The sequence below is a fragment of the Schistocerca piceifrons genome, chromosome 6 (assembly GCF_021461385.2).
Source record: "Schistocerca piceifrons isolate TAMUIC-IGC-003096 chromosome 6, iqSchPice1.1, whole genome shotgun sequence".
Classification (NCBI taxonomy): Eukaryota; Metazoa; Arthropoda; class Insecta; order Orthoptera; family Acrididae; genus Schistocerca; species Schistocerca piceifrons.
In genome coordinates this window covers 334,113,857-334,235,530 of record NC_060143.1, presented here as the reverse complement: position 1 = coordinate 334,235,530, position 121,674 = coordinate 334,113,857, and the positions used below count along the sequence as shown (strand labels likewise).

Genomic DNA, 121,674 nt, shown 5'->3' with positions numbered 1-121,674 from the left:
CTAAATTACCACGATCATTAAGAGTGTCACTTCTAACGGGTCAGCAAAAAGAAGATATTTCAGCGTTCAGAGATCTGTTACAGCTCTTGGAAGTACAACAATCTGATTATTCCTTCGTAAACAAAAACTTTTCATATAATAACCTAGGTCAACAAACATACAGCAATTATGATCAGGCACGTAATTTCAATAAGAAAGGTAACAGACACTTTAGGAATGACTACCAACAGAACTTTAATAGCAGACAAAATTTTGATTATCAGTATCGACAAAATTATCAGCATGAAGAACCATATTTTAGTAACAATAGAGGTTTTTCACAACAACAGAAACAAAACCAGCCGGTTAGCATACCTAACCAACAATGTAATCCACAAGGTCAACCTAACTTTAATGTTTCGCCGCGTGCACGTATAGTCCCAGGTACAACAAATAGTAACGTACGGCAGCAAAGGAACAACTACGTACAGAAAGCACAGTATTTCAATTCCTATCGCAATGCACCGTATGGGAATGACTATTACGACAGACATAATAATAATGAGGACAATTTTCAGCGTACGTTTAATAACAGTCGGTCTTACCAGCAACAAAATGATCAGCAACAACATATTCTCGTGAATGAACCCGACAGTAGGTATCATCCAGAGCGTAATACGTCTGGAAGAAATAATAGAACAGTTCAAATAGCCGAAATGCCACTGAATCGTCCTGACCATAATGACACGTAACGTAAGCAATAATTTTAACACGCAGAATCTTGTTCATGAAAATGTTATTAATTTTAACGCCATCCGACACACGTTTGCATGAAAGACATTATCACAACGTACGTAGACGACTTTCTTATTGCAGAAGCTAACTGGTCTGAACACAATGTGATTTTAGAACGACTGTTGCAAACTTTTCATGCACAAGGACTCACAGTTAATCTTAGTAAATCGCACTTTGGTAAAACTTCCATAAAATTTCTTGGACATGTAATTTCAGCAGAAGGCATTGCGCCTGATCTGGAAAAACTTCAAGCTCTACGTGACATTACTGTTCCTACAACGAAAAAACAACTACGCAGTTTTCTGGGATTAATTAACTTTTTACGTAAATTTATTCATCACTCTGCTTTAGACACACCTAGATTATGCCAATTGACAGGTAAAAACACTATTTGGTCCTGGGATAAGCCAGCACATTCTGAATTTATGAACCTGAAACATGCTTTGTTGAATGCACCACTTTTATCGCACCCAGATCTTACCAGAAAATTTTTCCATTGCCACCGATAGTTCTAACACCGCTTTAGGCGTACATATTTTTCAGGAAATTAAAGAAGATGGCTCAACAGTAATTAAAAACATCGCATCTGCAAGTCGCATTCTGTCACCTGCTGAACGAAATTATTCTGTTACAGAACTGGAAACATTATGTGTTGTTTGGGCTTTTACGAGATTTAGGCACTTTCTTTATGGAAGACATACCACCGTTTACACAGATCACAGAGCGATACAATTTTTACTTTCAGCTAAATTCACACACGACAGACTAAGTAGATGGAAACTTTATTTACAGGAATTTAATTTCACAATAGTTCACATTCCCGGCACACAAAATATTGTAGCAGACGCACTATCTCGTTCTCTCAGCAACAATCAGCAAGACATCGCAACCAACTTCTGCAAAGCAAATTTTAGCGTTATGTACATTCAACAAGTTGCATTTGAAAATTTTATTTCGTCGTCATTACAGGACATAGCACAAGAGCAGAATAAAGACAACGTGTGGAAAGAAATTAAACACCTATGGCAAGATAAGAATAATGTTACGATTAGAAACAAGTACACTGTACGCAATGACATTCTGTTTCGCCGCTCTCATCCTGACAGCAACAATTGGTTATTATGCATTCCTCACGAACTGGTTAACAAATTAATCTGGTATACTCATTTAAGTTACGCACATTACGGAGCCAGAAAATGTTTTCTCGTGCTGAGACAGAACTGTTCTTTTACCAACATGGAAAAACGTATACGACGAGTTTTAGCGTCATGTAAAATTTGCCAGAAAGCTAAGTCAGACACGATTTCACGTATTCCTCCATTATATCCCATTGTACCTGTTAAATTGAGACATATGGCCGCTGTAGACATTTTTGGTCCAATTCCGAGAACTAATAGAGGTTCTTGCTACATCTTTGTCGCTGTTGAGCTCACTTCAAAATTTTTTTACTTTCACTCCATTACGCAAAGCTACTGCTAAAACTGTTTCGAAAGCATTTGTAAACCACTTTCTATTTCATGTAGGGCATGTGTTGAAAGTAATTTCTGACAATGGATCACAATTTCGTTCTGCTATATGGACACGTATGTTACGAACTAGAAACATTTCTCCGATCTATATATCCAAGTACCATGCTTCTTCGAACCCTTGTGAACGATTAATGAAAGAAATTGGTAAACTGTGTAGAATATAATGCCACAAAAGACATATTGATTGGGACACACACATATTCTCATTCCAAGATGTAATTAATTCCATACCAAATGAATCTACTATGCTATCTCCGTCTGTTATACTGAAGAATGTTGAACCACCTAACAAAATTACAGAATTAGTAAACTTTCCTACATCTCGACTACGACACCATGAAATAATTAACATTGCGCTGAACAACATCAAACGTGCCGCAGAGCGCCGGAGAAGACAGCAAAAACAAGTTTGTATACGCCGTGACTTTCACATTGGACAGGAGATATTAGTACGTACACACTATTTATCCAGCAGAACAAAAGGTAAGTGCAGTAAATTTGAACTTCTATACGCAGGTCCATATCGGATTCGCAGCATTCCTCACCCCAATGTTGTACACGTCGAAACTTTGAGAACCAGAAAAAGTAAAGGCAACCACCATGTCTCCAATATTAAACCCTTTATTGAATGAAGACTCTTTATGATTTAACATACTATGATGCCATTTACTAATTTTTATGATCACTTATGCAATTATATTCACATGACTAATTATTGATGATTATCGTATTTTTTCTTGGCAAGTGCCCGGCAAGGTAAGGTTAGCAGGTCGCTCTTCTTGTCGTTACATATCAGACTGTGCACATTTTTTCCAGAGAAACTTAAGTATCTTATGAAAAATTATGCAATTTTATCTAGTGACATATTAATTTTATTAAATTCTCTCTCCATTAAAGTCTTTAATTCTCGCCTCTACTAACTACACAACATACAAGGTGAACTCAAAGAAGGTCACATTTCTTGTCATCATTTTTTTTATGTATGTACAATTGTTTTCATAATTTGTTTATATGCACTGTGAAATAATTAAGATATAACACACACCAGATGACTTTGACATTTGCCCTATGATACCTCAACATCGTGACTGTTTTACATTTTTTGCTGCTGCATTGTGATATTCTGTGTACATTTTTGCATTTGAACACTGTCTATTTTCTTTTCACATTACGTTTTCTGTCATGGTTTGCTGTATGCTTAATTATGTTATCATAAACCAGTCATTACTTAGTGAGTATATGATGTAAATGCAAGACATTAATCTTTGTTCATCCATTTCAGAAAGAAATGATGCATAAAAGAAATAAATTAAACAGAAATGGGAATTTCACCTTCGGAATAACCGAAAGAAGATGCAAACCTCGTGATGAAGAGTAAATGGATCAGGATTAACAAGCATTAACAAGAATATACTATACACATCGTAGAATAGCAGTCTTAACTAAATTTTTTCTTTCAGAATACAAGGCGATTGATGCAGGCTGTCAGACAGAACTACACATCTTAGTTTTAGTGATGGAATATGATAGAGATATGGAATAGTTATGTAATGAGTAATGAAATGATTTTTTTTTGCAGATGATAATGAATGCTGATGAATAATGATGAAGAATATGCTACTATGGATAATGAAGTTTTTCTTTACAGGTGATGATAATAATGGAGTTATGATAATGAAGTGATGGATAATGAAGTTTTTTCTTTACAGATGAGGGTATTGTTGAAGTTATGTATTTATGCTATGTAGTTATTTAAGTATTTGTTGCAGTTTGCTTTGACAGCAGGTGTTATATTGCATAGTATAATGACGGAAGGTTTTGGAAAGGACAGCTATGGAACACATTTTATACACTTTTCACTACCTGTTAATTCGAAGTTCACTACTTTTCAGCATAAAATGCATTTCTTCTTTCAGCTTAATAATCCATTTTTTGTATATTTTTGCAGGAGAAATTATTTATGAAATTAATGTGCTATAAGCAGTTGTTCATTAAATCTATGTCATTTATGAATGTGATTACATATACTCGACTTGTTTCATAATCTTGCAACAGTGGACTCATGACGAATGACGTTACACATTTTCATTTACAGCAACAACCCAGAAGCAAATTTTTTTTTCTTGCTTTCCCCTATAATTACCCTAAGCAATGCATTGCTAACAAAAAAATGTATTACCAGTCCCAAATAATGATACCAGTTTAAGAGAGTTTTGAGTAATGCTGATCAGCTATGAATAATATGTAATTTGAATAATGAATGCTACTGATTACGGTATTGAAATGACCAATGATAATAATGCTTTGTAACTAGGAAATGAATGCTACTAATTATGATTTGTAACAAGGAAATGAATGCTACTGATTATGCTTTGTAACTGGGAAATGAATGCTACTGATTACGGTATTGAAATGGCCAATGATTAATAATGCTTTGTAACTAGGAAATGAATGCTACTAATTATGCTTTGTAACAAGGAAATGAATGCTACTAATTATGCTTTGTAACTAGGAAATGAATGCTACTGATAATGCCTTGTAACTAGGAAATGAATGCTACTAATTATGCTTTGTAATTGGGAAATGAATGCTACTGATTACTGTATTGGGTTGACCAATGATTAATTTTCAACATTATTCTGTAATATTGACTACCTCCTATTTTGAGTAATGACTTCTGATGATTTGTAAGGAGTGCCAAAGTTGTCTGTAAAACAATTAATGAACATTTTTCTGTAATACTACATATATGGTACAGAAATGTTCAATAACTGGGCTATGAATGCCGCAAACTACTAATGTAATTTCCAATGAAGACTAGTATGTGACTTAATGTCCTTCACCTTCTGACCTAACTACCCTGAATTACTGCAATATCCATTTGTCCTGTATATCCTCTTGATCATGGAGCACTATATTTGGTTTTTGCACTAATTCTACGTTGGTGTGCCTTGTAAGAGCGTGGTGTTGACACAACATGCTGTCCACCACCGTGAGCGATGGAGATGTTGCTATGGTCCCACTGTTTGGTGTACCTGATGTACTGCCAAAATGATAACATGGAATATTACTACGACATTTCAGTGTCTTGGGTACGCTGATTAATACTCTTGGGAAAAGAACTTCAGATTGTCTCACTTGGTGTTGTACTTCTGTGGAAAGATATGGACTTTCAGTGCAGCTGTGTGCAACCTAAAGTGTTACAACCATGATGCAATCCTTCCCTTTCCTAATTCTTGTAACATAATGAAAATCATTTTTTCCTAACATCATTTGTATTCATGGCCTATACATTTTTTTCGACATATTGTGAATTTCAGTGCGTGTGCATTTTTGTCATTTTCTAACATGATTACTACTCATTGTATGTACATTTTGATTTACTGATATGTTCTGAACTACAGTGCATGTTCACTTATGTCACTTGTCAACATGATTTTTTTGCCATTATGTTTATTTGTTGTGAAAATGCTAAAGAGTTTTTCAGCGCGTGTGCACTTATGTCAATTGTTTTGTACTCATTGTATATATATTTTGTACTTGGAGCATGTGCACTACATTTACTTCATGTTCTACACCTATACTTATACACTCCTGGAAATGGAAAAAAGAACACATTGACACCGGTGTGTCAGACCCACCACACTTGCTCCGGATACTGCGAGAGGGCTGTACAAGCAATGATCACACGCACGGCACAGCGGACACACCAGGAACCGCGGTGTTGGCCGTCGAATGGCGCTAGCTGCGCAGCATTTGTGCACCGCCGCCGTCTGTGTCAGCCAGTTTGCCGTGGCATACGGAGCTCCATCGCAGTCTTTAACACTGGTAGCATGCCGCGACAGCGTGGACGTGAACCGTATGTGCAGTTGACGGACTTTGAGCGAGGGCGTATAGTGGGCATGCGGGAGGCCGGGTGGACGTACCGCCGAATTGCTCAACACGTGGGGCGTGAGGTCTCCACAGTACATCGATGTTGTAGCCAGTGGTGGGCGGAAGGTGCACGTGCCCGTCGACCTGGGACCGGACCGCAGCGACGCACGGATGCACGCCAAGACCGTAGGACCTACGCAGTGCCGTAGGGGACCGCACCGCCACTTCCCAGCAAATTAGGGACACTGTTGCTCCTGGGGTATCGGCGAGGACCATTCGCAACCGTCTCCATGAAGCTGGGCTACGGTCCCGCACACCGTTAGGCCGTCTTCCGCTCACGCCACAACATCGTGCAGCCCGCCTCCAGTGGTGTCACGACAGGCGTGAATGGAGGGACGAATGGAGACGTGTCGTCTTCAGCGATGAGAGTCGCTTCTACCTTGGTGCCAATGATGATCGTATGCGTGTTTGGCGCCGTGCAGGTGAGCGCCACAATCAGGACTGCATACGACCGAGGCACACAGGGCCAACACCCGGCATCATGGTGTGGGGAGCGATCTCCTACACTGGCCGTACACCACTGGTGATCGTCGAGGGGACACTGAATAGTGCACGGTACGTCCAAACCGTCATCGAACCCATCGTTCTACCATTCCTAGACCGGCAAGGGAATTTGGTGTTCCAACAGGACAATGCACGTCCGCATGTATCCCGTGCCACCCAACGTGCTCTAGAAGGTGTAAGTCAACTACCCTGGCCAGCAAGATCTCCGGAGCTGTCCCCCATTGAGCATGTTTGGGACTGGATGAAGCGTCGTCTCACGCGGTCTGCACGTCCAGTACGAACGCTGGTCCAACTGAGGCGCCAGGTGGAAATGGCATGGCAAGCCGTTCCACAGGACTACATCCAGCATCTCTACGATCGTCTCCATGGGAGAATAGCAGCCTGCATTGCTGCGAAAGGTGGATATACACTGTACTAGTGCCGACATTGTGCATGCTCTGTTGCCTGTGTCTATGTGCCTGTGGTTCTGTCAGTGTGATCATGTGATGTATCTGACCCCAGGAATGTGTCAATAAAGTTTCCCCTTCCTGGGACAATGAATTCACGGTGTTCTTATTTCAATTTCCAGGAGTGTATTTTGTGCTTGTAAAGTTAATTAGTTAAGAAAAAATTTGTTGCTCATGGCAAGTCCAAATGACTCACCATCGCTGCCAAATTTTTGCCCCCCCCCCCCCCCCCCCCCCAGTGGAGGGTTATGAAACAGTACCAGCGATGGCGAGGCATGACAGAATCTCTGACCAGAGAGTTATTTATCGTTGCTAGTCTGCGGTTGACTGCGCGAGTGTTCAGTTGCGAGTTGTACTCAGTCGGAGTTGTGTGTCAGGAGTCGGCGGGGGTCGACATGGGTCTCTGGTCAAGGTTCGGGACGAGGTATATTGTTAAATAAGGTAATGAAGCAGCATTGCACTCAGCCAATAACATCTGTTAATTATAATTAATTTGTCCAAGAAATGCCCGAATAATAATTTTGTTTTCAAAGCAATCGTTTTAAGAAAATAATCATTCCAATTGAAACAATATTTCCTATGCTTTTCCTCCCTGAATCAATTTATCAGATTAATTATTGCACAGGGCCTAAGGTCAGCACAGCTGCCCTTATAAAATTTATCAGGTTCACCTTAACGTTAATTTTGTGGGGACTTAACATTTTTGCACGTTTTTATTATCATTGAGTTTTATTACTGCGGGAAGCTAACATTTGGCAGTATTTGCAATTCTATTCAATTCTTTTCATTTTCATATTTTTGTGGGGAGGTTACAATACACATATACGCTGATGACCTCGAGTTGTATCTAAGTACAAAACCGGTATAGCTGAAGACAGCTATTGAGAATCTCAATATATAAGTTGTTGTTGTGGTCTTCAGTCCAGGGACTGGTTTCATGCAGCTCTCCATGCTACTCTATCTCTTAGTACCTACTGAAACCTACATCCTTCTGAATTTATTTTGTGTATTCATCTCTTGGTCTCCCTCTACGATTTTTACCCTCCACACTGCCCTCCAATGCTAAACTTGTGATCCCTTGATGCCTCAGAACATGCCCTACCAACCGATCCCTTCTTCTAGTCAAGTTGTGCCACAAATCTCTCCTCTCCCCAATTCTATTCAATACCTCCTCGTTAGCTGTGTGATCTACCCATCTAATCTTCAGCATTCTTTTGTAGCACCACATTTCGAAAGCTTCTATTCTCTTCTTGTCCAAACTATTTATCGTCCATGTTTCATCTCCATACATGGCTACATTCCATACAAATACTTTCAGAAACGACTTCCTGACACCTAACTCTATACTCGATGTTAACAAATTTCTCTTCTTCAGAAACGCTTTCCTTGCCATTGCCAGTATACATTTTATATCCTCTCTACTTCGACCATCATCAGTTATTTTGCTCCCCAAATAGCAAAACTCATTTACTACTTTAAGCATCTCATTTCCTAATCTAATTCCCGCAGCATCATCCGATTTAATTCGACTACATTCCATTATATACGGTATATGGTTAAATTCAACCTCTCCACGTTGCTCATTCTAGGCTTACTGCTCGAATATCAAGAATACCTACGATATTTAACCCTAAATGAGACAAACATCAACTTTGCTCCCTCAGTAAAGGGCCTATGCCTAATAACAGATGACAATCTAAAGTCGACTGAGCACGTAACTGTGATGTGCGAGAAGGTATCAGCATTTCACCATGCCCTACGAAAATGTAGATCTCTCTTCTCTGTTGACCTGAAAAAGAAACTTGTACAAACACTTACACTTCCAATTATTGATTACCGCTATGTTATTCTGCGAGGTCTTTCTCAGGAAAGCTCATGGCAACTGGAACTGATTTTTATTGTCTGTCATGTTCGACTATTTGATCATATTCCACTGTCATATGCACAGCTATCCTGGCTGCATACACACAAGTGCAGAGATTTCCATACTCATTGTCTCCTCTAGTGTCCATATCAACATACACTGTGCCTCACACCTCTTCTCGACCTTAAGGCCCGTTTCACACTGGGACACTGGTGTCAGTCACCAGTAATTGTGGTGAACACTCCTGGATTACCAGTGTCTGGCACTGCAGGTGTTGAAAACTGATTAGTTAGTAAAATGGACTCGAGAGAGGAGGAACTTTTGTTAGTATTTCTAAGCAGGAGGAAGAGGAGGAGGAGGAGAATAAAGACAAAACGTTCATTACACGTACATCCACTGCTACCTGATTGACTGGAGAAAGGATTGTTTCCACTCTTTATGTCGATCTGAGATAAGATGAGAAGAAATTTTTTCACTATTTTCTAATGTCGAAAACTTCATTTGATGAACTGCTAAGAGAAATGAAAGAAGAAATCACAGGAATGGTCTCACATTAGGGTAGGTACTGTAATATTAAGTTACATATTTCACAGATTACAGCTGGTATTAGTACACATAACAAATTATTGTAAATTTTCATGGATAGTCTACTTTCATTGTTGCTCTGGCTGTGCTGCTGAAAAGTATGCTAAGGATTCGTCACTGTACTCAGAGGCCGTTGGCGAACACACAGATGGTAACTGATCAGACAACCTGAACTGTCTTCCAGTGTAACCACGAACTGTTCCACGACATGCACGGTTGTCCTGTTCGCGACGAAGCGGAAGCAACGTAATATTGTTGGGCATTAATAATGACATTCAGCGAATCAGGTTTCACTTTCAGTCTTGCATGACTGGGAATTTTTTTTAAATACAGGCACTAAAGACTCCACGAACAAGCTATCTTCATCTGCTTGTTGTGTTGAACTGTCTTTTGCAGCGTACTTTTCCTTCAAAATGTTGTATAGCATATCATCTTCTTCTTCAAGACTCTTCTTTTCATGTGGCCTTTTTTGCGGTTGTACAGCAGTTTTTTCACATGCCTCTTGGTCTAAATGTTCTCCTCCACCAAATTCGTATCTGTCACGATCATCATCATTCTCAATACTAGAGGTAGTGCTCTTACAGTCAGTTGTTAAGAATCGCAGCTGATCGAAGTAGATGTCCTTCTTCCTACCAGTTGCTGCAGAACCACTCTTTTCGGTCTTTTGCCTTAATAACTCTCAGGTATAACTGGCCCTTAAGCTCTTCCATTTCCTTTGAAGGATTGTCCCTGAAACAATAAAAACCACCATAATATTGTAATATTATCCTTAGTGTGTACATGTGAATGCATGTCTGTAAACCGTATACTTTTGTAGTTTTACTTCATACGCTTCAATTTTTTGTTACAGATACTTGGGGGCCGGATCATCTATGATAAACTTACAGTTTCAGTACAGAATTGGTGTATTAACTATCTCGTATATTATATGAGACGTTTGCTCTGCCGTATGGTGTAAAAAGAAGTCAAAGACCCGTTTCACACTGGAACACTGGTGACGGTCACCAGTGACGGCCACCGGTAATTGTGATGAACACTCCTGGATCACCGGTGTCCGACACCACAGGTATTACCAACTGATTAGTTAGTGAAATGGACTCGAATTAGGAGGAACTTTTGTTAGTACTTCTAAACAAGAGGAGGAGGAGGAGAATGGAGACAAAACGTTCACTACACTTACAACCACTGCTGCCAGGTCGGCTGGAGAAAATATTGTTTTATACTCTTTATGCCGATCTGAGACAAGATGAGAAGAATGCATGGTTTCGTGGCGATATGAATTAATAAAATTTTCTCGTTCTTCCAGCCGCCGTCAGGTGGTTAAAATCCCATGAGCTTTCGACCGAACTCTCCTCAGTCGTTGTCAAGTGGTAAGTATGACTGCTGTGTCGCCGTGCCCGCGCCGTTATATAACCGCACTGCTGGATCTGACGTCACTAGTGCTCTTTTCCTCGCCATATATGGTTTTCATCCCGCGTCCGTCGCGACCGTTTTAACCTCGCGATGGCCGGGCCCCTGGCTGTGCTGAGCTGCAAACCACTGTCCTTGTTGATGGTGTTTTCAGAGGTTTTCATTTCAACAGCTTCTTTTATGACGCTATCCCAAAATCCCTTCATCCTCATAACGACATATGTTTCGTCGAATAGAATTCGGTGTCCATTTTCTAAGGCGTGTTCTGCCACGGCTGATTTTTCTGGAAAGCGTAGGTGTAAGCACCTCTCGTGTTTCGTCCAGCGTTGCTCCACAGTGCGTACTGTTTGGCCATTGTAGTAACAGCCACACTGACATGCTATCTTGTACACTCCAGGCGTTCTAAGCCTTAGATCGTCCTCCACAGGCCTCATGAGCTGGGGGCCTGAACACCGATGAAATCTTCAGGAGCTGGATAATCTTTCCCGACACTGTACCACAGAAAGGCAAAACCACAAGTTTCTTGCCATCTTCTTCGGTGGTGTTCTCTCCTCTGTTGGTGTGTTTCTTGGGTGTCACACCATATACAGCCTGTAACACCTGTCTGTGGCTGTACCCGTTTTCCTGGAAGACTTTTCGGAGGTGGCTCAGTTCTAGAGGCAGACTTTCAGCGTCTGAGACGAGTTTAGCACGATGGACGAGGGTATTCAGAACGCCACGATTTTATGGCGGATGGTGGTGGCTGAGAGCGTGCAGATACCCATCTGTGTGTGTCGGTTTCCTGTAGACACTGTGGATGAGGTGCCCATTGGTTTTCTGTCGAACGAGGACGTCAAGGAAGAGCAATGCACCATCTGTCTCGACATCCATCATAAACTTGATGTGGCCATGAATGCTGTTCGGGTGTGGGAACACTCTAATTCAAAGTAATGCATGTCTGGCGGTGACTGCTGTGAAAAAAGTCACCTTGCCCATCACACGTGGCGAGGGTGAGTCACTACTGCGTCACAGTGGCCCAGTGAGGCAGTGTAAGGTCCCTGTGTGAATCCCCCAGTTCAAATGAATGTATCTCTGTCGGTGACCATCACTGGTGAGCATCACCTGTGTCCTAGTGTGAAACGAGCCTAATGCTCTCAAGGGGCTCCGGAAAGGCTCAAAATCATGAAAAGTTCAATTTTTACTTTTTTGCGTTTTCTGAATCTGCAGACTATTACCTTTTAATAGATATATAATTTATTCAGTTCCGAAGACTACAACTATTCTTAAATTTTTTTTGAAATGTGTTCTACATGGGCGTCACCCACTGTAGCGCAGTTAAACTGCTGTCAAATGGTGTTATTATTAACGTCCGTGTTCATCAGGTACATTTTAGTGATGTGAGATAAAGTATGTGTTGTGGCTAACCTGTGATGGTTCAATATATATCGCTGGTGTGATTGTCGATTGTTTCATGTTTATTTACTCTGTCGTTATCTCGAAAATATTCGTAATTAATTCTGTTTCTTGAGTCTCTGTTTTGTTGAAGTATAATAATGAGTAAAAGTAAAGTTATTAGAAATCCTCTGAAGGCTTTTAAGAAAAGGAGAAATGTTGGAAAGCCAAAGGTATGTGTTATTACTGTAAACAATAAAGACGATAACCAAGTGAGTGAACCTAACCTCTCAAGTACACCTGCCCATAGCAGTCAAAGTGGGAAAGAAAATACTTCACAGAAGAAGCTTGGTTCAATGAGTGAAAACTATGAATGTTTTATGGGCGAATCGGATGTGAATGAAATATTTGATATGTCGGTTCTCAAAGGAATTTTTTCAAACTGTGTAAGATGTATTCATTGTAGTGAAGTTGGTCTGGAACTCTCCATAATAAAGCACGTAGGACTTGCTAGTGAAATACAACTGAAATGTGGTAAGTGTTCATACATGACCACCCTTTGGAACAGTGTTGCAGTAACTGCAACTGAAGAAAATGGTAGCAAAATCTACGAACACAACATTAGATTTGTTTATTCCTTGCATTCAGTTGGTAAGGGTGCTACTGCAGGTGCAATTTTCTGTGGCATCATGAATCTTCCAAATCCCCCAACCAAGTTTACGACCTATAATAAATTAATAGGGTCTAAAGTAGAAGATGTCTGTATAGAATCTATGAAGAACGCTGTGGAAGAGGCAGTAATGGAAAATAATGGTAACAGAGATTTGACTGCAGCGTTCGATGGTTGTTGTTGTTGTGGTCTTCAGTCCCGAGACTGGTTTGATGCAGCTCTCCATGCTACTCTATCCTGTGCAAGCTTCTTCATCTCCCTGTACCTACTGCAACCTACATCCTTCTGAATCTGCTTAGTGTATTCATCTCTTGGTCTCCCCCTACGATTTTTACCCTCCACGCTGCCCTCCAATACTAAATTGGTGATCCCTTGATGTCTCAGAACATGTCCTACCAACCGATCCCTTCTTCTGGTCAAGTTGTGCCACAAACTTCTCTTCTCACCAATCCTATTCAATACTTCCTCATTAGTTATGTGATCTACCCATCTAATCTTCAGCATTCTTCTGTAGCACCACATTTCGAAAGCTTCTATTCTCTTCTTGTCCAAACTATTTATCGTCCCTGCTTCACTTCCATACATGGCTACACTCCATACAAATACTTTCAGAAATGACTTCCTGACACTTAAATCTATACTCGATATTAACAAATTTCTCTTCTTCAGAAACGCTTTCCTTGCCATTGCCAGTCTACATTTGATATCCTCTCTACTTCGACCATCATCAGTTATTTTGCTCCCCAAATAGCAAAACTCCTTTACTACTTTAAGTGTCTCATTTCCTAATCTAATACCCTCAACATCACCCGACTTAATTCGACTATATTCCATTATCCTCGTTTTGCTTTTGTTGATGTTCATCTTATATCCTCCTTTCAAGACACCATCCATTCCGTTCAACTGCACTTCCAAGTCCTTTGCTGTCTCTGACAGAATTACAATGTCATCGGCGAACCTCAACACTTTTATTTGTTCTCCATGGATTTTAATACCTACTCCGAACTTTTTTCTTGTTTCCTTTACTGCTTGCTCAATATACAGATTGAATAACATCGGGGTAGGCTACAACCCTGTCTCACTCCCTTCCCAACCACTGCTTCCCTATGATGTCCCTCGACTCGTATGACTGCCATCTGCTTTCTGTACTAATTGTAAATGGCCTTTCACTCCCTGTATTTTACCCCTGCCACCTTCAGAATTTGAAAGAGAGTATTCCAGTCAACATTGTCAAAAACTTTCTCTAAGTCTACAAATGCTAGAAACGTAGGTTTGCCTTTCCTTAATCTTTCTTCTAAGATAAGTCGTAAGGTCAATATTGCCTCACGTGTTCCTGTATTTACACGGAATCCAAACTGATCTTTCCCCAAGGTCGGCTTCTACTAGTTTTTCCATTCGTCTGTAAAGAATTCGAGTTAGTATTGTGCAGCTGTAACTTATTAAACTGATAGTTCGGTAATTTTCACATCTGTCAACACCTGCTTTCTTTGGGATTGGAATTATTATATTCTTCTTGAAGTCTGAAGGTATTTCGCCTGTTTCATACATCTTGCTCACCAGATGGTAGAGTTTTGTCAGGACTGGCTCTCCCAAGGCCGTCAGTAGTTCCAATGGAATGTTGTCTACTCCGGGGGCCTTGTTTCGACTCAGGTCTTTCAGTGCTCTGTCAAACTCTTTACGCAGTATTGTATCTCCCATTTCATCTTCATCTACATCCTCTTCCATTTCCATAATATTGTCCTCAAGTGCATCGCCCTTGTATAGACCCTCTATTTACTCCTTCCACCTTTCTGCTTTCCCTTCTTTGCTTAGAACTGGGTTTCCATCTGAGCTCTTGATGTTCATACAAGTGTTTCTCTTATCTCCAAAGGTCTTTTTAATTTTCCTGTAAGCAGTATCTATCTTACCCCTAGTGAGATAAGCCTCTACATCCTTACATTTGTCCGCTGCTTAGCCATTTTGCACTTCCTGTCGATCTCATTTTTGAGACGTTTGTACTCCTTTTTGCCTGCTTCATTTACTGCATTTTTATATTTTCTCCTTTCATCAATTAAATTCAATATTTCTTCTGTTACCCAAGGATTTCTACTAGCCCTCGTCTTTTTACCTACTTGATCCTCTGCTGCCTTCACTACTTCATCCATCAAAGCTACCCATTCTTCTTCTACTGTATTTCTTTCCCCCATTCCTGTCAATTGTTCCCTTCGTTCGATGGTTCGATGGTACCTGGCATAAACGGGGACACACATCTCTTCATGGTGTAGTATCTGCCACCAGTATGTATACAGGGAAAGTTTTAGATGTAGCAGTAATATCAAAGTATTGTAGATGTCCACAAAAATATAAAGGTACACATGAAAATAATTGCAAAGCTAACTATAGTGGTAGTAGTGGAGGACTGGAAGTGGCTGGTGTTGCTAGTATATTCCAGCTTTGTGAGGCGTGTGATAAAGTGCGATATGTTAATTACCTTGGTGACGGTGATTCTAAAAGTTTCAAACATGTTCAAGGACTGAAGCCCTATGGTGATGATGTTGTAGTGCAGAAATTTGAGTGTATTGGACACGTACAGAAGCGAATGGGAACAACAAGACTTCGGCGACTGAAAGCTTTGTACAAAAAACAAAAACTCAGTGATGGTAAAGGGTTGGATGGGAAGGGAAGGTTAACTGACAGTGTAATTGACAAAATACAGAACAATTATGGAATGGCTATTAGGTAAAATACACAAAGTGTCGACGAAATGAAGAAGGCTGTTTGGGCTCTTTTTTTTCATACTTCTTCAACCGATGAAAATCCCCAACATAGCTTGTGTCCCAAAGAAGAAGACAGTTGGTGTAAATATAACAAAGAATTGCTAACTGGTGAAGTGTACACTCATAAGCATAGTCTGCCTCATGCAATAATGGAGGTGATAAAACCTATTTTCAGAGACTTAGCAGCACCTGAACTGTTGAAAAAGTGTATTCACGGAAAAACTCAAAACCACAATGAAAGTTTAAATAGTGTTATATGGTCGAGAATCCCCAAGACTGTATTTGTTGGAATAGAAACACTTCACTTTGGTGTGTATGATGCTGTTGCGACTTTCAATGATGGCAACATTGTAAGTTGCAAGGTATTTAGAAATATGGGAATGAAGATAGGTTCTAACATGGTACGAGCGATGCTTGCTTTAGACAAGGAACGCCTTCGGGCTGCAGACAGGGCTGTAAAGAGTCTAGAAATACAAGCAAGAGTAAACAGGAGGAGGAACAAGAGGAAGCTGGAGGAGGAGTTTGCAGAGGATGAAGGTAATCCATCCTATGGACTTGGAACGCACTAAAATGTTAATTCGATCTTTGTCGCTCGATTCCCAAAACTTTTATTTTCTCATACTAATTACATGTTTTCTAAGGATCTTCCAAACATATTTGTTTCAAACTTTCAGTAAATGTTACACAGTACCTTCTGCATAATTTGACACAGCCTTTTTCCAAAAAACTGTATATTTTTGAATATATAAATAAAAAATTGCAAAAAAATGTTGTGAATTTTCACTACAATTGAAAAAAAATCATCTTTAATAACTGAACTAAAATTTTGTAAAATCCCTGTGTTAAGTTGTAGCCCATATTCCAATAAATAATCTGTAAAAAGTTCAACTTCCTACCTCAAATACTTTGTGAGGAAAGATGTAATTTATAAGCATTATTTTAACATTGCAAGTATAGGGCGTTCCGGAGCCCCTTAACTGAACAAGAATATAGCAACATCTATTCCCATCAGAGCGAAATCCTTTCTGTCGCACTCCATCGTTCAGCCACTTTCTTGAAGTCCTTCTCTTTTTTTTTTTTTTTTTGGTCATCAGTCTACTGACTGGTTTGATGCGGCCCGCCACGAATTCCTTTCCTGTGCTAACCTCTTCATCTCAGAGTAGCACTTGCAACCTACGTCCTCAATTATTTGCTTGACGTATTCCAATCTCTGTCTTCTTCTACAGTTTTTGCCCTCTACAGCTCCCTCTAGTACCATGGAAGTCATTCCCTCATGTCTTAGCAGATGTCCTATCATCCTGTCCCTTCTCCTTATCAGTGTTTTCCACATATTCCTTTCCTCTCCGATTCTGCGTAGAACCTCCTCATTCCTTACCTTATCAGTCCACCTAATTTTCAACATTCGTCTATAGCACCACATCTCAAATGCTTCGATTCTCTTCCGTTCCGGTTTTCCCACAGTCCATGTTTCACTACCATACAATGCTGTACTCCAGACGTACATCCTCAGAAATTTCTTCCTCAAATTAAGGCCGGTATTTGATATTAGTAGACTTCTCTTGGCCAGAAATGCCTTTTTTGCCATAGAGAGTCTGCTTTTGGTGTCCTCCTTGCTCCGTCCGTCATTGACTATTTTACTGCCTAGGTAGCAGAATTCCTTAACTTCATTGACTTCGTGACCATCAATCCTGATGTTAAGTTTCTCGCTGTTCTCATTTCTACTACTTCTCATTACCTTCGTCTTTCTCCGATTTACTCTCAAACCATACTGTGTACTCATTAGACTGTTCATTCCGTTCAGCAGATCATTGATATCCTTTCACCTTGTATTTTAATTCCACTCCTGAATCTTTGTTTTATTTCCATCATTGCTTCCTCGATGTACAGATTGAAGAGTAGGGGCGAGAGGCTACAGCCTTGTCTTACACCCTTCTTAATACGAGCACTTCATTCTTGATCGTCCACTCTTATTATTCCCTCTTGGTTGTTGTACATATTGTATATGACCCGTCTCTCCCTATAGCTTACCTCTACTTTTTTCAGAATTTCGAACAGTTTGCACCATTTTATATTGTCGAACGCTTTTTCCAGGTCGACAAGTCCTATGAAAGTGTCTTGATTTTTCTTTAGTTATTGCTGAGTCAGATTACTGTTACTGAGAAGGACTTGATTGGCTAAAGAAAAATTAAGTCCTTCTCAGTAACAGTAATCTGACTCAGCAATAACATACCACATTGTATAGCAGAATTGTATAACATCTCCATCTTCAAACGGCAGATAATGACATTTCTATTAAAGCAACAATAATGATAACCATTGTCTCTGTATGTAGTCATCGCCTCTGCACATCCTTCTGCTCAGCCAGCTCTTCCTCATTTCCCAGTATTCTTAATGGTCCAGTCTCCTTAAATTTCCTTTCTCCAGAACTCAATAATCAGACAAGATCTATTTTGTACATCTATAAATTCTTTTTACATCTGCCACTATCATTATTATCATTATTATTGCTATCATTATTATTATTATTAGTAGTAGTAGTAGTAGTAGTATTACTATTATCATTATAAGTGGCAATGGCAGCAGCTGTAGTAGAAGTTCGGCCAGTAATAGCGTTATTAGTTCAGTATTATTTACTCACGGCGAACATCTCTGTCAGGAGGTTCAATATGGAGCTTTTATCACTGGATCAGCTGCTTTGGGCAGCTACTTTGTCAGGCATTGTTTTGGTTTCTGTTGATGCTATTGGTGGATGGTACTTCACAAGGAATGGCCTGCATCTCAATAGAAAAGGGAAGGTAAATTGGCTAGGATGATAGCAAAATCTTTAATGGGAGGGGGGGGGGGGGCACTGGAACTCATGGGAGTACCTCATTTTTACGCTTAGATCAGAGTTAAATGATTCAACATTAAACAAAGTGAAGCTTAATGAGAAGCTCAGACAGACAGGTACTAGAGATTTTAAGATATCATAAGATTCTTATATAAGTACAATGAAAACTAATGTTAATGTGTCACAAGAGTCTCATAAAAACACAGTGAAAAATAATGTTAGTATATTGCATCAGAATATCAGGGGATTAAAAAACAAAGTATTTGAGCCACTTGTTTGTACAGAAGATTTACAAAATGAGGGCAGAGTAGATCCACTATGCCTGTCTGAACATCATATAGTCACAGATATGGAAAATCTAAATGCAGGTGGATATAAGCTATAGCACATTTAATTAGAGACACTATGGAGAGAGGAGGAATTGCCATGTATGTTAAAATTTATCACAGTTGAAAAACTTAGAAACTAAAAATTTTTCTGTAGAGCAACATACAGAAGAATGTATGTGTGAGATTAAACTAAACAATGGTACTTCTATAATTGTAGCTGTGTATAGAGCCCCACTGGGAAATTTTCAGCTGTTTTAGAAAAACTTGGATTCTTTGTTCTGCTGTTTGTCAGACAGAGGGAAGCAAATTATTGCTCATGGGGATTTCAATGTAGATTTTCTAAAAGAGTCCAAAAGAAAGCTGACCTCCAAGTATGCAATTTGACATAAGTTATTGATTTTCCTATTCGGATGCTACAGAAGAGCAGCACATTGATAGATAATATTTTCATAGACCAAGATAAATTTAATCAAATAATAATTTTTCCCATTAAGAATGGTCTGTCTGATCATGATGCACAGCTAGTTACAGTATATGACATAGCTCCATACAGTAATGCAAAACAGTCCCACAAAATAGTATGTTCAGTTAACGATTTAACAATTGCAAGTTTTAGGGAAACAGAAACAGTCAAATGTTATAAACACTACTCCACTGTACTGAGAAAAGTTACTAATATGTCCAGAAATATATGAATTATGTGTGAGATTAGCACCTCTGATAATAAAATTAAAACAATTTGGAATATTGTTAAAAGGGAAATAGGGGAACCAAGAGTACTTCAAGGGTGTATTTCTATCAAACTCAATGAAAAGTTAGGTTACAAAAAGTCAGAAATAGAAAATATTTTTAATAAACATTTTTAAGTGTTGTAGAGAAAATAGGATCCCACTATTCACTCACTGCTTTATATGGAAGAGGCAGTACCTATGCAATTAGATAACATTGAAATTCAACCCACCTCTCTTACTGAAATTCGGAAATAATAAATTCACAAAAGAGTAAAAGATTTGCATGGAATTGATGGAATTTCCAAAAAGAGTATTAAGAGCTTGTTTCCAACAGATAAGTAGGATTCTCAGCCACATATGTAGCAGCTCATTGAAACAGGGCATTTTTCCCAATAGACTGAAATATGCTATTGTTAAACCACTGCATAAAAAAGGGGATAGGTCATGTTGCTACTAACTACTACCCAATCTCACTTCTGATAGCTTTACCCAAAATTCTAAAAAAGTAATATATTCAAGAGTAGCTTCACATAATTGTAAAAATGAAGTATTAACAAAATGTCAGTTTGGTTTTCAGAAACGCTTTCCAACAGAAAATACTACATATGATTTCACTGATCAAATTTTAAATGCTCAAATAACCTAACATCACCCATTGGGACATTTTGTGATCTCTTAAAGGCTTTTGACTGTGCGAATCATGTAATTCTTCTAGATAAACTTAAGTATTGTGGTATGAGTGGGACAGTGCACAAATGGTTTAATTCGTATTTAACTGGAAGAACATAGAAAGTTGAGATTAACAGTACAGATAGTTTGGAAAAATCATCAGAGTCCTCTAGCTAGGGAGGTATCAAGAATGGTGTCCCATGGGATTAAGTCTTGGGTCCTTTATTGTCCTTAATATACGTTAATGACTTGCCACTCTATATTCATGAAGATGCAAATCTAGTTCTTTTTGCTGATAGTACATGTATAGTAATCATGCCCAACAAACAAGAATTATCTGAGGAAACTGAAAATAATGTGATTCATTTTAAGTGGTTCTCAGCAAGTGGACTCTTACTCAATTTTGAGAAAAAACAGTATATACAATTCTGTACAGTAAGGGGCATAACACCATTGATAAACACAGGCTTTGAACGGAAGTCTCTTGTTAAAGCAGAACGTTCGGAATATCTGGATGTGTGCACTGATGAGAAATTGAAGTGGAAGAAACACATTGATGATCTGCTGAAATGACTGGGTTCAGCTACTTATGTTATTAGGGTTATTGCAAATTTTTATGATAAACATATCAGTAAATTAGTGTACTATGTCTACTTTCATTCAATGCCTTCACATGACATCATATTTTGGGGTAATACATAATTAAGAGAACAAGCATTAATTGCACAGAAGCTTGTAATCAGAATAATAGTCCACCCAATATCACCTTGTAGACATTTATTTAAGGAATTCGGGATACCTTCGCAATACATATATTCACTTATGGAATTTGTTATTAATAACACATCCCAATTCAAAAATAATAGCGAAGTGCATAGCTACATCACTAGAAACAAAGACTGATCTTCCCTATTGTGGGTTAAATCTCACTTAGGCACAGAGAGGGGGAGTTATACTGCCACAAAAATATTTGGTCATTTGCCAAAGAGCATTAAAAGTCTAACAGATAGCCAACCAACATTTACAAACAAATTAAAAGAATTTCTGAATGACGACTCGCACTCAGTAGATGACTTTTTAGATATGAAGAAATAACTGTAAAAAACAAAAAAATATGTAATGAAAACTTACATTAAATTGACATGTTCCACATCATTACAAAATCTCATATTCATGGTCTATGGAAGAAATATTAATGTAATGTAACATTGTCACAACAGACACTCAAATTATTTAATGCTATTTGTCCTATAACGATTGTTATTACTATGATTACTATGATGTAAGAAAAGATAAATGTGTGAAACTCTGATTTAAGAGAGGGCCTGATGACCCTAATCAGAACAGGTTAAATGAATAAGTAAGTAAATTAAATAAAAAATGTAAATGTTGCATACTTGCTGCATATAATATGCTTTATGTAAGAAGGTGGCCAATTTTTAGCTGTTCCTCACATCCCCATCCATTAATTGCTAGCAGCCAACAAGATTCATTCTCTCTCCAAGGGGCTAGACATAAGTTACAATTAGACTGCGAGAATCTCTCTCCTGCAAACTATGCTGTTGCCTTACTTCACAATAATGCAGTTTAATTCACAGAGCGACTGAATTCTTCATTCAGATGTCGATGTTAATTTCTTCTAGCAGTATAGCTGTGAATGTGTATGTGTAAATGTGATAGTGCGATTTCCAAATAAATATACCATGTGACAGCAATAAATGTGAAGTGCTTCACAAGCAGGGGAGGATGTTTATTTGCGACATTTACAACTTTTTCAAACATGAATCTAAAAGTGGAACTTCTATTTTTGACTTTCTGACACAAGAACACACTGCAGAAGCGTGTGTCGACAAGAGAAGTGTACAAGGATTGTCAGCACTGTAGAAACTGAAGTAAAATTTGGTTTCATGTTGCCTGGGAAACATCGAAATCGCAAGAAGCTGGTAACACAACTGGATCATTTTGACAACTATATTTTACAGAGTTCCATGTTTAAAAAGATGTTGGCTTGAAATATGTTGACAATAGAGTTTTTAATTGAAAGAAGTGACATTGTTGCAGCGCGAGTCACATCCCTTATAAAGGTGCACAATACAAAAGAAGGAGGTGGTTCAAAATTGCATTACCTTGTTGAAACATGGGTGAATCATGATCATTCCATGAGTAACTGCACGAAAATGAGTGATGGTACTGACAGTTTTAAAGTTCCCATAGCAATAGGTTCTCAGATAATTATTCTGCATGCTGACTTCTTCTGGTTTTGTTTCTGAGGCTAAACTTGGATTTAGGTATAAGATAAACAACTGTGACTACCATTCGGAAATAAACGCTGTCACTTTCCAGAAGTAATTCACTGAACAGTTCTTATCGTGCCTTGCTTCAAAGTGGGTCACTACAATTACCTTGCCAGTTATCATTCATCTAATACAGAGAAAACAACAAGTACAAACATGAGGAAAGTGGATATTTTGTCTGGCTTAAAAATAAAAATATTCCACACAGAATAATCCAGACTCATGCCGAACTTCTGCAGTTGGTTAATATATACAAGAACGTACAGAATATACAGAATGTACAAATTTGACTTTCGTGCACATGAATGTGGTCACCGAATTTTGCGCCTGTACTCATAACATTGTCAGTACGATCCGATAGAATTAATTTGAGCACAAGTTAAAAGATATAGGGGACGAAAACAAAACATTCAGGATCACAGACACTGGACCACTTGTACATGAAGCAACAAACAACATCCCCCCTTCAACGCTGAAAAACTTTAGAAAGCAGCCTTTGATAGAGAGAGGAAAAGGAGAAAAACCTTGAATTTATCATCCTAAATATACGATCAGATAGTTCAGACGTGCACTCAGGTAGCTCTGACGATGGAATTACGATGTAGACTTTGGAACAAAGTAAAGTTATAATAGTTCTTGGTTTTGAAGACTCATGGCTTACAAAATCTTTTTCTCGACGTATCAGTTGCATACACAGTATATGAGAACTTCCTAGCCTTTATTAATTAGGAATTTGTATCATATGAAGTATGCAGGCTGTAACATTCAACATATTGCCCAAGGAGAAGTTAAGCTTTCCCAGCATTATTTTGCCCTAATTACTCGCGAGAATGAGAAGACATAAATTTGCCAAAAACTTCGTTTTTTCAACACGTAAACACCTGCAATTTTCGAGGCACAAATTGGAAAATGCCTTAAAATGACAGGAAGGGTTTCCTGTTGTTATATCCGACGTTTTCGACGTTATCGGTCAGCATTTCCTTGAGTTATTCACAGAAGACAGTTAATTGTTTGATTGTTCTATGTATCATAACTGCAGTGTTTCATTTTAATGTCAAACAAGTTAGTTTACACTCAGAATGTCCACTGACAGAAAAAAATTTGATAACATACAAATTTTTACGATCGTCTTTTGCACTAGCACTTCCTACAAGTAGTTCTTTCTTACACAGTGATTTACACTTAACTAAAGGCAAGCACATCCATATACAAACATTATACACATTTTAAAAAATTATATGGAGTACAGGTTGTAGTCAACCAACTACAATGTGTTCGGTCTGAGATTCAAATTATGACATTTATTACAACAAGTTTCGATTATCTCTTCGTTAGCCATTCGTCATTCTGAGAAAAATCGTGCTTGACTTCTTCACAAAGCTGCGTCAGCTGCTCTCTACTTTACTTTACTCTACTTTACTATATCTTCATCATTTACCAGCCATGGCTGGACAGACTGCGTCACAAATACGATGATTATCAACTAACATTTATACAACACCATATACAAAATTTATATTACAAATAAAAGAAAATATTTATGCAGTGCACAAAAACACATAGAATATAACGGGAATGAAATATAACTAAACAGGAAAGTAAAACTTCATAGCAGCAAATGAAAATACCATAAAGCAAAATGTCACACACACAAAGTTTCATTTTTGCAAAATATGTACTTTAAGTAAAACACAAAATTAAATGTGTAGTTAACATAAGAAGAAGATTAAATTTAGGCAAAATTTTATATAAAACCACAATATTTATTATTTTCTCCATTCAGTAGAACCGCTGTTGAAAAACTCTTCCAATGAATATAGTGGATGTTGTTTCAAGTCCTGAGCAATTTTTTTCCGAAATAATTATGGTGGCAGGGATTTCACTTCTGGAGGCAGTTGATTGTACATTTTTAGGGCGACTGTTGGAAAGCTGTCTTGTGTACTTGATAGGCGACACCTTGGCACTTCAATGTTCCTCTTACAGCGAGTGTCATGATTATGTATTTCTTGTCTTATGCTAAAATTCCCTTGATTTTCTTTTATATACATGAGGCAGAAATACACATACTGGCTAAAGACAGTCATTATGCCCAGCCTGGTGAAAATAGGCTTACAGTGGTCCAGTCTTTTACTAGAGGATATGATCCTGATGGCTTTTTTTTGTAATAGCAACACATCTTTGCTGCCTGAGGAGTGTCCCCACAACAACAGTCCATAGCTAATGTGGCTGTGGAAGAGTGAATGGTAGACTATTGTGAGAAACTGGTCAGTTATTACCCTCTTCAGCTTCCTCAGGAGGTATATCACACGAGAAAGTTTGGTGCATACATATGCAGTGTGATCATTCATGGAGAGATTGCTGTCAATCTTGAAGCCCAGTAGTCTGACAGTCTCCATGTTTTCTTGGTCTTCAATGTTGGTTAGACTACATATCAAATGTTGGGTTTTTTCTTCATTGATCTTCATTTTGTTTATTACGAACCATTCTTTTATTTCTTCAAACATCAAATTTGATGCACCAAGAGCTTCTGCGGCTGTATGTCCTTTGTCAATAAGGGTAGTGTCATCTGCAAACTGCAACATTTGACTATTACAGCTCATATCATTGACATATATGAGGAATAGGAGAGGTCCTAATACTGATCCTTGGGGCACTCCATGTTCCAGTTTTTGTTCAAGAGAAGTTGCTCCATGCACTGATACTACCTGCTTTCGGTTTTCCAAATAAGATTGGAGTGTTGATAGAACAACACCTCCTACACCATAGCATCTTAACTTGGTTGTTAGTGCTGTGCGTGAGATGCAGTCAAAGGCTTTGCTGAGGTCACAGAGTGTCAGTGCCACACTCTCTCTCTCTTCAAAACTCTGTCGAATTGTTTTTAATAAGTCCAGTGTGGCTGTCACTGTTGATCTCCCTTTGCGGAATCCGAGCTGTGTGTTTTGGAATAAGTTGTTTTCCCCAAAGTAATTCAGTACCTGGCGGTGCATCACAGACTCAGTAACTTTGGCTAGTACTGGTACCACTGAGATTGGTCTGAAGCTGGACACCTCACAAGGATCCCCCTTCTTATATATTGGTACTGTGCGCTCCAGTTTAAGGAAGTCTGGGAAGACACCAGAAGATAGACATTTGTTTATTGCTATGGCCAGTGGCTGAGCTAATTCTGCAATAATTTTCTTTAGCAGTGTGCAGGACACGCCATAGATGTCTACACTTTCTGAGTGTTTGTAGGAGTTCACAATTTTTATCATGTCTTCAGGGTGTACTTCCTTCCAGTTTTGAATACTGCAACTGTCTGCATTTCTTATGTTTGCAGTTGGATCTAGGTCAGAGTGTGGAATTTCACTCACTGTCTTTTCCACTATTCTGACAAAATATTAATTGAAGTCATCAGGGCTACACGAATTTAAGCAGGAGGTAGTCTTCTTTCTGTTCTCATTTACAAGATTCCAGGCAGCTTTACAAGGATTTTGGGCCTCTTTAATGTATGTATCATTATATTTCTGTTTTGCTTCCTCTACTGCCTTCCTATAAGCTTTTTTGGCTTTTAGGTAGTTGCGGTGATGTAATTCTTTAGCTGGATTGTCTAAAGCTGATTTCATTCGGTCCTTGCACATTGTTACAATACACTTCAATTTATTGAGCTCGGCGGTGTACCATTATTTCACATTGATAACTTTCTGCCTGCCTTGTGATTTGTCCAGAGGATTCTTCACAGGTCTTACCAGAAACATGTCATCAAATATTGCTTTTAAGGTTTGGAACAGACATAAGAAAGAATCACTGCCTACTAACTCTGCAATTTTCTGCTGCCAGTTTACACAAGATAGAGCTGCTTTGAGATCATTTAGTCTCTCTTCTTTAACAAATCTTCTTTTGAATGTGTAATTTGAATGCCATGTGCTTATCTGCGGTTTGCTCCTCATACTGGTTTCCATTACTAGTGCACAGTGATCTGCTATCCTAGGTTCAACTACACTGAGTTTATAATCCCAGATGTTGAGGTTGGTGATTATGGTGTCCAGGCGTGCACCACCCCTTCTTGGGAGCTTATTTGCAATAAACAACCCAAAACTGGTAATTAATCTCATAAAGACCCTCTCTCTGGCATCTCCATCACCTATGTGTACGTTAAAATCTCCACACAGTGCGATTTTTGACTTTAGGCGTGTTAGGTAACACAAACAGTTCTCCATATGTCCAATAAAATTCTCAAAGTCACCATCTGGTGAATGGTACACAGAAACAACAACTAAATCAATATTTGTTAATAACAGTGCAGCTAATTCAAGATCAAAATCCACACAAAAACTGCTTAAATCAATTTCCTTGATGCTATGATCTCTGTTGGCATACACAGAGACCCCACCGTGGGTTGCAGTTCTTCGAAACCAAGCACTGGCCATGTCTAAGTATTCAACAGATTTATAGAAGTCACCTTCTGCTTCAGCTAGCCAGTGTTCACAAATACATAAAACATCTGGTTTAATTTCTTCTATAAAAAATGATAGGAGATCCATTTTGGTTCTTATTCACTGCGCATTCACACTCGCAATGATTATAGGCATATTTTTTCAGTACTAGAAACATTCTTGTGCAGTGATCCTTGATTTTAACTTCATAATCTATTTTATTGGCGTAACAGATGGTCTCTGGAACAAAAAACGCTTAATTGCAACATTTTTGGGCCATACAGCAGTGTCCATTAGCTTGTCTTTTAGATGAAAGTCTGCACCAATCTTAAAACTACTATTTACACCCTTAGATTCCAATTTTTCTACGTGAAAGTTGCTATGACCTGGTAGGATTTTCTTCAAAAAGTTAATTACGTTTTCTGCTGTCGTTCCACCCTTCATCTTTCCTAAATGAAACCATGCTCTCTTTTTCCCATACAGCATTCCTTGGTCATCACCAGTGCCTATTATTTTATTTTTCCTGTCACTAACACTTGAATTTCCAACTACTGAGATGGCATTGGTTGGAGAAGTTGATCTGATAGTCACTGTCTGTGGCAGTTTGCATGGTATATCTGTATTTAGCGCTGTATTATTTGTTTCTTGTTCTGCAGAAGTTGTTGGGGTTTTCTTGTCCCTATGGCGAAAACTTCTTTTCCTAGAACTTACTACACACCACTCTGTATTGGGTGAGAGTTTATTTTCTGAGGAATCTGCAGAGTTGTAGGACTATTTTCGTCTTTATTAACGCCAGATCCTGTTTTATTGACCGATACATTGTTTACATCAAAACTCTCATTTGATTCCATGATATCAGTTTGATTACAATTTACGGTTGGGGATTTTTCGTCTGGAATGATCTGTTTTCCTTGTTGTAGAAAGGGATTTGAACAGTTTCTGTCACTACTTACATTATTACAGCATTCATCAGCGCCGTTTTCTCGATCACCAACAGTTGTTTTGGATATGTGAGTCGGGTTGCACAGCACATTAACCACAATATGGTGTTTATGTTTATCTGCCGCCAAATCCGTTTGTTTACCATTTGCAGTACCAATGTTTTCCTGGACAAATTCACTTACTTTGCTATAACCACTTTCCAAGGAGTCAGCACCGTTTACAAGTGGTTTTTCACATATGTTTACGTTATATTTTGGAGACTGCAATTCTTCAATCTTAGAATCAGCACTGATAATTGTATCCAGCTTTTTATTCATTGATAGGTTATCTTCCAATATTTTATTTGTTAACTTGAGTATATTTTGCAAGTATTCTAATAATTTTACGTCACCGTTCACTTCAATATCACCTTTGTGTTTCTGCACTTCAGGTTCATGTAAATTTTCGCTACTTAACCTCTTTTCACAGGACACACAGTGAAACTGAATTCGATCTTTAGAACATGCTACTGTACGAGCTTCACTGTTACTAACGCCTACACACTCGTTGTGAAAGGATTTATTACACCATAATCCACAAAGTAGCACTATATCTGTCGTTTTAATAAATTTTTTGCATGCTTCACATGATCGAACATCACTTGCCGCCATCTTGCATACTACATTTCCTTCCGACGTCAGAAGGACTGTAGCTGTGGAGCAGGGGACACAATGTCAAGAGCTGAAATGAGATTTCTCTCATTTAGACGCCTAATCGAATTCAGAATATTAAAATGAATTATATCCCTGATAGATATCAACGTACAATACGATGTACCATAGGCAACACAGTTCAGTAATGCGGGCTTTGTTTTCCTGCTCTCTGCCATCACGCATGTGCAGACCTCGTCCCCTCACGCTTCCCTACCGCTCCGCCTCTATGCTTTGAAGCGCCTTCCTACATGACATGGGCTATAGGACAGTAGCACTGATAAAACAACATATCCACATAGCATACAACATTTATTACGTAAGACCAAGGAATAACTAACTACTATAGGTCCAAAGAGTATGTAAGTATCACTAGACTCCTCTTTGAGCATAAATACTTCAAATTCTATGCACTGCAGCCATCACTGCAACACCTGATCACTACATCACTCCCCCACTAATATCAACGATATCTGGTACAGAATCTACTGTGACATCTTGTTCATGTGATCACTTGCTCTGTGAAGCCTGGTGTTGTATTTTGTGAACTGCCATTTATGACACAGTGTGATTGAGTCACATCTGCTGTAATATCCGTGAGTTTGTCATTCACTGATTGTCGTTCCTGGCTCATTGCCAGTAGCTGAGGGTCCAGTATTTCAAGTAGGTGTAGGATCTGCACTGCCTGTGCCAATGGGTGAACTGCAAAATGCAGGCTTCAGGCGATCCACAAAGACTGTAATGGGAGTAACCATAATGTCGACCTTGAACATCTTTTCACCTATGTCAAGGACTGTGTAGAGTCTGTTGTACAGGGGTCTGCGTAGTTTGCGTACCACGTTGTGCCGAATAAAGACTTGATCACATGTTGTTACATCCTTGAAAACGAAAGGAAGACTGAGTTGGCCCTGCAGTTCAATAGCGCGGACTTGCTTGATTTGTACCTTTAGCGTGGAGACAAAGTCTGATGCATCAGTATAGTCATTTCGTGTATTCTTGAGGAATTCGAACAATAGCCATATTACTTGGCCATATACGAGATCAGCTGCTGTAGCCTTGAGGTCTTCTTTAATGGTTGCATGGAGGCTGGGACGCAAAATGAGTAATGCTTCGGTCCAACGACTGGACTCGTGACAATGTTGTCCTCAATTGCTGGTGCACTCATGCGACAAGTCCGTTAGATGCCGATTGGTAAGCTGTAGTGGAGATATGCTTCATGCCTAACAGATTAGAGAGTGCTTTAAAAATACTACTCAAATTCGTGGCCTTGATCTGTGGCTACATGAAGAGGCACACCGAAATTGGCACTCAATCCCCGAGAGAACGTGGTTGACACTGTTGCAGCGGTTATATTATTCATAGGAAAGGCTTCTGACCAGCTCAAAAAGCGGTCGATGGTCGTGAGGCAGTAAGTGGAATCTTCAGATGGTGGTGACTATTAGATTATGTCTAAACGGAAGTGCTCGAATCTTTGATTAGCTGGGATGTTGTTGCTGTGGTCTTCAGTCCAGAGACTGGTCTGATGCAGCTCTCCATGCTACTCTATCCTGTGCAATCTTCTTCACCTCCCAGTACCTACTGCAGCCTATATCCTTCTGAAACTACTTAGTATACTCATCTCTGGTCTCCCTCTACGATTTTTATCCTCCACGCTGCCATCCAGTACTAAATTGGTGATCCCTTGATGCCTCAGAATATGTCCTACCAACCGATCCTTTCTTCTAGTCAAGGTGTGCCACAAATTTCTCTTCTCCCTAATTCTGTTCAATACCTCCTAATTAGCTATATGGTCTACCCATCCAATCTTCTGCATTCTTCTGTACTGCCACATTTCGAAATCTTTTATTCTCTTTTTGTCCAAACTATTTATCGGCCACATTTCACTTCCATATATGGCCACACTCCATACAAATACTTTCAGAAACGTCTTCCTGACACCTAAATTTATACTCGATGTTAATAAATTTCTCTTCTTCAGAAACGCTTTCCTTGCCATTGCCAGTCTACACTGTATATCCTCTGTACTTTGACCATCATCAGTTATTTTGCTCCCCAAATAGCAAAAGTCATCTACTACTTTAAATGTCTAATTTCCTAAACTAATTCCATCAGCATCACCTGCCTTCATTCAACCACATTCCATCACCCTCAGTTAGCTTTTGATGATGCTCATCTTGTATCCTCCTTTCAAGACATTGTCCATTCCGTTCAACTGCTCTTTCATATCCTTTGCTGTCTCTAACAGAAATACAATGTCATCGGCGAACCTCAAAGTTATTATTTCTTCTCCATGGATTTTAATTCCTACTCCGAATTTTTGTTTTGTTTCCTTTATTGCTTGCTCAATGCACAGATTGAATAACATCAGGGATAGGGTATAACACTGTCTCACTCCCTTCACAGCCACTGAATCCCTTTCTTGTCCCTCGACTCTTATAATTGCCATCTGGTTTCTGTACAAATTATAAAAAGCCTTTCGCTCCCTGTATTTTACCCCTGCCACCTTCAGAATCTCAAAGAGAGTATTCCAGTCAACATTGTCAAAAGCTTTCTCTAAGTCTACAAATGCTAGAAACGTAGGTTTGCCTTTCCTTAATCTACCTTGTAACATATATTGTAGGGTTAGTATTGCCTCACGTGTTCCAACATTCCTATGGAATCCAAACTGATCTTCCCTGAGCTCAGCTTCTACTAGTTTTTCCATTTGTCTGTAAAGAATTCGCGTTAGTATTTTGCAGCTGTGACTTATTAAACTGATAGTTCGGTAATTTTCACATCTGTCAAGACCTGCTTTCTTTGAGATTGGAATTATTATATTCCTCTGGAAGTTTGAGGGTATTTCGCCTGTCTCATAGACCTTGCTCACCAGAGCAGGTAGAGATTTGTCAGGGCTGGCTCTCCCAAGGCTGTCAGTAGTTCTAGTGGAATGTTGTCTAATCCTGGGGCCCTGTTTCGACATAGGTCTTTCAGTGCTCTGTCAAACTCTTCATGTGATATCATATCTCCCATTCCATCTTCACCTACATCCACTTCCATTTCCATACTACTGTGCTCAAGTACATCGCCCTTGTAGACACACTCTATATTCTCCTTCCACCTTTCTGCTTTGCCTTCTTTCCTTAGAACTGAGTTTCATCTGAGCTCTTGACATTCGTACAAGTGGATCTCTTTTCTCCAAAGGTCTCTTTAACTTTCCTGTAAGAAGTATCTATCTTACCCCTAGTGAGATAAGCCTCTACATCCTTGCATTTGTCCCCTAGCCATCCCTGCTTAGCCATTTTGCACTTCCTGTCGATCTCATTTTTTAGGTTTTTGTATTCCTTTTTGCCTGCTTCTTTACTGCTACTTTATATTTTCTCCTTTCATCAATTAAATTCAATATCTCTTTTGGTTCTACTAGCCCTCATCTTTTTACCTACTTGATCCTCTGCTGCCTTTACTATTTCATCCCTCAAAGCTACCCACTCTTCTTCTACTACACTTCTTTCCCACATTCCTGTCAATCGTTCTCTAATGCTCTCCCTGAAATTCTCTACATCCTCTGGTTCTTTAAGCTGATCCAGATCCCATCTCCTTAAATTCCCTCGTTTTTGCCGTTTCTTCAGTTTTAATCTTCAGTTCATAACCAATAGGTTGTGGTCAGAGTCCACATCTGCTCCTGGAAATGTCTTACAATTTAAAACCGGGTTCCTAAATCTCTGTCTTACCATTATATAATCTATCTGATACCTTCTAGTATCTCCAGGTCTCTTCCGTGTATACAATCTACTTTCCTGGTTCTTGAACCAAGTGTTAGCCATGATTACGTTATACTCTGTGCAAAATTCTACCAGGTGGCTTCTTCTTTCATTTCTTATCCCCATTCCATATCCACCTACTACGTTTCCTTCTCTTCCTTTTCCTACTATCGAATTCCAGTCCTCCATCACTATCAAATTTTCGTCTCCTTTCACTATCTGATTAATTTCTTTTATGTCATCATACATTTCATCAATCTCTTCGTCATCTGCGAAGCTAGTTCGCACATAAACTTGAACTACTGTGGTAGGCGTGGGCTTCGTGTCTATCTTGGCCACAGTAATGTGTTCACTATCCTGTTTGCAGTAGCTTACGTGCGCACCTATTTTTCTATTCATTATTAAACCTACTCCTGCATTACCCCTATTTTATTTTGTATTTATAACCCTGTATTCACCTGACCAGAAGTCTTGTTCCTCATGCCAATGAACTTCGCAAATTCCCACTATATCTTACTTTAACCTATCCATTTCCCTCTTCAAATTTTCTAACCTACCTGCCCGATTAAGGGATCTGACATTCCACGCTCCAATCCATATAACGCCAGTTTTCTTTCTCCTGATAAAGACGTCCTCCTGAGTAGTTCCCACCCGGAGATCCGAATGGGGGACTATTTTACCTCCAGAATATTTTACCCAAGAGGACGCCATCATCATTTAACCATACAGTAAGGCTGCATGCCGTCCAGAAAAATTACGACTCTAGTTCCCCCTTGTTTTCAGCCGTTTGCAGTACCAGCACAGCAAGGCTGTTTTGGTTACTGTTATAAGGCCAGATCATTCAATCATCCAGACTGTTGCAACTGCATCTACTGAAAACCTGGGATAAATGTGCGAATTGCTGCCTTGGCATGTCTAGTGATTTTATTTCTGTGGCAAGCAAGGCAGTGTCTCGCATACAGGGGCTGCAATCCTTGTTCTTACTCAGCTACACAAATGCGCTCTTCAAAAGATTCACCATGCCGCTGACCCCCAGATGTGCTAAGTTATGCAATGACGCCATGGCTTGCTGTCGAAATTGCAGGTGAACAAACATTCCCGCCATCGTAACATCACAGTACTTCTGCATCTGATGTTACTAGGGTGTGTTGTGGGCACAGGCCAGCTGATTTCTGCAGTAGTGCACAGCTCTGGATCAATATGTTATGACCAGCCATGTGGTTTGTAGTCGTTTGTGGTTGTTAGAGAAAGTGTCCACTGGAATATTCAACTCACCCTGAACATGGATCGGCTGATATAATCTAAGATTGGCTGATATAATCTAAGCAGCATAGCTGTTGCAGTGATGCCTGTTCTGGCTTCTGACAAAAAGCAAATGGCAGTGATTCGTGGTTGGTACTCAGAGAGAAATGCTGTCCTTTGATCACAATGAGAAGCGTTTTTATGGCAGCACACGCCATGTAAAGCTTACGATCATATGGTAATCAGCCTTGTTGTACTTATGAAAACTTTTCACAGAAAACCCAGAAGGTTGCCAATACCGCTACATTTGTTGCTATAGTATGGCGCTTATCACTGTTGCTAATGCATCTACCATCTAAGCAAGTGGACCTGGACTATCGGATGCACTAACATTGTAACATCTGGATTCCATAGAAATGTTGGAACACGCGAGGCAATACTGACCCTATAACTTATCTTAGAAAATAGAGTAAGAAAAGGCAAACCTGCGTTTCTAGCATTTGTAGACTTAGAGAAAGCTTTTGACAATGTTGACTGGAATAATCTCTTTCAAATTCTGAAGGTGACATGGGTAAAATACAGGGAGCGAAAGGCTATTTACAATTTGTACAGAAACTAGATGGCAATTATAAGAGTCGAGGGGCATGAAAGGGGAGCAGTGGTTGGGAGGGGAGTGGACAGGGTTGCAGCCTATCCCAAATGTTATTCAATCTGTATATTGAGCAAGCAGTATAGGAAACAAAAGAAAAATTCGGATAGGAATTAAAATCCATGGAGAAGAAATAAAAACTTTGAGGTTCACCAATGACATTGTAATTCTGTCAGAGACAACAAAGGACCTGGAAGAGCAGCTGAACGGAATGTACAGTGTCTTGAAAGGAGAATATAAGGTGAACATCAACAGTAGCAAAACGAGGATAATGGAATGTAGTCGAATTAAATTGGGTGATGCCGAGGGTATTATATTACAAAATGAGATGCTGAAAGTAGTAAATGAGTTTTGCTATTTGGGGAGCAAAATAACTGATGATGGTCGAAGTACAAAGGATATAAAATGTCGACTGGCAATGGCAAGGAAAAACGTTTCTGAAGTAGAAAAATTTATTAACATCGAGTATAGATTTAAGTATCAGCAAGTCGTTTCTGAAAGTATTTGTATGGAACGTGACCATGGAAGTTAAATGTGGACAATATATAGTTTGGACAAGAAGAGAATAAAGGCTTTAGAAATGTGGTGCTACAGAAGAATTCTGAAGATTAGATGGGTAGACCACATAACTGATGAGGAGGTATTGAATTGAATTAGGGAGAAATTTGTGACACACCTTGACTAGAGGAAGGGATCGGTTGGTAGGACATGTTCTGAGGCATTAAGGGATCACCAATTTAGAACTGGATGGCAGCGTGGAGGGTAAAAATCGTAGAGGGAGACCAAGAGATGAATACACTAAGAAGTTTCAGAAGGATGTAGGTTGCAGTAGGTACTGGGAGGTGAAAAGCTTGCACAGGATAGAGTAGCACGGAGAGTTCCATGAAACCAGTCTCTGGACTGAAGACCACAACAACAACATCAATGTAACTTCAGTGATCGTGGTTCTCGCTTTTGCGAAAGCTACTTCAGACTCAGTGGTCAACAAGATTCCATCCTTCAGTTTCGGAGCACCTCTCAACAAGTCGTTTAATGGGGCTGTCAACTGTGCATTATTATGTACGATGGTGGAAATTTATAACGCCAATAAATCGTCACAATTCCGAGACAGTGACCGCCAAGAGTATACGAGTAGGGATTCCACTTTCTCTTGCGGCTGCCAGATTGCTAGGGCATGAATGGTGTATCTTAAGAAAATTCACTTACGTTGCACCGAATACACATTGCAAAGGGTTAATAATCAGTCCGTGTGAACGAAGGCAGTTGAAGATTTGGCGCAAGTGTTCCACATGCTCTGATTGTAGAACAGGCAGCGCCAAAATATCATCAATATATATGTAACAGAAATCAAGGTAAAGCATTAATTCGTCCATCAAACGACTTGTGCACCACTGAATAGTTCAAATGGCTTTCTCATGAACTTGAAGAGGCTGAACAGAGTACTAATGGCAGTCTTGTCTATGTCTTTAGAAGCAACAGGTATCTGATGATATACATGCACTAAAGCAATGGTAGATATGATGCATCTGCCATGTATGCTGCATACATAGTCCTCAATGCGTGGAACTGGATATCTGTCTGGGATTATCCTCACACAGAGATGACAGTATTCACCACATGATGCCGACCATTCTTCCTTTTTGGCACAACATGTAATAGCACAGCCTAGCTACTGTTTGAGGGTCGACAAATTCCTTGTGCCAACATGCACGAAAGCTCTTGCTTCACTACCCCTATCGTCTCAAGTGTTAATACACTACTGGCCATTAAAATTGCTACACCATGAAGATGACGTACTACAGACGCGAAATTTAACCGACAGGAAGAAGATGCTGTGATATGTAAATGAAGAGCTTTACAGAGCTTCCACACAACGTTGGCGCCGGTGGCGACACCTACAACGTGCTGACGTGAGGAAAGTTTCCAACCGATTTCTCATACACAAACAGCAGTTGACGGGCGTTGCCTGGTGAAACGTTGTTGTGATGCCTCGTGTAAGGAGGAGAAATGCGTACCAATACGTTTCCGACTTCGATAAAGGTCGGATTGTAGCCTATCGCGATTTCGGTTTATCGTATCGCGACACTGCTGCTCGCGTTGGTCGAGATCCAATGACTGTCAGCAGGATATGGAATCGGTGGGTTCAGGAGGGTAATACGGAACGCCGTGCTGGATCCCAACGGCCTCGTATTACTAGCAGTCGAGATGACAGGCGTCTTATCCACATGGCTGTAACGGATCGTGCAGCCACGTCTCGATCCCTGAGTCAACAGATGGGGACGTTTGCAAGACAACAACTATCTGCACGAACAGTTCGACGACGTTTGCAGCAGCATGGACTATCAGCTCGGAGACCATGGCTGCGGTTACCCTTAATGCTGCATCACAGACAGGAGCACCTGCGATGGTGTATTGAACGACGAACCTGGGTGTACGAATGGCAAAACGTCATTTTTTCGGATGAATCCAGGTTCTGTTTACAGCATCATGATTGTCGCATCCGTGTTTGGCGACATCGCGGTGAATGCACATGGGAAGCGTGTATTCGTCATCGCCATACTGGCGTATCACCTGGCGTAATGGTATGGTGTGCCATTGGTTACACGTCTCGGTCACCTCTTGTTCGCATTGACGGCACTTTGAACAGTGGACGTTACATTTCAGATATGTTACGACCTGTGGCTCTACCCTTTATTCGATCCCTGTGAAACCCTACATTTCAGCAGGATAATTCTCGACCGCATGTTGCAGTTCCTGTACGGGCCTTTCTGGATACATACAATGTTCGACTGCTGCCCTGGCCAGCACATTCTCCAGATCTCTCACCAATTGAAAACATCTGGTCAATGGTGGCCGAGCAACTGGCTCGTCACAATACGCCAGTCACTACTCTTGATGAACTGTGGTATTGTGTTGAAGCTGCATGGGCAGATGTACCTGTACACGCCATCCAAGTTCTGTTTGACTCAATGGCCTGGCATATCACGACCGTTATTATGGCCAGAGGTGGTTGTTGTACTGATTTCTCAGGATCTATGCACCCAAATTGCGTGAAAATGTAATCACATGTCAGTTCTAGTATAATATATTTGTCCAATGAATACCAATTTATCATCTGCATTTGTTCTAGGTGTAGCAATTTTAATGGCCAGTAGTGTAAACTGGGCTACACATGGATTGGGGGTCCTGTGGCAGTGAGTATATAGTGGCAGTGAGTATATAGGTGTTAGTATGGCCACTCATCAGGTAAGTTCTGATAACTGCTTGAGAAGCTATACATATAGCAATTCATGCATGGCAGTATGTATAGTAGTACCAGTGACACAGCATAACCTTCAATGGCTTGTTAAACTGGCAGTAGTGTCAAGGAGATGGTGATGCCGCAGATCTAATAAAAGTGTATAAAACGACAAGAAATTGGTCCCGAGAATGAGGTGTCCCACGTCTGCCACTATGAACTGCAACTCTAACTTTCACCATGGAAGTGGAGTGAGAAACATTGTTACCAAACCGTACGTTTGAATCGAAGATCCGTTGGCGGCGAAAATGTGGCGGTGTAGAAAACAAGTAGCTGGATACACTGACAACTCTGCTCCTGTTTCTACAAAAACTGTTGGTTCGTGTATCGCTCTATGACAAATACGCGACGGCTGCCGCCCTCTCACTGACTCTCCACCAACGTTTCCCATCTGACACAGTGGGGTTGTACTTCCGCGCTTGTACTATCAACAGATTTTTGTTACTGATGGTGATCGACTGCATCTGCTCGCCGAGAGTGTGTGTCGACAACGACGTGACATTTGCATAGCCGCTATTTGTGCCATAAGCACGGCGATTTACGCTTGTATAGATGTGAGAGCCACTGTAGGGGTGTTGTCCACATGTGGGTCAGCAACTGCAACTCTTGCGGTAGGATACATCCTGAAATGTGGTCCACAGTCTTAGATGAATGCGTCTAAATCAACAGCGCACTTTGTTAATATTTTTTGCATATCAGGTGGTAGGAGTGACATCCAGATGTTCTGTAGTATATCATCGTTGGTGGCATTGCTTGCAAGGATCCACAGGAGATCAAGAAACTGCGAGGGCGTGCGGTATCCGAACTTCTCTGCATGCAACAATTTATGAAGCCTTTTCGTCTCGAATTACGACAGGGGCACGGTTACAGCATTCTTGATTGTCGAATACTGATCAGCGCACAGCGACGCAGCCAAAAGTCTTGTATGCCCATAGCCATGTCCTCGCTCAGTACTGTAATGACATAGCTACACTTAGTCTCATCCATTGTCGCCTGTGTGAACACAAACTGACTTTCTAACTACAATAACTATAAAACTGGGCTTTGCTGCCAGAAAAGTGGAGGTTTAATCGAGGCTCTATTGATTATTGCACGTATAGGAGGCTCGATTGTAAGTGATGTGTCGATTGTAGGAATATGACAAAAGGATCTGTGAGAAATGTGCAACGTGGCGAGGCTGGCATGCTTGTTTCACATACATCTGCCGTTCAAAATGATATGGAGTGGCTCCTTCCAATCACGTTATATATTCCAGTCATGTCAGTGTCACCAATAATGTTGCGTATTTGCACTATACTAGGACATTAATACCGGTAAAGCAGTGTATCCACATAGTGTACAGCATTTATTATTTAAGACCAAAGAATAACTAACTAGTACAAACCCCCAAGAGGAATCATACTCTCACGAGCCTAAACATTATGCCAACTACCCACCGCGAAATTGGATGCCACCTTGAGGATTTGCGTCACGTGATGCAGTAACAAAAGTACGCAAGCGCAGCAGACGTGGATGGTGGATCACTATCAATGATATGGGCTGCAAAAGGGAAAATCCATTGCGATAAGCGACTATGACAAAGGGAATATTATTATTACGCAGAGCCTGTCAACGAGTATCTCAAAAACGGCGAAGTTGGTCGAATGTTCACGTGCTACTATCGTGAACATCTAAGGAAAGAAATAGAAGGGCAGTGAAACTACACTAGGCCCTAAATGGTTAGGCGCCCACGACTCTTCACAGAACGTGGGATTTGGATGCTTTCCGGTCTGTAAAGTAGGATAGATGGTGATCTGTGGCATTTCTGCCGAAAGAGCACAATGCTGGAGTATTCACAGGTGTTTTGAAGCACACTGTTAATCTTATATTGTTGAACATGAAGCTCTGATGTAGACCACCACTACGTGTTCAGATGTTGACCCATGACATGTCATTTATGATTGTAGTGGGCACGGGAACGTCGGCATTGAAGTATTGATCAATGTAAACTTGTCGGATCTTTGGGTGAATCAAATATTTGCTACAGTAAGTCGATGGTTGTCTCCACAAACGCCATCATCGGAGTGAACAGCCGCTCGAAACGCGCAGAACACCATGGATCACGCTGCTGGGAGCAGTATTATGCTATGGGAGACATTCTCCTGCACTTGCACGGGACCTGTGGTAGAAATCGAAGACACGCTGACAGCTATGAACCACCTGCGCCCCTTCATGCTTGCTGCCTTACCCGACGGCAGTGTCATCTTTCAGCAGTATAATTTTCTGTGTTTCAGAGCCAGAACCGTGCTACAGTGGTTTGAGGAGGATTATAGTGAACTCATGTTGATGTCTCGGAAGCCAAATTCGCCTGATATAAATTCTGTGGAACCCATCTTGGTCGTCGCTATCGGACGCCTTCACAGCGCACCCGTTATTTAAGTTAATTATGTGACCTTGGGATAGTCATATAATGCCACATGCCTCTACAAACTTATCAAACAAAGGTCGCATCCCTGATACGCAGAATCAGTGATGTATTTCGTTCCAAAGACGAACAAACAAGCTATTAAGTAGGTGCTTATAACATTTAGGCTCATCAGTGTATGTCACTGTAGGTATGTTGTTGTTGTTGTGGTCTTCAGTCCTGAGACTGGTTTGATGCAGCTCTCCATGCTACTCTATCCTGTGCAAGCTTCTTCATCTCCCAGTACCTACCGCATGCTACAACCTTCTGAATCTGCTTAGTGTATTAATCTCTTGGTCTCCCTCTACGATTTTTACCCTCCACGCTGCCCTCCAATACTAAATTGGTGATCCCTTGATGTCTCAGAACATGTCCTACCAACCGATCCCTTCTTCTGGTCAAGTTGTGCCAAAAGCTCCACTTCTTCCCAATTCCATTCAATACCTCCTCATTAGTTAGGTGATCCACCCATCCAATCTTCAGCATTCTTCTGTAGCACCACATTTCGAAAGCTTCTATTCTCTTCTTGTCTAAACTATTTATCGTCCACGTTTCACTTCCATACATGGCTACACTCCATACAAATACTTTCAGAAACGACTTCCTGACATTGAAATCTATACTCAATGTTAACAAATCTTTCTTCTTCAGAAACGCTTTCCTTGCCATTGCCAGTCGACATTTCATATCCTCTCTACTTCGACCATCATCAGTTATTTTGCTCCCCAAATAGCAAAACTCCTTTACTACTTTAAGTGTCTCATTTCCTAATCTAATTCCCTCAACATCACCCGACTTAATTCGATTACATTCCATTAATCTCGTTTTGCTTTTGTTGATGTTCATCTTATACCCTCCTTTCAAGACCCTGTCCATTCCGTTCAACTGCTCTTCCAAGTCCTTTGCTGTCTCTGACAAAATGACAATGTCATCGGCGAACCTCAAAGTTTTTATTTCTTCTCCATGGATTTTAATACCTACTCCGAACTTTTTTCTTGTTTCCTTTACTGCTTGCTCAATATACAGATTGAATAACATCGGGGTAGGCTACAACCCTGTCTCACTCCCTTCCCAACCACTGCTTCCCTATGATGTCCCTCGACTCGTATGACTGCCATCTGCTTTCTGTACTAATTGTAAATGGCCTTTCACTCCCTGTATTTTACCCCTGCCACCTTCAGAATTTGAAAGAGAGTATTCCAGTCAACATTGTCAAAAGCTTTCTCTAAGTCTATAAATGCTAGAAACGTAGGTTTGCCTTTCCTTAATGTTTCTTCTAAGATAAGTTGTAGGGTCGGTATTGCCTCATTTCTATGGAATCCAAACTGATCTTCCCTGAGGTTGGCTTCTACCAGTTTTTCCATTTGTCTGTAGGTATAACTGAACACAAATACTCTGAACACCGTGTGCTGTCAGTACAACCATCACTGCAATACACAATGACTACCTGTTCGTATACTTCCCTAAGCCATGTGACGGAACATCTGTACAGAACCAGGCCACATATGCCCTTTGCAGTTTGGCTGACTATGCCACTCGAAACCAGTTCCCTTTTCAGTATTTCGTTTGGTTGTGTTAATGTGAAACCCTAATTCCCACTTTAATATACCCTATGATTTCAGCATTACTCAAGACAGAAATTCTAGCACCTATGTTTATTTTAAGTGCACAGATTTAAATATTTCAATCCCCAGTCATCTACTTAACAATTTTCATAAGTAACCAGTTCTTCTTACTATGCATAAATTTCCTATTTCCTTTGAAAATAGTATAACCGACCATTGGTACAGTTAATTGCCATGTAAAACCGTTTGTGATACATGTTGACAACAGTTCTCTGCTACCCAAGTGTAAGATGTGCACCCTACAAATTATATGTGTCCTTATAATAACACCAATGTTGACATGAATTACTTGAAACAAACTTCTGTAGTGTGTGTGTGAGAGAGAGGGAAGTGATTTTTGGTAGCTAACTCGACCACTTTACAGCTTGACATTATTGATAAGCTTAATCCTAAGTGAAAAACATAAATTACATTATTAAGTTTAAACAATACGTACATGACATTCACTGGTAATAGGCTCCAACTCTATCAGCTTTTGATTTGGCAGAAAACATTTTTTTGTTGAAGTCCTCAAAATTATACAGTCTCTTAATCTAACAGAGTAATATGTCTTCTGAAATAAAATCCTTGGAATGAAGTATCATGTTTAAATCATGGCTCACCAAATTGAGACAAAGAATATTTGACTTAATGTCCTCCTTCATTATCTTTCCATTATGTTTCTCCATCCTCTTGAATCAATAATTAAAACAAGTAAACATGTCTTATTAATGAAACAGGCTATCTTACTTTTAATCTAAAAATTTTTTAAAAAACTAAAAGTATTCTGATCTAAAATTACAAACTTTGTGATAAAAACGTTTGTCTAACGTTAAGAAATTTTTCCTTACAGTTGTAGGCACATAAAAGTCTATTATTTGAGAAAAATCAGTATTTCATTCTCACCTATTTTTTATTTATCACATTCTAAAAGCACTGAACAATGGATGGGTAGAACTGTAAGGTGTAAATGGTTTATTCTTATTATTTTATATCTTGGAAAAATAAGATTCATCTTTTGGAAAAAACATAGGTGTAGCTAGACACTTCAGTTTCATTCTGTATATGTGACAGTAGGGCCATATCTTTTATTTATGTTTCAGTAATAAGAGCTCTGATTAAGTCCTGTACACCAGATGGTTACGACATTTGTATTTTAAAATAGATTTTTGCCAACATTAACTCTGTTGTAAGCTCAGTATAAATGTCGCCATGAAATGTCAGCGTAAACTTGATTGCTTCATTTTGAAGGTCTTTGTCACAGGAGATCAGGTATGTATTAATATTACACCGCTGTTTAAGCTTCCTTCACTTCTTGAAATTGTATATTTAGTTTGGAACAAATTGTGCCAATCCCTACCTAAAAAATTGTCGCACTACATCTAATTACTGAATAGCTCAACCTTGCAAAGCTCATTAAAGTTCCTTGTTATTTATTACCCATGGAATTTATATTCGATACCCATCTGTATTGGTACCCATGGTTTAGGGGTAGCGTCTTTGATTCATAATCAGAACGTCTTCGGTCCCGGGTTCGATCCCTGCCACTGCCTAAATGTTGATAAATAATCAGCAAGACTTCCGGCATAAGGAGTCAGCCTCATTCTGCCTCGTCAAAGAGGACGGAGGAGGGCACTCTCTTGTTCTACGGATGGGAAATTGCCCCTAAAGGCGGAAGACTCAGCAATGATCAACGACATGAGGATGCAGAAGGCAATGGAAACCACTGCATTAAAGACACGTAACGTGTATCCACAGGACATGTGGCCTGTAATTGAAAAAGTGTCATGATGATCTCTCCACTGGCAAAAGATTCCGGAATAGTCCCCCATTCGGATCTCCGGGAGGGGACTGCCAAGGGGGAGGTTACCATGAGAAAAAGATTGAATAATCAACGAAAGGATAACGTTCTACGAGTCGGGGCGTGGAATGTCAGAAGCTTGAACGTGGTACGGAAACTATAAAATCTGAAAAGGGAAATGCAAAGGCTCAATCTAGATATAGTAGGGGTCAGTGAAGTGAAGTGGAAGGAAGACAAGGATTTCTGGTCAGATGAGTATCAAGTAATATAAACAGCAGCCAAAAGTGGTATAACAGGCGTAGGATTCGTCATGAATAGGAAGGTAGGGCAGAGGGTGTGTTACTGTGAACAGTTCAATCACCGGGTTGTTCTAATCAGAATCGACAGCAGACCAACACCGACAACGATAGTTCAGGTACACATGCCGACGTCGCAAGCTGAGATGAACAGATAGAGAAAGTTTATGAGGATATTGAAAGGATAATACAGTATGTAAAGGGGGACGAAAATCTAATAGTCATGGGCGACTGGAACGCAGTTGTAGGGGAAGGAGTAGAAGAAAAGGTAACAGGAGAATATGGGCTTGGGACAAGGAATGAAAGAGGAGAAAGACTAATTGAGTTCTGTAACAAGTTTCAGCTAGTAATAGCGAATACCCTGTTCAGGAATCAGAAGAGGAGGAGGTATACTTGGAAAAGGCCGGGAGATACGGGAAGATTTCAATAAGATTACATCATGGTCAGACAGAGATTCCGAAATCAGATACTGGATTGTAAGGCATACCCAGGAGCAGATATAGACTCAGATCACAATATAGTAGTGATGAAGAGTAGGCTAAAGTTCAAGACATTAGTCAGGAAGAATCAATACGCAAAGAAGTGGGATACAGATGTACTAAGGAATGACGAGATACGTTTGAAGTTCTCTAACGCTATAGATACAGCAATAAGGAATAGCGCAGTAGGCAGTACAGTTGAAGAGGAATGGACATCTCTAAAAAGGGCCATCACAGAAGTTGGGAAGGAAAACATAGGTACAAAGAAGGTAGCTGCGAAGAAACCATGGGTAACAGAAGAAATACTTCAGTTGATTGATGACAGGAGGAAGTACAAACATGTTGCGGGAAAATCAGGAATACAGAAATACAAGTCGCTAAGGAATTAAATAAATAGGAAGTGCAGGCAAGCTATGACGAAATGGCTGCAGGAAAAATGTGAAGACATTGAAAAAGATATGATTGTCGGAAGGACAGACTCAGCATACAGGAAAGTCAAAACAACCTTTGGTGACATTAAAAGCAACGGTGGTAACATTAAGAGTGCAACGGGAATTCCACTGTTAAATGCAGAGGAGAGAGCAGATAGGTGGAAAGAATACATTGAAAGCCTCTATGAGGGTGAAGATTTGTCTGATGTGATAGATGAAGAAACAGGAGTCGATTTAGAAAAGATAGGGGATCCAGTATTAGAATCGGAATTTAAAAGAGCTTTGGAGGACTTACGGTCAAATAAGGCAGAAGGGATAGATAACATTCCATCAGAATTTCTAAAATCATTGGGGGAAGTGGCAACAAAACGACTATTCACGTTGGTGTGTAGAATATATGAGTCTGGCGATATACCATCTGACTTTCGGAAAAGCATCATCCACACAATTCCGAAGACGGCAAGAGCTGACAAGTGCGAGAATTATCGCATAATCAGCTTAACAGCTCATGCATCGAAGCTGCTTACAAGAATAATATACAGAAGAATGGAAAAGAGAATGCGATAAGTGACGATCAGTTTGGCTTTAGGAAAAGTAAAGGGACAGGAGAGGCAATTCTGACGTTACGGCTAATAATGGAAGCAAGGCTAAAGAAAAATCAAGATGCTTTCATAGGATTTGTTGACCTGGAAAAAGCGTTCGACAATATAAAAGGGTGTAAGACAAGGCTGTAGCCTTTCGCCCCTACTCTTCAATCTGTACATCGAGGAAGCAATGATGGAAATAAAAGAAAAGTTCAGGAGTGGAATAAAAATACAAGGTGAAAGGATATCAATGATACGATTTGCTGATGACATTGCTATCCTGAGTGAAAGTGAAGAAGAATTAAATGATCTGCTGAACGTAATGAACAGTCTAATGAGTACACAGTATGGTTTGAGAGTAAATCGGAGAAAGACGAAGGTAATGAGAAGTAGTAGAAATGAGAACAGCGAGAAACTTAACATCAGGATTGATGGTCACGAAGTCAATGAAGTTAAGGAATTCTGCTACCTAGGCAGTAAAATAACCAATGATGGACGGAGCAAGGAGGACATCAAAAGCAGACTTGCTATGGCAAAAAAGGCATTTCTGGCCAAGAGAAGTCTACTAATATCAAATACTAGCCTTAATTTGAGGAAGAAATTTCTGAGGATGTACGTCTGGAGTACAGCATTGTATGGTAGTGAAACATGGACTGTGGGAAAACCGGAACAGAAGAGAATCGAAGCATTTGAGATGTGGTGCTATAGACGAATGTTGAAAATTAGGTGGACTGATAAGGTAAGGAATGAGGAGGTTCTACGCAGAATCGGAGAGGAAAGGAATATGTGGAAAACACTGATAAGGAGAAGGGACAGGATGACAGGACATCTGCTAAGACATGAGGGAATGACTTCCATGGTACTAGAGGGAGCTGTAGAGGGCAAAAACTGTAGAGGAAGACAGAGATTGGAATACGTTAAGCAAATAATTGAGGACGTAGGTTGCAAGTGCTACTTTGATATGAAGAGGTTAGCACAGGAAAGGAATTCGTGGTGGGCCGCATCAAATCAGTCAGTAGACAGATGACCAAAAAAAAAAAAAAAGACTATCTGTACAAAGAGAAAGTATATGAGGATATTGAAAGGATAATACACTATGTAAAGAGAGATGTAAATCTAATAGTCATGGGGGACTGGAATGCAATTGTAAAGAAAAGAGTAGAAAAAAGGTTACAGGAGAATATGGGTTTGGGACAAGGAATGAGAGAGGGGAAAGACTAATTGAGTTCTGTAATAAATTTCAGCTAGTAATAGCAAATACTCTTTTCAGGAATCACAATTGCAAGAGGTATATTTCGAAAAGGCCGAATGATACAGCAAGATTTCAGTCAGATTACATCATGGGGAGACAGAGATTCCGAAATCAGGTACTGGATTGTAAGGTGTCCCCAGGAGCAGATATAGATTCAGATCACAATGTAGTAGTGATGAAGAGTAGGCTGAAGTTTAACAGATTAGTCAGGAAGAGTCAATGCACAAAGAAGTGGACATACTAAGGAATATGCTTGAAGCTCTCTAAGGCTATAGATACAGCAATAACGAACAGCTCAATAGACAGTACAGTTGAACGAGAATGGACATATCTAAAAAGGGCAATCACGGAAGTTGGAAACAAAAACATAGGTACAAAGAAAATAACTGCAATGAGACCATGAGTAATAAGAGAAATAAGTCAGTTGATCAGCGAAAGAAGAAAGTACAAAAATGTTCAGGGAAATTCAGAAATACAGAAATACAAGTCGCTGAGGAACGAATTAAATAGGAAGTGTGGGGAAGCTAAGAAGAAATAGCTGTATGAAAAATGTGAAGAAATCTAAAAAGAAATTATTTTTGGAAGGACTGAGTCAGTGTATAGGAAAGTTGGAACAACCTTCAGTGACATTAAAAGCAAAGGTGGTAATATTAAGAGTGCAAAGGGAATTCCACTGTTAAATGCTAAGGAGAGAGCGGATAGGTGGAAAGAGTACATTGAAGGCCTCTATGAGGGGGAAGACCTGTTTGATGCAATAGAAGAAGAAACAGGAGTCGATATACGAGGGATAGGGGATCCTGTATTAGGATCAGAATTTAAGAAAGCTTTGGGGGACTTAGGATGAAATAAGACAGAAGGGATAGATAAAATTTCATCAGAATTTCTAAAATAATTGTGGGGAAGTGGCAACAAAACGATTATTCACGTTTGTGTAGAATATACAGGTCTGGCGACATGCCATCTGACTTTCAGAAAAATGTCATCCACATAATTTCAAGGACTGCAAGAGCCGACAAGTGCGCGAATTATCGCACAGTCAACTTAACAGCTCATGCGTCCAAGTTGCTTACAAGAATAATATATAGAACAATGGAAAAGAAAGTTGAGGATGTATTGGATGACGATCAGTTTGCCTTTAGAGAACGTGAATGCACCATATAGGCAATTCCGACGCTGCAGTTGATAATGGAAGAAAGATTAAAGAAAAATCAAGACACGTTCATAGGATTTGTCAACCTGGAAAAAACGTTCGACAATGTAAAACGGCGCAAGATGTTCGAAATTCTGAGAAAGATACGGGTAAGCTATAGGGAGAGACAGGTAATGTACAATATCTACAAGAGCTAAGATGGAATAATAAGACTGGATGAACAAGAACGTAGTGCTTGGTTTAAAAAGGGTTAAGACAGAGATGTAGTCTTTCGCCCTTACTGTTCAATATGTACAGCGAAGAAGCAATGATGGAAATAAAAGAAAGGTTCAGGAGTGGAATTAAAATCCAAGGTGAAAGAATATCAGTGATATGATTTGGTGAAGACATTGCTATCCTAAATGAAAGTGAAGAAGAATTACATGATCTGCTGAATGGAATGAACAGTCTAATGAGTACAGAATATGGATTGAGAGTAAATCGAAGGAAGACGAAAGTAATGAGGAGTAGAAGAAATGAGAACAGCGAGAAACTTAACATCAGGAATGGTTGTCGTGAAGTAAATGAGGTTAACAAATTCTGCTACTTAGGAAGCAAAATAAGTAGTGAAGGATGCAGCAAAGAGGACATCAAAAGCAGACTAGCACTGACAAAAAGGGAATCCTTGCCCAAGAGAAGTCTACTAGTATCAAATATAGGCCCTAATTTGAGGAATAAATTTGTGAGAAAGTGTATTAGGAACACAGCATTGTATGGCAGTGAAAGATGGACTGTGGGAAAACTGGAACAGAAGAGAATCGAAGTAGTTGATGTATGGTGCAACAGACGAATGTTGAAAATTAGGTGCACTGATAAGATGAGGAATGAGGAGGTTTTGTGCAGAATCAAAGAGGAAAGGAATATGTGGAAAACACCGACGAGGAGAAGGGACAGGACGATAGAACATCTGTTAAGACATCAGGGAATGACCTCCATGGTACTAGAGGGAGCTGTAGAACGCTAAAACTGTAGAGGAAGACAGAGATTGGAATACATTCAGCAAATAATTGAGGATGCAGGATGCAAGTGCTACTCTGAGACAAAGAGGGTGGCGCAGGAGAGGAACTCGTGGTGGGCCGCATCAAACCAGCCAGAAAACTGATGACTCAAAAAAATAGAAAAGCTCCATCTGTCACAGATGTTGAAAATTTTGTTAAGCAGTAAGTTGAATAGTTCTTTGATGTTAGCAGGTTCTGACAACAATGTTCCTAAGAGTTCATATGCAGCTACAATAAATGTACTCACAGACTGCAAGGCAGTGGAGCTATAATGATTGTTTTATTACTTTACATTGAATTACTATCTGGGTAACAAAGCTTTAGGGCAGCATTTTCTATGGTCTATCCTGACAGACCGTTTGTTAAATTTCTTACTTATAAGAGTTATGTTCGTCAGAGTGTTTAGATCATCAACAAATCTTCCCTTGCCTCTCAGCCCATCTCATTTGGTTAGTGGAGTTACCTAGGAAGTACTAACAGAAAAAGTCCTCTGTAACATATTGGGCCAAAATACACTCCTGGAAATTGAAATAAGAACACCGTGAATTCATTGCCCCAGGAAGCGGAAACTTTATTGACACATTCCTGGGGTCAGATACATCACATGATCACACTGACAGAACCACAGGCACATAGACACAGGCAACAGAGCATGCACAATGTCGGCACTAGTACAGTGTATATCCACCTTTCGCAGCAATGCAGACTGCTATTCTCCCATGGAGACGATCGTAGAGATGCTGGATGTAGTCCTGTGGAACGGCTTGCCATGCCATTTCCACCTGGCGCCTCAGTTGGACCAGCGTTCGTGCTGGACGTGCAGACCGCGTGAGACGACGCTTCCTCCAGTCAAAAAACATGCTCAATGGGGGACAGATCCGGAGATCTTGCTGGCCAGGGTAGTTGACTTACACCTTCTAGAGCACGTTGGGTGGCACGGGATACATGCGGACGTGCATTGTCCTGTTGGAACAGCAAGTTCCCTTGCCGGTCTAGGAATGGTAGAACGATGGGTTCGATGATGGTTTGGATGTACCGTGCACTATTCAGTGTCCCCTCGACGATCACCAGTGGTGTACGGCCAGTATAGGAGATCGCTCCCAACACCGTGATGCCGGGTGTTGGCCCTGTGTACCTCGGTCGTATGCAGTCCTGATTGTGGCGCTCACCTGCACGGCGCCAAACACGCATACGACCATCATTGGCACCAAGGCAGAAGCGACTCTCATCGCTGAAGACGACACGTCCCCATTCGTCCCTCCATTCACGCCTGTCGCGACACCACTGGAGGCGGGCTGCACGATGTTGAGGCGTGAGCGGAAGACGGCCTAACGGTGTGCGGGACCGTAGCCCAGCTTCATGGAGACGGTTGCGAATGGTCCTCGACGATACCCCAGGAGCAACAGTGTCCCTAATTTGCCGGGAAGTGGGGGTGCGGTCCCGTACGGCACTGCGTAGGATCCTACGGTCTTGGCGTGCATCCGCGCGTAGCTGCGGTCCGGTCCCAGGTCGACGGGCACGTGCACCTTCCGCCGACCACTGGCGACAACATCGATGTACTGTGGAGACCTCATGGCTCACGTGTTAAGCAATTCGGCGGTACGTCCACCCGGCCTCCCGCATGCCCACTATACACCCTCGCTCAAAGTCCGTCAACTGCACATACGGTTCACGTCCACGCTGTCGCGGCATGCTACCAGTGTTAAAGACATCGATGGAGCTCCGTATGCCACGGCAAACTGGCTGACACTGACGGCGGCGGTGCACAAATGCTGCGCAGCTAGCGCCATTCGACGGCCAACACCGCGGTTCCTGGTGTGTCCGCTGTGCCGTGCGTGTGATCATTGCTTGTACAGCCCTCTCGCAGTGTCCGGAGCAAGTATGGTGGGTCTGACACACCGGTGTCAATGTGTTCTTTTTTCCATTTCCAGGAGTGTATTTGTAAGTATTCTCGATTATTTCGATATACAGGGTGCTTCTTGACCAGCCTCTACAGGATCTTTAAGACTAAATTTAAATTGTGACAGCACAAGGGACAAGATAGGATTTAGATACTAATTTCTTGATTCATATTCTTTCATCATTGTGTAATCCAGTCACAGGCCTTCTACAGTTCCCACTGTATACAGAAATTTTCTGCAATAGTGAGTTTTGAATAGGTTGTGGTAAGCTATAAGTACTGTTCCAGTCTTTGACTATAATATTTGGGTTATGGCATGTGGTAATTACATGCTCAGGATATACAGAAAAAAGCTCAACTCATCGATTAACTATGCAGTATTAAGTTTGGAATAAAATAATAAGGGTCTTGTAATACATTACGCAACAGATCACCTCTTTGCTACTAAATGTTCTGTTTTCAGATCCCTGTTCCACGTAAGGTGAACTTAAAGTTATGACCACTGCCTCCTGATGATGTTGCACGCATGTGACACGGTAAAGAAAGAACGTAACCGGAAGAGAGAAGACTGGGGATTCATTATAGAGAAGATATGAGCTGCAAGTGCGAAAAGGTTGTGCTATAAGCGGTTTTGACAAAGGACGAAATGTTGTGGTGCTGCGACTGGAAAGGAGAATCTCTTTAACAGCGAAGCAGGTCGCCTGTTGGCGTACTACTGTCGTGATCACCTATGGAAAGTAGCTGAAGGATGGTGAAATAAAGAGTAGGAAGACCACATCTCATCAGAAAACGTAGAGGACGATCCCCCATTGTGTAATCCAGGACATGCAGCTATCTGTGGTAAATCTTACAACAGAGAACATTGCTGGCGCAGGCACAAGTGCTTCAGAGCATACCGTTCAAAGGAAATTGTTGAACATGGAGCTCCAAATCACACGACCCTATGTGTTCAGCATAACTGAGTTTTCACTGTCGATCATTAGAAAAGTGTCATCTGTCGAATGACTCTCATTTCTTGTTACATCACGTCGATTGTTGTGTCTATGCAGGCAGAAATATGCTACTGGTTACACTGAGTTGGGTTTACATGGGATTTGTGGTGGTAATCGAAGGCATCATGACAGCAGTGAGCTATGTGAACATTATTGCGGACCACCTGCATTGCTTCATGCTTGAAGTCTCCCCTATGGCAATGACATCTTGCAAGAGGATAACTGAATATCTGGTAATATCAGAATCGTACTACAATGTTTGAAGGGTTTTATAGTGAATTCACATTGATGTCTTGGCTAGCAAATATGCCTGATCTGTACCCACTGGAACAGACACCAGACACCAGCTGTGTGCTGACAAACCACCATCCTGTAATTTGCGGGAATTGCTTAACCTGTGCATAGACATTTCGTGCCACATATTTCTGAATCCCATCAAGAACTTGTAGAATCCATGACAAGCAGAATATCTGTTGTACTGTTCTTGTAAAGTGGAACAACACGTTATTAAACAGGTGGAGATAATATTTTGGCTCATCAATGTATCCATGTGTCACGAAAAGTTAACAACAGTTAGGTATACATTTCGTTGACTAACTAATTAGAATACCACATTACATAGCTTTATGCAATTAAAAATAAAGATAGTAAAACTGTTCTAGGAAAAATTGTAAGGATCTGGAATTCGGAGCTAAAAAATCACAAAATTGAACCAGTAACTCTGGAAAGGAAAACAGATGGAATAAGGTAAACTGCTTGGGTTTTGCGGATGATTTCGCAATACTTTCAGAAAACCTGACAGAAGCAGTTACTTAGATTAATTTTCTGGAAAAATTAGCAGACAGAACTGGTCTCAAAATTTCAACTGAAAAAACCAAATTCATGACAAATATAAAAAAAGCGCCAAAATACATAGAAACACAAATAGGTAATGTAGAGCAAATAAATAAATTAATTTAAATATCTTGGAGAAACTACACAACAGAATGGACTAGAAAAATGTGCAATAGATGTAAGAATTAACAAAATGGAAAGAGCATGTGGTTTGACCAAAAATATTTACAACAAGAAATGTATATCTAGAAAAACAAAACTAAAACACTACACCACAGTGGCACGACCAGAATGTTTATATGGATCTGAATGTTTAACAATGAACTATAAGATGGACAAACTAGAGGTACTGGAAAGAAGGATTATTAGAAAAATAATGGGTGCAATGAAAAGTGCAGATGGTTGGAAAATAAGAAGTAATGAGATCTACAAAAATATATATCTGAAGTAATGGCCAAATGAAGATTAACCTTTTTTGGACATCTCTACCGAATGGATGGAAATGGAGTAACAAAACAAATACTCCTATATTTCTGGAAGAAGAAATTGACAATAGCATGGATTGCAGAAGTAAGAAAAGATCTTGAAAGAAACAACATCAAAGAATCAGAAATAGCAGAAAGAAACCGTTTTAAAAACAAAATACTAAATTTGGAAGGCTTTGAAAGCAGAAGAAATAAAAAATCGGGAGCAACATGGACAGAAGAAAGGAAGAGACTTCATGGGGAGAAAATGAGGGAATACTGGAACAATAGGAAACAACAACAAAGGAAGAAGAGGAACTGAAGTTGTTAACATGATCCTAGTTGGTCAACACGATTGTAAAAAATAAAATAAAAAAAATTAAGTGTATTTATTCATTTTGTTATAGGAAATACAATAGTTTTACGCTTTTACTTCTTATGCTTATACTGGACTGCATTCACATTTTATTTTCAGTGAATGGAGCATAAGAGAAAATATGACAGTAGTTACATTAAATTTGGTTTACTTCGATGGATAGTAATGGAGAAATAAAACCACAATGTTGTATATGCGCAGCACTACTATGTGCAACCATTCTCGTGAATGATTCTTTCAAGCTAGCGGATTTAAAATGCCACTTAGAGCAGCCCATCCTAATTTCTCTGAATCAACATCAGAATTCTTTGAAGGAAAGTTAGAGAATCTGAAAGAAATGGAACTATAACCTAGAAGTACAAGATTTGCATCATCGAAGAAAACACTAGTAGCGCCGTTTGAGATATCGAAACTGAGAATACAATAAGCCTACACAATAGGGGAGACACTCATGAAACCTTGTCTTATCAAAATTGTAGAATAAGCTTTAGGATAAGAAAAAGAAAATGAGCTGTCAAAAAAGTTTGTGGTTAGATGAGAGGAAGAACCTCTATCCACTAATTCAGTAACAGCTTGAATTGAACTAATGTCAAATGATACGAAGAGCACCTTTTTTCAAGAGTTAAAAAAATGCCATGTTTCACATGCAGTGTGGTGAATCTACTGACATTTCTAAATTTTGTTAGTTACTTTGGTTTTTCCACTTTTTAGACGATGACAACATAATCAAAGAATTATTGATTCCACATGAACTGTAGATGACGTCAAAAGCGTGGGCAACACGAAAATAATAAAACTGAATGTTCTCAGAAACATAACATTATGTGGGGAAAGCTGGTCGATTTCTGTACAGATCTCGTTACAGTTATGTTAAGATCATTTTCCAACGCAGCAACAATAACAAAACAGTTGAATCCTTCAGCATTAAAATTGCACTGTATCACACTTTGCTAGGGACTTAGCTGCCAAGATTCTTCCTGGATGCCTTAATAAAATAATGCAATTCGCCATAAATTTGCGAAATATTATCGAAAGCAGTACATTAAATACACATCTTTTTTAAAAAGACTGTCCACTGAAATTGACTCCAATCCTGTGACCCTTCTCTTTTACATATAAGTTCGCTGGCTGTCGAAAAGTAGCATGCTGGAGAAATTTACTAACTTTGAGGAAAGGCTGATTTGTTTTTATGTGATAAAAAAGTGGAAAACTTACTACAGCAGTTTTCTATAACACTATATCGATATTTCCTGTAGTTATCTAAAGTTTAACTTTTTTGTTTGTTTTTACTGAACATCACTTATGTATAACCATGCTCTTTGATGCAACATCTATGTAAATATTTTATTCATTAGTTATGACAATGTATATAACTGTAATTAGTCCTTGGATGTAATTTCAAACATAATGTCTTGTAAAAGAATGGAAATATTAAATTTTTACTCTTAACTCTGTTTCATGGATAGGGAAAGTAGGCTTGCTCTCATATACAACATGAAGACAAAACCCTCAGCAACGAATAAAAAAGCTTGATCTGGCGGTCGAACTGCAAGGCTCGTTTAGGGCAAAGTTAATCAGTGGCTTACAGGCAAACTGTTTGCAAGGAGAACAGCAATATTATATAACATAGCCCTCAATGTTAAAGTAATTTGCCTTATTATTCATGGCAAACTTTGACTAGCACTGTACTACGAAAATCCGACACTAAGAAGAGAATTTTCAGAGACTGTTGCATGGCAAGACCTATATATACTTTTGCGCCTTTTTTTAATAGCCACAGGAGGTCGACACACTATCACCATCTTCCTCTAAAGTTATTAGTCGAGTACCGCATTACTAAATGAACCAGTTGTGCAACTTCTTTTTCAATAATGACTTTCTGTTCTGTTGAGCATTACTATTTTATCGATAATAGTTTACCTAGATGGGATCCTATCTCAAGTACTGTGATATTTCTGAGTATCCAGTTGCACTGCGATGAAAAGACATTTTAGTAAACTTTCGCTGCAATTAATAAACTTTGTCGAATAATAAAGCTCATAATTATTCAGTGAGCATAAGTTTTCAAGTATTCCAAGTATTTTTCATAAAAATACAGTTAAAGTTTCATCCTATTTCAACTGACAAGAAAATATTAAAAATATTCAGCTTATAGATTACTCTTATTGAAATCTCAGTACAGTATACAGTTATCTACAAAAACTGTGATGATTCATAATGGTTACTGGCTAGTAGAGTTTGAAGGGCTAGCAGGAGGTTTAATTAATGTGCAAGTTCGGAAGTAACAGTGTTTATAATTTCACATACATATATTTAATAGTATTTCTCATATTGTGTTGTGGCTGGAACGTTCAGCCTTGATCTGAGTTTACTGAGAGATTAGTTCCTGGTCCCCATGCTAATTTTTGAGCCAGATTTATGTTCCATATTATAGTACCAGCGTCAATGAAGTGCACTTGTCAGTTCTCTAACACTTGTGTGCTATAATAAGCAAGTGGTTATGACTATTTAAACTGTGTTACAACCATTTGAGCTAAAAAGTATAAGGAAGTTAGTGCTCCTTGAGAATATAAATAATTTTCAGAAGAAATAATATAACTATCGGAAGACCACTTCAGTGACAGTATTTTCCAATAATTATACTGACTAAAGAAGTTCAAGTCCACATTACTAGTTCCCCACCATCAGCAAATCATTTACTGGTAATTATCTTTAGTTTGCTGCTTTAATATAGAGATAATAAGTTTTATTGAGACCAGTTGTTGCAAAAACGGTTAATAATCCTTCATTCAGTAAGTTTCAATGCGACACATCATCTGAAAGATGAAAACCGAATTTTGGACATTGTTTTTCGCTGTCGTGTTCATATGTTAAGGCCTAAGTGGATTTGATAGCTCAGTTACATATGGCATATGGAAAATATCTGTTCCAGTTTACGATTTAGTTATTACAATCGCTGTTTCTCTTCACTTAGTTGTTAAAGATAGGCAGCTTCAAGCTCAGTCTAATATTTGTGCTTGACCTTCACTGAACAGTAAGTCATTCCATCCGTATTAGCTGTACATTTTGAGAGCAAGACATAACCTAAAAACCCTAACCCGCTTCTAAAGCGGTTATGTGTTTACGTGAGAGTGAAAATCTATTGTGAATGTCGAAGCTAGAAGCGGATTTACAGAACCGATTTCGTAGGTATACGTGACAAACCAGATCCGATATTGTAATAGTAGTAGTAGTTTTATTCATCCGTAGATGTCTTTTTACAAGGATATAGGACATCTCAAAGTATTTACAAAATTAGATCAATTTAAAATAAGCTAATTCTTGTACACAAATATTTACAGACTTATAGACAATCATTAGATTTACTCCTGGCATACAATACTTTTTTTACATATAACTTATTAAATAATGTAATGCCTCATTGTTCACTCATATCTCACTATCAGTTACTGTACACACTATACACACATTGTTTCATAACACTTCACTCGCTACACACACACATACACACACACACACACACACACACACACACACACACACACACACACACACACACACTGGTGATCTCTGGTCCATTTTCTGTACTGCAACTTCCCATTTGCTATCCTGAAAAAAAGAGTCAGCATCCCTCCATAATGAGTGAGATGTTGAGCTCAGAAAGAGGAAGAGGTGCTAGTACTGTGCTGTGCATAGCTTGGAGTAAGTATTTCTACAAAGAAAAAAAAGGAGGAAAAATCATTAAGTGAAGGTGTCATGTGGAATGTTGGATATTTTATAATCATTATTATTATTATTATTTATTTGTATAACATTTTTTATCAAACCCCTAGTCTGTTTCAGCTAAGTAATCCTTCAATGTATAAAATGTATTGCATAATAGGTACTTTTTAGCTTCCCTTTTAAATAAGTGGGTTTTTGCAATTTCTTTAATCTATTTTGGTAATTTATTGCACAGTTTCATTCCTTGGTAGAAAACGCTGTTTTGAGTTTCATGTTTATTTTTTCTTGGTAAATGTAAGTTGAGTCTATCTTGTTGCATGGTCATGGACAGACCTGTTTGTGCAGTAATTACCAATATTATTTTTGAGGTGTACAACTGACTGGTAAATCTATTCACATGGAGCAGCCGAAATCCCCAGTGTTCTGAACAAATCTTTACAATGAGCCCAACTAGTATTTTTGGTTATTATTCTTTTTTATGGCTCTTCTCTGAAGTTCGAAAATTGTGTTCATATTTTGTGCATTTGTTCCCCAAAAAAGAATGCCATAGCTAAGAACTGAGTGTACATATGAATAATATGTAACTAAAAGTCACTGCATGTTACACACTGATGATAGGATTCTAAGGACATAACATGCAGATGACATTCTGTTTGCGAGTACCTTTGTGTGTTCACACCACTTCAACTGAGAATCAGTATCCATTACTAGAAATTTTGCATTTGTCACACAGTCTATAAAGGTGCACCTACATTTAATTTAACATTTTCATTTTTCTCTTCAAACTGAAATTCATGGCATTAGTTTTCTATATGTTCAATGTCACTTTATTTATATTGTTAAATCAGTTTACGAAATCCAGTTTTGGGAGAGTCATGCAAACATAAATTGTCTTGCTCTTGCCAGACTACTGTTACATTGGTTCATACATTGCATAACATAATTTTGGTATCAAGTTAAATCAGTGCCAGTGGCTAACTTCCTCTATGAACTTGGTACAACTTCGCCTAATTAGTCTGGCTACCGTTTCCTCTTACATAATTACAGTTTACTTAACTACTAATAGAACCCAGGTTTGATTTCCGTTTATGCTGCTGTGGTGAAATGTGTAATATGTGAAATGTGTTTTATTCATCTCATAATACACAGAATTTCAGAACATATGTCTGATGTACAGGAGACATGTCAAGGTTACAGTTCACTTGTTTGAATTTTGTCACACTTGCAATATTACTTCATGAACAATTGATGTCCACTACAACTATCATAAATTTTTTATTCCATTTTAGGGATCCAGCTACAAGTATCACTTTGTCCATCATTAACTCTCCCACTGACTTGTAAGTAGTACCATCTTTCAATTAGAAAATCACACAATTTGCTTTTTAAAATATTTATCTTCATTTTCATTATGTCACACACTTTTAGTTTTATGTGAATTTACATGGCCACATACGGGGGAGGCTGAGCATACAATTTTAAGCAATGTGAGGTGAGCATAAAGTTTTCTTTATGTCTACTGTCATATGAGTGTTCAAAATGGTTTTCTCTAATAGGTCAACTCTGTTGTGTAGGAGAAGAATCACCTGAAAGGTGTCTGTCTCCCCAAGGAGTCAAGCAGTATATTACTCCCTCCTACGTATATCTCGCGAAGAGACCATGAGGATAAAATCAGAGAGATTAGAGCCCAAACAGAGGCATACCGACGATCCTTCTTTCCACGAACAATACGAGACTGGAATAGAAGGGAGAACCGATAGAGGTACTCAAAGTACCCTCCGCCACACAACGTCAGGTGGCTTGCGGAGTATGGATGTAGATATAGATGTAGATGTATAAAGACGGAACAGTTAATATTTTTAGGTCTTTAAATAATGGTAGACATGACATGCTCAGTTGTGTGGTGCACATGTTATAAAGGATTCTTTTTTGCAACTTTAAAATCTGTGTAATGTTTCCTGAGTTTCCCCAAAACATTATGCTATGTATAATAACAGATTCAAAGTAGCTATAATACGCTATTTTCCTACTGTTTATATGAATGGCACTGGCTAAAATTTCCACAGCACATGCAAGGCTGCTTGATTTACACAAATGGAAAAAAGTTTTGCATCATCCCAATTCCCAGAACTCCTGAACATAGACGTTGACTCTGGATACTGCATCACAGTCACAGCCCCTTAGACTGTTCAGAGACGCCACTAAACCCGCACAATGATGTAAACAACCATGCATGAGCAGTGCCTATTAGACGGAGGGGGTTCGACAGCTCATCAACTCCAGTAATTCCACCAGGAAGGAGATACATGGCTTGTGTTGTCTGTACTTCAACCATACCTAGATGGTCAATACTGTGGTTCGATCAAGTCTGCATTGTTACTTTGTGCCAGAAACAAGGGAAGAGTCCAGGTGTCTCGGAGTGAACCAAAGCGATGTTGTTCGACATGGAGCAGATACAGAGACAAGAACTGTCGATGACATGCCTCGCTCAGGCCGCCCAAGTGCTACTACTGCAGTGGATGACCGCTACCTATGGATTATGGGCCGGAGAAACCCTGACAGTAACGACACCATGTTGAATAATGCTTTTTGTGCAGCCACAGGACGTCGTGTTACGACTCAAACTGTGCACAATACACTGCATGGTGCGCAACTTCATTCCTGACGTCAATGGCGAGGTCCATCTTTGCTACCACAACATCAAGCAGTGTGGCACAGATGGGCCCAACAACATGCCGAATGGACCACTCTGGATCGGCATCACGTTATCTTCACAGATGAGTGTCGCATATGCCTTCAATCAGACAATCGTCAGAGACGTGTTTGGAGGCAACCCAGTCGGGCTGAACGCCTTAGACATACTGTCCAGCGAGTTCAGCAAGGTGGAGGTTCCCTGATATTTCGGGGTAGCATTATGTGGGGCCGACATACACCACTGGTGGTCACAGACTGGACTGTACAGGCCATACAATACGTGAATGCCATTCTCCGACCAATAGTAGAACCATATCGGCAGCATACTGGCGAGGCATTCGTCTTCATGGACAACAATTCGCACAACCATGGTGCACATGTTGTGAGTGACTTCCTTCAGGATAACGACATCGCTCGACTAGAGTGGCCAGCATGTTATCCAGACATGAAGCCTATCGAACGTGCCTGTGGTAGATTGAAAAGGGCCTTTTATAGGCAATGTGACCCCGCAACCACTCTATGGGATTTGCGCCGAATCGCCGTTGAGTAGTGGGACAATCTGGAGCAACAGTGCCTTCATGAAATAGTGGATAGTATACTTCGACGAATACAGGAATGCATCAATCCAAGAGGACGTGCTATTGGATGCTAGAGATACCGATGTGTACAACAATCTCGACCACCACCTCTGAAGGTCCTGCTGTATGGTGGTACAACATGCAATGTGTGGTTTTCATGAGAAATAAAAATGGCGGAAATGATGTTCATGTTGATCTCTATTCCAATTTTCTGTACAGGTTTTGTATCTCTCGGAACAGAGGTGATGCAAAACTTTTTTTGATGTGTGAATTTGCTGGACTTCTATATGTGAATTTCAACTCAAATTTCTGTCTAAGTTTATTCATAGGAATCTGACTGAGTCAGGTTCTTCCATTCTTTGATTATTGTGAGCAATGCAGACTTCTTCAGTCTTTAACTGCTTGGTTTTAAAACTCATCATATAGGTTTTTGAAATGTTTAGTTTTAAGCCATTTACATTGGACCATTTTTCTAAGTTACTTAACATATTCACGACACTCTGTGGTATATTTTCAGAGTGTTAATTTTCAGTTAGGACAGAAATACCATCTGCAAACAAGGTTAGATGTGTATTTATATTGAGAGGCAAGACATTTACATAGATCAGGAATAAAATTGGTCCAAGGATAGTGCCTTGAGGAACACTTGTGATACAGTTTTCCACTGTAGAGACGCAATCTGCTATATTTGATGTTATTATTACCCTTTGTTTCCTCTCCATGCAATATGATTTAAACCGTTTCAAATCAATATCCCTCATTCCGTACCCTTTGACTTTGAAAAACAGCAGGGTATGGTTTACAGAGTCGAATGCTTTTTTAAGATCTAGGAATATTCCTGCAACTTTAGTGTTCCTACCTAACGATGAAGCAATTTTTTTCAGTAAGCTCATTATTGCAGCTACTGTGTTTTTACCTTGCTGGAAGCCAAATTTGAAATGATATCATAATGTGTGATGAAGCTTTGTATCTGTAAAGCAGCAATTTTTTGCAATATTTTAGATAGACTGGAATTGTAGGAATGGGGAGATAGTTTCCCATAACCTTTTTTAAACAAGGCTTTTACTTCTGCATATTTCAAGAGATCAGGTAAGTAAGCTTCCTCAATTGATTTGTTTATTATGAGACAGAGTGGATGAGCTAATATGTTGTAAACATTTTAATTACTTTGGTGGGTATCACATCCCAACCTCCAGAGTCTGTTTTTATAAGGAGAGTATGATATTTTCAACAAATTTTGTTGAAACGGTGTAGAATTTTTTAAGAGATCACTAATATTGCCTTTCAACCCAAAAGTATTTACTTTCTGCTCATAATCTGCTACACCTAAATAGCATTTTGCTACATTTATGAAGTGCTCAGATATTTGAGCTGCATTTACAACAGATTTTTCCCTTCGATAAAAATATTTAGAGAAAATAATTGGGTCAGCTAACTTAACCATTATGCACACGATTACTTTCAAATTAAAACACTTTTGCAGCAGTAACATTATCAGTGTATTGTAATTTAATTGTACACAGTAGTGTTATGTTCTGATCCAACATCCCACATGCATTTGGCTTATCTTACAGATAATTTCATACACTTGAGCAAGTTGAAATTGCATTTGCAAGGTTCCAAGAACCGACATTTAGGAGGCATTGAAACTACATTTATCTTTGAAGATTAACTTGTTGCCTTTAATTGCAGACTTCATCGATATGTGAGTAAAACTGGTGAAAACAATTATCTTGCACTGACAACATTTAAAGCACTTGAAGATAAAAAGTATAACATGATTAGGGAGAACATACAAGAAAACATCAAGGGTCATCTGCAAACATGGCCAATAAATTTAAGCGTTACTTCCCAGAATACAACAAAAAAGTTAAAGTTGATGAAAACCATTTTAGCAGTGATGATAGAGAAGTTTCAAAAGACAACCGATGTGACAGACATTGCAAGGACGCATTTAAATCGGATTTTCCTGAACAGGTTTGGCATAAAAAAATTTCCACTAAAATTAGAGAAATCACCTTGCGCTATCCTATGCTTTTCTCCTCAAGTTATTTACATGACTAATGGTTTTCTGCTTTGCTGGTAGTGAGAAACAAGTCCAGGAATCGGTTGAAAGTAAATAATGATATCCATGTTGTAATATTTCTGGCTTTGCAGCCATCATATTCAGGTACAAGAAGTTCTTCTTAGAGCAGTTGAGAAACTCTGAGCAATAATATTATCCCCAGAATTACCGAACTTGTACAGAAGATGTAAGCTCAAGAATCACATGGGTCAAACTGGATTTAATTTTCTACTAACAATGTTTTGGTTTCTATTATGATAGTAATATTACCTCGCTCCTATCCCCAATCAGGATGGTGGATTCCTTCACCCTAACTATCCTTTGATGTGTTAAAGAACAAATAAAACCTATTTTTACTTCAATGAACTGTCTCAAGCGGTTCAGAAAGTAATGACTATCGTGTTTTTGTAAACTAGTTAACCACAGATAAACAGGCATCAAATTTGTTATTTCTAAAAGAACTATTCTGCTTTTTTCCTGCAATCTAGAACTGACACAGTAAAACTATTTCATAACTCTGAGGCTGTGAAGAAACTAACAACCAGTAGAATCTTGACAATTATTCGTCAAAATCACTTTCAATGATGAATTAAGAGATATTTGTAGTAAGAAGATTCACCCCCTCACTCCGCACAGGGATAGGAACAGAAAGAGGGTATGCTATTTATCGTGATTTTTCATATGTCAAAGATAACTGAAGAGTAGAAAGAAAATCCTTTGGCAAGTTTCATTGTGTCAATTTAAAGAGAAGAAATTTCATGTTTTTCATACCATCAAATTCTCTTTTCACTAGCTATCGGTGACTCTTTAAAAAATACGGAGATGGCACCCACGCTGTCTGCAGATAAGAACGTAAATTGATGAATCAGTTTTCATTAAACACAATTTTAAGCAAAAATGTGCAGTTTAGTTACGTAACAAAAAAGAAATACAATGGATAAGGTATATAGGTTTCCTTTATTCCTTTATAAATATTATTTGATGTGTTTGTGTATATACATTTCAGCTAGCAAATAAATGTCGATGTTGTGAAATGTCATTCCACTTCTCAATCCTTAACCACAAAAAACTGATCCAGAACATCTGAAGTTTGCTTTGGCCTTTAATAAATTTTACCACTGTTAGTTCCTTAATTTTAATGCTACACTCTGACTTTCTATATCATGGATGATAAATCATAACGTCACTTTTACAATACAGTTCTGGACTAAGCAAATTCAAGTGATGTAATGTGATGGACTGAGTGGATACACCCTGCCAAAAGACTGCCTGACATGGTGGATGGTGTGTATTAGCTTTAAACTCTGAATCTTTTTCATCACAAAGTCCTTTGGTGCATCTGCATAGGTAAAATTCTTACAGAAATAAGTTAATTCCTGGTAACTTGACTTTTCATATTTCTGTTTTTTGTGTGTGTCTAAGTCAAAAGTGCACTCTTTCTATTTGTTATGTCCTGTATTTACAAGCACAGTACTGATTGCACTTGCATATACGATCTAAAAGTGTAGTAAAAACCGTCCATGTAAATAGGGCTATTAAAGATCTTTGCATTATGCACATCATCTTCATTGTAACGGAGTGTGTTATTCAAAGACATATTTAGATGAAGCTGCTGATATTGCTGACTCTGATCATTGCAGTGACAGATGGCCGGTGTGAGAAAATGTGTTGGTAAAAAAATACGTTGTGAAAAGAACAAGCCACAATATAATGGAAGAGTCGCTGCAGCCTCTGAATGGAAACTTATGTGAACCAGAGAAGTATGAACCAGAAAAAAATTATTATTTTTTGGTCTATAGCTGCAGTTTTTTATTTTTCCTACTGGCTATCGGTTTTGGTACACTCCCTCAGGCCATCCCATGATTAAACAATTACAATACATGGTTATAATAATGTAAGAATTATTAGAATAATTTACAAACTACTTTTTCTCTATAAAAACAAACCTTTGTGTAGAGCAGAAGCCTAAACTAAGAAGGTAGACCCTTACCCTTCGCACTCATATGTCCTGTTTGCTTCCCAAGTAAGTGCATAAAAAACCGAAAGTCAATGCTAAGCTTTAAGCAGATGTAAATTGCTGCCAAAAGTGACAAGGATTCCCCCTATGAACAGAATTCTTTGTTTTTCTTCTTAAAAAAGTTGTACTGTATTAAACATCGAAAGAATCAAAATTGCATAAAATATGTAATTTAGAAAGTCACATAATGATACAAAATATAAATCTGTCTACACTGTAATGAAACATCAACAGAAAAATAACAGAACTGCGTAGCCACACATACATTCACTGTTCATATGTGGTTTATATAACTGTAGTAAGGCTTCATATGGAAGAAATGGAAGTTGTTTAAGTGCTATTGTCTTCTAGGGCCAAACCCTAGACTTCATATTTGACCTCCACAGGCAACGAAGGATACTGTAAGGCCCATAGTAATTTCTCGGATATTCCCAATTCTTGTACAACCATAAAAATCAATATCATGTCACTGGGACTGCTTTTCACTGCTGCTTGCCATTATAAAGCTCTCATTCTTTCTCCTGGGTGTTCAGGGTCTATATGAGTGCCAGCTGCCTAGCTTCTCCACCCCTAGTGATGAGGTGTCTCACATAGTCATCCTGAACATCGTCCAGATGTAACAGGGACAGTTTATCCATTCTCGTATCAGCCTCACGACCATTGAGCAGAAGGAAGTGTGTGAAGCCTCTCACTTTGTTCTGCTGTGTGTGAATGTTACAATGGGCAGTAGTGTATCCTAGTCACTCTGTTTGACATCAACATGCTTCAGGAGCACATCAGTCAATGTTATATTAAAGTTTTCTGTGAGGCTATTCGATTGTTGATGGTAGCAGCTGTCATCCTGTGGGTGATGTCAAAATTGGAAAACTTTTTCATATTCAGAGACCGTCCATGCTTCAAATTTATGTCTCTACAAGGAACCCTGTAATTCTCAGAGCCTCAACTGTTGGCACAGTTTTGGTGACAGCCTAGCTGGTGAGATAGTCAGTGCAGATAATTATGCATCGATTCTCGTTCGTCGAATTTGGGAATATCGCCAAGATGTTGGATAATACAGTTCTGCAGAATGGCACAGCTGTAATTGGATTTGGTACCAGATGACCTGGCGGTAACTGTGACATGTGCTTCTCTTATTGGCGCTCCTGAAAGTGGCTAACACATTATCTAACGGATCCATAGAGACCTGTCCATTGACATCTGTATCTGATTCTGTTTAGAGATTTCACAAATCCCAGTGACCAGATGTTGTGTCATCATGGAAACACTTTTCAACCATTTCTGCCCCATTGGATCATAGTTTATCTAATTCAATGCTTTGTTTATTAATTTTAGTTGTCGTTTGGTCAGGTCCTCTTTCTTCAAGCCTTATATGGTTTTCAGCAGTGCAGTATCTTCTTTATCAACATCATTTAATCTAGCGATGACTGAGATTTCATCCATGCTACTGTGTTGTGCCAAAGGATTCCTTGAAAGGCAGTCAGCATAGCTGTGTTTGCGTCTGCTTTTGTATAACGCTGTGTCGTCCTTATCTTGAAGCATCAGTGTTCATCTCATCATCAGATCCAACGGTTCCTTTGCACTAGTCAGCCAGCATAGAGAATGGTGGTCCATCAAAATGATGAATAGTTCGCCAAACAAACTCCCCCAAACTTCTTGCTGACCCAAATAACTGCAAGAATATCTTCACACAGTTGTAGAGTGGTTCATTGCGGCCAGGGAGAGTACTCTGGAAACATATTACCTTTTCAGCATCTTTCTGAATTTGCACTAGAACTGTATCTATTCCACAACCACTAACGTCAGTGTGACTTCGGCATTTGCCTCTGTAGTTCCTGGAAAGAAATGTATCTTAATTCAAAAGTCACATTCTGAAAAATCTTCTCACATCAGAAATGTGCTGAGGAGTTGGGAAAGCTGTGACTGCTCTTATTTTCTCTTGATCAGGATTGACTCCATTGCAACTTGCTGGATGCCACATATCTTTATTTCTTAGGTGGAGAAGAAGCAGAAATTCGGAATCAGGTTGAGGCCTGCAGTCTGAACACATTTCAGCACGGTGGCCAGCCTGCTTAAATGTTCTTCAAATGTATTCGAAAAAACAAAGTGTCATCTAGATAGCAAAGACACATTGACCATTTAAGGTGTCGAAGTACTTTGCCCATCACACATTTGAAGGTGGTCAGTATATTATATAGACAAAATGGCATAACTTCAGTCATACAGACCATCAGGAGTTACAGACACAAACTTTTCCATGTCAGCCTTATTAACCTTGATTTGCCAGTACTCTGCCTTCACATCCATAGCTGAGAAATAGTTCTCTTCTTTGAATCAGTTTAGGGTGTCATCAATGTGTGGCAATGGATAGGCATCTATCTTCATGATTTCGTTCAGTCGTCACCAGTCATCGCAGAAACGCCATGTCCCATCCTTCTTCATCACAAGGACTACAGGAATGGACCAAAGTCTCTCTGAAGGTTCAATGATGGCACCTTGCAGTAACTTTCCATTTCCTCACAGATTATCTATCGTTGAGCTGGAAACACTCTAATGAGTGCTGGCAAACTTCTGGATGATCCCCAATGTGATATGGTGTTTTACAATGGGCCACTTGGTCTATCTTTTCTCCACTTCAGATCTGAAAGCATCTTACAACTGACACAAAAGAGCTGTCACACAACGACGTTGTTCCGCAGTTATGCCAGATCCTATTGACAGTTTGATAATAGCTTCTTCTCTTGTGTTGTCTATAGTGGTAATAGAGCTTGGTTTTTCGTCGATGTCAATAAGCTGCTCTCCCGAACTGTTTCAGCTGTCCCTACACACATTGTGTTACTTGTGGCTGCTCATGATGATTATTACTGATCCAAAGTTCTCCATGATCAGCTACAATGCTTATGATCGGCATTGGCATCTATATTTCCTCTGAGAGCATGAATAGTATTTTGCAACTGACAAAAACTTCAAATTTTAACTGAGCGTATCGACTGATGTCTGGAATACATCTCATTCATGATATTGGGATAACAACATTTTCAATGTCATGCAGCTTCCCAGAGCAATCTTTGTTAGTTGTTTCTCTTTTTAATAGGATCATCAATCTTAGGCTTCAATCTTCCACGGTCCATGATTGCTTGTGACGCCTGTCAAATTTCCATCCAAGAATAACACTGTGACTAGATACTGCTACAATGGCAACTTCGAAGATCTGCATTGTGTCATTGAGAGTTATCCTTCCAATACATGTACATGTGGGTTGGACATAGTTCCCATTTGTGACTATCAGCACAATTGTTTTCACATCAAGCTGATGAAGATAAGCATTAAATATTACAGAAAAGGAAGTAGAAGAGTCGAATAGCACCCTGAAATTTTGGTCACCAGTTATGACATCAATAAGATTCCCTGACATATTGGTGTATGTTGTATGTGCAGGATTTGCATCTGTGGTGGTTCCATCTCTGTAGATAGTCGCCTTACTTAGTTTACCTGAACTACATCGCTATGTAAACGACTGGTACTTCTGTAAACCGATGAGAAATGGTTATGGCACGTTGTGGAGCGTCCTCGTTCAGGATACTGAAATGGGCCCTGTCCCACACGTCGACCATAATCGTCTGCGGTTGACTGGCATCAGTAGAACTGTTTTGATGGTTTACATTTGCTAGCATAGTAGGTGTGGCGTTCGTGGTTGGGAATTTAGGTGTAGAGATATCACATGCTTTTCTCAGTGATAGAACTTACCTATCTCTTGTGCACCAGATAAATGCTTTGGTACTTTAAGGCTGTGGACTTGTAGGTAATGTCTGCATAGAACAGCTGCGTTTTCATTAACTGTACTGGAACTTTTTATCTGTATTGAAATATTCGCTACATAACAAAGTGTCTCTTCCAAAACTGCATTCCTCAGGTATGTTTTTATACGCTTCAGGAAAGATGCTGTAGCAGAAGAGATGTATATAATAAGGGAGGACAGTTTATAAGTACCTGGAAAAATGCTCTTATCCTTTATAAGCGTTATCAACATATTTCTTGTGGAAATCTTGCTGTACTCATCAGCATACAAAATAGAGAGTTCGTTTGTTAAGTGTTGTGTTGTATTTTACTTAACACAGCAACAAATCCTTCTGTATTCCAAATACTGTTTTATAGCTATAACAGTACTAACCAGTGTAATGGTCATTTATGTTTAATACCTTGTGCAGGTTAATTTTGTACGAAATGCTTGTTTTTTCCATTCCACATCCACATAGCTCTACTAGTCGATATAAGCGAGGGGATACTGTATTCTTTTAATTAGTGTCCCTTTAAGCGCTTCGTTATTCTTAATGACAATTATGTGTGTTGTTTCCATATGGGCTCCGATCACGGTCGCCCCTTATCAATACAGAAGGTGTGCTCAAACACCGGCATGTTAAGGTCCATCCACAAGCAACGATCTGTCTGCACAGACAGGTCGTTGCTTGTTAACATCAGATTTGTGCAGATGTGAGCAAACTTGGAAGGTGAAGTAGGACTTTTGAGAAAACTTGCTCATTGGAGCGTGTGGTCTGGTGATCGCCGCAAATCTGGCTCACTAAATGTGTCTGAGTTAGCTGTTTGTTACCTCTAGTGTTTCTCTGTGTGTGCATAATGAATTTTAGAATAGCAGATACATACCAGTCGTCTATGGAGTCCATTGTCGAACAGAGGGAATACAGAGATAGAAACAAGAAGGCAGCTACTCATAATTCTTTAATAGACAAATTACGAGCGGTTGACCCTACAGTAAACAAGGAAGTTATAATTTTAAAAAAGTCGTTGCTGACTGTTTATCGCAAAGAGCTATGTGTTGATGTTGGGGAATTGCTAGCATACTTTCATTTAGTTCTGTCATATACCAGAATCTTACGTAACACTGTAGCAAAAAAGAGTAGACCATTTTTGCTCTAAAGAAGAGTACAGTATGAATATTGTATTCAGCTGATAATAGAAGAAACAGTGCCTTCATAACAAGAGTGATTTTGAGGTGAACTGTAGAATTCACTACCATAGTATTAGAAGTAAAACTTTTCAGAGAAACTTTGAATCCCTGTCTACAATTAAGAATGGAGTTTTATGTTCTGGTGTAAAAGTCTTTAATAGGTTACTGTAAGACCTCAGGCAGGCAGAAACAGATTAAACCGTAGCTCATTTCGAAAACATCTAAAACTGTAAAAATATTATCTATAACCTTCTTGGAAATGAGGTACAACACTTTATTGCTTTCGTGAAATCATCCTTCAAGACAGGGTAAATAATTTTGTACGTGTTGGGTATGATTTCACTCAGTGCTTGTTTCGAAGTTGCAGTAGCAAATTCTAGGTTCTTGTAGCTCTTTGAGTTGACTTGAATCGGAACGTCGCCATCAGCCGCTGCTGTGGAGAAAATGGTATCAAACGCAAGTATTTTGCCGTATTATACGAGGAGTTACGAGCGTCATAAATAGTTATGCGTTTCCAAATCCATCCGAAAATAATTAAACCACTCGTCGAATTCTCACTACAACACGTAAAGTAAATTTATATGCCGAAACTGCCTACGCTTAAGCCCGGTCCACACGCAACGATCTGTCTGCGCAGACATCGGCGCAGATATCTTTACATGCAAAAGATCGCTGCAAATGTGGTGTGTTCACATGACACAAACTCCAATCTACTACTCGCCCGCCATCTGTCGGTGTAGAAAAGAAATATCAGTGGCAAGCGATTACGCTCCCCGTAAACGTCAAAAATTTAATTCAGTTATTTTGAAATACAGAAATGGAGGAAGTTCTGTTGTGGTCTGTGTTCGCAACTTGTGTTGCAAAAAACATTCAGACCAACCGCAGGAAACAGAGAAAGCGGTAAAAATGGTGTAGACAGTGGCTGCTAAAGCGAAAGCAGTTTTCTCACGTAAATTTACTGCGAGAGTTGCAGGGCGAACCCAACGACTGGCGAAATTATTTGCGGATGGCTGTCGAAACTTATAATTATCTCTTAAAGCTTGTAACCCCTCATATTATGAGAAAAAATACTTGTATGAGAAGGGCAATTTCTCCTCATGAACGGCTGGCGGTAACATTAAGATTCCTAGCAACAGGAAGGAGCTACAATGATTTGAAATTTTCAACTGCAATATCGAAACAAGCGTTTAGTGAAATAATACCCAACACATGTGAAGCTATTTACGCTGTCCTGAAGGATAAGTTCATGAAGGCAAGTCAAGTAAATTAAGTCTGCCAAGTTACAGATAATATTTTTGGTGTTGTAGACGTGTTTGAAACACAGTAGGCCTATATTATTGGAGATTATATACCTATATGGCCAATGAGCTATGGCTTACTTTGTTTCTGAGTAGGCATTTTCAGTTCGCTACTGTGTAGAAGCAACCTGTTACAAAATTTTGTTACAGGATACAAAACTCCACTCTGAATTCTAGACAGAGTTAGCACCGAATTTTTATTATTATTATTATTATTACTGTTTCTCTGTTTGCCGAGGCGTAAATTGCCCGCAATTTTTCAATTAGAGCATTGTATGCTGCTGTCTTTTTGTCTCGGTCACTATATTCTTTACTTTTAATCTTAAGCCCGGTCCACACGCAACGATCTGTCTGCGCAGACATCGGCGCAGATGTCTGTACATGCAAAAGATCGCTGCAAATGTGGTGTGTTCACACGACACAAACCTCAATCTACTACTCGCCCGCCATCTGTCGGTGTAGAAAAGAAATATCAGTGGCAAACGACTACGCTCACCGTAAACGTAAAAAATTTAATTCAGTTATTTTGAAATACAGAAATGGAGGAAGTTCTGTTGTGGTCTGTGTTCGCAGCTTGTGTTGCAAAAAACATTCAGACCAACCGCAGGAAACAGAGAAAGCGGCCAAAATGGTGTAGACAGTGGCTGCTAAAGCGAAAGCAGTTTTCTCACGTACATTTAGTGCGAGATTTGCAGGGCGAACCTGTTTTGTTTTACATTACTTCGTGTTCCATTTCCTAGCACATTGACACTCCAATTTCATCTTCAGTTGTACTCCTGCTTGGTGTTGGCGTTTCTTGATCACTAAGAAAGCCAAGCAGATCAAAATACCATAACATTGGCTGGTATACTTGATCTACTCTTACACCAGATCTTCTAGATTTCTGAACTTTGGATGACTCTTTTCGGTAAACAGTTCGCTGACAGACTTAATTTACTTGACTTGCCTTCATGGATCATCCTTCAGGAGAGCGTAAATAGCTTCAAATGTGTTGGGTATTATTTTACTCGACGCTTGTTTCGATATTGCAGTTGAAAATTCCAAATCCTTGTAGCTCCTTCCTGTTGCTAGGAATCTTAATGTTACCGCCAGCCGTTCATGAGGAGAAATTGCCCTTCTCATACAAGTATTTTTTCTCATAATATGAGGGGTTACAAGCTTTAAGAGATAATTATAGGTTTCGACATCCATCCGCAAATAATTTCGCCAGTTCGCAACGAATTTTTTTTTATTACCGTTTCTCTGTTTGCCGAGGCGTCAACTGCCCGCAATATTTCAATTAGAGTATTGTATGCTGCTGTCTTTTTGTCTCGGTCACTATATTCTTTACTTTGAATCTTCCACAAACATGGGTGGTTTCTATATATTTCAATGAATTCACTTACAAACTCTCGAGAACACTGACGAGTATCAGCCATTTTAATGCCCTGTGCGCACAAATACAAACACTAGACTGAGTAAACAGCTGTTTCGCGCCAGATTTGCGGCGATCTCCTGTACACATGCTCCAACTTGTCTGTGCAGATGTGGTTTGAACCCACAGATTTGAGAGGTTTCGCTCAAACCTCCAATTCCAACTTCCAGGTTTGCACACACCTCATGTTGGTGCAAATCTTCTGTCCACACGCAACGATCTGTCTGCGCAGATGTGATGTGCGCAGACATTTGCGCAGACAGATCGTTGCGTGTGGACGGGCCTTTACACAAACATGGGTGGTTTCTATATATTTCAATGAATTCACTTACAAACTCTCGAGAAGACTGACGAGTATCAGCCATTTTTAATGCCCTGTGCGTACAAACACTGAACAAACAGCTGTTTCGCGCCAGATTTGCGGCGATCTCCTGTTCACACGCTCCATCTTGTCTGCGCAGATGTGGTTTGAACCCACATATTTGAGAGGTTTCGCTCAAACCTCCAACTCCAACTTCCAGGTTTGCACACACCTCAGGTTGGTCCACACGCAACGATCTGTCTGCGCAGATGTTATGTGCGCGGATATTTGCGCAGACAGATCGTTGCGTGTGGACGGGCCTTTAAGCAGCCATGTCTAGACAATTTTGATCGGTCTTTCTGTTTCTTGCATTTTGTCTGCAGTGGTTTTACAACGCAAGTTGTGAACAAAGACCATAGCAGAATTTCCTCTATTTATAAAGAAATGAAATAAACTTTGAGATTACGAGAACTTAGTTGCTTGGCTCTGTGATTTCTTTTCTACGCTGATAAATAGTGGGCGAACAGTAGATTGGGACTTGTGTCGTGTGAACACAGCACATTTGCAGGTATCTGTTGGATGCGCAGACATCGTTGCGGGTAGCCGGGTCGGGAGAACCACGTGTCGCAAACACGCTGAAGTAGTATTATCTTTGCTGCGTGCAGTAGACGTGTATGTTGTGGTTGTGTAGCAGTTCGACAAGGATGGGCGGTAGACTTCTAAACCTGTTAATTATTGGCGCGTCGGCTTTATTTGCCTACGCAAATGCTGGCGGGGAAACTCTTGTGCTGTTGGATAATCTTGCAATAAAGGAAACCCATTCTATGTTCTTTAAATCATTGCAGGGTAAGTTAACCGGCATCGTCAGTATTATATCTGTCTGATCACGCCTGAAAGGCGAAAATGTATGAGATTGGGAGAAATATTACGTACAGGTACTTCAGCAGTCTGGAAATTTATAAATTTTAGTTGCGTTAGGAAAGAGGACACATTTTAGTCTCAATATGAAACGCGTTGTAAATGCAGTGTATGTAAAGAAGCCGATGCGATACAGAGCCAGTACGTAAGATGTTTTCATGAGGATCCTGGTTCTTGGATCATAGGATCCATTATTCTTGCCTGGTCATATTCAATCACTTTACGTGGGACACGTGCCATAGTCATAGCTGTCACAAATTGCATGAAATGTTGCAGCAACATTAAACTTAAAATTGACACTTCTGAAACTAGATATACACACGGTTCGTTTAAAGTATGTGGGTCTGTGGATCAGTTCATGAATGGGATGACAACTCTTCTTTATACGCCCTCATAGTACGAACTGCGGAAACAAAGTCTTTTTGTGCAAAAATGGCATAAATAATTGCTTTTTTGTTGTGCATACCGACATGCAACCATTCCATCACTTTTTTTATATTAGTTCTGTATTTTTAAAATTCAGATGGGAGATCATATCAGAGTGTTTTTATACTGTGCCTGTCTGACACCAGTGTGGTTGTTCTGGTGACTGCTCAAAACTTGTGAACTATGCTTGCATTTATCAAACTTGGTATCTTGGCTCCCTAATCTTGAATCGATAGTTTGAAAGCTTTTAAGCAATTAATTTTTTTGTGTCCAGCTACCCTACAGATTACTTAATATTATGCATATTGTCTAGGCCTAATGGCATTGTCTGGGACTTATTCTCACTAAAAGTGGGACTAGTGTAGCAGGGGATACAACCCGTCGGCTTTGGACAATGACGTCACAAGTGGCCAATCGAGAAGCGATTCTTCTTAGTGTTGTAGCTCCCTTCAGTGACTGATAAGTGTTTTTTGGCCTTTTTAAAAAAAATCTCACGAGATAGAATAAACAGATCCACTTTATTAAGCAATCAGTAAAAAAACGAAACTGAAACATAACAGCAAAAGCGAAAATGGTAAACTGTTCTCTGGCGACTTGTGACGTCATTGTCCAAAGCCGACGGGTTGTATCCCCTGCTACACTAGACCCCTAAAAGTTGCACTTCTGTACCTTTTTGTTATTCTTGTTGTATAGAATGATATGATAAAAATTCAAAAACCAGTTTTTGCACCAGTGTACTTGTCACATGAGCTGTCATTATTAGCATTATTAGTTTTTTTGCATTGTGAATGTAAACTACAAAAACAGTTAGACTGTAATCATTCACTATCTGTGGTTTAAATTTGTGCTGCATGTAATGGGTGACATCACTGCTGTTCAGCAGTGATAAAATGGACACATTTGGAAGGAATAAGGTCTATCATGCACTGGAGAACATTGTTTCAGTAGCCTGGCTGGGGCAGCCAAAATGTTGAGCAGCCAGCTGACAATCAGTAGTGACAGATCAGCTCAGCAAGGAGGATGGGGAAGATATAATAATTGTTTACCCTTTGTCTTCTAGAAATGCAAAGCCACAGTATACGGGCTCATTTTGCTATAACAATTATTTTTCCATGATTATAAGTTCACTTACATAGGTGTTGTTTGGCATTCTACCAGATAAGTGGAGAAATTTTGTTCACCTGGTGGATATTCGAGAACAGTTTGCAATTAACATTATCAAAGCAAGCTGTGTTTTGCATAATTATGTGTGAGAAATACCATTTAAGATTCTACAGACATTAGATGCAATGGGCTTTCTCTCATCTCTCAGGCTTCTACTGTATCAGGAACATCACAAGATGCAAGTGGTTCACTCTTCCCCAATTGACCTGGTAATTCACAACAGTCACGTTCAAATTTAACTTGCTCATTTGATCTGTCCTGTGGTCATCTTCCAGTCCTTCAGCATGGCATTCACTCATTAAAACTCTCACAACAAAGTATATCATGGTGTGTAGTGACTTCATGAACTTTATACAAGGGAGCTATATCGGTGCTATTGCAGAAATTTTTGATTGCTAACATTCAAGACATATTAATTGACATTCACAACTCCGGAATGATCGTAAAATTTATCTGGACACTGAGCCACTTTGGTTTATTGGGAAAGAACCTTACTGCACAGGAGAAAAGACCTGAACTTGGAGTACCAAGCACAGAACTACAGTTGAAATGAAATGTCTTGTGGTGAGGGCCTCCCGACGGGTAGACCTGATCGCCTAGTGCAAGTGTTTTGAGGTGACGCCACTTCAGCGACTTGAGCGTTGATGATGATGATGATTACACAAACATCCAGTCCCTGAGTGGAGAGAATCTCCAACCCAGCCGGGAATTGAACCTGGGCCCCCCGGCATAACAATCTGGCATGCTGTCCACTCAGCTATGGTGGCAGGCAGAACTACAGTTGCAACTGTGACATCAAATTTTGAAAGCCAGGGAAATGTAATGGCAGGCTACCGCAACTGTCAGCAAGCCGAGGGTGGTCAAGGGGACCACCAGGTCACGGAACATTTCTTTCCAAGCCTCTCGAAAAGATGTAATGTGCTGCCTACATTTTGGCCATACCAGACTTACCAAAAAGTTCCTTTCATGGTAAGAGGACGTACCTATTGCGCCTGTGGTAGTCCTCTGATAGTACATATTCCCACACAAGCCATGAACCCGTCTACCTTCCTGTCCAGGCACTTGACGACAATGGGGTAGCAGCTAAAAATTTTGTACATTTCCTGAGGGGAAAATGGCTATTATAACACAGTTTAATGCACCTAAATGTTAGATTTAGGGGTGGGTGTAGAAGGAGCACCTCTCACTGTGGCCTGTGCCCTGAAAGGCCTCAGACTACCTTCTCCCCCTGCGTTGTCATGTGTTTTTAAATTATTATTTACTATTTATCCAACAGTTTAAGATAATTACCTCTCTAGCCCATACAAATCTTCATTTTGTCACTCAGCTCTAGTCATACTGAGTCTGATGAGCTGCTTAGTGTGTACTTTGATTATGTTGATGTGGGACGATTGAAAAGTGCACTTCCCTCCACAAATATCTGCTGTGGGGAGTCTCCCGGTGGGGCTTCTTCCACACTGACATTCGTTACCCATGACCAGCTACTGTTTTAAGTGGCCTGGTTTCATCTCATTTTTAACCATCTGGCTTAAGATACTATCACACAAATTTTCAACCACAAAAACCAGGCCAAAAGGCTCTGAAGGGGACGATTTTTGTTTTTCTCATTTTACGTGAATTCCCAGTGGAACAAGGGACTATTACCCTTTCAAACCTGAAATAATAATAATAAATAACTCTTCTTTCTCTTTGTCTTGTGTACAGAAACCATTCTTTCCAGCATAGTGCTCTAGTCTCTCTCTCTCTCTCTCTCTCTCTCTCTCTCTCTCTCTCTCTCTCTCTCTCTCGGAGGCCGGGGAGGGGGGTTGGGGGTGGGGGGTGTATGTACTTGCACTACAGAGAGATGGATGGCTCGGAAACTAGTTACGTTTTTGCCCTGTACATGTGTCTGTGCACCACTTGTCAGTCTATAGGTGGGTGTTTGCCTTTTCTCATTTTTGTTGATTTGCTGTAAGTTCTGCCTATGCCATTAGAAAAGTGGTAAACATAGCATTAAATATGCACCATATTCTAAGTTTAATTCAAGTAACTGAATCATTTTAATTTGTATTTTTGAGCACGAAAATGTGTGTTGAAATTTACATAAATGTTTCCCTCACATTTTTCTCTAATCTGTTTTTTTCTCCACAGAACGTGGGTACACTTTAACATTCAAGTCAGCTGATGATGCTGGATTGGTCTTGTCAAAGTATGGGGAATTTCTGTACAAGCACTTGATTATCTTTGCGCCCTCTGTTGAGGAATTTGGTGGATCACTAAGTGTTGAATCAATAACTGAATTCATAGATGGTGGGGGTAAGTATTATTTTTTTTTTTTACAAAACTGACTTTTTTATGTTACAACATACCTAAAGAAGAGAATGCACTTTCATGTGTTCTCAATGTGTGATTATCATCGTAGAAAAAATAAGCAAGAACCAGCTCTTATGATCACAGTAGTATCAGGTCATAAGTCATTTTTGCTGTGAAGGCCTTGTATTCCAATTTTAAGATTATTTTGTGGTCTGGTTTTGATCATTTACATATCTGGTATTACCAGGCCTGTTTCATAATAAAATCAGTAGTAGTTCTGTACTGTACATTTCCTGAGGGGAAATGTGATTCATGCCAACTGAATTCTTAATTTAATGTTTAAAACCTAAGCAGATGCGAATTACGATCTTTCATCAGCTGTGCATATTTATCTATTGTGCTTCTGTCAGTGGCCACCAATTAATGATTGTTTTTCGTGACTTTAACATTTTCCATTGTTATTAATCTCTGGCAATATTTACTAAATTTGTGTACAGTATGAAAGTGATTCAGTGTCAGTGTGATGAACAACTTAATGTGGATCATCATTTCTAGGAAATGTATTGGTGGCTGGCAGTTCCAGTTCTGGGGATGTGCTAAGGGAGTTGGCCTCAGAGGTGGGCTTTGAGATGGATGAGGAGGGTGCTTCTGTCATCGACCACCTCAACTATGATGTCAATGACCAGGGAAAGGTGAGAGCTGTGTTACAATCTACAGTCATGTGGGGATGAGCACAGCAATCCCTGCTGTTGATGCACAGTTCCTGAAATGGGAAAAATTATTTCAGGAACATAGTTTCGATGTTCTGAAGTAATTGGGACTTCAGGTATCAAACACAAAAGGAAGTTTGATGATAAGTCAGCCCTGCCCCACATCATGCATTTATACATATAATCTAAGCAACAAATACCATGTGATAAAGTATTTTCTCACTGAGTGAGGGAATTTGTCAGATAACAGTAAGGCAGGATTTGGATTAGGAACTTTAAATCCTTTAGGATCCAATGTTCATGGTATAGACAGAAAATTACAAGAGTTACCAGGAGTTACTGACTTATTATTTATTTTATTGGAAATAGTAGTGCACTCTTCGTACTAGACATTGTATGGTGCTGGAGACTGATGAGCTGTTCAGGACCTCCGTGGGTAACTACTTCATCCCAGGAAGTTTGAGTACACATTATGTCATATGGGTAATTCAGTGACTGACCATATTATGAAAAGGATAGATTGCTACTCACTCTAAAGATGACAGTGAGTTGCAGGCAGCTGCAATGAAAATACTGTTACACATTAAGCTTTTGACCAAAGCCGCCTTCAGGAAGAAAACACACACCCCATGCTCACTTGACCACTCTCTCTGGCCACGGTGCAATTATGTCAGACAGAAGCAGGAGTCTGGAGTGGGGTGGGGAAGGTGCAGCGATGGCAGGATACTGGTGGAGGGAAAGAAGCGATTGCTGCCTGGTGGAACATGCAGGGACTTGTTGGTGGCAAGAAAAGGCTGCTAGGTTCAGTGTGGTTAGACTGTGTAGGTGGGAGGGGTGGGGGAGGGAGTAGAAAAAGAAAAAAAGATCAGTGGTGTGTCAGCAGAGCAGCACACAATGAGGTTAAGGGGATGTGACTTGAGATGAGATGGTAGGACAGAGGGGGCGGGAACCATTGGATGGATGGTTTGAGGACAGCAGGTTACCATAGGTTGCAGCTGGAATGATTCTGAGAGCAGATAATTTGTTGTAGGGATAACCCCACCTGTGAAATTCAGAAAAGCTGGTTGTTGAGGGGAGGATCCAGGTGGCCAGGGTTGTGAAGTAGCCATTGAATTCAAGCATGTTATGTTCCCCTCCTCCTAATTCTTGTCCCCTCACCCTTACTACGCGCCACTCTCTGCCAATGCACCCACTGGTCTTTCCCATTTTCTGCTTCCCATTTCCACCTGCCTCCCTCACCCACAGACTCCTGACACTGTTCCTTGCATGGTCCATCAGCCAGTGCTCACTTCCCTCCCCCACCCTTTCCCTGCTGTCCTTCCCCACCAAACCAGATAACTGCCTCTGCTTGATAGTGGCATTCTGGCTGGAGGTAGCAGTCATGATGTGTGCATGAGGTGCGCTTCTGTGTAATTTTCCTTTGATCCTCCAAAACATCATGGCATCATTCAGTGCCACATGTGTCTGCAATCATACTCCATGTGCTCCTAGTGGTGTGCAGCACAATGCAAATTATATAAGGTGTGGCACCACTGAGTAGTGAAGAAAAGTCTTTGTTGTCAGACATAGAGCAATTCTCTGCTCTGCTGCACTATTGAAACCGTCTTAATAAGGGTTTCCAGCCTTGCTTTGTCTACAAGGCAGAATTAAAATTGTCACTACTCCAACACTGATGACAAATTGGTTTCCTTTCACAATCTAACTGCATTCAGAAAAATTCCTAGATTACCCTCTGGACTGGTCAGTAGATCCCTTCAACTGAATTCTTTCAATTTCCACATGAAACAATACAAAGGCAAAACAGAGGAACAGTTTAAATCTGTGTAGGTCAAATATTGCAACAAAATTAATACAGTTTCCCCTGTAACAAATATGTTTTATTAGTGTTGATAAAACCACAGCAAGTGTGTGTATTCCATCAGACACTACCTCAAACTGGTTAAAAAATAAAAAATGAGGCTTCCGCATATGATTCAGAAACCAGTAACACCATCAAGTCAGCACCAGAAGGCCAATGGCTTACCTGTTACACCTTGGAAGGCTTCTGACTTGCCACCAAATTTCACAAGTTCTAAGCCACTCTTTCAGTTGTTTTTCAGGTACTCCAGTGCTGGAGCAAATGGTTGGCCTTTGGCCTAAATGTGGGCATTGTCAATGGTTGTCCTGCCTTCCCGCTAATAGTATTTCTCCAAATAGTAGCTCCTCTTGGTAGGAGTTCTTGAATTGAATAAAATGTTATTTGCCTTCCAGCCACATCTAGTGACTTCTGTCCATCCATAAGCTTTTGGCTGAGTGCTCCTTGCCATTGTCTGGTAACTACCCACCTTGTGTTTACTGACCCTGTCAATATTCATGTGGACCTTGCTGGATGGCCCAGCCTGGCCTCTACCCTTTCCACCTTTTTTTCTCTCGTTATTCTTTTTAATGCCTTGTTTCGACTGATCTTTTAATGACTTGTGCATTATGTCTTTTTTCTGGGCTTTCATCCGTTTTTTATTGTGTTACACTTCAACTTTCCGGGATGTACCTTTCACCTCCTTCCTTTGATGACTACTCCTGGTTTTCCCCTTAACGAATGAAGGGTCTGATGACTTTGCAGTTTATTCCCTTTCACTCCATCCAGCTGGCCATTATTCATCATTTTACTGGCTGTGATGTCAGCCTGTGCTCAGTGCTTTCTTGTATAAGGCGATAGTTTTTTCCTGCATCTGCTGTGCTCACTTCAACTTACAATGTATGCAAAATTGGCACCTCTGTTGATGGTGGTAGGAGATATTTCTCTCTCTATAGTTTTTTAAATTATGGTATCCCAAAAAATCACTACTTTTTGTAACTACAGAGGTGTTGATTGCAATTTTATCAACATTTTTGAGTGCATCTGCTGCTGATTTCTTTGGGTAATGTAATAGCAGGTGACTATCATGTTGAGTATGGCATTGTTTTACATGTTCATAGTCTGGCTGACCTAATATTGTCTGCACTCCAACAATATTTTGAAAAAATGGAAGATTTCTTGGAACAGTTGAATATTGTTCATAACAGGGGCGGTTTGTTCTTAAGGCCAGCATTACACTATCAAATTTCTTTGACAAAGTTGCTTTGTCAAGTATATTTGACATAGTGTAATAGGGAAATTTTTCAAATGTCACCTTTTGTCAAATTTGTTGGATCGAATGTTGCATAGGTGGAAATGTTAGAGGACTAAATGTAAAAGCCAAACTATGTCACAAGCATGTGAATATACTCATAATTAGGTCTATTCATTTCTCATGTTAAAGGATTCTTGATGACACAGTTATTACTCAGTTACTGTATACATTACATTGCACTCAGATTTTATTATATGTTAACATTAACATGAAGAAGGATGTTAGTTTAATTAAATTTTGTATTTGTGTTGGAAAAATAACTGCCTCGTTTAGTGACTGGGCACTATAAAACTAACACCATCAAAATGCTTGCATGCAGTTCTTCTGTTATACATGCCAGCCATTCTGAGGAAACTGAGATATTTGATGACAGTATAATACCCAATTTTTGTGCCATGTCAGATATCTTTGTTAAAGAAATATGATTAATATTTTGTCAGATGTCTTTGTAAAAGAAATTTGATAGTGTAATACTGACCTAAGGGCCAGATAGACTTGGCCTCACCGTACTCTGAGCTCCCAGAAGATGGGTCATATCTTGCTGCTACTTCTCCTCACCCTTCCTCTCGGCACATCATTCCACAGTGACGTGCCTGTTTTCATTTCCCCATCTCGTTCAGTGAATACCAAGGGCCAGCTTCAGGTGACCGCACCACCTCCAGTGCCCTGGCTGTGAAAACTGCAGTTGTAGTGATGTGACAAAGCTGTCTCTTTTTCTCTGGCTCACACCTCACTATGGCATAGCTTAGAGCCTTATCAGGCAGGCCCAGTGGACGGACATGCTCATGCGTACCCCTCTTTGTCCACACAACAGCAGACCCTTCTGTCTCTGTCACATCACCGCTCTCCCACCTTTACACAGGTCTACACGATGTTTAGGATCACCAGCTTTGGCCTGTAGCACAATTTTTTGGCCTGTAGCACAAATTTTCAACTGCATCACTTAACACACCTACCTGCAGCCACTCTCATGTGCATTAATGCTTAACACAAGTTATTTTGTGTTGTTTGGTGATAAATGATTTTGAGCAACAGTCGGATGGAAGGATTTGAAGCATTTAAGTGATCAAATTAAGAAATGTGAAGAAGGTGGGATACATTTAGAAAATGCTTGTAAATACAAAATGTCTGGCAACATTAACATTGTTGCTCAGATTGATTCAGCATGTAAAATGTCAGTGCAGAAACATACTGATATACCAAGATAACATTGAAGAACTAATTAAAGACATTATTACTGGGTCTTTTGTTTATGTGCAGGCAAATATTATGTGTAAGTCAGTTTTTCATTTTGCTGCAGTATATTGAGGGGAAGAATCCTGTTGAGAGAGTCCTTTCCTTTGACATAAGTGACAAAAATGAAGGTTTTATAACAAGCATTTGGAACAATTGTGTTATAAAGTTTATTGGCTTCTTATCTGGGCCCCATCAAAGAAAATTACCACCAGCTGCCACTGTTTCATAACCACATTAAGTTCATGAAGGTTGAAAACTGAGTCGCTCTTTCTTGATATACTTACCTGGAAAAATCACAGTGCATATTCCAACACAATGAATGCAGAAGACTACTCATACAGGCAGGTATCTGCATGTTTTTAGGCACTATTGCTCGGCCCAAAAGCATACTGTTCTGAGGATGTTGATTCATACAGTGGAAACTGTCTCTGATGCTGAAAACTTGCCACAAGAACTGAACCACCTATGAAAAGTCTTTGTGAGAATGGCTACAACAAAAAAACAAATATTGCATGCAATTTCAGAGATAACTAGATGTGGAATACCACTGACAAAGAGAGTAAAAGCTGGCTTTATTTGTCGTCTCTGTGGTTCAGTGATGTTGAAGATTAGCCGGGTCCTGAAGTCAGTCTCAGCCCTACAGCTAAAATTTGTGAATTCATGTGGCCTGTGAATGGTAATCTGAGCATCGAACTCCCATTGTTTACAAGGCACTGTTTAAATATTGTCTAATACTTGAAGCAGACAATTTACACAGTAGAACAACACTGGATTGATCAAGAGATACCGAGAAATTGACAATAATGGAAGCTGCATTGGAAAGTGAACATAAAATAGCTTTCAGTGAGATGTCTACCTTCACAAAGGCTAACGGTTTCTACAGGAAGTGTATGTTACACAACTCCCATTTTTCAGTAACAAATTAAGTCATTCCTGAACGGATAATGAAAATCTGAAGCCAAAAAATGTTTGCAACATGCTAGAGCAGTAAATAACTCAACTGTTTTTACAGAGTACACACACACACACACACACACACACACACACACACACACACACAAAAAAAACTTCTTTGTTACTGGTTGAAAACAGACATATAACATATCTTTCTGCATTGCACGTAGCATAGATTCAGATGCTATGACTATATTTAGTATATTATGAAGAAATATACAGAGGCAAGAAACTTGAAAAAGCAAAATTTTAATAATTCATAAGAACCATCAACCATAAAGGCAACGAAAACAAATAATTCGAAGGAATCTAATTAGACTCTTATGTGCTCTTGCTTATGATTATAAGCTGTTAGTAATAAAGTAATGAGAATAAGCACATATTAAAGTGATATATCTAGAGCAAAAGGGAATCTGAAATCATGCCCTATGAGAGATCCCAATTTGACAGCAAAACTAAAGAAACAAGGAATGCATGTAATATGCCTAAACTCAGTTACCAAGATACAACATGTTATTTGGGGGTACCATAGCCATAAATTTATTAAATAGACGCAGCAGTTTTTGAATATCTGTCAAAGAATCAAGAATGGTATGGATTGTGAACCAAAGCGAAAAATGGTACAGCCTAAGAGAATCCTGCCACCTTCATGCATATGGCACCTTCGTCAGGCTAAACACTCAATAATAGGTGTAAAAAGAAGGGATTAGATGTATAATAAAGGAGAGGCCTGTATAAATTCAGGCCGAGTGGGAAAATGCCATTTCCATTTAAGAAAGACAAATTTAAATTCAAGCCACGTAAGGAAAGAAATTCTAAACACAAGCCAATCTAAAAGCCATGAAATTCAATAATAAATAAAACAAATTTGTATTGCTGCTTTAAATTTTCAAATACTAGTGTTTCTAAACACAAAGAAAATAATAGAGAACGTATGGAAGTGCCTTGAGAAAGCATTGTAAGCAAAAAGGGTTTAAAGCTGCCTCAGACAAAAATAAAGTACTGTCGCAAACATAAAATGAAATGAACAGTAAGTCACTAAACACAAAATCTTCAAATCAACCAGTGTACCACACTATTGCTAAAAGTGTATAGAATCTGTATTTAATAATAATGTTGTTACAGGGTTAATTAATACAAGGATTAATTAATAACAACATTTTGCTGTATTCGTATTATCTTCTGCCGGCCCTCACTATTCAGGGCATCCCTCTTGCACACACCGTTATTTTGTTGTTTGGTCTTTCCAAGAATTTTGTGGCCTACTTCATTTACATCTGTCTGGTGGTCTCCATTCAAAAATTATCTTTGTCCGCCAGTGACTTGACATTCTCAACAAATGCCCATACCCCTTCAGCTGTTTTCTTTCAATTCTGTGTATCAGTGTTTCATTTGCCCTCATTGTAGCTGTTGTTTCATCATAAGTTTTCATCTCAGTTCTTGATAATTTGGCACTCATTTCCGCAGCTATTTGTCTTCTTTTGATGTCAGTTCTAATCAATAGCATAGAACAGATTCAACCATTAGCTACCTACTCTTTTCTTATTGTTACTAGAAATGCTCTTGTTCCATGAAGTAGTCAAGAGTTCATACACCCTATTACTTTTCTGCTCCATTCTATTCTTATTTTATTTACACGTCAAGTGCCGTAGGACCAAATCAAGGGGCAAATCATCGAGGTCATGGAACGAGTCAGTACATAAAAGTACATAAAAGTAACAACAAATAAAAATAAAATGTTTATGACCCGAATAAAGTCAAGCAATAAGTTTAAATAAACGCAATCAACAATACAAGAAGAATCAGCTTAATTTTTCAATTAACTCCTCGGCAGAATAAGATGAGTGACCCATGAGGAAACTCTTCAGTTTCAATTTGAAAGTGTGTGGAGTACTTACAAGATTTTTTAATTCTAGTGGTAGCTTATTGAAAATGGATGCAGCAGTATACTGCACATCTTTCTGCACAAGAGTTAAAGAAGTCCGATCCAAATGCAGGTTTGATTTCCACCGAGCAGCTAGGTGAAAGCTGCTTATTCTTGGGAATCAGCTAATATTGTTAAGAAGAAATGACAGTAAGGAATGTGTATATTGAGAGGCCAATGTCAAAATACCCAGACTCATGAACAGGGGTCGACAAGATGTTTGTGAACTTACACCATTTATTGACCGAACTGCCCGTTTCTGAGCCAAAAATATCCTTTTAGAATGGGAAGAGTCACCCCAAAATATAATACCATATGACATAAGTGAATGAAAATAAGCAAAGTAGACTAATCTTTGTGTCGAACACTCACTCACTTCAGATGGTGTTCGAATAGTAAAACCGGCAGCATTAAGTCTTTGAACAAGATCCTGCAAGTGAGCTTTCCACAACAGTTCACTATCTATCTGAACACCTAGAAATTTTAACTGTTCTGTTTCACTAAGCATATGCCCATTCTGTGAAATTGAAATGTCAGGTTTTCTTGAATTGTGTGTTAGAAACTGTAAAAAATGAATCTTACTGTGATTAGCATTAGTTTATTTTCTACAAGCCATAAACATATGTCATGAACTGCACTATTTGAAACTGAGCCAATGTTGCACACAACATCCTTTACTACCAAGCTAGTGTCATCAGCAAATATAAATATTTTAGAGTTAACCTGTAATAATAGAGGGCAAATCATTTATATAAATAAGAAACAGGAGTGGCCCCAACGCTGATCCCTGGGGTGCCCCCACTTGACCATACCCCACTCAGACCCCATATCACAGCTATTCTCAACACTGTGAATAATGACCTTTTGCTGTCTCTTGCTGAAGTAAAAGGTGAATCAATCATGAGCTACTCTCCATATTCTGTAATTGTCCAACTTCTGGAGAAATATTTTGTGATCAACACAGACGCCTTAGTTAAATAAAAAAATATGCCTAGCATTTGAAATCTTTTGTTTAACCCATCCAATACCTCACAGAGAAAAGAGAATATAGCATTTTCAGTTGGTAAAAAACTTCTAAAGCCAAACTGTACATTTAATAGAAAATCATGTGATATAAAATGATCAATTATCCTTACACACACAGCCTTTTCAGTAACTTTAGCAAACACTGATGGCATAGAAATAGGTCTAAAATTGTCTACATTATATCTTTCTCTCTTTTTATAAAGCTGCTTTACTACTGAGAACTTTAATTGTTCAGGAAACTGACCATTCCTAAAGGAAAAATTACAAATATGGCCAAGTACAGGGCTAACATGTGCAGTACGGTACTTTAATTCTGCTAGGCACTCCATCATATCTATGAGAGTCCTTAGTATTCAGTGATCTAATTATTGACTCAATCTCCCCCTTATCTGTCTCACAGAGGAGTATTTCCAACATCAATCTTGGAAAGCCATTTGCCAAGAGTTATATGATTCCCTGTAGAAATTAAATTTTTATTTAATTCCCCAGCAATGTTCAGAAAATGATTGTTAAACACTGTACAAATATCTGATTTATCAGTAACAGAAATATTTTTACTATGATCTGACTTTATATCATCTACCTAGTGCCGCTGACCACACTCTTCCTTCACAACTGACCATGTGGTTTTAATTTTATTCTGTAAATTAGCTGTTCTATTGCATACCCCACACTCTGTCTTCCTAATAACATTTTTAAGCGCCCTACAGTACTATTTGTAATGGGCTACAGTAGCTTGGTTGTGACTACTTATAACATTTTGATATAATTACCACTTTGTTCTACATGATATCCTTATCCCACTACTCAGCCACCCGGGCTGCATTTTACTGCTAGTGCTCCATTTAGAACATTCTAATGGAAAGCAACTCTCAAAGAGCATGAGAAATGTGTTGAGAAAAACATTATATTTGTCATCTATGTTATCGGCATTATAAACATCCTGCCACTCTTGTTCCATGACGAGGTTTAAAAACCTCCCTATTGTTGTTGGATTAACTGTCCTACATAGTTTGTAATTAATTATATGTGACACTTGTTTGAGTACAAAAGCCTTTTAGCGTTAAAATTTGTGCATCATGGTCTGAAAGGCCATTCACCCTTTTACTAACAGAATGCCAATCCAGTTATGAAGAATGAATAAAAATAATGTCTATGGCTGTGTTACTGTTTCCCTACACCCTAGTTGGAAAAAACACAGCCTGCATCAGATCATATGAATTTGGGAGATCTAACATCATCCTTTTTCTTGCACCATCATATACAAAATTTATATTTAAATATTACAATATTACCCTATACTCTTTTGTCAAAATTCCCCTGCGGGTCCGGGGATTAGAATAGGCCTGCGGTATTCCTGCCTGTCGTAAGAGGCGACTAAAAGGAGTCCATCCCCCTCACGGGGGTAGTTAGCGCCTGCGTCCGGAGACGGACGGTTCCACGACCTATCATCGTGGTCTTTTTGGTTTTTCACTTCTCGTTTCGTCCTTCCTTTTGTTGGTTCCTTTCTTTGCTCTTCTCCACCTCACTGTCTTCCTTACTCTTTCCCTTGACTTCTCCTTGCCTTCTCATTGCCTTTTTCTCCTTGCCTTCTCATTGCCTTTTTCTCCTTGCCTTCTCATTGCCTTTTTCTCCTTGCCTTCTCATTGCCTTCTTCTCCTTGCCTTCTCATTGCCTTCTTCTCCTTGCCTTCTCTGGTCTCCGCCTCGGCGTTTGAGACAGTCTGTCCTCTTTCTCCCTCTCTCTCTTCTTTTTCCTCTTCTTCCTTCCTCCCTGTGCATGTCTGAAGGCCGCCCCACGCGTTCGCACGCGTAGCCGGTGACGGGGTAACGCGTAAGTCCCCGCCCTGGGTAGACATGTAAGGCACGCGCGTACCCCCTGGTAAAGGCCAGGCCCGGGGAGGGGTGATTGCCTGAGCTGATACCTTCTGACCATGCCGATTGGTCCCTCCGTCTGTTTCTCGGGAGGTGTGACCTGAGCTGTAAACATTCACCTAAGGCGGGCGTGCCCTCTGAGAGGGTCCCCACAAGGAAGGAGCGCGCCATCGGAGACGCTGGCAATCATGGGGGATTCCTCCGCAATGGATTCTGCTCCATCTCTTTCGACTTCGACCCAAAAACGGAAACGTGACCAGCCAACAGTGACAAAAGTACTACCGCCTGCTCCACAGTTCCTCGTAGTTTCTCGATCTGAGGACGGAAAGGATTTTTCCTCTGTCAACCCTTTCGTTATTCAGAAGGGCGTAGATGCCATAGCCGGATCTGTCAAATCCTGTACCAGGTTGCGTAACGGCACCTTATTACTAGAAACTGAGAGTGCCTTTCAGGCACAAAAACTGCTTCGGGCCACCCTCCTGTACACGTTCCCTGTCCGGGTGGAGGCCCACCGAACTTTGAATTCGTCTCGTGGTGTAGTCTATACTAGCTCCCTCGACGGATTGACTGACGAGGAGCTTCAATCATTCCTCGCTGAGCAGGGCGTGACGGCTGTCCATAGGGTCATGAAAAAGGTCAACAATGACCTTGTACCGACCCGGACAATTTTCTTGACCTTCGATAGTGTTAAGCTGCCATCGCGCATCAAGGCGGGCTACGAGGTTATTTCTGTTCGCCCCTATATCCCGACACCTACGCGCTGCTACCAGTGTCAGCGTTTCAATCACACTCGACAGTCTTGTTCCAATGCGGCTAAATGTGTCACCTGTGGCAGGGATGCCCATGAGGGTGACTGTCCACCTCCGTCTCCTCGTTGTGTGAACTGTCAGGGTGACCATGCCGCATCCTCCCGCGACTGTCCTGTCTATAAGGAAGAACGCTGTATTCAGGAAATTCGGGTCAAAGAGAAAGTGTCCACCTCGGCTGCTCGCAAGCTATTGGCTAGTAGGAAGCCCACGCTGCTCCCAGCGGGGAAATACAGTACTGTCCTCGCCTCTCCTCGGACTACCCGGGAGGTAGCAACCCAGACATGCGATCTGACCTTCAGCACCACGGTCGTCTGTTCGGCCAGTGCTAAGATCGCGCGGTCGACGTCTCCTCTTCCTCCCATCACCCCACAGACACGAGCACCTTCCTCAGCTTCTGCTAAGACGAAGACACCGAAGTCAGATGCACGGGCCTTCAAGAAGGAACCATCCCGTGCAGACTTCCTCCGTACCTCGACCTCCCAGCCTTCGACCGGTACTTCCACTACACGTCCTTCCAAAAAGGCGCATAGGAAGCACAGTTCTCCTTCCCCGCCACGGCGCATTTCTTCTCTTGTGCCACCCAGCGGCTGCCGCCCCAGGCCGTCATCCGTTTCGCCTGGCCGCACCGCTGGTCGCCGTACATCTGGCCGTTCACTGGCGGAGGAAGCTTCCCCTCCCGGCCATCCTCCCGAGATGGCCGATGACCCTATAGACCCAATGGACGATGACTGTCCGCCTACTGATAGCGGCGGCAGTGCTCGCTCGAAGCCAGGCCCTAAGCGGCCTTCGAGGTGACCACTTCTCTCATCTTTCTTTTCTTACGATGGCACTTATTCACTGGAATATTCGCAGCATTCGCTCCAACCGAGAGGACTTGAAGTTGCTGCTCCGCTTGCACCGTCCGCTTGTCGTAGCCCTCCAGGAAACGAAGCTACGCCCATGCGATCAAATTGCCTTGGCACACTACACCTCTGTGCGTTTTGACCTACCCCCTGTGGTAGGTATCCCAGCTCATGGTGGGGTTATGTTGCTGGTCCGGGATGATATTTACTACGATCCCATCACGTTGCACACCGGCCTGCAGGCAGTTGCCATCCGCATTACTCTCCCCACTTTTACGTTTTCCTTTTGTACCGTTTACACTCCATCGTCATCTGCCGTTACCAGGGCAGACGTGATGCAACTTATTGCTCAGCTACCTGCACCATTTTTGTTAACTGGAGACTTCAATGCCCACCATCCCCTTTGGGGCTCTCCAGCATCCTGCCCGAGGGGCTCCTTGTTAGCAGACCTTTTCAACCAGCTCGATCTTGTCTGCCTCAATACTGGCGCCCCTACTTTTCTTTCGGACACATCTCACACCTATTCCCATTTAGACCTCTCTATATGTACTCCCCAACTTGCACGCCGGTTTGAGTGGTATGCACTTTCTGATACATATTCGAGCGACCACTTCCCGTGTTTTATCCATCTCCTGCAGCATACCCCCTCTCCGTGCTTCTCTACTTGGACCATCTCCAAGGCAGACTGGGGGCTCTTCTCTTCCAGGGCGACCTTTCAGGATCAAACCTTTACAAGCTGCGATCGTCAGGTCGCACACCTCACGGACGTCATTCTCGCTGCTGCTGAATATTCCATCCCTCACCCTCCTTCTTCTCCACGTCGCGTACCGGTCCCCTGGTGGACCGCAGCATGTAGAGACGCTTTACGTGCTCGTCGACGTGCTTTACGCACTTTTAAACGCCACCCTACAGTGGCGAATTGTATCAATTATAAACGATTACGTGCTCAGTGTCGTCGTATTATCAAAGAAAGCAAGAAAGCCAGCTGGGCTGCTTTCACAAGCACCTTCAACAGTTCTACTCCTTCTTCTGTTGTCTGGGGTAGCCTGCGCCGGCTATCTGGCACTAAGGTCCACTCACCAGTTTCTGGCTTGAAGGTCGCAAATGACGTCCTTGTGGCCCCTGAGGCTGTCTCCAATGCCTTCGGCCGCTTTTTCGCAGAGGTTTCGAGCTCCGCTCATTACCACCCTGCCTTCCTCCCCCGCAAACAGGCAGAGGAGGCTAGGCCACCTAACTTCCGCTCCTCGAATTGTGAAAGTTATAATGCCCCATTCACCATGCGGGAACTCGAAAACGCACTTGGCCGATCGCGGTCCTCTGCTCCAGGGCCAGATTCTATTCATATTCAGATGCTGAAGAACCTTTCTCCTGCGGGTAAAGGTTTTCTTCTTCGTACATACAATCGCATCTGGATTGAGGGACATGTTCCCGCATGCTGGCGCGAGTCTATTGCTGTCCCGATTCCTAAGCCGGGGAAGGACAAGCACTTGCCTTCCAGTTATCGACCTATCTCGCTTACCAGCTGTGTCTGTAAAGTGATGGAACGCATGGTTAACTCTCGATTGGTTTGGCTGCTCGAGTCTCGACGCCTACTTACCAATGTACAATGTGGAATTCGTAGGCGCCGCTCTGCTGTTGACCATCTGGTTACCTTATCGACCTTCATTATGAATAACTTCTTGCGGAAGCGCCCGACCGCGGCTGTGTTCTTTGATTTGGAGAAGGCTTACGACACCTGTTGGAAGGCGGGCATTCTCCGCACCATGCATACATGGGGCCTTCGCGGTCGCCTCCCTCTTTTTATTCGTTCCTTTTTAATGGATCGACAGTTCAGGGTACGTGTGGGTTCTGTCCTGTCCGACACCTTTCGCCAGGAGAATGGGGTGCCACAGGGCTCAGTTTTGAGCGTCGCTCTCTTCGCCATCGCGATCAATCCAATAATGGATTGCCTCCCAGCTGATGTATCAGGCTCCCTTTTCGTGGACGATTTTACCATCTATTGCAGCGCGCAGTGTACACGTGTCCTGGAGCGTTGTCTTCAGCGTTCTCTTGACCGTCTTTACTCCTGGAGTGTCGCCAATGGCTTCCGTTTTTCTGCCGAGAAGACGGTCTGTATTAACTTCTGGCGCTACAGAGAGTTTCTCCCACCGTCCTTACGACTCGGTCCCGTTGCTCTCCCAATCGTGGAGACAACCAAATTTTTAGGCCTTACATTTGACAGGAAACTTAGCTGGTCTCCACATGTGTCATATTTGGCCGCCCGTTGTACCCGTTCTTTAAATGTCCTCCGTGTTCTCAGTGGTCTGTCGTGGGGAGCGGATCGAACCGTCCTACTTCGTCTATATCGGTCGATCGTCCACTCCAAGCTGGATTATGGGAGCTTCGTATACTCCTCTGCACGGCCATCCATCTTACGCCGCCTCAACTCCATACAACATCGGGGTTTGCGCCTTGCGATCGGAGCATTTTATACCAGTCCCGTAGAGAGTCTTCATGCTGACGCTGGCGAATTGCCACTCACCTACCGGCGCGATATACTGCTTTGTCGGTATGCCTGTCGGCTACTGTCAATGCCCGACCATCCGTCTTATCGTTCCTTTTTTGACGACTCTCTTGACCGTCAATACGGGTTGTATGTCTCTGCCCTGCTACCCCCTGGCGTTCGCTTTCGTCGCCTCCTTCAACACCTTAATTTTTCACTCCCTGCAACCTTTCGAGTGGGCGAGAGCCGCACGCCACCTTGGCTCCTGGCTCAGGTCCGCGTTCACCTCGACCTCAGCTCGCTCCCAAAAGAGGTCACCCCCGGTTCGGTCTACCACTCCCGTTTTTTGGAACTTCGTTCGAAGTTCATCGACATGACTTTCATTTATACAGATGGCTCTAAGACCAATGACGGGGTCGGGTGTTCCTTTATTGTCGAGGCACAAAGTTTCAAATACCGGCTCCATGGCCATTGTTCGGTCTTCACAGCTGAGCTCTTTGCCCTCTACCAGGCTGTTCTTTACATCTGCCGCCACCGACATTCTGCTTATGTCATCTGCTCAGATTCCCTGAGCGCCATCCAGAGCCTCAGTGATCCGTACCCGGTTCACCCTTTCGTCCACCGGATCCAACGCTCTCTTCAGCAGCTGGCGGACGTCGGTTCTCCAGTTAGCTTTATGTGGGTTCCTGGCCATGTCGGTATCCCCGGGAACGAAGCTGCAGATGCCGCGGCCAAGGCTGCGGTCCTCCAGCCTCGGACAGCTTCTTGTTGCGTCCCTTCGTCCGATTTTAGCAGGGTGATTTGTCGGCGCATCTTATCTCTGTGGCATGCCGATTGGGCTGCACTTACCGACAACAAGCTTCGGGCCTTAAAACCTCTTCCCGTGGCTTGGACGTCCTCCTCACGCCCTTCTCGGCGGGAGGAGGTCGTTTTAGCCCGGTTAAGAATTGGACACTGCCGGTTCAGCCATCGCCATCTGCTGACGGCTGCGCCGGCGCCGTTCTGCCCATGTGGGCACTTGCTGACGGTTAGACACATTTTAATGTCCTGTCCAGATCTTAACACACTGCGCCTCGATCTTAACCTGCCAAATACTTTCGATGCCATTTTAGCGGATGACCCACGAGCAGCTGCTCGTGTTCTTCGTTTTATCAATTTGACAAACCTCGCTAAGGACATTTGATGATGCTGTTTTTTAATCCTATGCCTGTCAGTCTGTCTTTTCTCGTGTTTTCCCTTTTAGTTGTTGTGGTCAACTTGTGCCTCGCGGTGCATTCTTAGAGTAGTCAGGGCGCTAATGACCATTGAAGTTGTGCGCCCTAAAACCACAAAAAAAAAAAAAAAAAACTCTTTTGTCAATGTATGCCCCTTAATATTAAATTTTTCTGTCTACCTCATAACGGCTCCATCATTCAGGTGTACTTCAAATCTAGTGTCACTATTCACATCCAGATATTCGGTTTTTTTAAGACTCACCTGTAGTTCCCATGTGTCATATTCCAGATATTAATGTTGTATCATGAAATCATGGTCATTTTCATCTTGTTAGAATGACTTGGTCAGCAGATAAACTTAATGAAAACATCGGTACATCTTTAAAGATTCCCTTTTCCTCCACAGATATTCCTCAATCTTCAGAGAGAAACTTACACATATAAAGTGAACAATGTGGGTGCCATAACTGCAACCTTTTCTCAATCATTTTGTGATAGCTTCGATCCTCTTTTAATATATACCTTATAATGTCTGTAACCTTCAGTCATGAAATGTAAAAGGTCATAGGTCATCTATATCTGTATATTCATTTTAGGAAACTTCTTGTAGAATGTAAATACTTTGAGATTAAAGGAGATCACTCATCAAAAAGCAAAACTGTTAAGTTGTTGATAGGCTTACCCAAAAAAAAAACCTTAGCTATCCTTTGACAAGCTAGAGTAAGATACACATCTTCACACGCATGCCCAATTTATTACATGGTGGCAGCACCATATAGTTGTGTGTGTGTGTGTGTGTGTGTGTGTGTGTGTGTGTGTGTGTGTCCTGATTTAGATGTATATTTCTTTTCTTAGCTTCTCACAGTTTTGCTCTAGCGACCTGGTCACAAGCTTTTGCCAAATCTACAAAAGCAATATGTAACTCCTTCCATATTGCAATAAATTCCTCCATTACCTGTTATAAAATAGACGTTATCTGTATAGGATCATGTTCTGTTTAAACCCACTGTTGTCTTCCCCAGTATGGTGACCACTTTTGTCCTATCTTCTTATACATGGTGGTGGTGTAGTCTTCAGTCCTGAGACCGGTTTGATGTAGCCCTCCACGCCACTCTATACTGTGCAAGCCTCTTCATGTCCCAGTACCTACTGCAACCTACATCCTTCTGAATCTGCTTAGTGTATTCCTCTCTTGGTCTCCCTCTAACATTTTTACCATCCACACTGCCCTCTAATGCTATATTTGTAATCCCTTGATGCCTCAGAACATGTCCTACCAACTGGTCCCGTCTTCTAGTCAAGTTGTGCCACAAACTCCTCTTCTCCCCAATCCTATTCAGTACCTCCTCATTAGTTGTGTGATCTACCCATCTAATCTTCAGCATTATTCTGTAGCACCACATTTTATAAGCTTCTATTCTCTTGTTGTCCAAACTATTTATCATCCATGTTTCACTTCCATACATGTCTACACTCCATACAAATACTTTCAGAAAGGACTTCCTGACACTTAAATCTATACTCGACGTTAACAAGTTTCTCTTCTTCAGAAATGCTTTCCTTGCCATTGTAGTCTAAATTTTATATCCTCTCTACTTCAACAATTATCAGTTATTTTGCTCCCCAAATAGCAAAAGTCGTCTACTACTTCAAGTGTCTCATTTCCTAAACTAATTTCCTCAGCATCACCCGACTTAATTCGACTACATCCCATTATCCTTGTTTTGCTTTTGTTGATGTTCATCTTATATCCTCCTTTCAAAACACTGTCCATTCCGTTCAGCTACACTCCCAGGTCCTATGCTGTCTCTGACAGAATTGCAATGTCATCAGTGAACCTCAAAGTTTTTATTTCTTCTCAGTGCATTTTAATACGTACTCCAAATTTTTCTTTTCTTTCCTTTATTGCTTGCTCAATATGCAGATTGAATAACATCGGGGAGAGGCTACAACCCTGTCTCACTCACTTCCCAACCATTGCTTCCCTTTCATGACCCTCGACTCTTATAACTGCCATCTGGTTTCTGTACAAGTTGTAAATAGCCTTTCACTCCCTGTATTTTACCTCTGTTGCCTTCAGAATTTGAAAGAGAGTATTTGTCAACCTTGTCAAAAGATTTCTCTAAGTCTACAAATGCTAGAAACGTAGGTTTGCCTTTCCTTAACCTATTTTCTAAGATAAGTCGTAGGGTCAGTATCGCCTCACGTGTTCCAACATTTCCATGGAATGCAAACTGACCTTCCTCGAGGTCGGCTTCTTCCAGTTTTTCCATTTGTCTGTAAAGAATTCGCGTTAGTATTTTTGCAGCTGTGACTTATTAAACTGATAGTTTGGTAATTTTCATGTCTGTCAACACCTGCTTTCTTTGGGATTAGAATTATTATATTCTTCTTGAAGTCTGAGGGTATTTTGCCTGTCTCATACATCTTGCTCACCAGATGGTAGAGTTTTGTCAGGACTGGCTCTCCCAAGGGTGTCAGTAGTTCTAATAGAATGTTGTTTACTCCCGAGGTCTTGTTTCGACGCAGGTCTTTCAGTGCTCTGACAAACTCTTCATGCAGTATCATATCTCCCATTTCATCTACATCCTCTTCCATTTCCATAATATTGTCCTCAAGTACATCATTCTTGTATAGACACTCTATATACTCCTTCCACCTTTTTGCTTTCCCTTTTTTGCTAAGAACTGAGTTTCCATCTGAGCTCTTGATATTCATACAAGTAGTTCTCTTTTCTCCATCCCTGCCTAGACATTTTTCACTTCCTGTCGATCTCATTTTTGAGACGTTTGTATTCCTTTTTGCCTGCTTCATTTACTGCATTTTTATATTTTCTTCTTTCATCAATTAAATTCAATATTTCTTCAGTTACCCAAGGATTTCTACTGGCCTTCACCTTTTTACCTACTTGATCCTCTGCTGCCTTCACTGCTTCATCCCTCAAAGCTACCCATTCTTCTTCTACTGTATTTCTTTCCCCCATTCCTGTCAATTGTTCCCTTATGCTCTCCCTGAAACTCTGTACAACCTCTGGTTTAGTCAGTTTATCCAGGTCCCATCTCCTTAAATTCCCACCTTATTTAATTTCTTCAGTTTTAATTTACAGGTCATAACCAATAGATTGTGGTCAGAGTCCACATCTGCCCCTGGAAATGTCTTACCATTTAAAACCTGGTGCCTGAATCTCTATCTTACCATTATATAATCTATCTGATACCTTCTAGTACCTCCAGGCTTCTTCCATGTATACAACCTTCTTTCATGGTTCTTGAACCAAGTGTTAGCTATGATTAAGTTATGCTCTGTGCAAAATTCTACCAGGCGGCTTCCTCTTTCATTTCATACCCCCAATCAATATTCACCTACTACGTTTCCTTCTCTCCCTTTTCCTACTATCGAAGTCCAGTCACCCATGACTATTAAATTTTCATCTCCCTTCACTATCTGAATAATTTCTTTTATCTCATCATACATTTCATCAATTTCTTCATCACCTGCTGAGCTAGTTGGCATATAAACTTGTCTTCGTGTCTATCTTGGCCACAATAATGCGTTCAGTATGCTGTTTGTAGTAGCTTACCTGCATTCCTATTTTTTTTATTCATTATTAAACCTACTCCTGCATTAGCTCTATTTGATTTTGTATTTATAACCCTGTATTCACCTGACCAGAAGTCTTGTTCCTCCTGCCACCGAAATTCACTAATTCCCACTATATCTAACTTTAACCTGTCAATTTCCCTTTTTGAATTTTCTAACCTACCTGCCCAAGAAAGGGATCTGACATTCCATGCTCCGATCCGTAGAATGCCAGTTTTCTTTCTCGTGATAACGAAGTCCTTCTGAGTAGTCCCTGCCCGGAGATCCAAATGGGAGGACTATTTTACCTCCGGAATATTTTACCTAAGAGGACGCCATCATCATTTAACCATGCTGCATGCCCTCGGGAAAAATTACGGCTTTAGTTTCCCCTTGCTTTCAGCCGTTCGCAGTACCAGCACAGCAAGGCCGTTTTGGTTAGTATTACAAGGCCACATCAGTCAATCATCCAGTCTGTTGTCCCCAGAACTACTGAAAAGGATGCTGCCCCTTTTCAGGAACAACGCATTTGTCTGGCCTCTCAACAAATACCTCTCCGTTGTGGTTGCACCTACATTATGGCTATCTGTATCACTGAGGCAAGCAAGCCTTCCCACCAATGGCAAGGTCCATGGTTCATGGGGGAGGGGTTCTTACACACAGTTTTGTCAAATAAGTGGAGTATCTTGCATTTCACACTAATGCTTGTGTAGCAGTTAGTCTCTCTTCTATTCCCCTTCTGGAAAATGGAAACCATCTATGATATTCTTCACTTTCTTAGAATTTAAGTCCATTGACAACAGTTGTTATATGCGTAGACACATTCAGAGTACCAAGTAGAAGGACTGGTGGCGCACAAAAACACGTTCAGAGTACACAGGGACAGGTACAAAGGCACGTGCGTTAACACGTCCAGAGCAGTTAAAGGATTAATCTTTGAATAGGGAAGCTGCAGGGAAAAACATGTTAAAGAACAACAAAATAAAACAAAAGCTGTCATATTAGGTATCACCAACTGCCTATGATACAAATAATGGGTGTATAAACTTTATTAACTTTAGTTGTAATTTGCAACAAAAAGCAAAGTTTTAAAAATTAGGTACTGGCTTTATGGGTGCTACAATTTGTATTAACCAATAATGGATCCGACATGTTGTCACATTTTTATGATGTGTGTAGGCAGGTTGGAACTCCAACCAAACCAATTGGCCTGACTCCCCACCATTCCTCCCTGTTAGTTGGCGGGTGCTATCAACTCAAAAGAAGGCATGTTAGTGAAGTTGGAAGTGAGGTAACAGTCATATCCATAACTCTCACGGGGCTATGAGCTGTTCTACAGCCATCATGATTGATTGTGAAATCAAAGTTCTTGCCATGTCCCTAATATTACTAATGACAATAATAAAATTTATCATGAAGTAGAAGGTTTTAGATTTTCTAAAATTTCACTTGGATGCCAGACAAAACGTTAAAATTACAAAGTCCGTTCAGCTTGATCCAGATGACTTACAATGCTTTCAGTGTTTTTTTTTTTTTTCCCCCCCCATCAGTCTACTGACTGGTTTGATGCGGCCCGCCACGAATTCCTTTCCTGTGCTGACCTCTTCATCTCAGAGTAGCACTTGCAACCTACGTCCTCAATTATTTGCTTGACGTATTCCAATCTCTGTCTTCTTCTACAGTTTTTGCCCTCTACAGCTCCCTCTAGTACCATGGAAGTCATTCCCTCATGTCTTAGCAGATGTCCTATCATCCTGTCCCTTCTCCTTATCAGTGTTTTCCACGTATTCCTTTCCTCTCCGATTCTGCGTAGAACCTCCTCATTCCTTACCTTATCAGTCCACCTAATTTTCAACATTCGTCTATAGCACCACATCTCAAATGCTTTGATTCTCTTCTGTTCCGGTTTTCCCACAGTCCATGTTTCACTACCATACAATGCTGTACTCCAGACGTACATCCTCAGAAATTTCTTCCTCAAATTAAGGCCGGTATTTGATATTAGTAGACTTCTCTTGGCCAGAAATGCCTTTTTTGCAATAGCGAGTGTGCTTTTGATGTCCTCTTTGCTACGTCCGTCATTGGTTATTTTACTGCCTAGGTAGCAGAATTCCTTAACTTCATTGACTTCGTTACCATCAATCCTGATGTTAAGTTTCTCGCTGTTCTCATTTCTACTACTTCTCATTACCTTCGTCTTTCTCCGATTTACTCTCAAACCATACTGTGTACTCATTAGACTGTTCATTCCGTTCAGCAGATCATTTAATTCTTCTTCACTTTCACTCAGGATAGCAATGTCATCAGCGAATCGTATCATTGATATCCTTTCACCTTGTATTTTAATTCCACTCCTGAACCTTTCTTTTATTTCCATCATTGCTTCCTCGATGTACAGATTGAAGAGTTGGGGGCGAAAGGCTACAGCCTTGTCTTACACCGTTCTTAATACGAGCACTTCGTTCTTGATTGTCCACTCTTATTATTCCCTTTTGGTTGTTGTACATATTGTATATGACCCGTCTCTCCCTATAGCTTACCCCTACTTTTTTCAGAATCTCGAACAGCTTGCACCATTTTATATTGTCGAACGCTTTTTCCAGGTCAACAAATCCTATGAAAGCATCTTGATTTTTCTTTAGCCTTGCTTCCATTATTAGCCGTAACGTCAGAATTGCCTCTCCTGTCCCTTTACTTTTCCTAAAGCCAAACTGATCGTCACTTAGCGCATTCTCTTTTCCATTCTTCTGTATATTATTCTTGTAAGCAGCTTCGATGCATGAGCTGTTAAGCTGATTGTGCGATAATTCTCGCACTTGTCAGCTCTTGCCGTCTTCGGAATTGTGTGGATGATGCTTTTCCGAAAGTCAGATGGTATATCGCCAGACTCATATATTCTACACGCCAACGTGAACAGTCATTTTGTTGCCACTTCCCCCAATGATTTTAGAAATTCTGATGGAATGTTATATGTCCCTTCTGCCTTATTTGACCGTAAGTCCTCCAAAGCTCTTTTAAATTCTGATTCTAATACTGGATCCCCTATCTCTTCTAAATCGACTCCTGTTTCTTCTTCTATCACGTCAGACAAATCTTCACCCTCATAGAGGCTTTCAATGTATTCTTTCCACCTATCTGCTCTCTCCTCTGCATTTAACAGTGGAATTCCCGTTGCACTCTTAATGTTACCATCGTTGCTTTTAATGTCACCAAAGGTTGATTTGACTTTCCTGTATGCCGAGTCTGTCCTTCCGACCATCATATCTTTTTCGATGTCTTCACATTTTTCCTGCAGCCATTTCATCTTAGCTTCCCTGCACTTCCTATTTATTTCATTCCTCAGCGACTTGTGTTTCTGTATTCCTGATTTTTCCGGAACATGTTTGTACTTCCTCCTTTCATCTATCAACTGAAGTATTTCTTCTGTTACCCATGGTTTCTTCGCAGCTACCTTCTTTGTACCTATGTTTTCCTTCCCAACTCCTGTGATGGCCCTTTTTAGAGATGTCCATTCCTCTTCAACTGTACTGCCTACTGCGCTATTCCTTATTGCTGTATCTATAGCGTTAGAGAACTTCAAACGTATCTCGTCATTCCTTAGTACTTCCATATCCCACTTCTTTGCGTATTGATTCTTCCTGACTAATGTCTTGAACGTCAGCCTACTCTTCATCACTACTATATTGTGGTCTGCGTCTATATCTGCTCATGGGTACGCCTTACAATCCAGTATCTGATTTCGGAATCTCTGTCTGACCATGGTGTAATCTAATTGAAATCTTCCCGTATCTCCCGGCCTATTCCAAGTACACCACCTCCTCTTGTGATTCTTGAACAGGGTATTCGGTATTACTAGCTGAAACTAGTTACAGACCTCAATTAGTCTTTCTCCTCTTTCATTCCTTGTCCCAAGCCCATATTCTCCTGTTACCTTTTCTTCTACTCCTTCCCCTACAACTGCATTCCAGTCGCCCATGACTATTAGATTTTCGTCCCCCTTTACAAACTGCATTACCCTTTAAATATCCTCATACACTTTCTCTATCTGTTCATCTTCAGCTTGCGACGTCGGCATGTATACCTGAACTATCGTTGTCGGTGTTGGTCTGCTGTCGATTCTGATTAGAACAACCCGGTCACTGAACTGTTCACAGTAACACACCCTTTGCCCTACCTTCCTATTCATTACGAATCCTACACCTGTTATACCATTTTCTGCTGCTGTTGATATTACTCGATACTCATCTGACCAGAAATCCTTGTCTTCCTTCCACTTCACTTCACTGACCCCTACTATATCTAGATTGAGCCTTTGCATTTCCCTTTTCAGATTTTCTAGTTTCCCTACCACGTTCAAGCTTCTGAAATTCCACGCCCCGACTCGTAGAACGTTATCCTTTCGTAGATTATTCAATCTTTTTCTCATGGTAACCTTCCCCTTGGCAGTCCTCTCCTGGAGATCCGAATGGGGGACTGTTCCAGAATCTTTTGCCCATGGAGAGATCATCATGACACTTCTTCAATTACAGGCCACATGTCCTGTGGATACACGTTACGTGTCTTTAATGCAGTGGTTTCCATTGCCTTCTGCGTCCTCATGTCGTTGATCATTGCTGATTCTTCCGCCTTTAGGGGCAATTTCCCACCCCTAGGACAAGAGAGTGCCCTGAACCTCTATCCGCTCCTCTGCCCTCTTTGACAAGGCCGTTGGCAGAATAAGGCTGACTTCTTATGCCGGAAGTCTTCGGCCGCCAATGCTGATTATTTATCAAAATTTTGGCAGTGGCGGGGATCGAACCCGGGACCGAAGACGTTCTGATTATGACTCTAAGATGCTACCCATAGAACACGGGTACACATGCATATCAGCGTACAAAACTATTGACCTGACAATGTTTAAAGTTGTGCGTGATGGGAAGTTTGTGTTCTAATGGAAGCAAGAATGTGAAATTAGTTTATCGTGATGTAACAAAAGAAATGCACATGAGCCAGAGGGAACTCATTTGCTTTTACTTGTGAGCGGTTATCAGGAGCTATAGTGCTGCCTCAAGATGAGCTGACTGTCGGTCAATTTCACCCACTTTTTCTGCTGTCAGTGCAGGTATGCCATGGAGGTGTGCTTCCTTTTTGCAAAATACAGTCAAAATAATTGCGCGAGGTTGAGAATGGAATGGAGGTATATCACCCTTTAAGTTACATTGATACTAATTGCCATAACTTATTTATTTTAAATTTTCTAACTATTATTGTAGCCATTTAAATAGCAGAGTGAGTTTGTCATTATAAAGCTCAATTACACTTTATAATATTTTGTAGTGTTGCTACTACTATGTAGAGCTTTAGTAGATACAGTACTAAATCGTTGTGCAATTTGCTGTTCAAACACTTTCCCAACAAATTTAATAAACACGGCATTCATTGATTGAAACCATTTAGCCCTCATGGTCTTTGTCAGTTGATGCAACCTGCTAGACTTGTATGTAGCGTAGTTGAGGCTTAACTAATAGCATGGCAGAGGTGACATGGAAACAATGAAAGACTGCACAGCTATCGAGAGACACTTAACAGTACCTAGATAGGTGGCACAATACCACTGCATAGTGACATCAAAGTGGTAAGCTGTCAGCAAGATGCACTCTATTGGCACAGCCCCACTTGTAGTACAGAGGTTGGGGTGGCTCTTCAGTGTATAGAAATGCCATGTCCTTCCTGTAATGAATTACGTTTTCATATTTACTTTTTACTTGGTGGCCTCCTAATTCTTTATCAGTGTCTGCTGATGTCAGAATCAATAGCATATTTATAATAGCCAAGTTTCTTGTGGAAACATTTTTTAAAATACACTTCAAAGGGACATACTATTTGCTTGCTTGCATTTTTTGGTTAAGTCCATTCTTCCGAGAAGGGTGTTCGCTTATTCACTCACATTTTCTGGCAAGAGTGTTCTAGAAGCTGCTTGTCATGGTTCCATGTCTCCCAAACTGTCATACATTGCTCCACATGGTAAGAAATGTCACATTCTTCACTTCTTGTAAGAATTGAATGGAAAAAAGAAGTTATAAAATCAACCATTACGATGACACTCCTTCCTCTAGTTTGATAACCAAATTTACCCTTGGTTAAACTTATGAACATGAACTGAAGTTCGTGACTTATCATTCTGTACTTGACATTTGAGGTTAAATTGAAACACAGGAGGGAATACAATTGCTTACATAGGAATGTGGATACTGTTTACATAGCCTTGTTAAATAATCTGACACACTTTCAGTTGGAGACAATATTACATTGTCATCAATGTAGCAACAAAAAAGTGTAGTTTGTTACAGCCTGTTTAAGTTCATGTACAGAAGATGAAGGGAGGATACAGCTAAAGTGAAATAGCAACTCATAAGTCTGCCTAATATTGTGTGTACAGTTGTCACGATCTTGGCCCCTCGATTATCAGGCCTGACACTTTTATCACCTATAAAAGTCCTCAAATGGATCAAGAGTTGAGACAGTGATTGAAAAATAGCTAAAAGTGCTCTTAATACATATATTTCATTCGTGGTATATGTAGTATAACACATAAACTGTAGCACATAAGTCTTCTTTAAATTCTAAATTCTGTAATAAATTTTTCAGCACACACTGATTGTAGCAGAGCCAGCAAACTTGATTGAAGCACCTACTATCACAGGCCCTGTGAAAGACCTGCCTCCACTATTATTCCAGGGTACTGGCCTGGTGGCTGACAGAGAGAATCCTTTGGTTTTGCCAATTCTGCATGCCAGCTCCTCTGCATATTCATATTCACCTGATCAGCAGTTACGTGAGGTATGTTCTCAAGAGTGTGAGTAAATGTGCCTTACAGTTCTCAAAAATTAATCTCATCAGTTTTTTATTATGCTAAGCATAAGCAGCAGGTAAAAACTAAGAGAATGTGCTTATCTATTAAAGAAAACTTGAGCGTGAATGTTCTGTTACTCATCGTAGTGTGGCTGTTAAAGATGTTTGCTCACTTTCAGGTTACTGTCGCTAACATTCAAAAGGTGCTACAGTGAGGTCATAATTTGTAGCTTACGTGCCTTCTCAATAAGTGATTTTATTGTAAAAACACATTAGATAATTGTGTGTTCTTACATGTTGAAATGCAACACGGTCTAACAATTACCAGCAAATACTCATCTTCGTTTCTCAGTGATCTCTGATGCTGCAGTGGGTATAAAAGAATTTGCAAGTGTCTGTTCCACTAAAATCATACTGCAACTTGCTGAGTTCTTGACAGTGTAGCTAAGGATTTGTTAGTTGCAAGAGAAATTTCAAGAAATTCAGTTTGACACAACATTTCTCTTTCAGAATTACATGTTTGCTGTGTAATATAGTTACAAAACTGTAACAAAACTGCCTGACAAAAACTGGCGGAAAACTGAGACCCTGATGGCTGATTTGCCAACAAATACTGGTTAAGTCATCCATTATTAGAAACAGAAAATTTGTGGATTACCTTCAAAAACATGATGGCATTTACAGGACGACATCATGGAATTATGTCTTAGTTTGCTCCTCTCTCACTGCAACATAAAGTTTTACATAGCTTTTAGCATAGAAATTCATAAAATATGTTCAATAACAACACTTTTTATAAAGTTGCTTATATTGTGAAGATTATTAGTTGGAAGATGTTCCTAACATTTGCAGTGTTCATTCCATAAATACTAATGAAAACATTGTTTTACTTCCTCTGAAAGGTATCCTGCAGCTACAAAATGAAAGTTGTTTGTTTTATGTTCAAGTATTGATTAATAACAGTTGAACAGCTCAGAGGGATATGTATGTTTGCTAAAATTAAAACAAACCACCATGGAGGTATATGTATGCTTGCTAAAGTTGAAATGAAATTAATGACAGAATTTGAATCAGTATAATAAATGTAGTTCTAAAATGATCAGATAAATGAAATCAGATTGTTGCAAAATTTACATGAGTCTGTGAACATGGCAGGCTGCTCCTGAGATCAACACTCCATGTCTCACGTGTCCTAATGATCATATATTGGTATGTTTCAATGCGTTGGTAGTGTTTATTTCAGCTAAAAATTTGGTTAAAATTTATTGTGAGAGCACACTTATTGTTTCACAATACAAATATGAAAAATCTAACTTGATCAAAAAATTGACAGAGACTTATACGTCCACATCAGCTAATTTAAAAATTAGAAAGTAAACTGAAGAACCATGATGCAGTTCATGAAGCACTCCATGCATTGTCTCCTTTCACCATAGCAAGTTTTAGAGAGGCAGCTGTGATTTTACTTCACACTAGCCAAGCCAAGCCAAGCCAAGCCAAGTAACGTAATTTGTGGCAATTTGAGAAATAGTAAGTGCAAAGTATTCTTCCTTGTGCAACTGCTGTTTTACGTCTCTGAGGAGGCCTTGGTTGATATTGCGAACTGGAGGTTTCACTATTTTGTTATAAAGTACAACATTTTATCTTTTTGGTAATTCTGGTGGAATGTAAACAATTTAAGGAGTAGAAGAGCATGCACACGACCCTCCCTCTCCGCACGCACGCAAAACCTGTACAGCTGTGCAAAACATTTCAACTTGACAACAGTTCATTTTCTATGGTGATCTGAGATAGAGAGCTTTATCAACCCTAAATATAGTAAAGCAGAGTACGATATCATGTGGAAGACATGAAAAAACACAATTATAGTTGATGCAGATAGCAAATCTGCTTTCCAAAATATTATTAGTCTGTTGTATTACAAACTTGATGGTTACGAATCAGAAATAACAAAGTTTGTGACAGAATTAATATGTGAAAGGGAATGAATAAAGTAGTTTGGTGGTGTGCTTTCTATAGTTTTTCTGGAAGGTAACAAAAGTTCTCTGTCTTGTTTGTGTGTTTTTGATGACTTAGTGACTAGGCACACTTTCTGTCAAATGGGTTTGTGAACAAGCTGAATTACAGTACTTGGAGCACAGACACCCCCCCCCCCCCCAAAGTAATTACGGAGAAGCCATTACATCCACAACAAGTGACTGTGTTGTGTGAAATATGGGCTGAGGGTGTAATTGGGCAGTACTACTTTGAAGATGGTTTCAGAAACACATTACCAGCGAATGCAACTGCAATATGTTAAAAGAGAGTATGTCACTGTCTTCGCACCAACAGTCATAGCCTTTCACTCACTTTTGGGATATGATAGTAAACAATATCAGAAACACGACAGGATAGAAAAAGAGGGAAGAAACAGTTTTACAGAAATAATGAAACAGTTAACTTGGTACCTAGTGAACATCACTCCACCGAACCTGCTAAGAGTGCGAGCTCACCTGGGGGTTTATGTCTGTATTGTACAGGTCTTTATCTTGCCCTGTTATAGGATCTGCCTTGCGAAGTGGAATATCAGTTATTTTGTGTGGTCCACAATGTCTCTGGAAAAATTTGCTAGTTTCATTCTTGATATTTGAACTGTGACAATGATCTTGAACTAGAATTACCTCATCTATATTGAATATTGTAGTATATGCATGTCTGTTAAACTTATGTACTCTTAAATCTGCATCTCTTTGTGAACCCTGCTCTACTGTCTTTCTTATTTCATCTGATTGTTTTTTGGGTGTAATATCTAATTTCATATGGTCTTCCCAGTTCTTAGCTAAAGGTATCGAAAATACACATAAAAAGTAAATGGGATGCTTGTCCCCATCTGGCTTAAAATTTGGAAATTGTTTTGGCAAATTCCTAACTGTAGTTCTTCCAGCCACACTTGATCTACTTTCACTAGCTACATCAGTTTTCCTGTTTCTTGTTGTGTCTTTTGTATGGCTGTCCATAATCTCTCATTGACAATATAATGTAAAAGGATAAATAAAAAATCTGCCCATCAAGTGGCATCAGGGGAACACACAAACAAAGGTGTTTAACTTTACAAGCATTCGCAGCCAGTGGCTCCTTCTTCTGGCAGAAGAGTTGAAGGGAAAGGAAGAGGGATGAAGGAAAAGTACTAAGAGGTTTAGGAAAGGGGGTACAGTTCAGAAAAGTCACTTTGAACCCCGGGTCAGGGGAGACGTACCGGATGGGATGAGAAGGGAAGACCGATTGTTGGGAGCTACACTGGATGGGATTTGAAAACCTGAGAGCTTAAAGGTGGAAGACAGGGTAGTATGTAAGACAGAAATTACTATTAAAACATCATGCACAATATGTGACAGAGATTGGGGGGGGGGGGGGGGGGCGGCAGTGAAAAATAAATAGGTCAGAAAATGAAAGATGTAGAAAACTAAAATGGAGTGAAAAAATGAGTAGTTACTCTGAAGAAATGCTGAAGCAGAAGGATTAACGATGTTTTAGTAGTAATCTGTCTTGCATGTTGCCCTGCCTTCCACATGTAAGCTCTCAGGCTTTCAAATCTCGTCTGATGCAGTCCCCAACACTCTTTCTTTTCTTCCCATCCCGTCCGGTAACTCTCCCGTGACCTGGGATTCTGGGTGACTTTTCTGAACTGTACCCCTTTCCCGAAACCTCTCCAGTCCTTTTCTTTCACCCCTCTTCCTTCCCTTTCAACTCTTCTTTCAGCAGAAGGAGCCACTGGCTCTGAAAGCTTGTAAAAGTTAAACCAATTTGTTTGTGTGTTTCCTTGCTGCCAGTTAGTGAGTAGATATTTTATGTATCATGTATATTACATTCTCCATAATCTCTGTAAGTCTTGCTGTTTAATAGCAGATTCACCTGTAGAATTGGGAGTAATACTAGTGGAATCAATCCTCTCCTGTACATTTTGTTATACGAATTTCTGCAACTGCTCTTCCAAACTAGGCAGTGTAATATGTGGACTCAGAATTTCATTAAATGCCCTGCCTTGTTCAAATATATCTACTCTTCCCTTAGTATCTGAGATTTCTTTATTGATTATTTTTAAATCATAATAGATTTCTTTAAGATCATCATCTACTTCCTTACATACTGAGTCACATTGCACATTCATTTCAGTTTGTAAATTCTTTGGCAAATTATTTGACATTTTCTAAAGTAGTAATCCTAGTACTTTGTGTCATAACATCATTTATTGTTTCCTTTATTTTATTACTTAATGTTTCCTTCTATGCGTTAAGGGTTTCCTCTAATTTTGTTATTGTTCACTTGTACCTTGAGAATCTCCCCTAATTTAACAAATAGAACTGTCTTATAGACTCCATGTGCTCCAGTTGCATGGTAACTGGCACAGACTGTTACTAAAATCAAACTCCTGAAATCACTACTATTAACAATTCTAACTCTGGACACAGTTTATCAGTGACACCTCTTAATTAGATCTCAGATTAGCTGTACTGGACTGAAACTGCTGTGGTGCATCAGGCAACAGGTAACAGTGTGGTGCCATAGATTGCATGCTGAGTTAAGCTTCTGCCGCAAAGCATGACGTAACTGTTCCATGTTGCAACTCCAAACATGTATGTGACTCGTGTCTGCTATTCCGTAAATAGGCACAGTGTTGTAATCGTTGACTGTTGATGTGGACAATCGCAATTCACATCTTGCTATCACTTATACAGTCTCCTATTTTTCTTTTTTATGAGCCAGAGGCCAGTGGCATTTGATCTCTGTGTTTACTACATTTGCTACAAACTATTGAGAATTATGTAGGTGTTCAATGAGCTTTTGTCTGCTGGATGAGTATTTATACAAATTGGTGGTATTCTAACTGACAACTGCCGTCAAATGCAATATCATCTCAGCTAACTACTGTGCAGATGACCACATAGGCATCAGGCACCATCCAATGCCTCCAACAGTGGCCGCTAGGAGGAGGCATAGTGGCTGAGTAACACTGCATGATGACTGCATATGCGCATTCAGTGCCACGCACCACCTGCCACACAAATCTGTGTAGGCAGTCGCTACCCTGCACCCACTCTCATTCAGCTCTGTTTCCGCATGCAATTCACTTCACCATTGAAATGTTTGTAACTGTGTCCAGGTTTTGTCTTTAATTCAGAAGCAGTTTGAAATCATCCATCGTAGTGCAGAGGACATCTTTTTTAACAATCTGAATATCATAAATATTCACTTTTTTGTTACTTGTTTGCAATTATTTGCAATAAAATTTTTCTTTTTCCCTTTCAGTATCCTCATGCTGTTGGACGAAATACGCTTCTGATTGCTGCCCTACAGGCAAGGAACAATGCAAGGGTCATCTTCTCAGGTTCATTGTATTTCTTCTCAGATGAGGCTTTCACGTCACCTGTGCAGAAAGCTACAGTAAGTAATGTGTTGATACCCTTAGACCACATAATGTTGAGTGTTTTCCCCCACATGTGCCTTACTTCTGTATTTCTAGATTGACAACCATAAAAACATTTGCTGCCCTAATTTATTTGTTACTGCTGTCTTGTTGGGAGGCTTCATGTGCTTACTTAAAGTTATTTAATTTTAAAGGGTGGACAGAGGTTTTCTGTATCAGGAAACAAGCAAGTGGCACTGGCTTTGAGTTCATGGGTGTTCCGAGAGAGCGGTGTACTGAGAGTGCGCTCAGTCTCTCATCATCGTGAAGGAGAACGTTCACCCCCGCCTGCATACACAATCATGGACAATGTTGTAAGTATATTGTGCACAGTATATTACATACTACATTGACATGTTACACAAACTCTTGAAAAATAAGTGGTAGCTAAGTTATAGAATACTATTTTTACAGTTTGGTATGCAAAAGTTCCTGAAATTTGAATTTTTTGCCAAATGGTTAAGGGTACCTTAAAATACCACTAGATGTCTCCGTGTTATTCTTCTTTTCTCTGTGTGGCAAGTGGCTGCAATCTGAGTGACTCGGTTAGTTGTTGCTAAGCATATTTCCACTGTTATGTTTGTGCCAGTTTGCAGTTTTGTAGTCACTCACCTGAAACAGCAACATGTCTATGTAAAGTTCAAAACAAAACTTTGATACACTTTTGCAGAAATCCACCAAACATTGAAGCAAGCTTTTGAATACAGTGTTTTGGGTCTGACACAGACGTGAGACAGGTATGAGCCTTTCAAAACAGGCTGAACATTGATGATAACTGTTACGGTCAGCCATAAACTGGCATCACACCAGAAAATGTTAAGAAGATTATGCATCTGAATCTGCCAGACAATAGGCATACCATCCAAAGCATCTGCAATGCCTTGGAAATAAGTTATGGTATACGTGAATGTATTCTGCCAGAACGATTGAACATGAGAAAGACTGCAGTGAACCATTTCAGAACAATCAAAACTTTTGCTGAAAGATAGGTTTATGGCTGTGGCCTAGAGACTAAGGAATAGTTGTCGCAATAGCAGAGTCCTTTGCCTTGATCAAAAAACTCTCAAAATTCAAGACTAAAATTATAGTGTGTTCATCCTCACAGTCTAATGATCAATAAACCATTCAGTCTGCATGCTCTAAGACGTTGGTTTGGGGGAGGATATTGAGAAATCAGAAATCAGCCACAGAAGCGACATACAGAACCACCGGATACTCCACCATGACAATGCGTGACCACAAGCAGTTTACATAATTCAGGTATTTTTTGCTAAAAGCAAGATAACAGTTGTTCCCCACACGTCATGCTCGGCAGACTTAGCTTGGAGGGACTTCTTTCTCTTCCCCAAGGTTGAAATGGAAGGTTGAAGGAGCGAGAATTAACACAGTGGAGGAGATTCAAATGGAATCGCAGAGGGTCCTAAGTACACTAACAAAGAAAGAATGCAGTTCAAAACTGGCTAATAGAAAAAAACTGTACTAATAGAAAATATTGTATTGTGCACTCACCGTAATAAAGAGCTTATTTCGGTTTGAGTTCTTCATGTGCTCTGTCAATGATGCTTGTAGCATGCTGACCTTAACAAGAATTTCACAAATTTGGTGTGAACAGCAAAATAGTAACTAATCATAAAAAATTTTCCGAACATTTGAACATCTCTCTTTCACTGAGGACATTATCAAAATATATTCACTGAAAAATTATGGGACATAGAAGCAAAATCACTTTGCTCAAAATTGTTTTTACGTACTTCTCACTCCTTCTTCTACGAACTTTCTCATTTCCTGTGGTAACAAAGCCTAGCAAGATGATGCAATGTTTAAGGAAGTGAACTAATTTTTGGAGCAGATTTCAAATCGCTATATCACCAGGTTTCCTGTAGCTTGCTTAAAAGGCTTCTTAGGATTGAAAGTTATCGAAAGGTTCAAATAAATAAACTGATGATAATTACATAAGAATATGTAAAACAATTTTACAATAGACTTGTAAGATTTTACACAGTCAACATCATCATGATGAAATTGATACTGCATCTTAAGTTTTCTGAACAGTTGGTGGCTAGTCTTGTTTGCTATTTTAGGTGAGGGCAACAGTATGACAGTTGGAACAATGAATTTTAATGCAGTCAGAAACCTGCAAAATGATATTGGTTTTGATTGTACAGTACTTACCTACAGCCTGTCTGATGATGAATCTTGGCCAGCGTCTGTGTCAGGAAGTGTCAAGCATGTGACATGGTGATGTTCTGTCAGTAGACACATCGATGGGAGCCTTGCATGACACAGCCACTCTCAAAGACTTTATCAAATGGGCTGTTGATGATGACTGTACAACTGAAAACATTTTTGTCTGCAACCAGCTTTATTGTTCCATAGGCTACTGTTTCAGAAATCGAATATAAAAACAAAAAGCGTAAAGAGTAAATTGTGAATGGAAGTTGGTAATTAGAGAAAGATAAGGCACATAGAAAGTTAGCTGCTAGAACACATTGGCCCAGTAATTTTTAAGGAAAAATAAGGTTAATAAAAGAAAAAAAGTAGATGAGGAGAATCACATGAAATATTCTGGAAACATTTTAACTGAATTGCTTGTTTCACATAATAATGATTACAGGTTTCACATTCACTTGTTTCGGAAATTGTGGTTTTGGTTGACTTTGTTGCTGTTTTCTTCAGAATAACCAACCAGCATACCTCAGTTTAATAGAGAATAAAACTTTCATTGCTAATATTTAGTGTCTTTGTGTATCTTTGGAAACTGGCCTTTATGTCTCTGCTTGTAGGTTAGTATCACACCAACAGCATTCACACACTACATAGTTTACTGACCTAAATCAATTATCTAAGCAAAGTTAGATAAATGTCCCTTTGTTAGTAGTAAGATTCCCCAATATATACCTATTTTTCTGGTTGCAAGTAGTTTTCAGTGCTGTGCAATTTTTTCTGTATTGTGATGTTAGGAAGCTATATTGTCTCAGTGGCATTATATGTTAATCACTTCTTCATTTTAATCAAAGTTTCATACTTCATTAACAAAGATATATATTTGTCTTCTTGTTACAGGTTTATACAATTGAAATTGAGAAATTACAGGATGGAAGATGGGTACCATTTGATGCAGATGATGTGCAGCTTGAGTTCGTTCGCATTGATCCATTTGTGAGAACTACTTTGAAAAGGGGAACTGGTGGTCGGTATGAAGCTAGGTTTCGTATACCTGATGTTTATGGTGTTTTCCAGTTTAAGGTTGACTATAACCGCATAGGATGGACACATCTCTTTTCTACTACACAGGTATTAAAAACGTCTATTACAATTTAAAGTAACTGATACCTTAATTTGAATTATTGTTTTCTGTTTACACTTGAGTTTGTGTTATGTAATGTCCACTCATCTGTGTTTAGTTTATGCAGTTAAATACTGCAGAACTCCAGCAACCTACACCATTTCATCCATATTAAATTTATGAGTTAGTTTAAATGATAATTTTTATCCCAACCGAAGCCAATTTATATTTCTTGTTTGTCAAATCTGTCACTGAACAATAATATCTGCTAAATGATATAGTTACTTCCATATCAAGTGTTCCCCGTCTGACTCTTATTATTGGAAGCTATCACATCTGTTCTGATACTAAATCTATTGACCACTATGGAGAAATCTCCCATCAGTTCAAATTGTTTATATTTTGGAACTATAAGATGCACTGTTATTCAAAGAATGTAGGTTTTAAGCATGTGCTTGCATTAGGTTTTCATAAGGGTTTGATGTGTTAGGGAACAATGATACTGATGGGCTAGAAAGGGATATCGATGGTAGGCAGTGAGAACCTCATAACTCCCATCTGATTATGAAAAACTCATAATTCCAGTAACTCCATAATCAGAGAGAGGTTTGTAAATGCATGGATTTATCTTATCTATCAATAACTAGACTTCTACTACACAGTTCCATGTGTAGCAGCTTTCTGTATCACTTTATATTATTTTTTAAGACACGATGTTTGCTTCACCTACAAAATGTAACAAACTGGTGTTACGAGGTTTTCATTGCCTACTTTTGATGAGAGACACTCGCCCCTTCCTTTTTCTGGAATTTCCCAAACTTATGTTGGTGTCCATGCATGATGAACTGACACTTTTGGTGTGTCGTACCAATCTTGCAACACTATCTGCAAGTGAACAAAGAAAATTTAAAGACTTGGAAAGAAGAAGAAGCAGGAGGAGGAGAAAGTGAAACCCAAGAAACTTTGTAATCAAACAATATTTTAATTCAATAGCAACTACAACTTCAGTGTTAAAACTGGTATTTTTGTGAAAATTGTGATATGTCATAGCAAAATATACTATTAATGCACATACCTATCAATGTACAAATCTATTTCAGTGTTGATAAAATGATCATTTAAGCACGTCAGCTTTAACTTTTGTACAAAGTGCAAAAACAGGTTGCTGCTCACACAAAATAAAATCAAGAACCATACCAGCCCAGGCATTGTGCATTTGGTGGCTCTTCATTAGTGAATTGAGAAACTGTAGGAGAGGGGTGGGGAGGGGAGAGGGGGGGGGGGAGGGGGAGAGAGAGAGAGAGAGAGAGAGAGAGAGAGAGAGAGAGAGAGAGAGAGAGAGAGAGCTGACAAGGGTATACAGGTATTTCATACCTGAGCATCTGTTTGCAGCAGTAAAAATGTGGTCTACAAGATTGTCAGGTGTCTTCTGAAAGAATTCATCTCATAAATTTTCAATTTGTCATACATACTTAATCTGCTCTTCCAAAGTGACATGGTTAATTGTTACTTATGTTAAAGCAGTGGTAAGGGGGGTTGCACTGAAACCTTACAACCAGTTTCTGTTGATAAGTTGTAAAATTCAAAGTGATTGTTAAGGTTCTTGTGGCATTTAACTGACTGTATTGCAGCCAGAAATTGAATTAATATTCTCTTCCAACCTCTTCACCGTTTCTTCCTTTCTTGAGTTTGAATTAGCAATTTTTGCCCTAGAGTAACTGGGGTCATCCATGACATGACATGGCCCCTCCCCCCTCCTCTAAACCAGTGATTAATATGTCACTATTCGTCTCCTCATGATAAATGATAGATGGCTGATGACAGTATTTACTTTGTAGATCAATAATCTGTCGCCAGTGATACATGGCCAGTGAAAAATGCAGTGAGCACTGTATTAAACTACAGTTTCATTTTTCTGTCTTGATCATGAAATAATTTAGGTAGATTTAATAACTGGTTTACATGTGCCTGTGAGACAGTTTAAACCTTAATAAATATTAGGGATATCCATAAAGTAACAAACTGTTTGAAATAAAGAATTAACAGTATGGAAAAACCAAAGTTTATTATATAAATTTTAATGGTATGCTGTTAAGCTGTTTTCCTACATAACCACCACTAAAACCGAGGCACTTATACTGTGGCACAAGCTTGTCATTACCATCCCTGTAGAAATTTGCTGCCTGTTTGCAACCAGCGTCAGTATAAAAGCACTGTGTCTCAAGCTATGTCTTCGTTGCTGGGAATAGTTGGTAGTCACTCGGCATAGAATCCGGGCTGTATGATGGATGATCAAACACCTCCCATCCAGAACCCTGTAGGAGCTCGCAGGTACGATTGGCTGTGTCTCCGAGTTAATTCTCGTGCCGAATTCGAGGAGATCACTGAGAATCACTCCCTTAAGAGTCTCAAAGCATGGTAGTCATGATCTTTCTTGCTGACAGCGTTTGCATTTGCAAACATTTACTTGGTTCTTGGGAGAATGTGTGTGTCCCCATTCCATCGACTGCCTTTTTGTTTCACAATTGATATGCTTCACCCAAGTCTTGTCCCATTCCAAATACAATTGATAACTTTGTTACAGTTTTCGTTTTAATCTTCGAGGAAAATCAGTGGTGGAGCAAATCCTTGCCAAATTTCTCTTTCAATTCTGAATTTTCCGCTGTTGCATCAAGTTTAATAGAAGCTGTAACCCTTATGTGTGTGTACTTGAATATACTAACATAGGCTGAATCAGCACATTGGTTTTCAACAGTTGTTAATAGGTATTGTGTTAAAATCGATTCAGAACTTTTCTCAATATTTACAAATCACAGGGGCAGCAGTAGTTCATTCACAACTTGCATATCGTATTTTGTACTGTATCCAATTCTAAAGCCAGCTTGTTCCTCTGGATGATTAAAACACACTATTTTTTTCTATGACATGGGTGATAAGTGAATCTCGTACACTATAGAGAGAAGGCTGATAGGAATGCAGTTACTTTTGTCTTGTCTTTCTCTCTCTTTGTGGAGGAGAATAATTACAGCAGTGTTCTAATTATGGCAAATTATTTCTGCTGCAAATATTCTGTAAACAGTTTCACAAGATCCTTTTGTATTACTTTGCTTTCAGTATTGACCATTTCAATTGAAATATCCTCCTCTTGTAGTGCCCATCCTTCCTTCATGCCCCAGTCTTATGCACCATAACTGATATTACTTGGAGAATATCATTTTCTTTTTATTAACTGCATTAGTCACCTCTTGGGGGGAAAAAGAATACTTAAAGAAGTTGTAGAAATGTTTTTCATCTGGTGTTAGTTATCCTTTCATCTACTATTGCAGCTGATAAAACGTGTGTGCACATCAAGTTTCTGGTAATAGGTTTCTAGTTGCACCCAGCATAAATTACTTTGTTCTGGCTAGTAATTAAGACTCCTGCAAAACTTAACAAACAGTCGGATTTGTACCGAGTGGTATGAGGAAGAAGTGGTAATGTGACTGTAGCTTTCACATTTCGTCTTGCCCTTCCATACCCAGAGGTGTTACATGTACCATATTTACCCGAGCATAAGGCGGCCTCAAATATAAGGCAACTCCCTTTCAAGAGACTTAATGAGAAAACCTTATTTATAAGATACGCTGACTAATCAAAATTACAAACTGTTTTATTGATATCAAAAAGTTAACATCATACCTATTTCTAAACTTACATTATTCATTGATTATCTTCATTTTCATAGTACAAGGAGAAATAAAATAAACAAAAACAAATTGTTTACATTAATTTTTATCTCTTTTTCTAATAATTTCCGGGTATGCAGCCGGATCCCGTCGACATTCTGCCACGATATTTCGGCCCAGAGACGTCCAGCCATCATCAGAATGTCGACGGGATCCGGCTGCATACCCGGAAATTATTAGAAGAAGAAATACGCCGGGAAAATTTCAGAAGTCACAATTTTTATCTCTACTTCATTTTTGCTAACTGTCTAAACCAGTTGTACTGTATTGTATTGATAATGTTTGCAGTGGCCAGATACAAACCACGAGCAGGCCAAAGTCATCCGACATATGCAAACGCGGAACTATTGAGCCCTTGCTCGAGGCATTATGAACAAACAATATTTGTACATACAAGCAGCAATGAAATTTATGATCTTGGTGTCAGAAATATTTAGTTGTTTCATCCAAATATGTTGTGATTACTGAGGCAATTTTTGTGGTTTGGCCTGAGAACACAGCTGTTTAAAAGCGGATTTGGCATATATATAAACGCGAGAGACAAATAATATTCCTTTGTCTCTTGCTTGCAAACATGTCTACACACTGCTGTCTCGTTGATATGTAGAACCATCAACTGACAGACTGCCTTTTGTTCCCATCATACCTCACAGTCAACATTGACAACATTTCTGGATGAAACATGAAAGTACACCTCTGGCCCCTGTCTAGATTTTACCACCTTATGCAAAATAATATACTGTTGTTGAGTTTTTGTCCAGTTTTGAAATCAGTTCAGTTTCTACTACCAATGGATTCAGGCAAACTGCAGTTTAAGCTTGGTAGATCTACATCTACCTCTACATCCATACTCCACAAGCCACCTGACAGTGTGTGGCAGAGGGTACCTTGAGTACCTCTATCGGATCTCCCTTCTATTCTAGTCTCGTATTGTTCATGGAAAGAAGGAGTGTCGGTATGCTTCTGTGTGGGCTCTAATCTCTCTGATTTTATCCTCATGGTCTCTTCGCGAGATATACGTAGGAGGGAGCAATATACTGCTTGACTCTTCGGTGAAAGGTATGTTCTCTAAACTTTAACAAAAGCCCATACCGAGAGTCTCTCCTGCAGAGTCTTCCACTGGAGTTTATATATCACCTCCGTAACGCTTTCGCGATTACTAAATGATCCTGTAACGAAGTGCGCTGCTCTCCATTGGATCTTCTCTATCTCTTCTATCAACCCTATCTGGTACGGATCCCACACTGCTGAGCAGTATTTAAGCAGTGGGCGAACAAGCGTACTGTAACCTACTTCCTTTGTTTTCGGATTGCCTTTCCTTAGGATTCTTCCAATGAATCTCAGTCTAGCATCTGCTTTACTGACAATGAACTTTATATGATCATTCCATTTTAAATCAATCCTAATGCATACTCCCAGATAATTTATGGAATTAGCTGCTTCCAGTTGCTGACCTGCTATATTGTAGCTAAATAAGGGGTCTATCTTTCTATGTATTCGCAGCACATTACACTTGTCTACATTGAGATTCAGTTGCCATACACTGCACCATGCGTTAATTCGTTGCAGATTCTCCTCCATTTCAGTACAATTTTCCATTGTTACAACCTCTCGATACACCACAGCATCATCTGCAAAAAGCCTCAGTGAACTTCCGATGTCATCCACAAGGTTATTTATGTACATTGTGAATAGCAACGGTCCTATGACACTCCCCTGTGGCACACCTGAAATCACTCTTACTTCGGAAGACTTCTCTCCATTGAGAATGACATGCTGCGTTCTGTTTTTTAGGAACTCTTCAATCCAATCATACAATTGGTCAGATAGTCCATATGCTCTTACTTTGTTCATTAAAAGACTGTGGGGAACTGTATCGAACGCTTTGCGGAAGTCAAGAAACACGACATCTACCTGTGAACCTGTGTGTATGGCCCTCTGAGTCTTGTGGACGAATAGCGCGAGCTGGGTTTCACACGACCGTCTTTTTCAAAACCCATGCTGATTCCTACAGAGTAGATTTCTAGTCTCCAGAAAAGTCATTATACTCGAACATAATACGCGTTCCAAAATTCTACAACTGATCGACGTTAGCGATATAGGTCTATAGTTCTGCACGTCTGTTGATGTCCCTTCTTGAAAACGGGGATGACCTGTGTCCTTTTCCAATCCTTTGGAACGCTACGCTCTTCTAGAGACCTACAGTACACCGCTGCAAGAAGGGGGCAAGTTCCTTCGCGTACTCTGTAATCTGTTAATAAAGTCCGATAAAGCAGCAAGAATGGGGATCAGCACATTAATTATCTTTTAATCAACAACCTGATCAGGAAAAAGTATTTTCTGTGATTCCTTATTAATGTTCTAGAGTAATTTAGACATCATGTTTAACAGTCACATCAGGATTAATTCTGTAATAAAACTTAAACATGCATGTGTAGTTCTAGAACTTTAATGTTGTATCACATGGTACACAAATGGAAAAGTTGAAAACTGAGCATGTTCTTAGTATTATTGATAGAAACACATGGAAGTAGAAAATCATACTCGTAGCTTCCAAAACTGTCACCTAAACATCTCTGTGCTCCTCTCCAACTCTCACCTCACCTCACACCTCAGCTCACCTCTCACGCCTCAGCTCGCGCCTCACGGTTCCATTGTTCTCCAGGAAACCTTACTTTTTGTCCCCTTGAAGAAACCAGTATGTATTTGTGAAACCTGGGATAAATATACATTTCTGAATTTTACCTGTTGGGGGTTAAGTCATCTTCCACTCCATCCCCACTTTACTGTAGGTAAAATACACTGTTTATCATAGTCTTGTAACAAGTTCAACTTGTTATTGTGACAAAATTCTGTTGCAGATCTCAGACTTCCTGTTAAACTCTGTTAGTGCATTTAACACCTTGTCCCTGTGCATCGATACATAATCTGATGTTTCCAACTCTGTGTGTGTGTGTGTGTGTGTGTGTGTGTGTGTGTGTGTGTGTGTGTGTGTGTGGTTTATTTCCCCAAACCACCTTCCACTTCTTTATGAGGTGACTTACTTGGAATTTGCAGCCACTCTTCTTTACTGGTTATCCGGCTGCTGGAAATCCTTGACTTCTTCTCCATCAAATAATGCTAGGTACCGGAATTTTTAGACTCTTTCTACTTATGAAATAAGTAGACGTACAGACTTTGCTTTTCGTCAGTTAATGTATTTGACTTTCATATAAATAAAACTCTCACTTTCAACATAAATATATAACTTCCAGTAAGTCCCTTGTACAGTCAAATGTCGGAAACAAATTAAATTACAGTTAAAAGAAAGTTGGCTTTGATACCATAACTTTTCTTAACATAAATCAGAAAATAAGTCTTGTCTATAGCAAGGTTACTTCAAGAGTTCTTTTTCAACTGTCTTTGTTTTAATAAAAATAGTCAATGACCCAGTAAGCACAGAGCTGCATATGAGCTCCATGGTTCTTCCTTACACACTCACTAAAACGTCTATGGATTGCCCGACAGGTACTCGTCGGTGCCGTTTGTCCACCGCGTCTGCTTTCTTCCCACGAATGATTTTACACCTGCACACTCAAACATGTGACTCGAGTAGGTAGGATTCTACCATCCCACACTCATATCCAGAATATCGTGTGTTCGAGTCAGTAGAAGGCTGTGTGGTTCTAGAATTTACACAGAAATTCTTGAATTGCTACAATAGTTAACTTTAATACATTTTAATCAGAAAAATGTGTATTTGTAAAGTTTTACAGCATTAATGTGCTGAATATTTATGCAGTAATGGAGTATAATAAAAACAATAACTGTCCTTGTCACTGCTCTGTATTTGTATTGCATGTGGATGGTTGATACTGTAGTGTATTAAAAAATGCGGATGTCACGTGGTATAATTGGCTGGGATATCCTGCGGGGGTGCGTTCAGCAGTCTGTTGGGAAGGGTGTTCATCCTCTGTGAGCATTGGTTTAATTCTTTGCTGGTTTCTGAGGGTTGTGTTTTACATTTATTTGGAGTGTAGGTGACTGTAATGGAAGCATGTATAGTCTGTTAATTGTAACATAATATGAGATAACTGACAAGGGCGAGTAAGTATCAGAATTGTAACCTGCCAGCCACTGATTGTACTGTGAGCAGTAGCCTTTTATCATCAATGATGCAGCTAAATCCAAAAACTGAAGAAATTGATTTGAAAACTGAAACAACAGTTACACATAAATATCTGTAGTCTCTTTCACCAAACTAAATCAAATTTCCTTTCAATTGTAAATGTAAGCTATTGGGTTCTGCTTTCCTGATACAGGAGGAGTACAGTAAACAAACTTTCTTCTTTTGCAGGTGTCTGTCAGGCCGTTACAGCACACAGAATATGAACGTTTCATCCCAAGCGCATACCCCTACTACTTCAGTGCATTCTCAATGATGGGAGGGGTATTTCTCTTCAGTATAGTTTTCCTGCACTATCGGGAAGACACAAAGACAAAGGCTGAGTAAAACAGATGAAAATGCAAAAGTGCACATTCCAATGCAGTACAGCTGTAAAATAATTTAATCAGTGATGTTTGTGAAAGTCAGAGTGTGTAAACTGTTGCAAATTCAACTCACGAAAACATGAAATCATATTATGTGTTTTATTGAATACACTCATACACTGCATGAATGGTGAAAGTTCCTTGGAACTCCAATCAATAATTAATAAATGTGTGCCTGAAGTATGAACCCTAAATTTGTTAATGTGCTACTGACTGTTTCTAATGCGTGAATCACTTTCCTCGAAGGACTGTATCTTTCTGTTTAATTCTGTAAGAATATTACTCACAGCTGTGATGACTGAAATTGTTGAGAATAAACTTGTTGTATTGGAATAATAGATTGTTTTCATATATGATGTGATCATAACTGCCATTTACAAATTTTTAATATCTACAAGTTTATATATAGTCTGCAAGCCACTTTCCAGTGAGTCGTGGATGGTACATAACACCAATTTTAGAGACTTTATGCTATTTCATTTGCATTACATCCCTGTTTTACCTAATTTTGCTCATCTTATTCTATTGGTTCCTACATGAAACATAATAGGAGGCAAGAGCATTGTTGTACAGACTACATTGGATACTGGTTCAATGTTGTCTTTCTCCAGAAGATTTCCATTTCACTTTCCTGAAAACCTCTGTTACATTTCTGTATTGTTTGTCCGGATGTGTTATAATATTTGTGCACCAAGTCTCTGAATTTGTTATATGTGTACTGTTAAGCCTGCTTGATACAGACTACTAACACTGGAGCTGTATTTTAGAATTTGTAGCACCAGCATATTATATGCTCTGCACTTTGCCAGAACCCTCTCAAAGAGTCAGAGATTTCCTTAAGCCCATCTCACACAGAGTAATGTAATGCACAGAACAGTAAGAGGCAGAAATTAGAAAAAT

General features: G+C 39.9%; 1 protein-coding gene across 1 annotated transcript; it reads left to right on the top strand.

Annotated features, from left to right (window-relative positions):
• The first annotated feature begins 73,012 nt into the window (after positions 1-73,012).
• On the top strand, positions 73,013-121,110 carry LOC124802668 (dolichyl-diphosphooligosaccharide--protein glycosyltransferase 48 kDa subunit). The gene is made up of 8 exons (XM_047263580.1): positions 73,013-73,206; positions 76,999-77,163; positions 77,716-77,852; positions 103,587-103,778; positions 109,077-109,211; positions 109,389-109,547; positions 112,297-112,527; positions 120,581-121,110. Exons 1-8 carry the CDS (start codon positions 73,035-73,037, stop codon positions 120,734-120,736), a joined length of 1,347 nt encoding a protein of 448 aa, XP_047119536.1. The 5' UTR covers positions 73,013-73,034; the 3' UTR covers positions 120,737-121,110.
• The last annotated feature ends 564 nt before the right edge of the window (positions 121,111-121,674 follow it).

Excerpts from the sequence above, each read along its gene's own strand:
- LOC124802668 (XM_047263580.1), top strand. The coding sequence starts at position 73,035 with ATGTTGTGGTTGTGTAGCAGTTCGACAAGGATGGGCGGTAGACTTCTA. Across the intron at positions 109,212-109,388 it reads CACCTGTGCAGAAAGCTACA|GGTGGACAGAGGTTTTCTGT; the intron begins GTAAGTAATGTG and ends TTAATTTTAAAG. Across the intron at positions 109,548-112,296 it reads ACACAATCATGGACAATGTT|GTTTATACAATTGAAATTGA; the intron begins GTAAGTATATTG and ends TTCTTGTTACAG.